The sequence below is a fragment of the Musa acuminata genome, chromosome BXJ2-3 (genome assembly GCF_036884655.1).
Source record: "Musa acuminata AAA Group cultivar baxijiao chromosome BXJ2-3, Cavendish_Baxijiao_AAA, whole genome shotgun sequence".
Classification (NCBI taxonomy): Eukaryota; Viridiplantae; Streptophyta; class Magnoliopsida; order Zingiberales; family Musaceae; genus Musa; species Musa acuminata.
Window position 1 is genome coordinate 34,534,572 of NC_088340.1, and position 123,971 is coordinate 34,658,542.

The 123,971-nt window shown below is 40.2% G+C and overlaps 12 protein-coding genes, 1 long non-coding RNA gene, 3 other non-coding genes and 6 pseudogenes across 27 annotated transcripts; 9 read left to right on the top strand and 13 right to left on the bottom strand.

Moving 5' to 3' along the window:
• Positions 1 to 2,324: 2,324 nt before the first annotated feature.
• On the top strand, positions 2,325 to 14,780 carry LOC135585547 (uncharacterized). 7 transcript variants are annotated; one of them, XM_065100029.1, is made up of 6 exons: positions 2,528 to 3,067; positions 4,854 to 5,027; positions 10,300 to 10,526; positions 10,852 to 10,957; positions 11,051 to 11,668; positions 11,999 to 14,780. In XM_065100029.1, the coding sequence occupies exons 3-6, from the start codon at positions 10,302 to 10,304 to the stop codon at positions 14,080 to 14,082; spliced, it is 3,033 nt and encodes a 1,010-aa protein (XP_064956101.1). In that variant the 5' UTR covers positions 2,528 to 3,067; positions 4,854 to 5,027; positions 10,300 to 10,301; the 3' UTR covers positions 14,083 to 14,780. The 7 variants fall into 7 exon arrangements, with proteins under 7 accessions (XP_064956098.1, XP_064956103.1, XP_064956102.1 ...); XM_065100028.1 differs by having other exon boundaries at positions 2,528 to 3,011; positions 4,080 to 5,027; XM_065100027.1 differs by having other exon boundaries at positions 2,528 to 3,011.
• A 1,013-nt stretch (positions 14,781 to 15,793) lies between these two features.
• Positions 15,794 to 19,652, top strand: LOC135607864 (eukaryotic translation initiation factor 5A-2-like). Its single transcript, XM_065100033.1, has 6 exons — positions 15,794 to 15,969; positions 16,088 to 16,231; positions 18,509 to 18,631; positions 18,710 to 18,766; positions 18,840 to 18,914; positions 19,333 to 19,652. Exons 2-6 carry the CDS (start codon positions 16,109 to 16,111, stop codon positions 19,432 to 19,434), a joined length of 480 nt encoding a protein of 159 aa, XP_064956105.1. The 5' UTR covers positions 15,794 to 15,969; positions 16,088 to 16,108; the 3' UTR covers positions 19,435 to 19,652.
• A 353-nt stretch (positions 19,653 to 20,005) lies between these two features.
• Positions 20,006 to 20,732, bottom strand: LOC135607573 (uncharacterized). The gene is made up of 2 exons (XM_065099521.1): positions 20,415 to 20,732; positions 20,006 to 20,383 (listed from the first exon to the last, which is right to left on the bottom strand). Exons 1-2 carry the CDS (start codon positions 20,730 to 20,732, stop codon positions 20,006 to 20,008), a joined length of 696 nt encoding a protein of 231 aa, XP_064955593.1.
• Positions 20,733 to 31,150: 10,418 nt separating this feature from the next.
• LOC135607866 (uncharacterized) lies at positions 31,151 to 37,182 on the bottom strand. Of its 4 annotated transcripts, none has more exons than XR_010485284.1 (4): positions 37,071 to 37,182; positions 36,722 to 36,968; positions 33,626 to 33,733; positions 31,151 to 32,876 (listed from the first exon to the last, which is right to left on the bottom strand). It is a non-coding gene; the product is annotated as an uncharacterized LOC135607866 (long non-coding RNA). The 4 variants fall into 4 exon arrangements; XR_010485285.1 differs by having other exon boundaries at positions 31,151 to 32,364; positions 32,589 to 33,733; XR_010485286.1 differs by lacking the exon at positions 33,626 to 33,733.
• LOC135607865 (zinc finger protein 2-like) lies at positions 34,310 to 35,284 on the top strand. The gene has a single exon (XM_065100034.1). The coding sequence runs from the start codon at positions 34,531 to 34,533 to the stop codon at positions 35,104 to 35,106; it is 576 nt and encodes a 191-aa protein (XP_064956106.1). The 5' UTR covers positions 34,310 to 34,530; the 3' UTR covers positions 35,107 to 35,284.
• A 1,508-nt stretch (positions 37,183 to 38,690) lies between the features above and the next one.
• LOC135607867 (metal transporter Nramp2-like) lies at positions 38,691 to 42,722 on the top strand. Its single transcript, XM_065100035.1, has 4 exons — positions 38,691 to 39,317; positions 40,256 to 40,392; positions 40,495 to 41,147; positions 42,160 to 42,722. Exons 1-4 carry the CDS (start codon positions 38,776 to 38,778, stop codon positions 42,376 to 42,378), a joined length of 1,551 nt encoding a protein of 516 aa, XP_064956107.1. The 5' UTR covers positions 38,691 to 38,775; the 3' UTR covers positions 42,379 to 42,722.
• Positions 42,723 to 43,501: 779 nt separating this feature from the next.
• On the top strand, positions 43,502 to 50,097 carry LOC135607868 (aspartic proteinase 36-like). The gene is made up of 12 exons (XM_065100036.1): positions 43,502 to 43,896; positions 43,989 to 44,109; positions 45,031 to 45,458; positions 45,563 to 45,719; positions 47,159 to 47,241; positions 47,335 to 47,431; positions 47,559 to 47,631; positions 47,868 to 48,074; positions 48,324 to 48,448; positions 48,675 to 48,776; positions 48,874 to 48,971; positions 49,581 to 50,097. Exons 1-12 carry the CDS (start codon positions 43,616 to 43,618, stop codon positions 49,750 to 49,752), a joined length of 1,944 nt encoding a protein of 647 aa, XP_064956108.1. The 5' UTR covers positions 43,502 to 43,615; the 3' UTR covers positions 49,753 to 50,097.
• Positions 50,098 to 50,710: 613 nt separating this feature from the next.
• Positions 50,711 to 52,003, top strand: LOC103979425 (lysine-rich arabinogalactan protein 18). Its single transcript, XM_009395568.3, has 2 exons — positions 50,711 to 51,378; positions 51,713 to 52,003. The coding sequence occupies exons 1-2, from the start codon at positions 50,776 to 50,778 to the stop codon at positions 51,788 to 51,790; spliced, it is 681 nt and encodes a 226-aa protein (XP_009393843.2). The 5' UTR covers positions 50,711 to 50,775; the 3' UTR covers positions 51,791 to 52,003.
• A 1,500-nt stretch (positions 52,004 to 53,503) lies between these two features.
• Positions 53,504 to 56,818, top strand: LOC103979424 (leucine-rich repeat protein 2). Its single transcript, XM_009395567.3, has 7 exons — positions 53,504 to 53,744; positions 53,827 to 53,959; positions 54,056 to 54,127; positions 54,219 to 54,362; positions 54,498 to 54,569; positions 54,659 to 54,730; positions 56,447 to 56,818. Exons 1-7 carry the CDS (start codon positions 53,651 to 53,653, stop codon positions 56,514 to 56,516), a joined length of 657 nt encoding a protein of 218 aa, XP_009393842.2. The 5' UTR covers positions 53,504 to 53,650; the 3' UTR covers positions 56,517 to 56,818.
• Positions 56,819 to 63,151: 6,333 nt separating this feature from the next.
• LOC135607869 (small ribosomal subunit protein uS14) lies at positions 63,152 to 65,570 on the top strand. The gene is made up of 3 exons (XM_065100037.1): positions 63,152 to 63,312; positions 63,950 to 64,049; positions 65,359 to 65,570. The coding sequence occupies exons 1-3, from the start codon at positions 63,251 to 63,253 to the stop codon at positions 65,365 to 65,367; spliced, it is 171 nt and encodes a 56-aa protein (XP_064956109.1). The 5' UTR covers positions 63,152 to 63,250; the 3' UTR covers positions 65,368 to 65,570.
• Positions 65,571 to 69,345: 3,775 nt separating this feature from the next.
• LOC135607870 (LOB domain-containing protein 37-like) lies at positions 69,346 to 70,765 on the bottom strand. Its single transcript, XM_065100038.1, has 2 exons — positions 70,035 to 70,765; positions 69,346 to 69,948 (listed from the first exon to the last, which is right to left on the bottom strand). The coding sequence occupies exons 1-2, from the start codon at positions 70,216 to 70,218 to the stop codon at positions 69,560 to 69,562; spliced, it is 573 nt and encodes a 190-aa protein (XP_064956110.1). The 5' UTR covers positions 70,219 to 70,765; the 3' UTR covers positions 69,346 to 69,559.
• Positions 70,766 to 73,309: 2,544 nt separating this feature from the next.
• Positions 73,310 to 78,145, top strand: LOC135607871 (transcription factor RSL2-like). 2 transcript variants are annotated; one of them, XM_065100040.1, is made up of 6 exons: positions 73,310 to 74,190; positions 76,425 to 77,003; positions 77,077 to 77,310; positions 77,399 to 77,464; positions 77,574 to 77,639; positions 77,720 to 78,145. In XM_065100040.1, exons 2-6 carry the CDS (start codon positions 76,491 to 76,493, stop codon positions 77,816 to 77,818), a joined length of 978 nt encoding a protein of 325 aa, XP_064956112.1. In that variant the 5' UTR covers positions 73,310 to 74,190; positions 76,425 to 76,490; the 3' UTR covers positions 77,819 to 78,145. The 2 variants fall into 2 exon arrangements, with proteins under 2 accessions (XP_064956112.1, XP_064956111.1); XM_065100039.1 differs by lacking the exon at positions 73,310 to 74,190 and having other exon boundaries at positions 74,210 to 77,003.
• Positions 78,146 to 95,298: 17,153 nt separating this feature from the next.
• On the bottom strand, positions 95,299 to 100,332 carry LOC135607872 (uncharacterized). Of its 2 annotated transcripts, none has more exons than XM_065100041.1 (13): positions 99,957 to 100,332; positions 99,630 to 99,795; positions 98,427 to 98,507; positions 97,909 to 97,991; positions 97,714 to 97,829; positions 97,504 to 97,614; positions 97,259 to 97,371; positions 96,872 to 97,172; positions 96,704 to 96,787; positions 96,573 to 96,623; positions 96,395 to 96,466; positions 95,745 to 95,828; positions 95,299 to 95,600 (listed from the first exon to the last, which is right to left on the bottom strand). In XM_065100041.1, exons 1-13 carry the CDS (start codon positions 99,964 to 99,966, stop codon positions 95,562 to 95,564), a joined length of 1,311 nt encoding a protein of 436 aa, XP_064956113.1. In that variant the 5' UTR covers positions 99,967 to 100,332; the 3' UTR covers positions 95,299 to 95,561. The 2 variants fall into 2 exon arrangements, with proteins under 2 accessions (XP_064956113.1, XP_064956114.1); XM_065100042.1 differs by having other exon boundaries at positions 95,745 to 95,813; positions 99,957 to 100,328.
• A 1,749-nt stretch (positions 100,333 to 102,081) lies between these two features.
• Positions 102,082 to 102,200, bottom strand: LOC135608620 (5S ribosomal RNA; annotated as a pseudogene).
• A 790-nt stretch (positions 102,201 to 102,990) lies between these two features.
• On the bottom strand, positions 102,991 to 103,109 carry LOC135608619 (5S ribosomal RNA; annotated as a pseudogene).
• Positions 103,110 to 103,296: 187 nt separating this feature from the next.
• Positions 103,297 to 103,415, bottom strand: LOC135608658 (5S ribosomal RNA; annotated as a pseudogene).
• A 279-nt stretch (positions 103,416 to 103,694) lies between these two features.
• On the bottom strand, positions 103,695 to 103,813 carry LOC135608624 (5S ribosomal RNA). The gene has a single exon (XR_010485598.1). It is a non-coding gene; the product is annotated as a 5S ribosomal RNA (ribosomal RNA).
• Positions 103,814 to 119,044: 15,231 nt separating this feature from the next.
• LOC135608621 (5S ribosomal RNA) lies at positions 119,045 to 119,164 on the bottom strand (annotated as a pseudogene).
• A 279-nt stretch (positions 119,165 to 119,443) lies between these two features.
• LOC135608605 (5S ribosomal RNA) lies at positions 119,444 to 119,562 on the bottom strand (annotated as a pseudogene).
• Positions 119,563 to 119,842: 280 nt separating this feature from the next.
• LOC135608646 (5S ribosomal RNA) lies at positions 119,843 to 119,961 on the bottom strand (annotated as a pseudogene).
• A 285-nt stretch (positions 119,962 to 120,246) lies between these two features.
• On the bottom strand, positions 120,247 to 120,365 carry LOC135608599 (5S ribosomal RNA). Its single transcript, XR_010485579.1, has one exon. It is a non-coding gene; the product is annotated as a 5S ribosomal RNA (ribosomal RNA).
• A 262-nt stretch (positions 120,366 to 120,627) lies between these two features.
• LOC135608635 (5S ribosomal RNA) lies at positions 120,628 to 120,746 on the bottom strand. The gene has a single exon (XR_010485609.1). It is a non-coding gene; the product is annotated as a 5S ribosomal RNA (ribosomal RNA).
• Positions 120,747 to 123,971: the final 3,225 nt, after the last annotated feature.

Below are 123,971 nucleotides of genomic sequence, written 5' to 3' on the forward strand. Positions count from 1 at the left end.
TCATTCTCCTTTGCGGTTTGGATTTTCGCCTGAGCTTGGATAGCTGATAATAGGCTTTGGGGATTTCTTGTTGCATTTAGATAAAGGTTGGGTTGCTTTGTGCATAATTCTTTTCTTCTATCTTCTTTTCTTATCTATTCTAAGGTTAAAATAGCTAAGGTTGACTAGGCTCTTACTAAGGACTTATTTGATTATCCTTGGGCACACCCCTTTGTTTTACTAGGAGAGGAGTGCCCTAAGTCCTTAAGACTTATGAATTTTCCTTGTATGATGTGCAAAGCTATGACTTTCTTTATAAGACTGATGCACCACTCTTGTTTAGTCTTTGCCTCTATTTGAGTGAGGAGTATCCTAATCTAAATTATGACTTGTATTGAGGTTAATGGACTTTTGAAATTTAAACTTTGCTTAGTCGAACAAAACTGAATGGTGTTGAGATCATCATATTTTAAAATTTTCATATTTTAACTTAAATTAAATATTTGGCTGACCATTGTATCTATGTATATTTATCTCTCAAATCTTAGTGAATTTTGTATTTGTCCCTCTAAATTTTGGTAAGTGTGTGTGTATATATATACATTAAAATTAAAATTCATTTTTAAAGGGGGGGGAATTAAAAAAACTAGAGACCTATTTCAATAAAGAGATAGAAGAGAAGAAAAATAAGATAAAGATAATTGATGAAAATAGTAATTTTAAGACATATTTTAATATTTATTTAAAAATAAATAAATCAAGTAATAGTAAATACGGTTAGTGATTGAAGTGATACAATATATATACATATATATTGAGGATCTAAATATTTGAGGGATATGCTATCCTATTAAAACAAAAATTATAAGGGCATATAAATATTTCCAAAAGTTACATGTAAAAAGTTCCTAATATTCACGAGTCATCAATCGAGTCCAATTGACGGACGAGCTTAATAACCCCTATGTAACGCATCGTATACGACGACCACCTCATCTGTGTCGGGTACTTGTCACGTGATCCGATAAGGGTCAGCCAGATGAATGTCCTAAAAAGGACAAAGTACAGGGGCATCTCATCCCCCACGTGATCGGTAATTGCTAACCACGACAAGGGGCATTTCTGGTACCCCAACATTTTTGTTCGATGTGGACTCCAAGATTCGTGGGCGCGCGCGCGTATCATCCTGTGATCCGCATTCGACACCAGCATTTGCACTTAATTACAGAACTCCCCCGAGGCCAAAGCCAGTGAGCTGGATTGGCCAACTCATGCCAAAGCAGCATGGTGGTTCTGATGACCGGCATCAAGAGATGATGGAGCCATGCCAGTCAGCATGATTGATCGAAGTGATTCAACCAACCAGCAATATAAAGTAGTGTTGGAATCAGCCACAGGTTTGGCCAAGCAGAGGAATTAATGGTTTAGGTAAGAAGGATGTTGATGTTTGACCGAGAGGTCTCCCGCGGGCCCTACTTCTAGAATGATCTCAAGTCTTTGGTCAAGCAATCCGCATGAACTTGACCTGTGCCATAAGAAACTGTAAGAGCAGTCAGCTGTAAATGAGATGAGAGTTGGTAAGACAATTCAATGAGAATGGCCTTGATCTAATTGATCTTTTGGGCAAAGCACGCAGATTTAACCTTGTGTGCTTCACACATCATGTCCTCTCTTGTACCTCAATCTTGGATCTCCATCTTCCCCGAGGCTGATGGCAGTGCGGTTGGGATGAGACCTGGAGATCTTTTTTGCTGCAACTGCACTTCAATGATCCGTGAGTTCATGTACCTAAAACAGTGACTTGAGCTTTTCAAGCTCCTGTTTTATCTCTCTCTCTCTTGTGAGGTTGAGCTGGTTTCTGTTGAAGCCTTGAGCCATACCATGGCCATTCAAAGCAGAAACATACAGCAGTCGCAGCATCCTTCAAAGCCTCTTCGAGTTCATGCACTTCACATGACCACCATTTCCAGACCTCACTTGCTAATAAAGAATCCAATCTTACAATATTAGGATGAGAAGGTGAAGTCAAATCCCAGTCAGACACCATGCATTTGTATAATGCAATCAGGAAAAGAATCAAGAATCTGATGTGGTAAAGTGAAATGCTAAGATTAGAAAGCCCCACTAGACAATTTGATGGAGCAAATCTTCCTCAAATCTTAGTGGCTTTTGTGCAACATTTTGTTGATCATCTTCATGTTATCTATGATAAAGATGACAGCCCCCACAAAGCAGGTACTTTCCTTTAAGGTTCTCATCTCCTATTTCCTGAAATCTTTGTGACCAATGAAAGGTATGATGGCAGGGGGGGCATGGGTTATCCCAAGCCCAATCTGGGAGTAATCCCCAAGTGGAGTGGCACTGCCACCAACCTTTTTCAGTCTCATACACACAACCCCACCATCCCCCTCATTGGCCCCACACCACCCTACCAGTTTGATCTGTCCAAATCTACTTGCGCATGAGAGATGAAATGGTACAACAAATAAGTAAGAAAACATGGCTGGTTATTTAGATTTGATGTCTGTCACTGTCCTTTCTTGCAGAAAAAAAAGCATTTTTCTTGTTATTTTTGGCTATTTCCTTGCTGTTCTTAGCACCAGGAATCGAGAAGTGAGGTGGTGAGAGAGACAGAGAGTGAGAATCCCAAACTCCAATTCTATTTATATGAAAAGATGTTGTGGGATTCAAAGAAAATGATATGTTGTACGCGGTGAGAAAATTCAAAGAAGAAAGGAGAGAGAGAGAGAGACCGGAGGTTGACATGTATTCCGTCACTGGTGGTGGAAGGTTGTTTATTCTTGCGAAGATTTTCTTATCTGGGATCGCCCTTTCTACTCCCAAGTCCCAACCTTTCCTTCTCTCTGGGCGCGTGAGCTGTGCTGCATAATCTGATGGAGATCCGTAACCTTCTATTCTTCCGTTGGTCTTCCATTACCATTCCTTAATCCAGCCTTTTCGCCTCCTCCTCCTCCCCCTCTGGTCTCTCTTTTTCTTTTCTGGAACCACCATCACTTTGTTGGTTACAGAAGGTGAATTTGTGCTGTACATCTTCTTGCTCATGTAGATTTTGGGGTTTAATTATCGGGTAAAAGAGAGATTTTGGCTTTTGGGGTCGGTTAATCTTTTGCTCGTCGCTTGTGTCTCTGTTTTAGGATCGTTCTTGTGCCCCTTTTGGTAGCTTTAGATGGTTCTCTGGATTGATGATTTGCATTATTTAGTATTTGTTGTGTCTTGAGATCGAGAACTTTGTTTTCCTTATCTGGATTCTTTTTGGGGTTTTATTCTCGTGTCTTCTCATTTCGCGTAAAAATACTTGGATTATGGTAGGAGTCGTGGGTTAAAGTATGCTACTTAGATTATGGTAAGAATCATGGTCTTAAAATATGCTATTTAGTGGTTGACTTGAGTTGCAAGATTACACATCAATTCTAGATTTTACATTCCCTGTATCTGTAACAATATTCAGGGGACTTTTTTTTTTCCTTCTTTCTTGTTACTTTGAATCCATGACTGCAATTGATGAATGGAGATTTGGTTTGTTGACAAACTGGAGGCCTCAAATTCTCCAACTTTAGTAGCACATACACAGTCCAAAATTGTTGTTGCAGTGTGTGAAGGAGGTGGTACCTGTGTGAGTTGACCTTGTTCAAGACTTTTTTGAAGTCTGATGAATGATGTGAATCGGCTCTACATCCATGATCTGATGGATGGATATTGCAAGCCTCATTCTTTGCCATGCTGTAGGACATTGTTGAACATTTAGAACATATGAGTTTCTGGGTTTCTTGTCGATGACCTTTCCTTCCTCATGCTGATCGTATGTAGTATGTGTTGATGATGGCATAAAATTTTTAAGCCTCATTAAATTTGCACCATGGTAATATAGCTTTCTAAATTTTGTTATGAATGAGCTTTCTAGACATGATATTACTCTATGTTTGAGGTTTTAATTGCCGTGGACATGCATATGTAAACATTCATCTTTTTTTTTTCTTTTTGATATATGTGATGGCATGAAATGTAATCATGGGAATAAGGTGCTGTCCATTGGCCAAGTTTTATCTGCTGCTGAAGACACTTTTACTTGTTTGCTACAGATAATTGGTACTTCAAAAAAGTCTGCTCACTGAGAGACTTCAAAGTTAAACTTTGAATTATGACATTAAAGAATCCTTCTTGCTTTAAAATGAGAGGCTGGACACACGCTCTTATGTTGTAGATGAATATGTGGGGAAGTTACATATGGTACAAATTAAGCATTATATATGGATGTGTCATTTTTATATCCGTAAAAGGATAATAGGTCTGGGTTTATATTCTGGTTAACTCATGTTGAAATTGAAAATCCATACTTCTTTCCATTTCAAATGAGTTCACAATTTTTTTTGCTGAGAATACGTAAAAAGTGGAACCTGGCCTAACAATTAGGATCCACAACTCGCGAATTAGTTCTTTTTCAGGACATTGCAAGATTAATGTTAGGTTAAAAACTGAAATACAATTACCTGGATAACCACTATTCCCAAAAGCTTAAGCTGGCATGAATGTGTCTGAGAAAGATATTCTCAACTTCTTTGTGACATTCAAAGTTGGGAAAAAGAAATAAATGCATAATTGAAATGTTAACAGTGTTCTCATCAGCAGATCAAACATAAAATCATAAAATCATTGCAGATGACCAATCATCCAAACATATGCACACTGAAATCTTCCTTACCTTTTGTCTCAATTTTAACTGACTCAAATCAGTTGATGTTTTCTTGCCTAACTTTATCAATTTCATATAGTTTATGTTCCTTTCACTTTCCTTCTTCCACATCTAATGTTTGCTTTTCTAGAGGGGTGATCTTTTACATGTCATCTTGTGGCAGTTCTTTTGCAGGTAAAAACAAACAAACCATTTTTTGCTCCATTCCTGTGCATTGAGTATATTAAAAATCCAAGCTGTACATGGGAACACTTATGGTGTGCTAGTCTATTTTTACCCAAGCCTTTTGCCAGATTGTTCTGCTGGATACTTTCTGCTGCAATTGTAACTGTAACCAGTAAGTTTAGTTTTTCTAAGCGAAAGCTGAAGTTTTATCTGCTTTCTGACCTATATATGTGTATGGTTGATGATTGTAACTAAGGTCTTCAATTTCGAATAATACCGCCTGTATCGGTCCGCCAGAAGACCGGTACACGGATTGCCCGCTACCGGCAATACTGTCGATTGGGCTATTTTCACCCCATTATCGTTTTAAATCAGCGGTGACTGAGGAAAAAGAAAGAAGAGGGGTGATTGAGGGAGAAGGGGAAGAAAGAAAAAGGAGAAGAAGAGGAGTACCTGCATCGCTCTCCCTCCTCGTCTGTCGGTGACCTCTCATCCGTGCGGGGAGAAGAATCTCGACGTCGCGGGGAGAAGAGGCAACGTCACAGATTATATATATATATATATATATATATATATATATATATATATATATATATATATATATATATATATATATATATGTATATGTATATGTATGTGTATGTGTATGTGTATGTGTATGTGTATGTGTATGTGTATGTGTATGTGTATGTGTATGTGTATGTGTATGTGTATGTGTATGTGTATGTGTATGTGTATGTGTATGTGTATGTGTATGTGTATGTGTATGTGTATGTGTATGTGTATGTGTATGTGTATGTGTATGTGTATGTGTATGTGTATGTGTATGTGTATGTGTATGTGTATGTGTATGTGTATGTGTATGTGTATGTGTATGTGTATGTGTATGTGTATGTGTATGTGTATGTGTATGTGTATGTGTATGTGTATGTGTATGTGTATGTGTATGTGTATGTGTATGTGTATGTGTATGTGTATGTGTATGTGTATGTGTATGTGTATGTGTATGTGTATGTGTATGTGTATGTGTATGTGTATGTGTATGTGTATGTGTATGTGTATGTGTATGTGTATGTGTATGTGTATGTGTATGTGTATGTGTATGTGTATGTGTATGTGTATGTGTATGTGTATGTGTATGTGTATGTGTATGTGTATGTGTATGTGTATGTGTATGTGTATGTGTATGTGTATGTGTATGTGTATGTGTATGTGTATGTGTATGTGTATGTGTATGTGTATGTGTATGTGTATGTGTATGTGTATGTGTATGTGTATGTGTATGTGTATGTGTATGTGTATGTGTATGTGTATGTGTATGTGTATGTGTATGTGTATGTGTATGTGTATGTGTATGTGTATGTGTATGTGTATGTGTATGTGTATGTGTATGTGTATGTGTATGTGTATGTGTATGTGTATGTGTATGTGTATGTATATGTATGTATATGTATATGTATATGTATATGTGTATACATATACATATATGTATATGTGTATACATATATGTATATGTATATGTGTATGTATGTATATGTATATGTATATGTATCTATATGTATATATGTGTGTATATATATGTATATGTATATGTATATGTGTGTATATATGTATATATATGTATATATCTACGACGTCGCCTCGTTTTTCTGTGATGTCGCCCCACGTGGGGAGAAGAGAGGCGACATCGTAAATATATATATTTTTTACTTATATATATATATACATATATATATATATATATATATATATATATATATATATATATAATCTTTTATTTATATAGCTATTTATTTATATATATAAGTTAAAAAAAATGTGCGACATCACCTCTCTTCTCCTTAGTTGGCGACGTCGCCTATATATATATACATATGTATATATATATATATGTATATATATATATATATATATATATATATATATATATATATATATATATTCTTCTTCCCAAGCGGGGCGACGTTGCCTTTATATATATATATATATATATATATATATATATATATATTTATAAAAAATATCGCCCGGTAACGAGCGATCCACGTATCGGTTTACTATCGGACCAGTACGTATCGTCCGTACCGGGCGGTATCATTCGAAACTGTATACCTTGATATATATATATATATATATATATATATATATATATATATATATATATATATATATATATATATATATATACCGAGCGGTATATTGAAATATACTGCTCGGTATATAGTACTGTACCGTAACGAGCAAATTTCGAAACTCCGATACAGTACGAAATTTCAATCCTTGGTTATAACTTACTTTATAAATGCTTGAAAGTCTCAGTTAATTTGTTTTCTTTTGATTCTATTCTTTTCCATTTTAAATATATATTTTTATCTTAGTTTTTGGAAAGTTGTTACAATATTGGTGAGAGATGCTTTTTTTAGGGCTCAAGGATGTTTGAACTACATATGGAAAGATGATGATGATGATGATAACAGTAATTATATGATAATAGAGATATATGTATATCAACTAGTTCAGGTTTCAGTGTAATTAATCTCTCTTGTAGTAGTAGACTAGTAGTATCTTTTATTGATTATATTGTGGTTGGTCCTGGCGGTAAGAATGACATTATGTCAAAAGATCCATTTGAAGATGTCCAGAAGATATCATTTCATCCGATAAGAGAGAAGTTTTTGAGATGCAATGAATCAAGCAAACTGATTCTGAATTAACATGGTTCAATTCTATTGATGAAATTCAACTGCATTTCCGTGTCCGTAGAAGATTTTTTTTTTCCTTTGCCTTATGTATAATTAAGCAGTGCAAAACTTGTACTTGTTTAGATGATGCTCTCTTATATAAGTATGTCATGAAAAAAACTTATGTGATTTGATTTCATCAACACAGTTGTGGTCCATATTTAGACAGCATGTTGCATGAAAAATAACTTCCAGCAATCTAAATTTTTCGCCAAGGCCAGAATTCTTCATTTCACATGATTTTTAGATGAATTGAGAAAAAATATGCAACAATCAAGATCCATTAACTGTTGAATCTTGTATTTGGATGATGAAACTACTTGATATATGTTTATGATTTAATCTGTGTTTTGAGTGACGTAGGATGCTTCGATCAAAATGAGACAATTAAAGCAGGAAAATCATGTTGTGCCGGAGGAACATGTCAGAAGATTGGACGACGGGCCGGTGGATCGGTCGACATATCGACAGAAGGCTTCGGGCCGTGGACTCGAGCATCGGGCCAGGAAGAGCGGGTATTGTGCCAAGGATATCGGAGTTGCGGAGTCAATTGGCCGATTGGGCAATAGGTTGCAGGAGAGGACGATGCGCCGAAGAATTGGACGAAGTGTCGAGGGACCAATGACATGCCGAACAACTTGATTAAATGCTTAGGATTAATTGTCTCGATCGAAGTTTTGTTTTAAGTGTGCAGGATTAACTACGATAGAAGAAAGACATGCAGCAAGAGTTGCCCCGGAGTCAAGACAATGATCACGTTGGGAGTTCAAGAGTTCGACGGAAGTTCGGACAGTCGTCGGAGGTTCTGCGGGAACAAATCTGAGAAGTCCATGAGCTTGCCAAAGAAGCTCGTCGGAACTCGCCAAGTGGATCGTCGCAAGTCCAGGAGTTTGCCGAAAGTCCGTAGGAGCATCACCGAGGGTTCATCCGACGGAAGTTCGCCGGAAGAAGCGATTGACGCACCGGAGCAAGTTGCAGTAAATGTCTTAGGAAATATCGTAGTTAGCACAATGATTAAGTTGGAAATGGGAGGTGATCCCATTAACTTAATCTTGGGGCAATTGGGCCCCTGAAAAACCCAAATTGGGCCGAATGGATCAACCCATTCGGACCCTGATTTCTGCCAGGCGGTTGAACCGCCCAAGCCAGGAGGTGGCACTGCCTAGGCTAAGTCTCCGAGCGAGACTAGGCGTTGCAACCGCCCCAGCCAGGAGGTGGCATCGCCTGGGCTCAGTCTCCAAGTGAGACTGAGCGGTGCAACCTCCCTTGACAGAGGTGGCACCGCCTGGGCTCGGTCTCCGAGCTCTGGCTGAGCGATGCAACCGCCTCAGTCAGGAGGTGGCACCGCTCGGTCTTCGAGCTCTGGCAGGAGGTGCAACCGCCCCTAATAGGAGGTGGCACCGCCCAGAGGCTCAGTCTTCGAGCTTTGCCAGGCAGTGCAACCGCTCCAATCAGGAGGTGCAACCGCCTGATCCCCGAATTCCGGGAATTGACAGTTTTGAGCTCCAAATTTGAACTGGGTTGGGGCCTATAAATACCCCACCCATTCAGCATTGAAAGAGACAGAATACACACCGAAATCTTGATCTTGTTCTGTGATTTTTAGAGCTCAAAATTGTTGTAAAGGCCAAAAGTTCTTCTCCCACTTTTCTTCCAAGTTCTGAGCTGTAAAGAGAGGAGAGAAAAATCTGTAAGGGTTGTCTCCTAAGCCCGTCAAAAGGAGTGAAACTGTAAAAGGGTGATTGGCCTTCGCCTATTGAAGGAAGGCCTCTAGTTGACGTCGGTGACCTCGTCGGTGGAGGAAGCCAAAAGTGGAGTAGGTCAAGATTGACCAAACCACTCTAAATCTCGGTTTGCATTTACTTTGAGCATATTATCTTTACTGCAAACCTCCTCTAAAGCTTACTGGCTTTTGCGCATATACGATCGTGTTTCAAGCTCTGCATTTTCCGAATCGGCGTTTAGACGTAAATCGTTTTTATCGTACGAACATCATATTTTAAGTTTGCGTTTACGTTCTGATTTCTATCTTAACTGTAAACTGCCTTTATATCTTTGCTTTAACTGCATCTTGCTTGGTTACAAGTTAAAGTGATTTACGAATCGGATTTTCTACCGAAATCGCTCTTATCGTACGAACGCGATTTTAATCGTCGAAAGTTTTCTGCTGCACTAATTCACCCCCCCCCCCCCCCACCCTCTTAGTGCTCTTGATCCTAACATTAACTAGTGCGTTTCCCACTCTGGGACATTTTAGAGCTCACAATAAGGTTTTAGAACTGAGTTATTTTAAATTTTAAGATAATAAATCATCAAAAGAGGAAGTGGATCACCAATCAGATTTTGTCAGATTACTTGCTAATCAAATAATTTTATCGCTGAAACAATATTGTAGATCATGAAGAAGATTTCATTACTATCATTCTTCCATCATATAGGTTGTTTGTTTAAGTATTTGTCTTCATGCTCTCTTCAAATTAAAGAACTAATAGAAGCATGGGATTTCCATAATCTTGTGTTGAGTATTTTCATTTCTACAGAAGGAAAATTGTGTTTGTGCTTTTCATCACTGAAATAGGATTAACTTGTTCAATTTCAGAGAGCGGCAGTTTACAGTGATACAGGATTAACTTAAGAATCTTTAGCATCTTTTTAGATTTCAGTGATACTTACTACTGACTTTCTTACTTGGGATTTTTGTAGGAATGGGAACAAAAGTTCAGTATAAATGCTACGTCTCAGGATATCATCCAATAAGGGATTTAGATGAGGACACAAAATTTTCTTGGTCTCCATTTTCTGAAGATAAATCATTCAGTTGGAAACTTTGCAATGATTTCAAGCCAAAGACAATTAGTAGCTGGTCAACATATGACAAAGAAACATTGAAGCAAACTATGCTTGAACATGAAGCTACATTTCAGACTCAGGTTTATTAGCTACGTCAATGCAAATTTTTGTTATATCATAATACTTGTATGTGTTGGTAGCATTACACGTCTGATGGATATTCCATATCATATAAAGCCTCAGCCTCATGGTGCAATCAGTCCCTTGCAATTGTCCAATAGGAACCTTTCAAATAAACAATATTTTGTTATTTGTCACATATGATGCATTGATGTTCTGTTACTAGTTTAAGTTACTGGATTGGTCCTTTTCAGGCAGGAAAATCACATATTTCATTTTGCTAATTTTTCAGTGGATATCTGGTTTCGATTTTTTAGTTTGTTTAAGTTGTATCCTACAATCCAGGTTTATGAACTTCATCGTCTTTATAGAATACAAAGGGAGTTAATGTATGAGATAAAGAGAAAACAACTGAATAGATTTTCTGGACCAACACAGACATCTAAGTCAAGTATGTTTCTATCTCAAATACCTCATGAATTTGGTGTGCATCTACCTCATCCACCATTAGTAAATACTCATCGGATTACATCAAATATTGCAGATGGTGATGACAAGAGAGCTTCCTGTAACTTTCTGAAGGAAGGTGTAACACAATGCAGTTTAATTTCAACTGCTAATGGAGGTTGTGTTAGCAATGACAGATCATTCGACACTAAGCTCAAGATGTTTCCTAAGAGAATGTTGGACCTTCATCTTCCTGCTGAAGTTTACATTAAAAATGAAGGTACAGAAAAACAAGATAGGGATAACATTGCTGAGTCATGCACTATGGCTGTTGAAAATCTGAACATCAATCATGCAGTTGAGATTGAGAATGATGTCATGTCGACTCTTGAGGTTCCTCTCTTTGGAATCGGTACTCTAAAATCAAATTTGCATCCAAAAAATGATCTATCCATTCACAGTCTGGTTGACCTGAATGAGCCTATTAAGGATTCATGTGAGAAAGGAGCTATCAGTTCAAGTTCTCATGAGTCCTGTGGCATGAATGTACATTATAAACAGCTTCATCACCCTTGGGCACCAATGAATTTTAGAAGTAGATTTCCAGATAGGAATTTTTCAATGGACAAACACAGAGACGTTGGTACCTTTAACTACTTCGACATAGACAAAGTTGAAAGAAGACAAGAATGGCCACTGTTACACACTGATTCTGGTAAGATTAATGGTTAATTTTGGTGATATTAATACACTGATACTTTGTATGCAAAGATGTAATTTCTTAACAGTAGGAACATCTTAAATCTCAGCCCATAGAAGTTTTCATGATTTTGGCTAGTCGGGGGACTTCTTGTTTGCAAGTTGCCTTGATTAAATTTCTTGCTAATTTACTTTTATTACTATGATCAAATTATTAGGCCAAGCGATATTTCCCATTGCTGTCATTTTCTACTGCATCTCTGACTACTCTTTTCTATCTTTCCTTAGGTTTTAATACTCCTGATGTTTGTATAGAATTCAATTATCTGGTTGTTATTTTTCACAGGTGAAAGAAAAAATGCTGTCAATTGCATTGATTTTGGCCTATTTAGTGCCAAGTATCCAATGTCATCTGAGGCAATAAAGTTGAAGCTTGATAAATCTCAAGAAAGTCACTTTCGTGATCAAAATCAAACACAGACATGGTTTGGAGAGAAAACTACACACTCCAGAACTCAAGATTTTGTTAATTCAGAACATCCAGGATATACAGCTTCTCAAGTCATATCTCCATGGTTGGTTGATTCCTCCTTTTCCCATACAATTGCTACCTCTCCAGAAGCTTCTTCTTGGAGAAACCCTTCAGAGGGTATACACCACATTCCAGTTGAAGTTCAAGTGCTTCAATGCTCCAGCAGACCTTCAGTGTTGAATGGACTGAGCATTAATTGCAATGCACATAAACAAAGAAACAGTATTGGTTGTGACAAACTACAAAGCATTGGTGATCTGCAGCAACATTTGAGAGTTGGTAATAGATCCTCCTATGTGAATGGTCTTTATCATGGTTCCCAAATGTATTCTATTTCTTTAAATGGAACACATCTTTCACCAAGTAACCTAGAGAAGCCAAACCTCAATAAAAATGGTGATTCTCCACCATATGGTAACTCTGAAATTTATGAACCCCAGAAGTGCTTGAAGGACTTGCAGTTTGCAGACATCAAGTCTGAAAAGGATTTGAATTTGAATGAGGGAATCCGTGTTGGTATTCAAGATGTGCTTGCTGACAAACAAAATTTAGCCAGGAAGCATGATGAATCATCAAAGAACTCAATTTGGCTTAGAGAACAACCATCTTTCAATGATTCTGCTGATACAAAAAAAGGATGTGACAGTCGATTAGATTTGAGATTCATTGAGAATTGTTCTCATTCTCCAGAATTACTAGGGCAAGATGCCAAGGAAAAAGATTCTTCCATTTGTGTCTTGAAGCACTCTGTGTCATCCTTTGACATCAAGGAAAGCAGAATTCAAAGTGCTGTAACTGAAATTAATCCACCTGATAACTCCAAGAGGATATTCTACTGCACAGGTTCTGTTTCATATTATGGACAGTCATTAGTTGATAATGTGAAGGGCAATAGAGAATGTAAGGCAGTTAGAAATTGCATCCCAATCTCAAGAAATGACATCAATCTGAACTATGATCTTATGCCTATTGATGATGTTTCAGCTGATGTTGAGACACGGACTCCATCCCAATCTCTGGCAATGGTTGCCAGAAAGCCATCTAACAAAATTGATTTGGAAGCAACAGCTGATGAAATGAAAGACAACAATATATTTCATGGGGTTGAGATCATAGATATGAACCATCCAGTGATGCCAGCGGAAATACCAAAAGAGAAGATATCCTCTCATGATACTTGTATGAGACTGGCAGCAGATACTATTCTTTCCATGTCAGTGGATGTGCATACTCATTTAGATAATGTTGCATGTTACCCCTCTGCTCTGTCTCCATGTGATTCCTTGCATTTGTTGGCCAAGGTGATTACATTGAATGGAGAAATTGCAGGACAGTCAGAAGGAAGCAAATATGACCATTGTGAAGCTTCAGATGATGTATTCGATGTCTTTGAGTACATGACATTGAAGCTTGAAGAAGTCAAGGCAGATGATTCCTGTTGCAAACAATGTCAAAATAACAAGCAAAACGATGAGGGTAAGTCCATTGCCTCACTGCTTTTTTCCAGGCCTCGTAGGGGCCAGGCCAGAAAAAGAAGACAGAGAAGAGATTTCCAGAAGGACATCCTACCAGCACTTGCATCGTTGTCAAGGCATGAGGTGATGGAGGATCTTCAGGCACTTGGAGGAAAAATAAGAGCAAGCAAGCCACGGCAAACAAGTTCCACTAGGAGGAGCACAAGCTCAAGCAGGTCGAGTGTCCAATTGAGTGGGAGATGGCGGCAGCCAAGTAGTTTGGCCATCACTGTCACAGAGGTTCATGACAGTCCCCCTCAATTACAGCCTATTCATACTGACTTAGAGATTGATGGGCTGAATGTAATGGCATGGGGAAGGACAACGAGAAGGTGTCGTAGGCAAAGAATTCCATCACGTAACACGTCTGCTCCTCGAGAGTAGCATTTTGAGAATGATACTTGTCAGGATCAATTGTTGGTGGATTTAGCCATGAGATGCACTGTAGATGATGGCCATAGTCTGGGCATCAATTTTGTGCTTACAGATAGTATGTAGATTCCATTAAATAATTGGTGAATTGTTTCTCAAAAGATAGGACAGTAATTACTGTTGGTTAAGAAAGCTGTGGAGCTTGTTGGGTTAATTGAATGATATTTAACCTTAGAAACTACACATATATAATTTGGATGCTGGGAACATACAGATGATTAATCTCAGACAAGTTTATTGTGATGGGTTACTCGGCTGCTCAAAATTGCATCCTTATCTCCTTTTCTTTCATCACTCAGTTTGATGTCCTCTTCTGTGAAATCTAAAATGGTATCTATCAGATGGTGCAGTTCTTACTACACACTGAATTGATTGCTTGTCAATGTATTTTGTAATCCCGGTTCAGGAGTTGTCATTTGACATGCTAATATTATCACTATCAGTGTTGTGATGCAGTGTGGAGGAACTATGAGATGACATAATTGCACAAGCAAGGAGAGAAGAGAAAATGTGTAATGATTTGTAAATGGTGTACATACACTCTTTGCTGATGATGTATGCTTCCAAAGTCGGATCGGATTTTTGTTATGTTGTTTTATGAACTTGCAGTATTCCGGCCGAAATATATGACAAGTATATGTTATTTTCGACACACAATATGTTTTCTCATCTCAAGCTCATGAATTCATGGTTGTTTGTTGCCATCTTGTGAGCAGAGGGTGAGATGAAAAGGAGTCAGCAAATTTTGCACATAGCATGAGCTGCTTGCTGGTTGAAGGAATGAAGTTGTTGCATCCAAATCAACCATTGGAAGCTATTCTTCACTCCAAGTTAATCTTCACAATCATTCAGCTGTTTCCTTAGTAATTGGAAGAGTAAGAGCCAAGTACAACTTCACTCATTGTATGAAGCTACTTTGTCTCAGTCACAGCATATTTGTGAAATTTTACCATAACACTTTCAGTAGGGCAATTAGATGAAACTTGATGTTTCTTGTAGATAAACAAATCAAATATTATTATTCAGATACAAGCTATGTATTTCCTATGAAACTTCACCTTGAAAGTATTTTTGTAATGGAGATGGTCTTATAAACATCTTTACATTGGATTAACATGTTCAAATCTGACTTATATACCATTTTTTCTAGTCATATCTTTTCATTATTATTATTTTTTCAAAGCTTAACTAAGTTCCATCGAGTTCGATCCTCCTCGATCAAATCGATCCTTTTGATATTATCCTAATAAAGCTTTTTTTTTATAGAAATGCTTATTGTCCCTAATACCACTTATAGTTAAATGATGGAGATTAGTTCCATATATATATATACAAATCTTTAGAATGTATATACATATAAATAAATAAATAAATAAATAAATAAATAAATAAATAATTGAGGGGTATAATACACAAATCGTTCAATATACAGGGATATATATGTAATTATGGGTGCGCAATCTCAGTTGGGCGGAAGCCTGTTGGCTGTGTTAACGACACAGGGCTTAAACAGGGCCCGCAATGGGCGGCATATATTCCCCAGCAACGAACGCCGCCCTTTCTAAACTCCTCCGCGTACTCCGCACGCGAGGAGATGCTCCGTCGCCATCCCGCCGCCCACGGGCGCCCGAGTCGCATCCGACGGCTTCATCTGCCCCGGACGTGACCCGAGGATTAACCCGAGTTTAATCGAAACCCTAAGCCACGGCTGGGATCCGAGCCTCCTCCCCTTCGCCGCTTGCGCTATTTAAGCCGCTTCCCGCTTGCCCCACGCCGGCTCCTTCGCCACGGCTTCCCCTCGGCATCCTCTTCCCTCTTCCCCTCCCACGTCGACGGCAGGTAGGCTAACCTGATTCCCCCCCTTCGATCTCTCTTGGATTTGAATTTTTCTGTTTGCATCGGTCGACTGAATGATCCATCGAGTCTAATTTTACCTTTGTTATCGATTTCGATGTAGATACCTCTACCTGGAATAATTATGTCGGATGAAGAACACCATTTCGAGTCGAAGGCCGATGCGGGGGCTTCCAAGACTTATCCGCAGCAGGCTGGAACCATCCGCAAGAACGGGTATATCGTCATTAAGGGGAGGCCGTGCAAGGTTTGCTTCTACTTGATCTGATATGCTTCTTTTAGTTTGTCATCGTTTTGTTGGGTTTCGTCATACGCTAATCGTCCGGGGATGAGTTTTTGTTTGGTCTCGTTATAGCACACCAGTTCAGGTTTTTTTTGGGATTAAAGTAATTTGTGTCTTAGATGGAGCTCTTGATGTTTGCTTTGCTTTTCCTTTAATTGGTCATATTGAATTATAGATCCAAATTCTGTCCATCGTCCTACCTACTCGGTATATGCTTTTCTCAAACCTTTTTTGGAAAGACATTATTGTTGTTATTTTCGAGGATTGCGTTTTCTTTGTCGGGGGAATTAGGTCTTGCTTGATCTAACAATGACACATTTTATGTCGGATATATATGATTGTACTATGTAAATTACACTGTGTTTAAGAAACTCTTGTCTTGGGTGTTAAGACGTAGTTGTTCCGAAATTTTGCATTTGAATTTGCTCCTGTATATGATGATAACTAAGTTGTATATTTAAACGCTTTTATCTACATTAATTTATGCAATTGAATGATTAATAGTGTATTTTTCCATACTCCTTCCTCTAAAATGTTTCTTCAAGACATGTAGAATCAATTTCTTTTAATTTAACTTTATATGGTGAAATAGATTTGTGATGGCTTCTGGAATAAGTTGGAACAAGTATGATGTGTTAACTTTAAACGAGATATAGTTCAAGAAGGTAATGAAATAAGAATAAAATCAATATTTTGCATTTGTTATGTAGTTGAATAACTCTAATAAGTTTTTTGTAGAATAAAAGCTGGTTTGTTAGGACAATCATTGGCCTATTTCACTTCATACATGCAAAAGTTGATAGAACTAATATCGATTAGAATGTTGAGGGCCCAGGAGAGCCACATCTCGAGGCATTGCCCAGGAGCAACTTTCTGAAAAATGACTGTGCCATACAAGTAGTCAATGTACCATGTACTACAAGCGCATATGTACGCACATAAGTATATATGCACAGTACTCTTTGAGAAGTTATTACTACGATAACTATAAGTAGATGTAAAAAAAGTGTATCCAAACAAAAATATATTACCATCGATCATGTTCTATAGTACAAATCAGTATTGTTAAAAGGATCTCGAGCAAGTCAAAGCAAGACTTGAGTGCCTCAATGGGGTCTGGCCAAGGCACCATGAGCTGCGTGTTGCTCAGACAAGTACCTCAATTGGGCTGCTAGGCATCCCAATCACTTGCGTGGGCTAGCCTAGGCATCGGCCCAACACTAAGCTAGCCTAAACCTGATCTTTTCTTGCTCTCTTCATGCAACAGTAGCTGGACCTGCAACTTGGTACAATGCCCAAACCACGTGCGGACCCATATGCAACCGCTCTCCCACGATGTAAGCATGAGCATCATCTAGTTCCGCTTCACCTTACGCAACACCAGCTTGATTCACGTGAACCCAGGCTCATGCCTCATGTAACCAGGTTTGGCACCCAGTCCATGCATGTGGACCAATGCATGAGCTTGAAGTTGTGTGTTACATGGTGGGTCTGAACCCCCTCGTCCAAACCTGATGGTCTATCTTAAACATTTCAAGCGCCCATGCCCATGCCTATGCTATGTTCTTTCAACATTACCAGCCTTCTATTGTTACAAACGTCCAATACCATTGGTCAATTCTTCTCCTATCTGTTTTTTTCTCTTCCCTTCTTTCCTCTTTCCTCCCATCTCTCTACGGGCTCCGCCATCACTGCCACCCTGCTCCCTCTTCTCTTCCCTTCAACATCTGTTCCAGGTGACTGGACCCCTCCTTTGTTGAATGTATCAAATTGAATAATAAATTTGTTTTAGGATCTTAAGGTCACATCTTAAAGTTCATTGCAACAATTGTCATCTTTAATGTTTTATAAGTTCATTCGTATGCCTTTTAACAAGAATTGTTGGAATCAAAATGTTATTCTGAATCTTGACTAGAATCTACCAAGAGTTTTGTCCCCTTGATCGTTCGTCTGGCTTGCAGCCATATGTATGCATATAGCCTGCATGTTTTAATGGACTACATAAGACGGCCATATATATGCATCCAGCCACATGTGCAATCATACCAGATATTGATGCCACATAAGGCTATATGATGCAGTCATGTTATATGTTGCTTTCTTACAGTGTTATCATCTTGGAGCTAAATGATAGGAAAGTGATTATGTGCTGTTAAGTCCTAGTATCTTTGTATTTGGTTTGGCCTTGCGTTGCTTATCTTCTAGTTCATGATTTGATATGGTTTATCATTGCCACACTAGGTTGTAGAGGTTTCGACCTCCAAGACTGGAAAACATGGACATGCTAAATGTCACTTTGTTGGTATTGATATTTTCAATGCCAAGAAACTTGAAGATATTGTCCCATCATCTCATAACTGTGATGTAAGTGGCTTTTTTAGCTTTTGTGACTGAATAATTGTTCTCTAAGACTGTCAATACTGATTTTACATTAAATTGCAGGTTCCCCATGTCACTCGTACTGACTATCAGCTTATTGACATATCTGAAGATGGATTTGTATGACCTTTTAATATTTTGCTACCATCTATTTTGATTGGTTTAATCAATGTTATATATTGGACGATGGCAGGTAAGTTTGTTGACTGAAAATGGTAACACGAAGGATGATCTGAGACTCCCTACCGATGAATCCCTACTTGCTCCGGTTAGTTTACCAACTATATTTACTTCTATTAACCTGGAGATTATGGCCTGTTAAAGTGACTTTGGCTTTATGGTTACTTTTTGCTTGTCTCACCTTCTTATTCTCATGCTTATATTTTATATTTTCTGCAAGCCTGCAAACCTGTGTGCATGTTTATTTTTAAAATTTTAATTTCTTGTGTGTTATGTGCTTTTGACTAGCCTAGTTTATTATCAAAGCATGACTTTCTGGAATCCTCAGATCACGAAAGTGGGAATACTACTCTCAGAATCTAAAGCTGACCATGTTCTAAACATTCACCAACACTTATACACCTATTGTCTCATCGAGTTTGTATGCTAGCATTAGTATTTCTTCATTGTTCACTTGGCTCCTGTATTCTAGATTTTTTGCTAACCTGAAATCTGTAATGATGCAGATTAAAGATGGTTTTGCAGAAGGAAAGGACCTGGTGGTGTCTGTCATGTGTTCAATGGGTGAAGAGCAGATCTGTGCACTCAAGGACATTGGCCCCAAGTAGCTTACCTGCATCTATTTGCTGCCTTGTTTTTTTTTAGCAGTGGATTCTGTAAGCATAATGGAGCCATTTGAGACTTCAAGAACATATATGTCATGTGTACCTACTCTGCTCTAAAACTGCTTGATCTGCCTTTTCCCCCCATAAACAAGCTCGATCTTGTTGGACAGTAGTCCAATTACCCTAAAAAATGCTTAAATATGATGTTCTTATTATATTCATCTAGCTATTGTAACTGCACACGTGAGCAATGTTGTCTCTCATGTGCTAATTGTCTGGGTTCTTACTCTTACGTAATCTTGCATATGAACCTCTGTATTTTGGTACTGTATCAAATAGTGAGCAACCTCAACATGTTATTTAAGGATAGGCATTCTGTTCGGTAGGTTCAGTTGTTCATTCATTGCCCACCAATCCTGCAGCCATAACTGAGAGTAATAGTACTGACAGTGGCTATACATTGCCCCAACTCATTTGATGAATTCAGGTATTCTGGTCGCGGTTGTGCTACTACACTAGATTGCAATTGAAGTATCAGTTCCAGGTATGGTCAACTGCACAACCTTATTTGGTTTCAAACATGCAAAGAAAACTTTGGTTCTGACGCCATATCTACTGCATCGTCACTCTTTCTCCAGCTCGATCGAATACCAGACTGGCAGCTCTCGAGGAAAGTGCAGGTGATAATTGTATCGAGGACGACGAGGAGGGAGTGCATGCAAATGATCGAGAACGCTTCCCAGATGACTGAAACATGCAATGTGCCACCCACGCGGTATGGCCGTATCACCCTGTACTGAAACAGTGCTTCGATGCCCGCCATTCCCAGACTTGCAGGCAGCGTCAGCGTCATGGCTGTCGCCGTTCTGCCTTTCACAAGCACGAGGGCTTTAAGAATCGAGAGATGCCCGCCGCTACCGTCTGTGACGGAGATGACGATGGAGAACGCAAGCTGCATTGCGGCGAGGAGCTCCGCAGATGATCCGGTAAACGGATGCTTTAGCTGCGACCAAGAACGTGAGGGTGAAAGGGAGAGTAGAGACGAAGGTGAAGATGGACTGCGAGAGCTTGATGTTGACGAGGGAGAAGAAGCGGGACGGAGGGAACCCGGCGGCGTCGAACAGGAACGCGAGGCGCGAGGAGATCGTTCGGAGGACGGGGGAAGAGAGGTCGAGTGACTGCGCCAGGAGGGTGGCGGCCGAGGCGGGGAAGACCAGGAGAGCAGCGGCCGAGGCGAAGGCCTGGTAGCTCCGGAAGAAGGCATGTAAGGATCTCCTGATGGTCTTGGAGGCTATGCCCATGGCGCAGAGCTATGTCTGCCCTGCTTCCGGAGGTGGAAGAACTACTTGAATGCGGAGGGTGGCATGGCATGGCATGGAGTTTTGCCTTCAGCTCAAGTCTGGAGTCCTTTTCCTTCGTCTGGGTGCAGGTTGGTCATGATGCGATACAGGCCAGCGACTGAACTAACGTTGCAGCAATTTGGCGTGGCTTCTACTATCAGGAGTTTGGCCTTTTACCTGAGTGAGCTTTCCTTTATCTCCAAGCTCTTATTAACCACCATTCACTAACTTGAAGCAGTGCAGGTTTCCGGCAACCTCAATGAAGATGGAAGAGATTGGAGGTGGGTGAGGATGCTTATAGAAAATGTGAAATCTTTTACTGGATTGAAGCCTTTTGGAACTTTTGAGGATGTTGCGGCTGCTCGCATGGTCAGGTGGCAAAAGCTTCCCAATTACATTGGCAAAACGCAAAGGCTAATTATATATTCTTTTATATATTTAGACTCAATTAGTATCATGATTTTTATATTTTAAAAAATTATATTAAAATTTTATAGTTTTGAAAGTAAAATAAATGACTTCATTTATCATAACGGTATCAAGTGCACTGATGATGATGATGATGGAGAACATAACACGTGACAATTGGAGAATTATCAAATTTGTGAAAGGGTAAAATAGTTATTTGAGTCATTAATTAAATAAAAAAAGAAAGGTGTCATTAGTTGCCCTATCATCACAAACTTAGTTGGTTTTGCTTAAATTGTACGGTACCTTTGCATGTCCATCGTCTCCCCAAAACCTTTTATGATTCCATAAGGACTTATAAAAGAAAATACGAGTTAGAGAAATCATACGGTACATTTAAACAAACACTTGATAGAATATATAAATTATAAATATAAACTTTGTAGACTCTAGACGACAGACAGTCGTACAATAAAATATATAATGTGGTCTACTATGACAAAAAGTCCTCGTAAGTGTCTACTTCACACTATTATGAAATAATGCAACAAACTAATCCTATACAATACATAAAAGGCCCATCCAATTATAGTACCTGAGTAGCTTTAAGGTGTTGCACTAACTGACAATCTGCACTACTTTACGGAGCTAGAAGGCTATCAAAATAATTACTTGGATGGTCTATTTTTAGATAATTTTACCTCTACATGATGATTTCATATAAATTTACATGACTAAAAAACTAATCAAATGAGACGTCAAGCTTCCTACAAGTCCTTATTGTGCAAAGAGAATAAAATTAAAAGTCACATATGTATACAAATATTACCTCAAAGACCCTTTGTACAGATTTGTCTATAACATTATCTCTCACTTGTTTCTTTGATGTCCTTATCGAAATCTTTGCGAATACTACATCTCTTCATCTTTCCTAAATTTTCAATCCTTTGCTTTATTAGCAATGCATCTCCATCAGTTTCCAACTCTTTGTTGTTTTAACTTGCTAATGATTTTGACTTAGTAGGGGTCGGTTAAATTGTGTTGGTCTTTGTTAGTTCTTTCAGATCTCTTAAATGAAAGAAAGAACATTTCTTATTATGTGCTAGTCTTTCAAAAGTCTCACTTCGCTTGAACTAGGTGGATGTCTATTAGAGGCTTATTAAGCATCGCCTCATAAACTTAAAAGTTTTTTAGGTCTTTCCTCTATAAAATTTATCCATCGATTCCTCTTCTACTTAATTGTCACATTCAAGAAAATTTACATCACTTTCACTTTTAATTAATATTTTGTTAGAAAATAAAGTGAACAATCTACTCTCGGTAGAATCGATCACCATTACTAAGGATTTAAAAATTATTGTCTTCCACAAAATCTTTTCAAAGAGTCTTTGAACATATGTAGAGCTCCTTTACTAGATAAATAAAAGAACTAAGGTACTCAATTTTACTCATTCTCTTAAGGGTTATACTTCATACATCAAGTTGATTACTACCCTTTGTCTATTCTTTGCTCATACTTTTGAAGCACCCAAAGTATTTATATTCCTTGGGTTAAGTTAGCTATTGTAATTCAATCTCTTCATTACCATTAAATTTTTGAAATACAAGAAGTTTTATCCAAAAAGAGCAAAACTTTGCCTCGACTTGGACCAATTCTCTAATAGTTTTGGTCACCTCTCGAATTGTACCGTCTTCTCTATTATTTTTGCTGCCTACTTTTCTAAGTAGAAAATGTACAATATCATGTATTGCTTACTCCGTTCTTTAGTCGAGCACTCCTTATTAATCTAAAGTCTCTCACTTTCGGTTATTTTGATGAGAAGCACATCAACACCAGTCCTATGAAGTTTCCTGGCTTTTGCTCTTTTGTCGTGTCTCGGCACTTGGAGTTTACCTTTGTATTCTCCACTTTCTGGACCCCTCTTCATAACTATGTACTTTTCCTCTATGAGAGTAAGAGATCGATGACTCTATGGAAGTCTCACTATTGTAGTATCATGGCATTGTCATGCCATGAATTTTACTATTCCTTGCCTCACATTTGTGTTATTTTCTTTATAATTGATAGATCTATTTTTGTGGCACTATGACACTCCTCTAAGTCCATCTTGATCATAACTGATGTTCAATTTTGGGTAACTAAGTTCCTTTAGACTTGTCATCGCTTTTTTACTCCTTGTGACCACCTACTTTAATATACTTGTGTTCTCCGAGCAGTTTCCCTTGGTTAATGAAAAGATAGACTAGAACTCTTATGCATACCCTCCGTCATCATGTTGTAAGACTCGCGTCAACTCTATTCTCATTTACGTGCTTGGAAGTAATGTTCTCTCACTCAGCTTTGTCCTCTAACTTATCAAGCTCCCTCAAGCGAATATGAGCTTTAGAGCAGCCCAAGTCTTCAACTATCCCGATTATACCTTTGTATGATCAAGTCCCTCATGAGATTTCTCTTATTTGTATTACATTGTCTTAAACTATTCTACCACGATTTGCTACACTATGTCGCATTCTAGTGACATCTTTATTACATTTTAATCTTTGTAGGATGAACTTAGACTATGATCTCTCCATGTGTAACCTCTGCCAACATATCATAAGGCCTCCACCATTTCTAATTATGTCACACACAAACGAAGTACAACCTTAGGATAGTTCATCGCATAATAGCTCTTGAAGTCTATCGATTTTGCTGAAATTAGTGTGTATTGTTTAGATCTTAGGCCCTTGCCTCGTACATAATTTTTACTATACATAACTTTCTTTGCAATAATTTGAATGATAATACTATGACATATTCTTCAAGAGTATCCACTTCCATATCTTTTTACCATATAATAATGTCTTATGATCCTAACTTTACCTCAACAAGTTGAGTCTCCTTAGTCTCTTCGTCAATTGCTTTGTTGAAATAAGATATATATATGCCTCGAAGCTCCCTTCGACCTTGGTACCATACAAGATAAGTCCATTTTATCTAAACAAAAGATTCATGGAACAATATGATTTTACTTTTGCTTCTATAATAGTTTATTTCCTTGACCTCTATCCAAGAATAGCTTCGTGCCTCCACTTCATGTTCTGTCTTCTATGTCAACTCCCTTCATATGACTTAGACACTTCACCCAGTTCCACGTAAGTTGCTCTACTTCTTGGTTTATATTAAGTTAATGCTGGCTCTCATGGCCATCATTCGATGGGTCAACCCTTTATTGAATCTAATCTTCACAACGACTCTAAATGTATCTTATTTTGGTATTGCATATGGTCACTCCCTCACTTGATCTCGTAATGCATCCACTAATATATTACCTGTGTGAGATCATACAAAGGACTCATCGTTGGACGCTCGATCCATTGAAGCATCATTCGTTTAAAACCTTTAAACGAACAATAATTCTACTCACCAATTCATCCGAACATTGATATGAGACTGCATTCAAAATGGAGCAGTATTCATCGGACCAGCATCCATCTGAAACCTTTTAACGAAGAACAGTTCTGCTCACCGATTCATCTGAAGAACAATTCCCCTCTTTTAACGAAGAACAATTCTTCTGCTCACCCATTCATCCGAACAACAATTCCCCTCACCGAAACAACAATTCATAAGAAAAACAACATTCAAAGGATCAGCTGCTACATTCAGAAAACAGCATTCAAAATATTGCTCATAAGTTTGCTGCTGCATTCAAAAGACATGAAAAATAAGTTCCCAATACTGCTCAGAACACTAATACATTTAATTCACAGACAGACTCCCAAACAGTTGTCCGACAAACTGTGTCATGTCCAAAATGACCGACAGTATTCAAACAATCATTGCTGCAGAGATCTGTCAGCTTTACCAACCTTCGTTATATTCTTCTAACATGTAAATAGCAAACCGTAATAACGTGAATTGAAGCGAAAGAAAGAAACCCTAAATTGGAGGATGTTTATTATTGGCACTGATATCGAGCTTGAAGTCCACTCTCCACCCACCACTGGATCACTCACATACTGGGGTGAATCAATAGCAAGTGATTCAGGCTGTGTTGCTGTTGCAAAAAAGCCTAGTTTTTTTTTTTCCTTTTTCAGGACCGTTAGTGGTACGGATTTTTTAAAATTATTTTATAGGGTTTTTTTTTTTAATTGAGAGTTTGTGATTAGTAACTGATTATATTTTCTTACTAAGATTAAGGAGATGACTATAAATATCATGATCCGAGCTTGGTGGGCTAACTAGTCTATCAACTTCGTTTGATCTAATTTATTAATCAAAATGCTTAAGATAAAGTTGATAATAATATACTCATCAGATCCTTATAAGTCAATCTTAATCTTATCTACTTTCGACGTGGGACTAATCAGGGGTGTTACAATAAATATATAAGAAAGTACTTTTTCAACGGTTTACTTTTATCTTCACATTCTTTCATAAATAATTTAAATAAAATATAATATGTCAATAAAAGATAATAATTAAGTCTCATTTTCTACAACAAACAATAATCAATTATTTTCTTATATTTTCTCATGCCAATTACCTCAAGTTTGTCACCATAATTCTAAGCAAGTATGGTATCCAATTAAGGAATCTATCTTATTCTTCTCCTTGATGATCCTAATGTTAGACAAGATATTTCATTAAACTTAATCAACAAATTATCCTGATTCTACTGTTAGGACAAAGTATTCCATTAAACTTGATCAACGAATCTCGATATATATAGATTCTCTCTATTAACTTGACTCGAATGCATCTTGATGATTGACTTATGGTGAGTTTCCAATATGATTGAATTGAAGCTTTCATAATAAGTTATTTAGTTGAGCATCATACTTTAGTATTGTTCTAAAGTTTGAGCACCATATAATTGAGTGTCGTTCTAAAGTGTAACTTTGTCCAATTTATAATTGGTCTATCAGTTAACAAATGTAAGCATCTTTATCAATCTTTATTACTCTTCAAAATAATTTTTCTAATATCAATCCTTCATACTTGTTCTTTAAAGAATCCAGGAAGCAAATGTGTAATAGCCTCCGATATACCTTTTTGTTTGTCACTAATGGGTAGCAACTCATTTGAATTGTTGAGTGAGTTGTTCAAATCCCTAACTAATAAATTGATAAATCAATTTTATTTATGTATCATTGTTCTTCCTCTCAAATGTTACATAGACAAATGGATATATTTGATTATTTGGGTCAATTCGCACAGTAAACAATAAATACTTTTTTGATGTATAACTCAAAATGACATCCATCAAGGTTTATAATATAACGTACACGGTAGGAATCCTTCGTTTAGTGCAGCAAAGTAAATATAAATTGTATAAAATATATTATTTTTCTCAAATTTCATGACACATGCTCCCTAAATTTTTGCTACATATCTCCTCCTTGCAATAATTCCATAATAAATCTTATTCTTCCCTCTCAACGCTTGTGATTATGCTCAAATCTTTATTCTTCAATTTATATATTTTGTATGTAAGAACATTCAAAGCGTTGAATTATTGTCTTTAAAGATTTTGTTGACCGAGTAGAATTCATTATAATTTTATTATAGTAATTTTATCGGCCAACCATAGTTAAAGGATTGTGATCTTCCACATGAATACTCTATATTTATAATTTTCACTTTTACAGTTAGTTGCCTCTTCTTGTATTTTTAATTTTTAATGCATATATCATCTAGTCACATCCGGCATAGCACATTATCCTGATGTTGTTTGTATCATTCTTTACCTATTTAATTATTCTGATCTTGTTTGTATCATTCTTTACATATTTAAGTTGTTTGCCTTTCATTATGACATGTTTATCGAGGGCAATATAAAACACTTCACCATCAAAACACATTCCAAGCTAAAAATCAAAATTATTCATCTCAGCTCTAGCATTAGAGTATAGATATAATATTTTATTATCATTTTTGTTATCCATTTTGACACCAACTATTACTTCTTTTATTATTATTATTATTATTATTATTATTATTATTATTATTATTATTATTTTCGTAATATGATTATAAATTGTCTAGGTTGATCTAGTGTGTGTATAACTCAAGTAAAATCTTCCTCATAAACCCGATGCTATTGATCAATTTTTTCAATAATAACTTAAGAAATCGATATTCAGTACAGTGATTTAAAATAAAATAAAAATAATCACTCACCCTAGTTTTCTACGTTTGATGAAAACTCGATAACAGATTCTTTTTCTTGACGTCTCGTCCTTATCTCTTGTACACCCTAAATGGTTCAAACCCTAATGAACTAAATTATTGCTCAGAACAAACAGACTCTCCCTCTAACCCTAAATCCTAATTATGAGTTTTCAATCAAATTTATAATTGATTAATGATATTTTAATTTGAGCAAAACAAAATAAAACGAAATAAATATTGAAATTATATTTTCGATTTCACGTTGATCGTGTTGTGTTTTTCTCAATCTAGCTGATAACATTAGAGAAAATGAGATCATTTGTTTCACTTTTAAAACTATAAAAATTTTAATATATTTTTTTTTATAAGAATCATGATCTAAATACCAAGATAATTTATAATTAGTCCCAAAAAAAAAGTAAACACATGATCATGTCACATTATTCATCAGCTCGTCTGGTAGATGGACATCACTTCAAATTCCTCTTAGAATCACAGTGAGGTAAGCACTAGCATACTTAATTACTGCATGCATGGGATTAATGATATCCAATAAGTCTTTTGAGTCGATCTAACACCTCAATCCACAGAACTGAGCCAAGCTGAAGCTGGTGGGGCAAGTCATGTGCAAAGTAGACAGAGTGAACCGAGACATCATGGCAGAAGAGAGAGAATAAAGTGGATGGAATGAGGTTGGTGCCCAGTTCCATCAAGCATGTTAATTTTGGCTTAGCTTGAGGGGGAAGACATTTTGTCTTGCAATTATAAGGTAGGAAGGCCTTTTGTGGTGGGAGATCAATCAGAATGGTACTGGTCCTTGATACAAAACAATCCCACTCTCCTTCAATAAATGAGCTAGGAGCTGTAGGGAACAAATGGAATGGATACTTTGCTAGGGTTCCAAGTTGATGTGTTCTTTTCACAAAAGCCACAACTTTCCCAGCCTTGCATTCTGCCAACCTTTTTAATCACATGAAATCTACTGTTTCCAGTATTATGAAGCAAGCAAAATGTAGGATGTGTATTGGTAGTCCAGTTACTCACTCTAGGTTTTACATAGAACAACAGGGTTTTCACTGGAACAATAACATAATTTCAGTCTTATACTGTTCTGGATCTATTGTGTCCCCATTGCTTGAAAAACTTGGAGCACAAAAAATTTCACAAGACCAAGCAGCTCTGAAACAAGAAGACATCAGATTCACTTCTGGATTCAGACTGGAACAATCAATACTTCTGAGTGGATTTCTGATGGTGCTGGCTAAGTTACTGAAACAGTTCCAGCATTGACTTCTGAAACATTTGACAAGCAAGTATTGTCACACAACTGGAGAGGAACAATGAACTGAATGAACAAACACCTGCTTTGCTAGCTTTAGTACAATGCTGATCAACTTTCTTATAGTTCATTCTCAGCCCGAAGGAATTGTCATTTATTTGCCTTGCTATTGTACTGCTCATAGGAAGAACACTAACACACCAGTGTTATCATTGTCAGAAACAAAAAGCCAGAGCACAAGAGATACAATCAGGATCCTGTGGCTTAGGTCCTCCAGGTTCAAGAAATTCCATTTGCCTTGGTCATCTACATGGAGAGAGTAAAATGAATTGCACAAATTATTATTTGGAGCAAACGGAAAGATTGATGAGATCAGAAAATAAGCTGTCAACTCTGATGAACACAATGTCTGGGAGATAAAAAGAAAAAAGTACTTGAACCACCTATGTTCATAAAAACTTGCAGTGCATGTGATTACTTCAGTTGTAAATGTTGACATCACTACTCGGAATCACATTCTCGTTTCGTACATCACCAATATAGGAATTTCGATATATTATACACCAATATCATATAATGGTATGCATAGGGGGACTATGATATGTCAATGTGACCATGGGGGAGAGAGAGAGAGAACCAAGGCATTGGAATCACATTCTTGTTTCCTGTCATCATCCTTTAGCAAGAGGAGTGTGATTCTGCATCACCTCTTCATCAGTCGCATGTTTCTGTCACTGCATGATGAGGTGATAAAAGTTGCAGAGTTGCTGCCTCATGGAGAATAATGAAAGCAGTATCATTCTACCGAAACCCCATGTTAAAAGTCATTTGGGATTCTGCAAAGTATACAGATAGACATATCAAAGCTCCACATATCATTAGCCAAAGCACTAGTATCTTGTCCATGCTGCTAAAGCAGAAAAAGCATTCTCCAAATTGCATCAATGCATCAAAAACACCCAACGAGTCAAACATGCAATGATGATGCACCAAAAAGCTTTAACAATTCATGTACTACAAGCAAAGTAGCAAACTATGTCATATATCAGATAAAATGATATCAATGGTCTCTCCTGTTGTAGTGTAAGGCCGCACACATGGCTTTTCCACTATGTGCTCAATCTAGGTAAAACAGTGTGTAAAACATACTGTAATCTTGTCTCAAGGAGCATGCCACTGAACTTATGTTTGTGTCTCTCAGAGTAATCACCCAACACAATTTAATTTGGCCACTCAGTTGCAGTATCTTGGAGATGAATCTGAAAAGAATACTCCATTACAAAGATTGCATTTGTTTGCGTCTTGTTTGTGATTGTTGTATAAATGTTGAGAGGAGGCTTAAAACTATGCTTCAAACTCCCATAAAACGTAGACTCAACTTGAAATATAAAGCATGTCCCCCGCAATTAATTGCAGAAAATACTTTCAGAAATACAAAGGATTAGTTTTCGGATGTCCTCCACAACCTTCAATCGACCAGTCCTGTTGAAAGGATGCAGGAAAGAATGTCCAACAGTGAATGATCAAAGTGAGACATCATGACATCATAGATTACTGGTTGACCATTTAGCTTGAGTTATACTTAAGATCTTAGCAAGGAATTGCACTCTTTCAGTTTGTCAAATGAGCATGAAAAATATCAACTTTCCAAGTTTGAAGCTTGAATTTGCCTGCAACTGTGATTATATCTTTTCCTGTTGTCATCCTTCTTGTTAATGATCATCTCCGTGTTACCATCTGGGAACTGCTTTGTGAATACAGTAGATTCATCTTCTCCATCAAGTATTTTGTAAAGAACTCACAGCTGCATTCTCCTATTCCAAAATATCTGGTGTTAGGGCTTTGTTTACACAACACAAGGAATCTGAGTCAATGTCTGCTATTTGCCTGAGACTGTGTGGCAACATAAAACAAGATATCAGCTTCCTTCTTTCTGCAATTATCCTAGAAACCTGATCATTCACTGGTCAAATTTAGCTGGATCAAAATTCAGACAAATCATGGAGATATTACTCGGTCTGTTCAGGTGAGAGCTTCATCTTGGATTCTCTTATTCTCCCTGCTCAAATGAGGAAAACAAATCACAAAATCTATAGTCTAAAGAGAAAATTGATCAAAATTGAGTCTGAACCATATAAGTCTTTGATCCTTGTCTTGTTGGCATCATACAGAAAATTAGAATAAACATTACTGATTGTTTTGCTCACTAAATGCTGGTTTGTTCCCTGAATAACTATGACATATATTCTAGTAGAGTAAGACTTTGATGCCAATTCTGGGATTACCATCCTTGCTGCTTGCCAAATTTTACTTGTTCTTGTTGTTCTATTGTTGGCATCTTTCCAGGGCTTTCAGCTTTGCGATTCACATTTAACATCCCATTCTTGTTATTCCTGACCAATACGTTGTCTTTGATTCTGATATCATCTGTTTCTTTGATAGATTGATACATATTTGTAATTTAATTCTATATACTAAGATTAGTATTCTTGATGTGAATGTCATTGTATCACCGAATAAAGGAGTAAGATGGTCTTATCATCCGGTTCGACATCTCATTGACTAAATAGTAACTTGTCTGGAATCATTTTGCTTTTTTCTCCTTTTTATCCACAATAGGATACAACTGCAAAGGATAACATATCTTTTCATGTACAAGTAGTGTACATGGTACAGCCATGGTAATTAGCATTCTCCTATCGATCTGCTGCGTCTCTGTTTTCTTCCCTTTTATTTCCTTTTCTGTGAGAAAAAACATCCTTTTTCCTTCAGATATTTAACTCTTATTTGTCTCCTCAGTCCCCTCTTTTGTTTGGATTCAATTAACTCCACTCGAATGGCATCTCCTTGCTTTTCTGACACCAGCATCTTTTGTTTCTTAGATTAGGTTAACAAAAGAACCACTCATTTTTATTTGGCAGTATGCATTTGCTTTAGAAAATCCTCCGAATTGAGTTTCAATGCCACATCCCCCAACAAAATCCATTGGTGCAGCTTTCCAAAGGTGTCATTTTTGTGTTGGAGCAACTTGGAAGTTTGATAGGAAATTATGTTCCACAGATGAGGTTTAGTTGTCTTAGTCTAGGTGCTGGTCTACACTACCACATTGTGCTTGCCAGTTGCTCCCATGAGCACCAATAGTCCTCCTGGTCTTTAACAGCAATCATCTGTGTAGTTGGAAGCAAGGATGGAACTTGTCTGTCACATTTTTGCTACTTGCAAATCCACCAATGAGAAATAGACTTGTCAGCAGAACTGAACAGTTGACTAGTGGAGATCTTTAGGTAATGCATTCCTGACCATATATCCTGCATGCCAATAATTCAATGTCAAGAATGTTTCTGTGCAAATGGTTTAGCTTGTTCTTTTCACATGACACGATGCAGGGAACAACAAGATCATCATATGATCTATCTTTGAGATTCTTTAGATCTGTACTTATCTCTAACTGGGATCAGGTGGTCCAGCAACCCCAATATCTTGCAAGTTGGCATCATCATTGTGGTTTTGTTGGGTTGGAGAAAACTGGCTTGCTTTCTGGAACCCTATTCCGTGCCCACTGGAATCACAGCCTTTCGGTGTCAAAGACAACAGATAAATAGTCAAGTTTGCTCAAGTTCAAGTGTCTGGAAATTGACAATCCATTCTGAACTCAAAAGAGTATTGGGTGCAGATAAAGCATACTAGATTGCAGAACCTCGAAATCCCGGGTCAGGTCCTTCTTCATTTCTTGCCCATGACCAGCACACCTGCACATGAAGGCTTCAGCTACAGGAGTTTTGATTGGGACAAGATTCAGGAGAGCTAAAATCTGAAAGCAATGCTTCCTATCTGTTCTCCAGTCACTTGCTGACAACCAACTCCTACCATATTCTCCCATATATAACAAGGACCACACCAAATACTTGGAGGAACTGAAACCAAACAGAATAAGTATTGATCTTCATCTGAAAGATAGCAGGCATCTCCTTACCATAAACCTTTTTTCCCTGTAGCTTGCTGATGGCATAAACCACCATGGCACCAAAACTTTCTAATGGAGGTGGCCACATCTTCCTCTTTCGACATCCATTAAGAAGTTAGAACTCAAAAGGATCAGCTTTTAGAACCACTTTGCCTCTTTAGCCCGAAACCACATGTTATGTTGTAATGTGGTCCCATTGTAACAGAGATTTAGGTCAGATCACTGTAGTAAATCTCACTTTGTCAGCAAAGGAACATTTCAGTATATGGACTTCCAAACTAAGAAAGGGAGAGAGATCTGCATAATTATAGAGGTCAGAAGACATCATAAGCATTCATCTGTGCATCAAAGGAATATTTTTAATGAACGACAATTTATGAATTATTAGCAGGTAAAAGAAAACCATAGAGTATCAGGTACTATAGCAAATGAGAAATTTGAGGTCTATACTATCAACTGATGTAATTAGTCCAACGACACAGGGATAATGAGAGGCCAATAAATCCTATGCTTATACACCATAAAGAAAGCCTGTAGCCTGAGTTGACTTCTTAACATGATTTGTACATTATATCACCTGGTGGGACACCAAGAAGACTCCTGAATGAATATGATCGAGTGTGTCTCAGACAAGATCCTAAACTGGCCACATTCATATCTCCTGCATGCATGAGTTGAAATCAATTGTGGAAGAGAAGCCCTGTCTGTTATCTATAGATCAGACTGTCTGACTCATACATCCAATAGCACAACTTTACCACAAGGAAATATCAGTCAGCATAAAGGCTTGCATCACTATATAGTAGAAAGCAACAGGGAAATGCTTGATCTTTCACAGGAACTAAATTTCCCATTGTCCTCTAAATAGTGATATTCCACCGAAACAACAATCTACTTGCAAAGTACAAGTGGTTCTGAAAGCACTTCTCCTTGAACATCCTCCACTACAAAAAGGGCCGGCAAGTTACGTTGGAACTCCTCCAGCCAAATATTCCACTAAGAAAGCACAACAGTAAATCAAGATTAATGCAGCACCCATCTCTCACCAAGCTTTGTAGTCATTATTGGAACTTCCGTGGGGACATTAAGATGTAAAATAAACAACGACAGAAGTGTAATGGCATCTCCACTCAGCTCAATGCTTTCACGAAAGCCTGTCATGTAGTCATAGCATGAAATAAACTTTTCTGTAGGCACACATCCAAGTGCAAACTATAAAATAATAAGTGTTTCAAGCTTGAGGGTAACATTAACATAAGAACTTTTATCTCGATTACAAATAAGTATGTTTGTATCACTATAAGCCCATTACCATCTCTCAGAGCAATCACTGAAAATGACATTCTGAGTTTTGCATCATCTTAATGATAAAAAATTACACACCATGAAGATCGATACTTTGACAAAAGAAAGTAATCTTTAATTTCCTTCCACCGACTGACGGGAACATCATTTTAATGTTAAACACGCCATACAACTTGTCATGAAGAAATTAAGTACCAATCTACTTGAGAACTTTTTCAGCATAGAACAAGGAAACAAGTTAAGAAATGTGTTCATTTAAGGAGTTGGTACATTGTCAACATTGTATTATTCAGAGAAGAGAACCACGTAAGTGGATATCAACTGATAAAGAAAAGATGTAGGGAATCTGAAATTTTGACCTTGGCAACAGTATTAACATAAACCAAGCATTGCTGCTTTAACAAGCACCAAAATGTGGGTCACTAGTAGGAAAGAAAGATATATACAGCTAAAATATCCATTGCCACTTCTGTTCCTACTGATAAGAATCCCCCCTTACAGTTGTTCCCACTTCTTTCCTTGTTCTGCTTCTTTTTAAGGGAAACCAACACAAATCCATCAAGGCTGTGCAACTTCCCATCCCTTCCTTTTGAAACCTCTCATAATTTTTTCCTCTTCAACAGCTACTGGATTTGTTTGCTTCCGGATGGAAAAGGGCGAAATCAGAGAAGAAGAAGAAGACACCGATCAGAAGCCGGGACGACAAACAATTGATTCTGATGGCAGGGAGATTTTTCATGAAGATCATCAAGCATGGCTGAAGCTGACACTTGGTGGGAGAACCTCATCAGCCGATGGAAGCTCTACTAGTTCGCAATCCAAACCTCCAAGTCGAAAGATGTTCTCATGCAACTTCTGCATGAGAAAATTTTTCAGCTCACAGGCTTTGGGGGGTCACCAGAATGCGCACAAGAGAGAGAGAGGTGCATCGAGGAGGCCTCACCAGTCACAGAAAATGATGATGGGATTTTCCCTCTATGCATCTTCTCTCCAGTCTTTGACAGTTCATTCTCATTCACTTGTTCCCAAGCAACATCCAGAGAAAGGCATGTCTATTGTGCCAAGATGTTACCAAATCAATTCTGACATCCAAGTGACGAGGACGCCGTTTGCACTTGATGAAGCTAGAGGTTCAAAGTGGCCTGGAAGCTTTCAAAAGGTTTTTCAACCTACAGATCAACCATCAGAACAACAAAACCTTGACTTGAGTCTCAGGCTGTAGTTAATTCATCCATTACATGCCATTTCCATAACTGCCATTTGCTTGAAGTTTGTTCAGCTCATACTTCTTCATGAATCAGTTATGAAAAATTAACCTATCTGGGTACATTCTGCCATTATACTCAATTTCCAAGTTGAAGAAAAATAAATCTATTGCAATAAAGAAGAGTTAGCAGTCATCAATTTCTGTAAGTAATTCTTACTGCAATTGAGCCACCGATGGCTTCAGAGGATGTTGCCTTTATTATCAAGCTCATTTTTCGACCAGATTCTCTTGAGTTTGTTATCAAACTCAGTTTCTTCAGTTTCTCTTGAAGTCATCTTGAAGTAAAAACAATGACAGATAATAGGAACTGAGTCAAGCGATACTGGTCGGAATCATGGTTAAAGCACCAATTACTTCTTTTAATTACTTGTGCAAGACTCACACAAGAAGACTCCAAAACCAGCAGCCCAAAGAAAAAGCAATGTATTATATCATTATATGCATAAAAGTCCTACATTTATTGGGATTAAGGAAGAGGTTGCAGTTCCATGACTAGATCTTTAGCTAGCCATTCAAAAATCAAGACTACAGGTTACCATTTTAGGCAAATTTATTGTGTTTCTGGTTTTAACCCTAAAGATCACATACTTAACAAACCGAGGTTGTAATATGTTTCTTCACCGTCGAGAAACAAATGAAGATTTCCATATCCAAGCTTAGCTCAGATGCAGATAGCTTCTATTTGGATGTGCAGCAATGTGAAACCAAAGTAGGAAACAAAGATGTGATCCAGCCACACCTTCCAGAATGGCTACCTTGTTACGACTCCAATCACTGTCCCCGCCTTCAACATCCCTCTCTGATTCTGTCTTATTGGTGACATTGTTAGATATAATTCTGTTCATTCAGATTATCCAACCACAAGTGATTCTATGGATTACTAGGTAGCCACATGTACAAAATTATATTTTATACTCTCGTTGTTAAAAAAACCAAGTTAGCGATGATGTGGACTAGAGAATGATAGGTCATCTGATTCCAAATGTCACTTGGCAAAGCTCTTAAAAACGTGAAAGAGTTCTCTAACATTCAGATTCTGGAAATCCATCTACACTAAAGATTGTGATCCTCCCAAATCAGCAACAAAGAATTCTTACGGTGACAGAACCTACGCATGGATAGCTGGTAAACAAGACTCCTGGTTCCTGCCACTGCAAGGTCAGGGGAGGGCCAAACATATGCAGTTTCACCACAGCAAATAGATAGATTGTTTTGGCCACGACAGCCAGAAAGTTTCATGCGACAAACTTAGTTTTGCACCAATACCCACAATCGACACTTAGATTATAGCACTAAATAACAAAAAGATTTTTTTTGTCAAAGGGTAAGTGACGTAGGTGGAATTCGAGTCCAGGACTTGGAAATAAACTGTCATAAGTCCTTACCAACTAAGCTACCAGGCAACTTACACAAAGATAATTCTTTTGCCAAGAACTCCAATTCAAGATTTAAATGCTGCTTTGCTAGCAACAACAATACATTCTGTTAACAAGACATGATACGACGTAGTGCCAGCACGGTTGTAGCAGAGAGAAGGGGATGGATAAAGGAAGAAGTGAAAGAGGTTTACCTCACTTCTACCTGTGTTCCAATGAAGTCGCCATCTCCAGTGTCTCCGTTAGTGTTAAAGGGCAGGCAGCTCAATGACATCTTTTATATCGGTGCAGCTAATCTCTTCATAGTTATGGGCCCATAATCCAAACATGGCCAACAAGAACTTCGAAGCTGAAGCTTCTTCTGCTTCGAAGCCTGTACTCTTCGCCGTCATGAGCAAGCAATCAGTGGCCTCCTCCTTTCTCCAACTCCACCAAAAGAAACTTAACAAAGTAGAGGAAAAGACCACGATTCTTGATTGAACAAAAACAAAGATTGAACTTTTATCACAAGAAACTCAGTCCCCAAGGCTCGAAACCTCGTACCTTGGGATTAGGTCTTCTCCTTGAAGCTGAGATTGAAGTTGGAAAGGAAGTCCAGAGAAGGCGCCATTCGCATACGGTGCTCGCTTCCCCCGCTGTTCTCTTATCGCATTAGGGTTCAAACGCGGATCCCGGTCCGGGTCGAGCTTGGGCTTACAAGTGACCCGATCTAAACCAGGGTGTCGACCCAGTCCAACCGACCCGAGTCGGATGATATATATATATATATATATATATATATATATATATATATATACTCATTAAATGTATAAATGCAGTAATCAACCACCAAATAAAATATTTTGGTTAATCTTTCATCTAATACTTTATTTGTAGCATTTGCTTGTATCTCATTAGATTTCCCTATCATTCACCTTGAATAGCAACACAATTTGGTCATATGTGAAATATATAAAATGTAATTTGTATTAGGAAAAGTCAGATAACAATACTTAGGGGCTCTTTAATAGTATGTTAAGTGATCATTGGATTTAAGATTATAATTAATGTTCAAAATAATTAAGTACATCATCATATATACGTATCAGCGAGATGAGGACAAACGAACAAGAGAAGGTGGCAAACGTAAGTTATCCACCGTACCAATTCTACACGCCTTCACTTCGTCATGTTGATGTTATCATCCATCCCGATGTAGATATAACAACTCATGTATTCATTCTTGCATGATGGTATGGGCCACATGTATAAAGGTGATCATTTTTGTATTTATCCCATCGACTTTATAGCTATGAATTGTAGTTCGAGGTATTATTCTATGGAAAGTCTTAACACAGAGCTAAATATTCTGGTAACATATATAGTAAGTATTTCTGATATATATATATATATATATATATATATATATATATATATATATATATATATATATCTAAAATTGATATTATTTATATATATTCTTAATTTAAATTAGTTACTAATTACTAGTTATTCACATTTGAAAGGTATTACGAGGTTGTACTGATGAAATGTTTTTTTGTGTGTTGAATGTAATTTATTTTTTGTGAGGGAAAAAAATTGAGGAATGCATATACTAATAAATAAACAATTTATTTTTAAAATACGAGAAAACCCTATTTCCTAATTTACTATTTTCTATATTTTATTTTGTTACGAATTGCGCACGTGGACACGAGGAAGGAGGCCGAACTGTGGGAGCCACGAGGATAGCGCGATGTCGACGGGCGTAGTCCACCCGCCTGGTCGCCGCCTCCGAGTCACGTCATACGCACTCCGCACTGGGCGGGTGGGGCCGCCTCTCAGGAGCCCGTCGAGGTAAGTTTCCAACTCGTATTTTACTCGTCTCCCTGGATCATGTGCTTCGTCTCGAATACAGGATATCTGTTGGACCTGTAACACGTCATCCTTTTGAGGGTGTCGTCCGCCGGTTTTATGGTAGGGAAAAGTGATCCCTGTCGGGAACTTGTCAGGGAACTTCACCAGGTCAGCTCCACTCCACCACTCGTCCACGTCCTCCACGCCAACTCATCATCACATGCCACGTTGGTTAGTTCCCAACGGCGGGGGACGCCGTCTTCGCTGGCGGATCTCGTTTCCCCCGCACCCGCGAAGATAGGCGTTGGTGATCCACAGATCGCGTAGGTTATCCACAGGGGGGGCGGGCAGCAGAACTGAGGAGGGGCTCCATTTCCTTTACTCGACTTCTTCGTTGTCTCAGAGCTCGGCCATGGACTCTCCACTGAGACCCGAGGCGGCTCCCCTCCTCCAGACCCGGCCGGGCTCCAATGACGAGGCGGAGAGGGCCTACGACGCCGACGAGAAGGTGGTGATCTCCGTCTCTGAAGACGGCCGTTCGATGGAGGATGACGGCTCCCTCCCGCCCTTCTCGTGGCGGAAGCTGTGGCGATTCACTGGCCCGGGGTTCCTGATGTCGATCGCGTTCCTGGACCCCGGAAACCTCGAGGGCGACCTTCAGGCCGGCGCCTGCGCCGGATACTCGCTCCTATGGTTGCTGTTTTGGTCGACCGCCATGGGGCTCCTCATCCAGCTATTGTCCGCGAGGCTCGGGGTGGCCACGGGGCGCCACCTGGCGGAGCTCTGCCGCGAGGAGTACCCACGGTGGGCCACGATCGCGCTCTGGATCATGGCCGAGCTCGCTCTCATCGGGGCCGACATCCAGGAGGTGATCGGCAGCGCGATCGCGATCAAGATACTCAGCGGCGGAGTGATCCCTCTTTGGGCTGGGGTGGTCATCACGGCTTCGGATTGGTTAAGATCTGTCTTTTGGGATTCTCAATCGTCGAGTCTTTCTTTCTTCCATGTTTGATCTTTATCTTTCTCTCTTTCTTTTTCTGAAGAGTAGGGAGCTCAATTCTGTTCCTATAACTTGGGATTGTTTAATCATAGGAAGGCACGTTTCTGTTTGATGGATTGTCTTACCTGGAAGTATTAGTTTAAGTTTCCAGGGCAAGGAAGCAGAGTTTGCCGATTCTAGTTCTTAACTTGGCTCAATTGAGCAAAACACCATCTTCTTTATGGTTTTTCTTTAATATATGATAAGAATTAGGACAACTAGTTGAATTTTTTAACATAAGTTCTTTGACTGATTTCAGATCCTGGATGCCAACTCTTTTTGCAACTTATAAAGAAAACAAAAATAGGGACTGTCCATGTTTGAAGTGATATCCTTTCTCTTATTCTTGTTCTTTCCAGGTCAATGAAATTATTTACTTTGACCCGAAACAAAGTTTATTTTGTTTTTTTGGTTGGAATTTGTTGCTTACTTGTTATTTCTGAATTTGTTGACTGGTTTTACTTCCCACTAAATCTGGATATTGCTAATATATCTTTGGAGTTAGAAACTTTTTTTTGGAGGATGATGTCGGGTTTTGAAGAGTCAAGACTTCTGCTGATGGCAGTCCAGATCTTAATTTAAATAGTCAATGAGTTAATTGGGCTAGATTTGTACTCCTATAGCAAATGACTGGAGTATGGTAATTGATTTTATTCCGTTTTAAGCTTCAGAATCTCCATCAGAAGAGGTCTGCTTTTATTTTATGAGCTTCTTATATCATACGAGAACAAATTTGGTCACTATTTGATGATTGCAAGTTCCGCCCATAATTGATCGGTTTTCCCTTCTGATTTCTGTTATGATTTCAGAAACTTTGGTTTAATGAACCTGTTGTGTTCAATCTCCTTGGCAGCTTCATCTTCCTGTTCCTGGAGAACTATGGTGTGAGGAAATTAGAAGCATTCTTTGGGGTTCTCATTGCAACGATGGCTGTCTCATTTGCCATAATGTTCGGTGAAGCCAAGCCCAGTGGCAAGGAATTTCTAATTGGTAATTAATTTCTAAGGCTTTTTCATAAAATGTTTTTGCTCAATGGTATTATTTTTTCTGGATTCTTATACAAATAGGACTAATTTACTGTGCCCCTCACAGGTGTTTTAGTTCCAAAACTGAGTTCAAGTACAATAAGGCAGGCAGTGGGGGTGGTCGGCTGCATCATTATGCCCCACAATGTATTCTTGCATTCTGCTCTTGTACAGTCAAGAAAGATCGACAATAGCAAAACTAGTCATGTTAGAGAAGCAATGAGTTACTATTCCATAGAATCCACTGTTGCTCTTCTTATTTCCTTCTTTATCAATGTGTGTGTTACTACAGTTTTTGCAAAGGGATTCTATGGCACAGAAGTAGCCAGTTCTATAGGACTTGAGAATGCTGGGCAGTTCTTACAAGAAAAATATGGAGGTAAACTATTTCCTATTCTCTATATATGGGGTATTGGATTATTAGCCTCCGGACAGAGTAGTACCATCACTGGCACTTATGCTGGACAATTTATCATGGGAGGCTTTTTGAATCTTCGTTTGAAGAAATGGGCTCGTTCACTGATCACAAGAAGCTTTGCAATGTTGCCAACTATAATAGTTGCTCTTTTGTTTGACACTGATGACTCGGCCATGGATATATTGAATGAGTCACTTAATGTACTTCAGTCTATTCAGATACCATTTGCTCTAATTCCACTTCTTGCTTTGGTATCAAAAGAACAGCTTATGGGGGCTTTCAGGATCGGCCCCATTATGAAAGTAAGTTTTAGACTGTCTAAAGTTGGATTCATTTTGTGACTTCAGTGTATATCATTCGATTCTTGCATTGGCATTTTAGTTTATCTGAACTTTCTAGTATATCTAGAAGATGGTTTTCAACTGTATATTTCCTCTTATCATAATACTCTACTTCTGAAAGGAAAGTTTGTTGATAGAGATATGGATAGAACATAAATAGGTAAGTTACGGTTCTTACTTACCTATTCTTCTAATTATTCTATATGTATTGACTAAGTTTAGGTTTTTGTTTTTTAAGAGGGTTGCTTCCCAGATAATGAATTGAAATTGCAATTAGTAAGAAAGATCTTTCTCGTATCAACTGACCTTTAAGGTTGTGAATCGAGTTCTTCTCATGCTTGAAGATATCTTTGTCAGGAATCTAGGACCAATTATAGAGGTCGGATGCAAACTTGACAGTCTGCATAAATTTTTGTGAAATCATTAATGGAGTCACGGCAATTTTGACTGACCTTCTATTACGAGTCAAACACTGATGGGAAAAATTGAGGATAATGTGACGATGATGATGATATATTGCATGTTGTCACCATTGTTTAGCATTCTTATTTACTAACAAATATAAAATAAATATCTTTTTAAGAAAACAAATGATGGATATTAAATAAGGTGGCAGTAGTATTCTAATTCTGCATTTTAGTTTAAACTGGGAACAAAGTCTTAGGCTGCTGAAAGTGTTATGATATATGAGAAGGCTTTGGTAATTAGGGAACTCAAAAGGCCATAGAAGGTTAGGCCTCCATAGGTAGGAATGGCTCATAATTCTCGATAAGGCTATTTCAAGATGTTCTATCAGAAGTTAATGCTAATTTTTTGGTTCAAAGTGGTCATCTTCTTTATTTTTCTCTTGTTGAGGATATCTAAATTGTAAATGCTAGCAGTGTGCATGTCTCTTAAATCTGGTTATTGGTAGATTAACTTGTCTAAAACATGTCCTGCATGCTTACTTACACTGCTTGGTTTTCTGATTCAGGTCGTGACTTGGATTATGGTGGGTTTTCTGATAATCATCAATGGCTACCTTTTGCTCGATTTCTTCACTGCTGAAGTTCATGGCCTACTCATCAGCTGTCTTCTCTCTTCTGCCTTAGCAATATATGTCATATTCATCGCTTATCTTGTATTACGGCATAGCGCCTTCTGCACTTCGGGTACCTTAGCAATCAATAAGGGTTTCTGCAATAGAAACTGAACGGCATACCTTTGTTCATTTACATTCTGCAAGAAAGTCTCTCAGGAGAACTGAAACATAGTTAGGAGGCTGATATCAAGTTGGTGTCATCTTGTAATGCAAATTGTATCTAGATCATACAATCCACAACGTTATCCATGTTGCTTTCAATAACTCGGCCGTCGCCACGAAGACCGTGTGCATTGCTAGTCCCCTTCCAGCAGTTGCCTTTAATTTCTACTGTTAGATGGACTTTGTTAGTTCAAAAGTAAATAATCTGATGTACATGAACAGTTAAAGTAAATGTAGTCTGTAACTCTTCATGGTGATATGTAATGTGACAAAATACGTCCAATTTCACTTCAGTTTGCCGTATGGTGCAGATTATGTAATCTGGATATAGAGAGTGATTGATTCCACTTTAACTTGCCAACTATATTGTATTCCAGTTTGGCTAATTTGATGTCTATGTTGAAAGGTAGTTGCTTGAGATTGGTTGTGGATGAACATGCTTCCATTTTAGGTCCCTTTTTATAAGCATCCAAGCATGTGCATTTTGGTGGGTACATTATAATTGAGCATGCGGTCCCAATCAAATATGTTCTTACTTATCCTATATGGTTTTGGATAGAAAGAACTGCAAAGTATCAGTGAGTGTTTTTTTCGGTATATATACATACATACATACATACATATATATATGTATATATATGTATATATACTCTTTGGATTCCACTTAATCTGGTCTTGATATGGTTTGAATTGATGACCCGTCTGCAAATAAACAAAGTTAGGTTGAATCGGACAACCCAATTGTCTATTTAGGATTGGGGATCTTGTCCAAGTATCTATGCATGATTGCCATGCCAATTCCCAGACGACAAATTTGGTTAATCGAATCTCTTACATCACATCCGTTGGTGAGCCCTAATCGCGACGAGATGCGTGCAGTATCAAAAAGAGAAGTGGTGGGGATCCCGTACAACAAGCGGAGGGGAAGTCTAGTGGTTTATGCTCACACGGAATCCAGTCCCTGAAGGAGCCCCAGCGTCCATCGAGTGCAATGGTCACTGCAAGTGACGATCGTACAATTCGGATCGACGTCCCTTGATTCCGGGCCGCTACCCATTTAACCCCGTAGCTCGTCTCCGCGATTCGCCTCTTCCCCTTCGACGGACCTGACCCGAGCCGACAGGACGCTTCCCCCCCTCTCCTCTCCAGTCGCCGATCCCATCCTTTCGCCGGCGCCCGACGCCCCATGGCGCGCGCGAGGGATCGGGTCGCGCCCCTCTCCTTCCTCCCCGGCCTCCTCTTCCTCGCGTCCCTCGCTGCGGGCGATGGATCACCGGAGCCCTTCCTCCAGACCCTCACCGGAGGTGGCGTGCCCTCGGCGATGGTGCTGCCTCTCGTCCTCTCTTACGCTAATTCCAGTCGCAGGTCCAACGTGGGCAGGCGTTTCGGCCGCCGGCAGCTCCAGAGGGAGGACCCCTCCACCGCCACCGCTCGCATGCGGCTCTACGATGATCTCCTCACCAACGGGTGAGGATTCCTCGATTCCTTGGAAAAGATATCGCAAATTTTGCTTTTATGGTCTCTCAATCGTTTCTTTGCTTTTTTTCTTTCTCGTTCAGATATTACACGACGCGCCTCTATATCGGAACGCCACCTCAAAAATTCGCACTGATCGTTGATTCGGGGAGCACGGTCACGTACGTTCCTTGCTCCTCTTGTGAGCAATGTGGCAATCATCAGGTAAGCAACTTCTACAGTCCCTTTGATTGGAAATAAACGGATATTCCCTCTTCTTCTTTTTTGTTTGATCGGTTATGAGGGTTTCCTTCTTATGCGAGTTATGCATATCAACCAAACATCTTTTTCCCCCTCCTTTTTCTGGTTGATTTAAGTTTTACAACTTGCAATTTATTGGATGGTTTGATCACTTTTGAAAATATTGAATTCTACATTTACTGGATTTCATCCCAAGGGTTTATTGTAGATGTCAGTTTGCCAAAAGTCAGCTTTTGGGTAGAACTATCCATGCTTGTATTTCCATGGCCGAAGTTGGGTTCAAATCCGAGGTAGACTGTAGTTCAATGTGCTCTGTTGTTCTGAAAAAATTCCAGCTAGAATGACCTTCTTTTTTTCTGAAAAAGTGAACTTGAAGGAGAAAATTTAGATGAGCTAATTTATTATCTATGGGTAGTTACATTTGTTCCTTCTTAACTGTTATGTAAAACCAAGAATTACAAAGTTAACTCTCTTTAACCTTGTACCAAATGTTAACTTAGTGATTGTCTTTACAGAGACAGTGCCCTGGAACTTCTCACTTGCGTGAGTTGAAGTGCCTGTAGTCTGTAGAACATTTCATAGATCGTATTAGCAAATACCAACTAAAATAACTTTGCAAAGTAAAGAAACTTACTTTGCCCACTAAGCTCTTATCTTAATAACACATTATCTTAATCAAATGAGTATTGTATGTAGTAGCAAAATGCTCAGTTCAATTCTTTTCCATAACTTAAGTTGTTAAAACTATTTTATGTACTTTTCATCTCAATCTCAATGAGTTTATCAAGTTTCCTCGAGCAGTTTGCAAATAGCATCAGTTCATCAGTTTGCAAATAGGCTAGTTATGTGTACTTTCTGATGTTTTCTTAATTTGTTGATTTCTAGGACCCTAGGTTTCAGCCTGATATGTCAAGCACATACGACCCATTAAAATGCAATGTTGATTGTACATGCGACAAGGAGAATATGCAGTGTCTTTATGAGAGGCAGTATGCCGAAATGAGCTCCAGCAGCGGGTTGCTTGGCGTGGATTTTATATCATTTGGCAAAGAAAGTGCACTTAAGCCACAACGTGCTACTTTTGGCTGTGAAACTTCCGAATCAGGTGATTTGTTCAGTCAACATGCTGATGGCATAATGGGACTGGGCCGTGGCCAGCTCAGTATCATGGATCAGCTTGTTGACAAAGGTGTTATAAGTGATTCATTTTCTTTGTGCTATGGTGGTATGGATATTGGTGGGGGTGCAATGGTTCTTGGTGGAATCACACCACCTCATGGCATGATTTACGCCCGTTCAAACCCTGGACGCAGGTATAGTAAATCATCAGTTTTAGCAATGGTCAAGCTTAAAGAGTTCCTCTGCAATTACATTTGATACAATTCCCACGTTTACTCTAGTTTTGGGATGGAAACAGCCCATATTACAACATCGACCTGAAGGAAATTCATGTAGCTGGCAAGCCGTTGCGATTAAATTCAAAGATATTCAATGGCAATCATGGAACTGTATTGGATAGTGGAACCACATATGCTTATCTACCAGAGGAGGCTTTCAGAGCATTCAGAGATGCTGTAAGTTTCCACTCCACCTATATAAAGTATTCTAGTTTCATTTGAAAAGTATGTGTTAGTTCTCAATGATCCATTGACACTCTATGATGCCTCCACTACCTTTGGGAATTATACAGATGCCTAAAGTAAATCATCCTACGTTGGTCATCAACCTATATATGAATTTACTTTCTAAAGAAAATTTTGGGTATCAAATCACATCAATGAAAACTTGAAATCTGCATGTTATACAAGCTTTCTTTGATGTGTTAGATCTTGAAAATGATGTATTTTAATAATTAATACCATTAAGTATTTAACTTGCTCTGCTGTTCCTATTCATCTGCCCATGTATGTAAAGTATGTGTTAGTGGCATTGTGTTCATCAGAAACTTGAATGTGTGCTTATTTCTTGAATACTACTTAAACTTTCATATGGTTGAAGACAAAAGTGGAGTTGGCTTATTTAGAACAAAACTTGTAAAATCAACTAGAGTAAGGCATTTGCAGAGTTTTAGGAAGAGATTATCATTTGAATATGACATATAGGCCCAGGAACATGTTCTTATTTTTGTTTTGTAATAAAAATATTCACTGAGCATTCAGCATTGTTCACTTGTGGTTGAATATTTTTATAAATAAAATTAGAAAAATTCATTACATCAAATGACATACATGACGCTCACATGTAGACTTGAACTTGAGACCTATCACTTTGTGCAACAATGTACTAACCAACTCAGATGTCTTAATAAAAACACTTGCGGTTGAATCTTGAAGTTTATTTATTTCCAATTTATAAAGGCTTCATTAGTTCTTGCGATAATTCTAGAAGAAATCTTCTTACTCACTGAGCATTATGGATGTTTTGCTTATTATAGTCGGTTGTTGATCTTGATTCACTTCCTATTCCTCCAAAAAGCTTAATCCACTTAAGTTTTTATGATAATTGTAGAACAATATTCTACCCACCAAGCAATAGGCATTGTCTCTATCATGTGGTTGATTTTTATTTTTGATGCTTCCTGATCCTTCCTAAAGCCTCACGCTTTTAGATACCATTCCTCACTTTATGCTGTTCAGCCTTTGTTGTCAGTTTCCTGTTCTGACCACTGTCAAGTTGGATTTCATTCTTTAACAACTTCCTCAGATATTTTTGGTTCAAATGCTTTTCTCAATCCATGATTTTGTTGCTTAGAAATGTTGTAATTATAACTAAGCAGATTTTTTTGGATCAAATGCAAAATGTAAATCATATTTGTTTACTCTCCATGGATCTGGATAATGTAGGGAGCTTTGTTTCCATTCCTTATCCCTAATTTTGGCATAGTTATTGTTGTTAGTTTGTGGGATAGCTAGTCATTTTCATGATACTGGCATTTATTATGAGTAGAATCTCAATGTATTAGTTTGTAATGTTTTGAATTAATTATTTCTTGATAAATATTTGTTCGTTACAGATAATGAGTAAGCTACATTCTCTGAAGCAAATTCGTGGACCAGATCCAAACTATAAAGATATTTGCTTTTCAGGTGCTGGAAGGTAATGCACCTATTTTGGAGTCAGCAAATTTTGATGTATGTTTAATTATATGATATGTACCATGTACTGAAGAGCTACATTAAATGTTTCCAGTGATGTTTCAGAACTCTCAAAGACCTTTCCTGAGGTTGAAATGGTATTTGGAAATGGACAAAAGCTTTCTCTTTCTCCAGTGAATTACTTGTTTCGGGTAATATTGTTAGTTCTGTCATTAAGGAAATGTAATACTGGTGCCATTAAGATGTAGGTGATTCGGATTGATCTGAGTAGCTGATTTGTTTTATTTTCCTTTTCCATTTTCATGTTCTAAAATAAAGCACTCAAAGGTTCGTGGTGCTTATTGCCTCGGTGTCTTTCAAAATGGAAAAGACCCAACAACACTTTTGGGTGGTATGACTTTTGATAATTGATGATTTAGTCCATATTTGTAATGTATGCTTTTTTTGAGCTTTACTTGTACCATCTAGATTGTACCATCTAGATCACTATAATGTAGTTATCTTATCAGTAATCAAAATTAAGGGACTTTAATCTGCTTTTCACTCCGAGCCTGATTAATTTCAAACTTCATTCACAAATTTAAATGTTACATCTTATTGGCTTGACAGATTTAGTTCATCTGACAGGAATCGTTGTCCGCAATACTCTTGTAACCTATGATCGTCAGAATGAAAGGATTGGATTCTGGAAAACTAACTGTTCTGTGTTATCGGAGAGATTACATAGTAATGAAGCTCCTGCACCGGCACCTTCAGTTTTCTCTGGTTCCAATTTAAGCATAGAAGAGTCACCAGCTCCTTCTCCTATTGGACTAGTGGACTCTGTACTGGCAGGTTTGTAAGTCTGCCTATTTGCTTATGACTTTATTTAGCTCTGAATTTTCACCCTGCAGAATTCATCTAGGTTTAAACATGTAGGATTGTGATTAAAATTCTTTCATGATTATATTAGATAATCTAATCATTGCAAGAACAACCATCATCTGGATATGGAAATATGCTTTTAGTGAGATTTTATTCCCATTTCACGAAGTATGATTGGGCTTCTGCAATTAGATTACCCATTCTTATTATCGTTTTCAGGTCAATTCCGAGTGGGGGTCATAACCTTTGACATGTTCTTGAATATTTCTTTTGTGGACCTTGTGCCCCACATAAAGGAACTAGCAGAGCTAATAGCAAACGAGTTGGAGGTTGCTTCAGATCAGGTGGAGTAAACTATTGTATTCTGGGCCATGGTCTCATGAAAAAGTTCCATCCTTGTTGTGTGTGGTCTACATCATGGCCATGTTCATGACAATAGGCTCCTAGGCAGTAAGGAAGGATCATGGGGCAGCAGCACTATTTATTTTCCAATCTTGTTATTACATCTTTCATTTTTTGTTGTTTTAAAGTTATTTAAGAACTTGCTTTAAAATCTCTTTGTGGTTACAGGTTCATTTTATGAATAATACCGATAATGGGAATGGTACCTTGATAAGATGGGCTATTTTTCCCGAAGGATCCTCTAGTTCATTCTCTAATTCAACAGCAATGGTAATGTCATCATCTGATATCACAGTTAATATTATGTTGCAGAATTTCTTTATTTATGAGATAAAAGGAAATTGAGAACTTTCGTTTTCTGATGCAGGGAATAATATCTCGGTTGACTGAACACCGTGTTCGCCTTCCTGAAAATTTTGGAAGCTATAAATTGGTTGAATGGAATCTTGAGCCTCCTTCGAGAAGGTGCTGAAACTATTGGCTAATTTTTTTCTTGTTCGTATATTTTATTAATAATCATGCTTCATTTTATTAAACTGAGGTGTCTGCCTCATAAAAAGCTATCTAAAAATCTAAATACCAAGTACATGCAGTTTTTTGTCCGCTAGGAAGCTATCAAGTAAATTTTACAATGGTTTTACTTTTATAATTGTGAAACAAAAACTAAGAATCTGTTATTGAAGTAAAAGGAGTTCCTTTTGCAAAGGGCACAACAGTTTAATTTCGGAAAAGCTATAAAGGAATTCCATTTGTACATGTAACAATCTTTGACAGGATAAATTATTGAAGTAAAAGAAGTAGAAGCAAGAGAAGTAATAGTGAACAGATAAATATATGGATTGATGACTGTACATATAATGCATCATCATGTGCTAAATGCTTCTAGTACATGCTTTGATGTGCTTACTAAAAGAAGTCCTTCATGAAAACTTGATGTTTCACTCACTCCTTGCATTCGTTTTATGCTTCTTTCTAATGTTATCATCTGCTGTGTCGTTACTGAGTCCAGTGTCTTCCATGAGATTTAGTTGAATTTTGTATTTCCCAATCACCGATAATACAACTGTTATGCAGATCATGGTGGAAGCGACATTTGGTTGCTGTAGCAATCGGTGTTTCCGTGCTGCTGCTGCTTAGCTTCTCAACCTTCCTGGTTTGGTACATGCGGAGACGGAGAATTAGAGGGCCGGGTGCATACAGGTCAGTGGATGATGCTGTTCCAGAACAAGAACTCCAGCCTATGTGAGATCATGTCTTTTTAATTCAAGAAGCAGCCATGTAGATTCTACACCAGCAGAAGTATGATGAGATCAGAAGTCCACATAATTTTGCTCAAGCATGTTGCTGCCTGAAGTAGTACTCTTAGCTCAGCTGACAGAGGAATATGTGGCTGGAACCAGATGCAGATGAGGAGCTGCTCCTCCATTGGCTGATGATGCCAGTCTCTTTGTCACTCTTTCTTTTTCTCTTCTCTTTTCTTGGAAAGAATCGATACACGAGAATGAATGAGACCCATCTTAGATCTGATTGTGTATCTGCTTGTATAATCTAACATTACCAATCAAAACAACAGGGCTGTTGGGGACTTGAATTTTGCAGTACATAAGTGGATGAGATCTATTGATCTCATGTTCCTTCTCATTTGCACTGAAGAATTCACTTTTGACCGAGTGAGTTCTCGTGAGAAACACTTGGAAGCAAAAGAATTCACCTGGAAAGGTGGAAAGGAAGACCCCCTTTTGCCGTCCTCGCAAAAGCTTCATCGCATCGCATCGCATCTTTACCGGAGACCCACAACGGCAGGCAAGCCACAGGACATCCAACAATGACGATAACCTAATCACGCCACTTCCCGAGACAAGCTTACTGCCACGCCAACGGTCACCGCAAGCCCGTCGCCCTTTCTTGAAGTCCCAATCAAGAAAAGGTGAGTAAACTCGCAGTAAAAGCTCGCAACGGCAGGGAAAGGTGGGGGCCCACGACAGGGGTCAGGAACCGTTGGCGGAAAGCTAGCAACCTATACCATTACTGTACCACCTAAACCCGTCTGTTACCTCCTTCGAACCGGAATCCCGTCACCCCCGCGGCCGCGGGACCCGAGCGCGTTAATCCTGCCGAGCTGGCGTCCTGACTCCCCCCATGTGCTGCTGCGCCCCCGTGAAGCGTACTCTCTTTGCCCTCTGTTTAGCTATTTATCGTCACCCGTTGGATCAGTCACTCCTCGCTTCACTAACGCTCTTCACCCATCTCCCTCTCCTTCTTCTTCTCGATGGATCGCCTCCGAGCAGTCTTCTGCATCGCCCTCCTCTGCCTCGCGGCCTCCGACTCCGCCGCACAGTCCCCCGCGGCCGCTCCCACCACCTCCGCCGCTGCCCCATCCAAGTCGGCCACACCGGCACCCGCCAAAGCTCCCACCAAGCCCACCACCCCAGCCCCCGCTGCCGCGCCCACCAAGGCAGCCACCCCCTCCATCGCCCCCGTAGCCGCTCCCACCACCACGCCCCCCGCCACGGCTCCCACCACACCTGCTCCTACCACCCCCGCCACCGTCGCGGCCCCCGCCAAGGCGCCCTCGGCGGCAACCCCGACCTCGACGCCGCCGTCGCCGGCGCCGGTGACGTCCCCGCCCGCACCGCCGCCAACTACGTTGCTGCCTCCCGCGGCTTCCCCCATCCCATCGACCCCGGTCCCGGCCGCGGCGCCGCCGAAGGTCGCGGAGACGCCCGCCCCAACGCCGAGCAAGAAGAAGAAGAAGAAGACGAAGAAGCACGCCGCTGCCCCCGCTCCGGGCCCTCCGGCACCGTCCTCCGAATCACCGGCTAGCTCGTCCGAGGCTGCCTCCCCGGGACCCAGCGTCGCCGCCGACCAGACAGTACTCTTTCTCTCTCTCTCTCTCTCTCCACATATATGAACACGCACACAAAAACCTAGATCCGACGAACCATGCTCACGATAGCCTACATTTGCGATGTTTCTACTAACGTGCGCCGATAGCCCGCGGTGTACCGAAGCCGTTTGCATTTAATGCTGGAAAGGCAACGCCGCACGGCGCATTTTAGCCGAAACAAAAGGCATTTTTGCTAATGTACGCACGCGAAGCAGAAGCACTGCATCACATCACTGGCTCTACTTGATTCATCAAGTAAGGGAAGCGATCACAAGCAGACAAATCTAACGCTTTCTTTTTCTTCTGTGCAACGATGCAGAGTGGTGCAGCGACGGCAAGAGGCCTGCTCGTCTGGGTGATGGCTCTCCTCCTGGGGTTCGCCGTCGTCCTTGCGTAGATCTGAAGCTCCCCGAGACACTTCATACAAGCGCTAGTTTCCTATTCCTTTCATTTCTGCCTCAGTGCTGTGTCGTAGTTGTTACCGCATTCACTCGGATTCTTTTCTTTCTTTCTACTGTTGTCTTGAGGAGTCTCTGTGTGTGTGTGTGTGATTGTTGAAGATTAGTAGTGTATGTACCACATTTAATGATCCAGATCTACTTCTGCTCCAGCTGAAGGATGTTGGATCTCAGGTATGCATGCTGTCGATGACAGCTCCTGATGCATGCATAAAAACACAAGACAGGAACAGCTCAGCTTGGTTACAGTACATGCAACTTAGTACACGATAAAGCAAAAAAAAAAACCAAACATCATCTAATATATTTAACATCTAAAATGATAGTATATTAGATTTATTTATCAATGATTGAGAGTTTGAAATCTTATTCGATATATTTTTAAATATATAATTATAATAATAATATATTAATTTTATTTATTTATAAATAAATTATTTATAATATTATTTGATATATATTTTATATCTTAATAGTAGTGATATATCAAACCCACTTATTAAATATTTAAGAGTTGTCAATAAAATCTTTGATAATTTAAATCTTGCCTTCGACACTTAACATGATATTGGAATAAATTACTGATCCATCTTAAGATATATGTGGATGAAGTTGGTAAAGATTTGTGTTCATAGTATTGGATAAAGTTTTACATTAAATTGGACGAAGTTTAACTTGAGTTTTACAATAAGAAATAATCCTAAAGTACACCAACTCAAAAAATAATTATTCTGGAAAAAATACAAGCAACGTGTCTATATAAATTAGTAAGATCTATACTCCAACAGCTATAGTGGAGAATTAGGTTTGATGAAATTATCTTCAGAAAAGTGAATAAACAGTTAATTCGAATTTATTCCTCGAGCTAAAGTGATCGATGAAGAACAATATTTTTTAATAGTTTCGTCTTCTAGACGAAATCATAGATGATGAAAATCAGGAAGAATTAAGAAATTAATAAGATGGATAAATGGGAGAAAACATACGACGTAAATAGGAAACGAAGATCAAGTTCTTATTAATTAATTAATTTTTTTTAATTTAGTAACTTATTTAAATTAAAATTCAAAATTATTTTTTTTATATTTAGAGATATGATTAATTATATATTACTTTATCATTATAATTAAAAATTATATTAAAATCTTTATAATTTTGAAAGTCAAACAAATATCTTATTTATCTTTAACATCAGAATGAAAAACATAACACATCACAGCGATGAGCAAAATATAATTTTATTTTTTTTCGTTTCTAATAATTTTAATCCGACATTAGTTCTCCTACATTAGTATATTTAAATATATGAACTTCAGAGGGATATATGTACAAATTTATCATTAGTTAAATTAACCGAGTCGAACCGCGTGTTTCTCGATGTTCCATGTCATGACATGACAAAAAGGTGACGCGACTTGACTCGATGCCACCTTCTTGCACGACCAAATGCCCCCTTCCACACGCCACAGTGAACTATCATCCCCATTTTACCATTATATATATATATATATATATATATATATAATATAATAATAATATAATAATAATAATAATTTTCACATTAATTCCTGACAATTTGTGTTATTCTATAATAGAATTACGATTTTGCCCCCAAAACACGCATAACCAAACCCCCTACCTTTCCTTTCCGCCCTCGTTTTTTGACTGCTGACTTCTCATCCACTGATAAAAGGCCGCTCCTTTGACCCTTCGGCAACGAGTGCTCTCCCCACTTCTCCACTTCCTTTCTCTTCATCTCGGTACCTGCCGCCCTCCTCCATTCCTGCTCTCTTTCTCGGATGGCTCTTCTTCCGGTGGCGCTGCCCTGCCTCTCCTCCCTCCTCCTCCTCCTCCTCCTCGTCGCGTCGCCGGCCTCCTCCAGCAACTCCGAGGGTGAGCTCTCTTTCTTTCCTTGCCGATCTCGGAATAAGAAAGATTAGAGGTTTTCTGACTTGGTTGATGGGCTGGGAAACAGGAGAGGCGTTGCACGCATGGAGGACGCGGCTCACCGATCCCACCAACGTGCTGCAGAGCTGGGATCCCACCCTCGTCAACCCCTGCACCTGGTTCCATGTCACCTGCGACTCCCAGAACCGTGTTATTCGCATGTAATCCCTTCTTCCCGGCCCTTTGTCTTCTCAAAGACCCCACCTTTATGGCCTCTCTTATTGGAAAAAGATGACCTTTGTTCGTGTTTGTTGCAGAGATTTGGGAAATTCCAACATCTCCGGCCCTCTCGCCTCCGAGCTTAGCCGCCTGGAGCACCTGCAATACCTGTAAGCGCTAGTGAACCTTTGTTTCTCTGTTCTTCGTTGTCAGAAAGTTTGGATCTTCATTCATGGACGATGTGGTTTCTTCTGGTTGCAGGGAGCTCTACAGGAACAACTTCGAGGGCAAAATCCCTGCGGAGTTGGGCAATTTGAAGAGCCTCATCAGCATGGATTTGTATGAGAACCGACTGCAAGGAGAGATTCCTAAGTCCTTTGCCAAATTGAAGTTACTTAGATTCTTGTGAGTTTGTTTATTTCTTTTCTGGTCATATAAAATATTATGTTTCCCTTGTCGTAAAAACATTTCGGAATCAGAAGAATTTATTCCCTTCTTTGGCTAATTCTCGTCTCACTTTGGTGACAATTATTTTCACAGGCGGCTAGACAACAACAGGCTTTCTGGAGCCATTCCCAGAGAGCTTGTTTTGCTTTCAAATCTCAAAGTCTTGTAAGAAACAATGGCCTATGATCCAAGTTTCTGTATTCTGTGCAATCATTATGGATTTAGCATTGAAAGGTCTCTTTCATTTGTTTCAGGGATGTTTCAAACAATGATCTTTGTGGAACCATTCCAATTGATGGACCATTTGCAAACTTTCCTCTTCAGAGGTAACGTTTTTTTCTAAGTAAAAAAGAAAACTTACCACTAGCTTGGTTTCCTGAATCTTCCATTACATGCCCAATATTGATGGAAGTGGAGTCAATTAGATGACCTCCTCATTTGTTTAGGCTCGTAACGGGCATATTTGCTGGAATTGATGTGGCAACATAACTTCTGTCATATTTTGAAAAGTTCTTGTTGAAAGTTTTGTGGTCCTACCATTGTTGAAATTATGTCATTTTTCAATCTTAATTGATAAAAAAAATCCCATTAGTTTGTTAGGCCTAAAATTATATGAGCTAGAATGCTTAAATCGAAGCTCATAATAGTATGCCCTTGTTTGATAAAAGAATTGACTCTATTTTGGTAGGTTTTGAACCATGTGTCCCATATTGCCTAAGCTCAAGTTAAGAGTAGTATATTTATCTAACCGGTATATGATCATGTCCATCACTTACTTCCGAGACGAGACAAGGACATCAAGGTCATTCAAGTGGAAATGGAGCTCATGTCCTGTGCCAAGGCTACCGGTGTTGTCTTTGTGACACATGGGTGGCATGAGTTTATGCCTTGTCAAGCTGTTCACTGAATATGTGTAGGCCTGGTCAAGTACCAGAATAGTGTGTTTTACAGTACCCATCGTGCTCTCAGACACTTCCACCTGTGTGGTTGCATTGTTGGCATGCATGTAAACTTTGTGCTGACTGGCAAACAACCATTGGGATTGGCAAGAAGGATGTTCTCGGTTCGTAGGCACATCAATTGTATGTTGTTATACCAGTGAGCTTACAATTTGCGAACCTCATATGGCTGGTCAGCCAGCCATTAAATCACTTGGATTTACTGGTCTATGATCATGGAATATCCTGTTATATCGTGAAAGATCCTTCAGGAATTTGCCACCCTATTTAAGAATCAATCGTGATGCTTACTCAAACTGTTGCTGACCATTTCCAAAAACAAAACTCAATCTGTAAATTGTATGACTCATTACTAGACAAGCCATTTAAATGGAGGTGTTGATCTGGTTGTGAAAGGTGAGTGCGGATTTATGAGGCTACTTCTTGCTCCTAGTCAAACCTGTCCCAAAAAAATTCCAGAAGATAGTCAAACCAATATCTCATGTACATAGTTCTTAAATTTAACACTTTTTCAATGACAACACATTGTATAGGTTGAGTGGTTGAGGAGTTGTGGTTTACGTCAGAGTTCTAACTTCTAAGATGTTGGAACCACTGATGATTGCTGCCTCTTAATTGTTATAAGTCAAATAGGGTTAGAAGTTATTTCTTCTGTTCTTTCATGAGAACTTTATCCTCGAATAATTTATTTGATTATATAGGTGATTGGCAGTTGCAATCACGTTGCAATTTAGAAAGCAATCTGGAAATTCTCGTTCCTACTAGAAAACTGGGTAGGAGGATTAAGTAAACACCATTATGTTTTTGCATATCATGATATCTGCATTCTTTGGGCCTGGTCGTCGTTAACCTAAAAGCATAGATGATTATTATACTGATGTTTTGTGGTGACTATTGTTTTGTACATGCCTCTTTCCGTAGACAAAGTTCTGAGTTGCCGAAGTCATTTTTTGAGCTTTTAATTCTTATGTTTATTATACTTCATCTAGTTCTAGTCTAACAAAGTTACTCTCCCACTCGATCATAACATGGATGTCAAGTTTCTCTGTTTACTAACTAAAAATGTATTCTTTGGCATTTCAGCTTTGACAACAACAGTAGACTTAATGGACCGGAGCTACAAGGACTCGCCTCCTATGACTTTGGCTGTTGAATCCAACATGTACCAGCTTTGAGGAGTATGCTGCGATTGGGTGATCGCAACTGCTTTCAGACACACAGGAAGATGGCTATAGTTTAGTGGTTATACAAATCTTGGAAGACCAATAATCTGATATATGTAGTGTTTAAAATGTTATGTAGCAAAAGGATCTATGCCACCAATCCACATAGAATCGAAATGAAGACAAAACTTGAATTATCACAAAGATTGCAGTGTGATTGTCTGTTAATGCTGATGACAGAACTATTTGCTCGAGTTCAAAGGAAAATGGCAGAATGTTACATGTTCTTGTATTGATCGTGGACGTTATACTTGGATCTAAACCCAGCGAAAGATTGGGTCTCAGAAACCAAAACATGCCATCTGTATTGACTGAGTGTTAAGAGCAGGTTCTGATTGTCCGATTCGGAGCAACTGAGTTCATATTTTGTGTCCGTCTTAGCGTCGAGTAAAAAGGATCTGAGATCATTTGCATCGAACCTTGTAAAATTGCGTTGGGATGATTCCGACAAAATTTCCTTTGAATTGACATGACATCATGAGATATTGACATGTCATCGATACGTCAGTATGAAGCTACACCCGTATCATTGGGGAAACTGTGAAGTGGCAACTCTTTGCCTGAGATCCCCTCAAGCACAAGACTTTGAGTGCCGGCTGGTTTGATGCTTGTTAATTCTTGTTCCTCATCTGCTCTGCCTATATGGATCCATTGCTGATGATCTAAGCTACATGTCTTGTTCGAAATAAGAATGATTATTATTTTTACATTAAAATAAGTTTTTCATTAAAATATTAATTTATTTTCGAAAATAAATATTAATTTATTTATGAGAAAATTGAACAATGAACCAATCACAAAGTGAACACCAATTTTTTATGAGAAAATTTAATATGAGAAAAATCATGAGATCGTAATCCACTTTCAATGTTCACTATCATCAATAATGGTAATAAATTTATAATAAATCTTCTGTAGAATAACTAAAGAATCATAATAACATGAAGAACATAAATCAGAATATAAATCTTGATTAAGAATAATATATTATAAATTTCTTCGAAGAAAGATCTAAATCTCATTAAATAAATATATCAGAAAAGTATCTAGAATAAATTATAGAAAAGTATGTAGAATAAATTATAGATCAGCAAATTAAGAATTGTAGAGGTTATTGTAAGAATTTTCTAAGATTTGAGCTAAAATTAATGAAATTTAACAGTTTAATTATTTAGCGAAGCTTCAAACCTAATTTTCTCTCTCCTCTATTTTTTTTTTCTTTTCTTTTCTGTGTTGTCACACGTTTTGTCATTCGGGGCAGTCTCCATTTTTCTTTTTTCTTTCTTTTCCTTTTCTTTTGTAACAAATTAGATTTAGGCTTAATGATCCTGTTATTTAGTCCAAGCCCATCCGAACCCAATAATTCTCTCTCTGCAGCTAGTATGATGGACTGTACTAAATCCAATCTTCGTTTGTATGCTTTAAGCTTCTCCTTAAGCAAAGACTTTATCAACTTATCTGATTTATTTTCATTTATATGCACATTTTCTAAGTATAATTCTTTCATATAAAGTACATCACAAATCCAGTAATATCTTATGTCAATATGCTTATATCCAGAAAATGATATTTTGACTATCACAATAAATAGTATAATCTTTCTATTTCAAGTCCAATTCTTATAGAAACTTTTTTATTTACAAATCTTCCTTTCAGGCTTCAGTAATTACTATGTTCTACTTTTGTGGTTGATAGAGTAACATAATTTTGTAACTTTGATTGACAAGATACTGCTCCCTCTGCAAATGTCATTAAGAACCTCAAAGTGAACTTCTTGGAATCAATATCACCTACCATGTCTACATTTGTATATAGCACAGGTTCACCATTGCTAAAACATAAACACAACATGAAAGTATCTATTAGATATTTTAATATCTATTTTATTATTGTCCAATATTCTTTACTAAAATTAGAGAAAAATCAATTGATAACTCCAACTGTACGAGCTATATTTAGCATAGAATAAACCATAACATGTATCAACCTACTAACCATCGTAGATGAGTAAGGTACTCTAGAAATTTCTTCTTTTTCTTTCTCACTTATAGGATATTGTTTTGAACTAAACTTGAAATGACTTGACAAGTGAAGAACAAACTACTTTGGCTTTGCTCATGTTGAATCTTTCAAGAACATTTTCAATGTAGGTCTCTTGAGATAGTCAAATCTTCTTATTCTTCCTATCATAAAGAATCTTCATATCAAGTATTTGTTTCGTCGATCTTAAGTATTTCATGATAAAAGACTTACTTAGCTCTCTCTTTTAAACTTATCAATTTTACTAATATCATGACCAAAATCAATATATCATCAATATATAGAAGGAGAATAATGAAATTATCATCTGAAAAACTTCTTTATAAATATATAATGATCAAATGTGGATCTATTATACTATTGGCTTATCATAAAGGAATCACACTTCTTGTACTACTATCCGAGTGTTTGTTTGGGTCTATATAAGCTTTTCCTAAGCTTGCACACTAGATTTATTTTTCCCTTGACTTTAAAACCTTTTGGTTGCTCAATATAAAAGTTTTCTTTTAATTCACCATAAAGAAATATAGTTTTCGCATCAAGTTGCTCAACTTTTAAGTTCAAGTGGGCAACTAAGCCAAGTACAACTCAATTATATGATATTTTCATCATATGAGAAAATATTTCTTCAAAGTCAATACCTTTTTTCTGATTGAATTCTTTCACAACTAGTCACGACTTATATCTTTATTGTGAGCTATTATTTTCGATGTTCAATTTATAAACTTATTTATTCTTAAGAGCTTTCTTCCCTTTACATAATTTTACTAAGTCATAAGTATGTTTCTTAAGCAATGATCTCATTTCTTCTTGCATGGCTTTAACCCATTCATTCTTATATTTATGTAGAATAGTTTCATGATCAATTTCTAACTCTACCTCATCAATAATCATAACATACTCATGTGGATGATATATTGTAGATGCTTGTCACTTTTTATGGATCTTCTCAATAGAATCTCAACTGATGGTGGAGGTCATTGTTTAATTATTTAGTTTATTCAACATCATCAACTATAGGAGTATCATTATTAATATTCTCACCATAATCTTCTTATTCATCTCCTCCATGATTATCATAAACTATAGGTGGAGAGACTAGACCCAAACTCCAAGAAATATAAATATATATTTTTTACTTCTCAATATTATCACCATCATCAAATAATTGGTCTTCAAGAAACACAACATATCTACTTCTAATAATCTTCTTGTTCACTAGATCTCATAATCTGTACTCAAACTTTTCATGACCATACCTTAAGAAAATGTATGTTTTTATCTTATTATCAAGCTTGGACCTCTTATCTTTAGGAATATAAACAAATACTTTGCACCCAAAGAACCTCAAGTGATATATTTTTTCCTTTCCATACTCTTTTTGGAATATTATCTTTCAAAGGAACCGATGGAGAAAGATTTATCAGGTCAATTGTAGTTTTTATAGTCTCCCCTCAAAATGACTTAGATAACTTGGTATGAGAAAACATACACATAATCCTTTATTCAATGGTTTTATTCATCCTTTCTATTACACTATTTTGCTAAGGAGTTTTAAAAACTATTTTCTATATCATGAAACATACAATAATTCTCAAAAGAACCCCACCATTATATGCTAGAATACATTTTAACTTTCTGTCAGTTTTTCTTTCAACACTGACATAAAACTCTTTGAAAACATCAAGTACCTAGTTTTTAGATTTTAAAGCAAAAGCTCAAATTTTTTCTAGAATGATCATTAATGAAATTAATAAAATAAAAAGTACCTCTAAGAGTTCTAGTTTGCATAGTACAAATATTAATGTAAATCAAATCAATAATATTTGATCTTCTAGATGGTAGATAAGTATAAAAGATAACTCTATGCATTTTTTTAACTAAGCAATAATCACAAGATTTAAGAGATGTATTTTGCAACTCCGATAAGAATTGCTTTCTAATAAGAGTTTGAAGTCTCTTCTTACTGATACGATCAAGTCTCTTATGCCAAAGATATATGCTTTCACCATTTTGGATTGCATTAATCTCTTCTTTATGTTGCTTAGGTTTCATGACATAGAAAGAGTTTAGCTTCTTTCCTCTCACTACAACCTTTAGTGAGTTTTCATTTACTTTCGCTAAAATAGTATGTAAATCCTTCATCATTAAGTCTGCCTATAGATATCAAATTAAGATAAATATCTAGAATATATCTAACATATTTGAGTATTAATTTGCTCATAGTCTTCAAATAAATATCTCCAATAAACACAATCTTAAATGTACCATTGTTTCCCATTTTGACATCTCCAAAATCACAAATAGTGTAAGATCTTAAAAAATAATCATGAGAAGTAATATGAAATAAAATACTACAGTTAATTACTTAATTACTGTCCTGAGCTGCAAGACTGGCACATTCGTCATTACAATCAATAACGATATCACCTTCAGTAATATATATATTGGTTTCTTTCTCATTTTTCTTCCTTTCATTCTGTTCCCACTTTCAAAATCTACACTCTTTTTTTATGTGACATGGCTTATTGTAGTAAAAACACTTGATATCTCTTTTAGACTTGGATCTTCCTCTATAACCATGTGAATTTCTACTGTGACTTCTTCCATGTATTTCTTATTTTTCAATAATAAGTGTATCAGAAGAAGATTCTCCTTATTCTATTCTCCTGACATCTTTATTTAGCAACCTGTCTTTAACCATGTCTGTGGTTAGAACCCCCTCTAGCATGGAGTTAGAAATTATCATTGCATATCTTTCCCAACTTTTTGGTAAAGAGCTGAGAAATAATTATCCTTGTATCTCATCATCTATATTCATTTTTATAACAACTAATTTGTTTGCAAGACTTTGAAATAAGCTTCTGTGCTTAACAATGTTACCACTATTTTTATATTTTAAATTGATAAGTTTTCTAAAAAGAGAAATTATATTTCTCATTATTTTCCAATATATGCGATAGCTTTGTATGTTGAACCTTTCATTCCTAATCTTCAATAGTAAATGGTTTATCTTTAACTTTAATGGGCTTATATAAATATTTTAAATAAAGTAAATCTTCCATCATATACCTATAAGTCGAATAATTTGATGAGTTCAGTTTAATCATACCATCTAACTTTTCATTTCAATCATGTAAGAAAAACTAGCACCAAATAACTTGAAGTTATTGTTGGGAAAAAATATTATAACAGAATAATTCTTTTCTCTCTTTGTATGTCAAAATATCAACTTATTACTAAAAGCAAATATTAACTAAAATAGCATAAATAGTATAACAATAAATCACAAAGTAAGACACCGAATTTTTACGTGAAAACTTTAATATGGGAAAAGCTATGAGATTGTAGTCTACTTTAAACCTCTACTATCACCAATAATAATAATTAGTTTACAATAAATCTTTTTTAGAATAACTAGAGGATCACAATAACATCAAGAACATAGATCTTGATTCAACAATAACATATCATCATCACTATAGATGGATTTCTTAAAAAAAAAATGTCTAAATCTCATCAAGTAGGTATATTAGAAAAAGTATCTTAGAGAGGACAAATCGTAGGTCGATACTATTAGGATTTAAGAGCTTATTGTAAAGATTCTTCGTATAAAATTTAAATCAAAATCGATGAAATTTAACCGCTCGATCGTCTAGCAAAAACCTCAAACCTCAAACCTCAAACCTCAAATTTAACCGCACTTTACATTATTTTATTAACAAATCAGATTTGGGCTCAATGACCCTATTGTATAGTCCAAACCTATCTATGGGCTGGACCCAACATATCTTCTTCTTCTTGATTGTTGCTTCTAGTTGCGCAAGTGTCAACGCTTTTTAATGACCTCCTTATAATATGTGAAATTGGGATGTGCAAAAAACTATCACATCCTATATTTGGATCATATTAGTATCGTGATCTTTGTACTTAAAAAATTTATATTGAGATTTCTATAGTTTTGAAACTGGAACAAAGAATCTCATTTGTCTTAACGTCATCAGTTACATTTATGAAAAACATAACACGTAACACTATATGTTAGATCGACGTAAAAGTGATGAATAAAATGATAATTTTAATATTTATTTTATTTTTTATTGATAAAATTATTGATAACGGAAAAGATGTTAAAATTATCTTTATGTCTATCACTTTCATATTGATGTGATTGATGTGGTGTAATACGTTATATTTTTCGTCAATACAACTAATAACGTTATGATTAATAAAATTATTTATTTTATTTTCAGAACTCATTATAATTTTTTTTAAATACAGTGACTACGTTACTAATGCTGTCTAAATACAAAATATAATATATAATCAACCCCTACCCAGTCCACCGGGTGGTCCTATTCAACCGTTCGTCGTAATGTTCCATTGGCCTTCTCAAACAGGCATTGTGGTGTTTCCATTGTGTTGCACCCGTCCGATCACGGATGGACGGCTGATATTAATAGATGGGGGCAACCGACAGTTGGATCCCTTGCTCCCAGTTGGGGGTCGGTCAAGACTAGGGTTTCTCTGGGACCCATATAATCCGAACACTCCCCCTCGAGGCTGCGACGGTCAGAGATTGGGGTTCGGCGCGATCGACCTTGAGAGTTGCGTGACGAGAGAGATGGGGCATTCGAACGTCTGGAACTCGCATCCCAAGAACTACGGCCCTGGATCTCGAGTTTGGTGAGCGATTTCCCTTGTTTCTGCAACCATTCTTCGAATTTGGTGCTTGTCATCGATTGACTTGAGATTTTGCGATCTCCGTTTGTTCTTACTTAGATGATGTAGTTGCTTTAGCTGAGTTAGTCAAAGATGAGATCATCAGAAGGTGCATATATAGGTTTAGTCCTTTCGCTTTCTGTAGTTGGAAGACGATTCTAATATTATTTTCTTCTGTAGTTTCAAAGTTGGGATTTTTATTCATTACTCGATGCACCTTCCTACAAACCTCTCGTGTCTGCGTTGTGATATTCAAATTTGTTGTGTTTAAGGGGGATTTATGTCGATCCTTATTGTCCAAAAAGAATATTTTGCTGCTGGAAGAATATTTTTTTCTGTTGTCACATGTAAAATGAAAATTAACATTATAAGTGCATAGTATAGAGAGTTAATAGAATTATTTAAGCTGAACCATGACAAGTTACAGTAGTTTTGGACTTGTATTAAGCTGTTTTTGTGCTTCTTGACCTTTTAAGTGATGTATGATGGTTGAAAGGTTTGAATTACAATTTTGAGATACTATTAACTTGAATTATAATGTTCAAGCTTTTGTTTTGTGCCTCGACTGATGATATGTAATCGTCATTTTTGTTTGTTCCAGCCGGGTTTGTGGGAACCCTCATGGACTGATCAGGAAGTACGGGCTTATGTGTTGCAGACAGTGTTTCCGCAGCAATGCCAAAGAAATTGGCTTCATTAAGGTAGTCTTATACTCACATCCAAGGTGTACCTCAGACCCTGTATTGGGTTATGTCGCTTTTGTCCTTTGCCTTCCTGAATGTTTTAGAATAGTGGTTAATGAAATTTCTTTTCTGAATGTTTGGTTTATTGGAGGAAGTTTTCCATTTAGTTGATAAGATTAAGATTTACGTATGTGATATTTGTTTTTCTGGAACTTAATTATGTTTGTCATTTCAAATAGATCTTTAATCATAGATCTTCTCATTTTAAATCTACTTCATAAAAGTGTTTGTGAAAGGATTGAATAAAATTTGATTCTTTGAGGAAGTTATCTTTTAATAGTTTATTTGTATAGGTAGGCAATGAAGTAATAGATCTTTTCAAATAATTTTTACATTGTAAAATCTTTAAAATAGAATTGCCATGTCACAATGATTAAGTTATTCTGGGATTTTTTATTTATCTTCATATCTAATGTTGTCATAGATCTCGACAATATTCTGGTAACAATTATATTTCAAATATCCGGTAGATTTTAGCATTTCCCATTTTGGTACTGTTGATGTTTCTCTTGGTTTACCGTCACGTTCGTACCCTTCCTTTATCATTTTTAGATATTCAACTTCTCGTGCTGGTTGCTAAGATGCATTTTGTCCTTTCCCTTTCCATGCTAATTTGCACTGTCTTCACTAGTATGGTCTATGTCCCTGTGAATAATCTGAAAAGAAAAGTGCTTTTTACTGTCACTGCACTTATGACTTCATAAACAGCCTGTAAACATTACAAGATCGAAGTGTAGCACTTGAAAGATCATGCCATTAGTTGAAGTTATGCTCTTTTAGGGTGCTGCTAGTTGCCTTGGTCGTATTGCAAGTGCTCTATAGTTATGAAGGAACATCAATGCTAGTTGGTTTGAGGGCCCATCATAAATAGTTGCTTGCTTGTAGAAAGTGATGGATCATGTTAAATCCTTTCTTTAACATGAGAAGCAATACATCCCTTTCGCTCTTGGCTTGAGGGCTCTGCAAATGACATTGGAAAATAAAAACACATTCATAGCCAGTGATGTAGTCATTTTGTATTTCATTGTTTATATGGTCAACAGAGGTTTGGTGTCATGTGCAAAGTATAAGCCTAAGATTTTAGTCCTAATATGTAATGCTTTTACAGATTATAATTAAAATTTTAACGGACATTTTTTAATCATGTGCTGCTTGAATAAGACTCACCGGTTGATTTCTCAGTTTCTATCTTTCGTATTGAATGATTTGAAGTTGGGGGAATGATGCACTCTTTTGACAATGTCTGCAATGCTTTTGGATTATGCAGTACCGCTGAAGATGTTTGCATTCACAGAGACTGAGCCTGCGGAATGGAGCTCTTATTGTCTCAGAATGTGTTTTCTATGAACTCTAGTTATGTGATCTGCTGGATTATAATTCACCTATTAAACTTTCAATTTATTGGAACAATGTAGCAAGTTAAATTCCATGGAATATTTTTATGGTGATCAATGTGATGCTCCTATGTTTCTTCCCATACGTTTAAGTGCATATATTGGTTCATTTGTTGGATTCGAATTTCAATTAAAATCATACAATTTTGTAAATGTGTATAAAATATCATGCCATAAGAGTTGGGTGGTGGTATTTATGTTATCATGAGTTGTCAAAACCTTTCAAGTATGCGTTATTGACAGTCTTTTATCTGCATTCATTCATAGCAAGACTCATTAGCTTTTATATGTTAAATTGAATTTATAGATAGAATGCTCAATTTGGATTTTCTCTTATTCTCTTTGCCATTCATTCATAGCAAGACTCAGTATTTTTTTTCTTCCAAAATATTAATGTTAAAAGTAACTATATTTGTGTTAGAAATAATACAACCACTTAAAGACTATTGTAATTATACTGAAATAAAATTTAAGGGTGATCAAAATTTGTCTTTCACCAGTTTCTGTTTGAAGGAAAAAATCTAATAATGAGTAGTAATTAGTGTTCAGAAGGCTAAAATGAGATGATTGTTTCTACATTAACAATTACAGAAGTTTGATGACCTATCATTGTTTCTTCGTTCAATAAGACAATACTCTTTCGTTTACCAACCGTGAGTAGAAGTAATACGTTTTGCATATTGCATGGAATCTACTGGCCCCTCCACAAGAATGCTTCTCCACATATTGCATGGATGCCGCCGATCAAGTTCTTGTTCTTTTCTGTCTGTTCCTGATACATGGTGGACCAGCAGTGGCTGTCCAGGTCATGTGTTTTGTTCTCCTGAGGGCTGAAGTGAAGCTGCAGAACATTATTTAGCATACCACAAATCATGTTTTGGCCACTGAAGTCAACAGGTGCGGCTTGTAGGGCCTGACGCTGGTTTTTCGACTTGGATTCTGAATGCAACATGAAATATTTTGGACGGCAGATGTCTCTACCAGGTATGTGATGCACACCACCTATTTGACGAAATGCTGATTCCATTTCTGTCTTTTATAGGGATATGATATTTAGATTGATTTGAGACATGGTGATGCACACCACCTATTTGACGAAATGCTGATTCCATTTCTGTCTTTTATAGGGATGTGATATTTAGATTGATTTGAGACATGGTGCATCAATTTCCTACACTATATTTTGTTTGTATTCTCTTTGTGTGAGAAAAGAGAGATCAAAGTAAACTAGAAATGGTCACATAAATGACAGTATAAGCTATGATTTGGGGAGACCAAACAATTCTTCTTGTCAAGTTGACCTCCATTTGGCTCTACCAATCATATAGTTCTGGAACTGGCAACTCAGTGTCCATTGGACCCAATTCCCAAAATCTTATTGCTGTGGAACATGCATAACATCATTCAAAGCATAAACTAACTAGTGGGCAAATGACCACCAAGAATGTTTTATATAAATGTCTCAAGCCTAGGTCTATATGCTCTTATTTTTCTCATTCTTCCTTTCTTCCTCAAAGATTTATTGCAGAATTTTTTATGCTTAAGTAATAAGATCGATGCTTGTGACACCTTCGACTTGATTATTTGTTAGTGTGATGTTCTTATCTATATCCACCTTTTTTTTTTTTTTCTTTTGCGCTTCAAATCCATATTTGTCTTACATTTGATTGGAATCCATATTCGAGTCAAACAAATATAATTACAAAATTATATTTGAGTTTGCACCTGTTAATAAAAAAATGATAGGATAGGGATATGGTTTCCGCAATTTTCACCCTAATCTTTTATTTGTATTTAATCCATTTTCACTCCTAGTTGTGACAGCTACTTCATTCTTTACATAGAAAAAAACATTATGGTTTATTTATCTTGATATTGGCAAGCCTTGTAAAAGACAATGAGCTTATGTATATATATTTTTTATTTTTCTAAGAGGGGTAACATAGAGTTGGAAAGTCCACATATTTTGATCAATTCTAATTGAAAACTGAATTTGCCTTGACAAAATTGGGATACAGTTGAGCCAAAAGCTATTAAAGTAAGATAAATTCATGAGGAAATGGTATTTCTTTGGATTCAACTCTGAAGAAACTGATTAATTGGTAAAGGCACATGGAATTAGTAAACATCAACTTTAGAATTTGAAATTTTGAGCTACCATTGAACTATAGAATCCTAATCATTCATGCAACAAAAAGGAAATCACAAGCATTGTTGAAGGTTGAAGAGAGCTGTTGGTTGAAAAAAAAAAAGGATCATTCATGATGTGGATTAGAACTGGTTAATCCTAAAGTCCAAATTTCTCTTCAACCTTTCAACCAACATTAGGAAAATATAGACATTTGGACTTGGAGTTGGTTTAACATTTGATTTCTATCCAGAGGCTATCAGATTACACTTATATCTTGAGTTGTTAACCCAAGTTTCCTACTCATGAGTGGGATAATCCCTAAATGTTGAAGGAATAATATGTCCAATTAAGTTATGTCAAATGTGTGCTAAAACACTAAAAATGCAAATAATGTGCTAATAAATAAATTAGACATCTGGATAAGATGTCTGTCTTTGAACTTTTAGAAAGACAGCTTTCTTCTGCAAGCTGAGTCTTAAACTAGAATTTCTCAATCACATGCATTCACTTCTACATGCATCAATTATTATAACAAAAGAGCAACCTTCTCTCCTATCAGACAATAGCTGACCTTTGTCTGCACCAAAAGAGTTAGGAGACCAAAAACACATCCACCATGGCTGTCACCATATTGGATTAAATGGCCGGTGTGCTTGAGAGCAGCAATGTGGAATCTGAGTCAGGCTGTGCTAAAAAATAACAAATCAAGTTGGACTTGTGATTATTTTATCTTACAACCACATCATGTTGCATGCTTTAGTGCATGGCAAGTCATAAAGAAACTGGAGTTGAGGAAAAGGGGGGAGGAGAGAGTAGAGAAGGGGTTAAAGAGGGATGAACCTTTTTGGTGTCCCCTCTCAGTCCCACCAAGTGATCACTCATTCAAGGGCAACATGTTTGCATTATAATAATACTACACGTCCTTTATCTGTGTGCTTAATCGGTGGTGGTACCTTTCCTGGTTTCAAGCATCTTTTGTTCTTTATTATCATGTTGTCCATTGATTTGTTTTAAGGTTCCAACTTTGGATGAGGATACAGCATGGGACTGTTAGCTTGTGATCTGAAGAAATATTGGAAGATGAATCGCTGAAGTGATTCATCACAAATGTACGAGACGTTATGATTCTTACAAGGGAGCCAAGTTATAATCTGCATCGTTGGATCTTGATCCGACGATCATAACCGGTGTGTATGCATACCATGATCACCACCATCACTCTGTCTTTTGTAGGTATTATGGACGGCTTTAGATGTAGAGAATAGAAAACGGAGGGCGGATATCAGAAACTAGATTGGAGATTGGACGCGACTCGCCGGCGAGAGAGAGAGAGAGAGGAGGCGCCGAAGACGACGCTGACACGCGCGGCGCCCTGTCGTTCGACGCAGCCCTTGATTTGCGGGTTGGGTGCGCAGCGATGCGACGCGCCGACTGGGGCCCACGGTACGACGTGTGGGGGCGGAGATCGGGGACGTTTCGTCTTTCTTATATTCTTTTGTTTTCTTGGAGAAAGAGGAGGCGAAAGGAACGAAGAACCTTTTTGTTTTTTAAGGTAAAGCGACGCCCAAATTGCACGTAACCACGGAGGAGTATGACGCTGGCTGATACCTTGCCCGCCTCCTCCTCAGCATCGTAACTTAAGTGGAGGGTGAAGCGGTGACACGCAGCAGCGTTCGATTACGCGGGACATTATTCATACTGTTAATTTGATTTAATTTGCTATGAATCGTAAATGGAGGATATTAGAAGATAATTATTGGATGGGGATTGATAATACACTTCGATCCCGGATGTGGTCACCGCCGCCGGCGCTCTCACCTTCCCACGCAGGGAATCGATGCCGGTCACCCTTACAAAAAGAAAGAAAAAGTAACAAAAAGGTTTCGATCGGAGGGCCAAAACTTCCGTCGGCGGTAGACGGGGTGACCGCCAGAGGAAACCGCTCAAACGAAGAGGTTGAGAAGCCTCGGCTCGACTCCGGCGGAGCTCTCGCCGCTGGTCGTCGTCGTCACCGACCCCTCAGAGTTCATTGATGGCGTCGCGGGCCGCTGCGCCTTCTGCCATCCCGCGGGGTACAGAGGGGACAAGCACAGGTCCAGGTCGCACGCGCCGTCGGGGGGGGGGGAGGGCACCGCTTTGCACCGTTTCGCCTCCGCGGCCAGCGGGAAGCCGTCTTTTACGGAGGGAAGGGGCCGGAGGGCACCGCCGCGGAGGACGGTGTCGACGGCGCCCTGGCAGAGGTGCCAGTTGCCGGTCCAGAGCAGCCCGACGGCGCCGCCAACGGGGTTGATGGTCCGCCCGCACGCCTCGAAGAGCAGCGACTGGAACAGGGCTGCAGCCAATCAATCGGTCAGATGAAGCAAAACCAGGAGGAGGAGGAAGAGGAGGGAGGGGAGCGGGAGGGAGACCAGTACGAACCGGGGCGTTGGTGATCGGGGACGGCGGAGATGAAGGACATGAGGCCGGCGCGGCCGAAGAACTTGGCGACGAAGACGGTGGCGTGGCCCTGCGCCTCGGCCGTGTCGATCCACTGGAGGCACGGCCGCAGCACGCACGCCTCGCTGCATCCCTTGCGCAGCACCCTGCAACCGTTGCAGCTCATCTCCTTCTCCCCCCTCGGGTCGCCAATCTCATCCACCACCCTCCCTCTCTTACTGATGTACTCCTACTTGCGAAGGAAGAGCAAGCGATGGAGGAGCACAGTGAAGAGAAGAGGGGACGTTGGCAATGGTGGAGGAAGAGGAGGAGGAGGGTTATATAAGGATCACCGGGAGTTAGGGTAACCCCGCACCAGAGTTAGGGGTTGCCATGGCGTGACGGTGGTAGCGTTACCGCTAGAATATAAAAGAGAAAAGGAAAGGAAAAGGAAAGAAGGGGTTCCAAGGTTCCGGGGCGTGGGGTGGGCGGCTACGTGTCCCCGCGGCCGGTTCCCCCTTCGCCACCGTCCGATGGGCTTTGCTCGTGAGATGGATCCGAAAAGGAAAGGGAAACGGAAGCGCTGAAGCCTGCAAGAAACGTAGCTTCTTTAGAGGTCTAGAAGAGTTTGGATCGATGGTGGTGATCCGGCTTTCTCTTTCTGCTTTTGCTAGTGGGCAGCACAAAAGCAGCGGTCGGTGTCGATTTCAGCGGTGGAGACGGTACAATATTCCCTGGCGCAAGTTGAGGGCGGAAGGAGCAGCCATCAACCAAACCATTGGAATCCCCAGCTCCGTGGCAAGTACGACTCATGGAGCGATACGAACAAGTTAGTACACCTTCTTCAATCCCTCCCCCATTGCTTGGTTATCGGGCCATCCACCGGGCTCAACCTCATATCATTGGATCATTGGTCGGACATGATAGCTCGATAAGCCACATGCTCAGGTTTAATCATAAAAAAAAACACTTTTAATATAAAAAATAAATTTTCTTATTTAATTTTTATTTTTTTAATATTTTAGAGGCATTTAGTCGACCCAAATAGATGTTTTTAAGTCTTTTTGCAATAAACATTTGGACTGAATCTTCCAAGTTACTTCAGCATGTGTTCATACAATTAAATTCTTGTATGGTACAAAAGAACTTAGGTTTGGAATGTCATGTCATACTTCAAAATTGGGAGTGACAGACAAGAATATACTGAAATGGTGGAACCAGATTGCATCGGTTGAAATGGATCAAGTTGTACCTTCAAGTGGGACAATAAGTCCCAAGAAGCAAATTGGTGGAGGAAGATGGACATGACATTCCAAGAGAGCTATTCTCCTATGAGAGCTACTCAGCTCAAGGAAGAACACTGAGATTGACCTTTGTCACAAGTTACAGGTCTCCATAACACCAACAATGTTTCACTTCATTTGCTCTAAGCCTCTGTAGGGTTTGTTGATTATAAGTTCAGTACATGTTTTCTTTACCTGCTCATGCAATGCATATCACTAGTCTTCATTGCTCAAACTGAATTAGGCATTCATCACCAGTACATCATAGGGTTTGTCATAATAAGAGTTATGAGATGTAATTCAGAACAGAACGTTGCAGGCAAGCACCTACTGGTCACCCTAACCCACTGAGAATTATTTCCAAGGGAATGCACTTGATTGCAAACCGAGGGATTAATGATGATTATCCTATTCTTATCAGCTATAATTTCTTCGCTTATTGTACATACCATAGTTATTACAATGAAATACTAACTCAATATTCATATTCTAGCAGAAAATCACCGGCTACATTTTCAATCTTATCCTGCTAACTTGCTTTTTGTCCTTTGCAATTTTCATTTTCTGTAACCCAACATTTTAATGTTTTATCATTGTTTTTGCCTTAAGTTTAAGTCATGGCCAGTGCAGAGGTCCTTCAGGAACTTTCCGTATTGATGTTCAAGATAGGCTTATTTGGATCCCTTTTAGGGCCCAAAGCAGAACAAGAGAATCTTTTAACATAATGCCAATGTGGACCAAGTGATCCTTGAACAGCATCAAGCCTTTTTGTTTTTGCTTTATAGTAACATGATAATGACAAATCAAATTATCATCTTGTTCAGATTAACAAAACTACATTGATTTTTTTTTTAATTTTCATGGGAAAGGAAATAGCACATACTTCATTTTAACCCATCTAACGAACTGTCTTTTTTTTTCTTTGATAAATAGCATCTTGGATCTTATAGTGTTGACCTTGACACTCAAAATTACCTACCATAATGCAAGGATCATACGTTACATATGTGATTGTATCAGCCAATGTACCTTAGTTTATATCTTAACAATGTGCTCATCACACATGAATTTCTACTAATTTCTATATGATCTCTATGCTCATCACACATGAATATCCTCCAATAGTTGCAAAACATGATATTAAAGGCATAAAGTTCTCTGAATGAGCCTCTTTGAGGTTCTCTTCCTGGAAGATATATGTATGTAGGCTCCAAACAACCACATTCATTCATAGTCATTTTCAATTGTAGACAATCAAACCCTATTTGGTTTATGTAATTTTCAATTTGTAAATGTTAGATCATTAAGTTTGGTTTTCCATCATTGAGATTTTGATTCATCTTGAGGTATGATATATTATGCCCTCTCTGTGCATATAATGTTGATGTACACGCATGTGTAAAACTTTACGAACACCAACATAAAGATGCACTTCTCATTGTATACATGACTACATTAATGTATCTGTTTGTTATTTTGTGCAATTGTGTGGAGCCCTTTCTCCATCCTTCTTATTCATCCCTGCATAAGCTGGTCTGTGCAAGTGTTCATTTATATAGTTAGCATCTGACAGAAAATTTGTGCTCTTTGAAGGAGAGATAAGTCGCCTCTTCCTTTTCTTACTTAAAAAGTTTCTTTAGGAGGAAACTGTCCTGATTAAACTTGTTCATGGATGCATGTCAAGGAAGATTCCCTTGGAAATCATCACCATCACACCTTGACTAAGTGCAAGTCAAACAGGAAAAATGAATTTCAAGAAATCATCACCATCAAGGAGATGGTGAAAGAAGTAATACCTTTTTATTTGACTTGGGCCTGTTTCCCTGAGGTCTTTGACTTCGCCTCTTCCCTTGGAAATCATCTCTTTGATGGTGATGATTTCTTGAAATTCATTTTTTCCTGTTTGACTTGCACTTAGTCAGGTATCACCATCTCCTTGATGGCGATGATTTCTTGAAATTCATTTTTCCTGTTTGACTTGCACTTAGTCAAGGTGTGATGGTGAAAGAAGTAATACCTTTTTATTTGACTTGGGCCTGTTTCCCTGAGGTGTTTCTAGTTCAGTTAGAGTCCCTTCATATTATAACCAAGGAGGGAATCTAAGTCAGAGATTTGACCAACTTAGGATAAATTCTCAAAGTCAGACATTCCCTACAGTTTTATGTTAATCGATTACTTTAAATGCTTGAAATCTCCTCCTTGTTTCGAGGACACTAATTGCAGTATTAATCTCATACATCCCACAGCTGGATCAGGCAACTTGGTTACTCTTAAAGAAGTTCTGATACCTGATGCAGGCTTTTTCTACATCCTTAGGTTGTAGACATCAGTTGACACAAGGAATGTCCCTTTATATGCCTTTGAGATTACATGCCTATCAAGATTATTCTATTAATTTGGCTCTTAAAGAAGTTCTGATACCTGTTGCAGGCTTTTCTACATCCTTGGGTTGTAGACATCAGTTTACACAAGGAATGTCCCTTTATATGCCTCTAAGATTACATGCTTATCAAGATTATTCTATTAATTTGGCTAGTCAAACACACATTTCAAGACCTGCTTAGCAATAAGAGCAGCCATTTAGATACTAAACTTGCCTGTTCAGACAATTTACACAGTTGTAGAAGATGCTGCATCAGACTATTCAAGCCATTTTCTTGTTCTGAAAAGATGGTCTCATGTTTTAGAGTTTCAACAGTCATCAATCGTTTATTACAAGGCTTTTCCAGATTCTTCATTTCTTATGGCTGATAGATATTCTACTTGCTGGCCAATTATGAATTTAAGTTTTGCCAATAGTGTTCAGCCTTCATTACAGTGTTGGGTTGAGATCTTTTCTGGTTTCTTGGTGTGCCACATGTCAAACCGGGATCAAGGTAAATATTTTCCCTATCACTGGTCTAACCATCTATAAGAATTTTCTCTTTATTTGCCATTGAATTTTATTTGATTCAATATTTTTAGCCAAGCAGAGAATATTTCAATCCATATTTATAATTTCTAGTAGATTTTTTAAAAATATTTCCTCATCTAACTGTAGCATTCAGATTCATAGTATCCTTAGATGAGGCATGCTCATACAATCTTAAATAATGTTTTCGCATGTTTTGTTATGTATCCAAGTTACACTTAATCATTTACAAATGAATGTATTCAAATAATTTCTCACATTGATTTTAATATATAATATCATAACAGTTACATAATTGCATAATAATATCTGTGGGTAGGACACCAAAGTGAATGGATGGCAATGTGAATTCCACTAAGAGTAGTAGTATATCACCCACCGATGATATTTATTCTTAGCCCCTCCCCATACAATGATCTTTACGTCACCAAACAATGATGCTACCATTCTAATACTATAAGACCACGAAACATACATGCTTACATTGTGATCATCTCACTCTCCTATGCTTAAAAGCATTTCTCTCTCATTCATCTCATTCTTGCACGATCTCATGTCAAGAGTTAATTCAAACATGAGAATATTCCTCCTACCCTATTATCATAAGAATACTCTCACTAAAGAAACAATGTCAAACAAAGATCATGAAAGAACTCCAAAAACATTAACAATGCATTTATGGCCAAACCCTATTAGCCTCATCCCTGCCTCAGGACAACCCCAATCTCAATGAAAGAGAAACAACAGTGTAAGTTATTGCCCATGGACCATGTCTTTCTTTTGCCATGACTAGGTATTAATCAGTGTATACACACACACACACACACATCAAGATTTCCTAGTCATATGACATGGGTAATGTAGTAATGCCCAACTAAGCAACAACTCTCAAATACAGCTCCTTGCTCCCTTCCAAGAGTCAAGTGATGTCCTACTGAGATCAGCCTTGTTTGATAGCAAAGGCCACAAGGAGTGGCCTCTGGTCTCTATACAATCTTAACATCTTTGTTTATTGAAGCTCCCATTGGAAGTTTTGGCTTTTCTTATGGCAAAGATCTTCATAATTGATCCCTCCACATAAGTGCCAATCTCAACTACATGAGAAGTTATTATAGGTAAGTGTTTTCTAAAGGGTGATAGAGATAGGCACTGAGATCCCCCTGACACAGCTTTCTTTTCTTTTTTTCCCTAATTTTTTTTGTTCCTTCTACCAACTTCTCTCTCTCTCTCTCTCTCTCTCTCTGTTTCTCTCTCTTCATCAAGAAAGAAAAGTACACTATATACTAATACATAAATCAAAGTTTGTGAGATGAGAGACTGGGATCGAGTTGATTTCATGATTACTTATGCGGTTGATCCACTTAAGACAATATGACTCCAAGTACTTGGATTTCATGAAAATATATCTCAATTAAAGATATATTTTCTTCTATATCAAATACTTGATACTATTTAGTACGATCTGATTTGATGAGATAACTACTAGCTTCATTAATTTGATTTGAGAGAATCAAAATGAAAGCCGAGAAACAGTGTCGACAAGAAGGAAAGAACAACATGCTTGTGCAATAGTTCCAGAGAAACAAACAACATGATATTTGCACTGGTGATCCTACATAGAAGAGGCACGACCTGAACGGCATAAAAGTTGGAGCTACAATTCGACATCATCAACTACAACAGAGCTCCCCCATACGACAAGGAGAATCGTAATCTTGGATGCTTTCGTCCCTTCCTCCACCGGCCACGGAAGCTTCTTCTCGGAGAATGTCGTCTTCTTTTTCTTCTTCTTCTTCTTCTTGTGCTCCCCACGACATGCCCACCTCAATCTGTCTTCCTCTCCCCTTTCTTTATTCCCGTGAGCACAAATTTCTCCTTCTACAGTTCATCCTAATAAAACAGTGCCCACGTCCTCCCCATTGCCAGATAATATACACTCCTCGTGCTACCACCCACCCCCTTCTTCCACTGTCGATTTCTAAGCCTTTGATCGATCATTGCATCCATCTTAGCTGTATTGCCTGATCGGCGATCGAACCTGTCGCAATCTCCAATTAAATTAGCGAGTGAAGTCAATTCCTTGACAGACAGCATTCTCTGCAACCAATCGTATAAATGCAATGCTCCCTGTGCTTTGCTAAATGTCTCTGCCACCTCTTCCACCTCTGTAACTGTTCCTCCCTCGCGATGGAGCCTCAGGGATTGGTTTCGGAGGCAAGCTGGAGCTGCTTCGATCCGGCGCTGTCGGTGGAGGAGTCCGAAGTCATGGCGCAGCTGTTGGGGGGGTCTCAGAGCTTCGCAGGCGACCATGATCAACAGCAACAGATGCTTTGGTCCGACCATAATGCCGATTCTTACTACTGTGCTGCTACTTCTTACCCCGATCCGTACTGTTGGCCGCAAGGCAACTGTAGCAGAAGCAGCACCACCGACTATTACTGCTTTAGCGATCCCCACATGGTTCCTGCGATCGGCGTTAGCTCTACCCCGATGAGTTTTAGCATCGGCGGCGAGCGGATCGACACCCCGTCCTTCCCCGTCGGTGCTCATCATCAGTTTGGCGCAGCGGTCTGCGTGACCGAGGAAGCCAGCAGTGACGAAGTCGTGGATTCCTTGGCGAAGCCTCCTCCACCTCCTCCTCCTCCTCCTCCTCCTGCGCATGCCTCGCAAGCCATCAAGAGAAGGTTGCATGGTGGCGTCATCGAGGTGGCTGCCAACACGGAAGAGGATGACACCCAACTCCAGAGCCCCAAAAAGAAGGCCCGGGCATCGGCACCTGTGAGTATACGGTATCATCTGCAATGTTGCCGAGATGAATGGCGATACCATTCTGATGAATGCAATGTTTCAGATGCCTAAGAAGGGGAAGAATGCGCAGTCCAAGAAGGCTCAGAAGAGTGGTGGTAGCTGCAACGAGGAAGAGAGCAATGGCGACATGAATCCTCAGAGCTCCTGTTGCTACACCTCGGAGGACGACTCGAACGGATCTCAGGAGCTGAAGGGAGCTGCTGCATCTCTGAATTCAAATGGCAAGACGAGAGCTGGTCGTGGCTCAGCTACCGATCCACAGAGTCTCTATGCGAGGGTAGGATTCCTATTCAGACTCAACATCGCCTTTGATGCTCTTAAACCTTCGATCGTGAGACATGATCTGAGTTAAGTATGTTCTGCAGAAGAGGAGAGAAAGAATCAACGAGAGGTTGCGAATTCTGCAGACTTTGGTCCCGAATGGAACAAAGGTAAGCAAGCAAGCATCTCTCATCTTAAACTGCTCTTTCTCTCTTACCATAGAGAATGATGATGAGTAGTAACATTATGTGGCTGATAAGTATTGCATTGCTTTGGAAGGTTGACATCAGCACAATGCTCGAGGAAGCAGTTCAATATGTGAAGTTCTTGCAGCTTCAAATTAAGGTCAGAACTGCATCTCACACACGATTTTGCACTGATATTACTATTGCATCTCACCTGGGATGGGACATTTGTTTCTGCAGCTTCTGAGCTCTGATGACTTGTGGATGTATGCACCCATTGCATACAATGGCATGAACCTTGGGATCGACCTGAACATAGCTTCAAAATCTCAGCAGTGACATCCATATACAATCTTCCTTTTTCTTCCTTTTTGTCCCCTAAAATGTTTTGAATTTTTGGCTCATTTCCGCAGAGCAAAGGGATCATCAGTACTTGACTAGCAATTATGAGAAGCGTGTTGATGATTCAAATTGACCAAATCTCATGTATTCTTGACTTATTTCATCAGTTTTGACTGTTAACTGATGGAAAGATTGGTCCAAAACTACAGATGATGATGTAAATGAGGGCAACTGCCTAATTCAAAACATGACTTTTGTACTGAGACACTACCTTTGGATGTGATATGTTGGGTGACCCCCAAAATTGTTATTATTGGAGGCAGCATTCAGTGACCAAACTTAATCATTGGTTCATTATTCCAAGAGCACTCTTTAATCAAATCGGCCGAGTCATCCGATGTGTGTTCTTCACCGAGTCCAGCTTCATTTTACGAGCTGCAAAACCCATTCACTCTTTTGGTCATCTTTAGGGAGAGATTTAGTGGTTCTGTAATCAACGATTCGAGAACGAAGGAAACTAAGATAAATCAATTAATCTTAGGGGATCTTAAGGCTAAAAGAATAAACTTAATGCATGGGGGGCTTCATCAAATACATAATTATGCTCTTATAAATTGAGAAATCTTTTTCGTAACCCGAATGCTACTACAAGCGAATAATTTTATTATTGTACCGAGACTAGTCTAATAGCATATGATATAAATTCTTTATTAGGAACGATACAAGGCTCACTTGCTTTCTCCATATTAATCAGTAAGATTTATATTATGGTTAATAAGAAAATGTTATTATGTTCTTATTAGACAGAATGAGCTTTTTAATTCATGAAACATTCATAAATGTTGAGTTATTTTACCTCATAATATCTCTTGTTAATAATAAAAGGGTGTAGGATCACAATTCCACAATCCACATTCAGGTATTTGTCTCTATTACTTTGTATTGACTCCAGTCATGTCATGTCTCTCAGAAATGTAGTTTTAACCATTACGTTTCAATATTTGATAATAAAAATAAAAAATTCCCAAGCTTTTACTTCTGGTTGGATAAAGGCCGCCCTGTGTCAATCAATATTTAATATGCTTCAGATTTTGGGGCTCCACATCTCTTTCTCTCTTTGCCTATTCATCCATTTCTTTTCTCATCCTTCTCTTCCTCCCTCTCTTGAACGACGACAATTGTTCTTCTAAGAAGCCACAGCTGTGTCGGAGATACTTTGGATGCACTACTGACCATTGCCGAGCACAGCCACCATTCCAAATGTAGGAAAATCCACCATATCTGTGTGCTGTGCAGGAAAGCTACCAGTCAAGATTTCTGGACTCTTCTCTCTCCAGTTTTATGCAAGTTATGTCATAGTAGATACTCATGATCACAGTTTCCTGTGTATCAAATCCTGTATAATGATAATAGTGTACGAGGAAGAAAATCTCATGTGAGAAAAATAGATATTATATGATATTAATTAAGATATATTTTTTTATTTTTATAATTTTATTATTTATTTTATTATTTTATCATGATATTAGAGCAATGAGAAAAGTGAGGCTTTGCCCCTGTCTCCGATCAGTGACCACTGCCAGCCACATTCCCAAGTGAGACTCCGCGATCATTCATCATCTTCCTCATCGCGACAGTCTTCACTGATCTACCATTAATCGACGGACTTGAGGAGATCGAAGGGGACACTTGTGCCCTCAACAGTCTGCACACCGGGACTTAACGATCCGGCACTCTCCTTCGCGTATACGTACAACCTCGCCACGCACAGCACCGCGTGGATCGTCGCTGCGTGCATGAACTCAAGCCACCGCAGTCACCCACCTCTCACCTCTCACCTTCCATCGCTGCCAGCACCTTGTCACTGAACCTCTGCTCTAGACCTGCTCAGCTTTCACGTGCTGGACCATCGGGCATCCCTCTTTGTGGACTTGATCGCTAGAACCCTCTCGTTGGGCACCATCGACCAGCTCCTAGATCTCTCCCTTCGGCGACTTCGCCTTCGAATTCTATGCCACCGACTCCCAAAGCCGTCGTCTGGTCCACCAACCGCTGTCCTCGACAAGCAGCATTTGGAACCTTTCTACACCGCAGTTGACCAGCGACGGTCGCCTCTCCCTCGAGGAGGAGGGTGGAAACAAAGTGTGGAGCGTGGGCCCTACCAATGCCTCCGCCACTATTGTCCTCAACTTCGGCAACATCCTACTTCCGGTGACATCCTATGATAACGTTTTGATCTTCCTACGGACACGCTCCTACTGGGTCACGTCTTGGTCCTAGAGAGGACCTTGTCTAGGTGCAGGCCTACCATCCCTTTCTGCTATTACCAGACAATCTTTGCAGTTCTCTCCCTTTGCCTCTGATAAGTGATCGGGGCAACCACTTCATCCTACTCCACCTTAGCCCCGACAAGCAGCATTTGGAACCTTTCCACGCCACTTGGTGCATCACTGCATCACTGCTAAGCAACGTCCAATAGTGATCTTCGGTGATGCAGTATACACTCTACTGCCCAGATTCCTAACTACTGATCTATTGCACAAAGATCTGCAACTGTCTTTCATAGAGCTAACCTCCTCCTTCAACAAAGACCTCATTTGCCAATAACCTACCTCAGGTGACACTAATATGCACCACCACTTCTTCTTCCCTGATCATTATTGTCGTTGCAAACTTTTACCTACTCCCACATATTGGTACATATCTTCCATATGTCCTTATCATCTACCTCTAATGCTCCAGTTATTGTTCCTACAGGGAACCATAGTACTTTCCCATATACAAGCCTTATTTCCATCGATGTAGCAACCCTCATTCCCTTCAAATTATCCAAAGGTGGCAACTACACATTCTGGCGTGCTCAATTTTCTAATCTCCTATTTGGCTATGATCTTCTAGGCTATGTCGATGGCTCCCTTTATTGTCCACCAGCAATACTAAATATCCCAGGAGCACCCAGTCCAATACCAAATCCATACCACAAATTATGGTTACGCCAGGATCGTCTCATCCTCCAAGCATTTCAAGCCTCGATTGCTGGATCCCTCGCCCCACTCATATCTTCATGTGACACTGTTGCCGAAGCCTGGTGCAAGTTGCAAACCACCCTGGCGAATAGTTCGCGCACTCGTATGCTTAGTCTCCTATCCAGTCTTATGAAAACTAAACAAGAGGGAAGTATTGCTACTGATTATGTACACAACATAAAGATTATCATCGATAACTTGGCATTGATAGGTCATTCTCTCAGTGATGAGTACAAGGAATTCACAGTAGTAATACGGGCACATGACTCACCAGTGTCTTTCGAAGAACTCTACGACAAACTGACTGACTTTGAGATATATCTAAAGCATGAAGATAAATTGCCAGGACCATCCATCATAGCTCAAGTTAGTCAAAAATCTACGAGGAGGGGCAATCTGTATAACAAGACTATCAACAAAGATTTGACCAAGATGCCTCCTGAACCTATGAGCTCCAAACAAACCATACCTCCTTAACATCATCAATATTCCAATCACAACACCCAAGGTGGCTACTTCACTCCTCAGCAATCCTGGCGCTCTCACTACCAACAAAGAGTTATATGCCAACTATATGACAAAGTCGGTCACTCTACAAAGGTCTGTCGATCTCGACCTAGACTTCCTACTCAATCATATTATCCTTAAGAAAATCTCACGGCTACTCCAAACACTAGTGATCAAAATTGGATCGTGGACTATAGCGCATCCCACTACATCACCTCTGATCTGTAGAACTCATCCATCCACAATAACTATAGTGGAAATAAAGACATCATCATTGGTGACAGTAAAGGAATTTCTATTACTCATACTGGTTCCACAATGCTTAATTCACCTATCACAAGTTTTACACTCGATGATGTTTTGTGTGCACCTCACATTAAACGAAATCTCATTTCCGTTTCTCAATTTTACAAACAAAATAATACCTCCATTGAATTATTTCTTAACTCTTTTCTTGTCAATGATTTGAGCACAGGGGCATCCTTGGTCCAAGGCCAAAGTAAAGACAATGTTTATAAATGGCCATCAGTTCCACAAATAAAACAACCCATTGTCTACTCCTCAGTTGCAGCTCCAATTGATGTGTGGCATTGTCGTATCGTTTATCCCTCACTCTCTATCCAAAATAAATTATTTTCTCATTATTCTCTTTCTACTCTTAAAAATACAAGTATTATCACTCATTGTGATGCTTGTCTTAGTAATAAAAGTCATAGACTTCCTTTTGGCACTTCCTCCGTATCATGTTCTACACCATTTGAAATTATTTATACTGATGTTTGGGGCCCTGCTCCCATCACTTTCTTTGATAAGTTTAGATTTTATATCATTTTTGTAGACTATTTTACTAAGTACACATGGATATACCCTCACCGTCATAAATCAAAAGTTTCACCAATCTTCACAACTTTAAAAAGCTGGTTGAAAACTTCTTTCAATCTACCATTAAAACAGTCTACTCTGATGGTGGAGGTGACTATCAAGCCCTCACATCCTATCTCTCAACCTATGGCATCCAACACCTTAAGTCACCCTCACACACTCCTCAACTAGTTGGCTCTGCTGAACACAAACATCGACATATCATAGAAACTAGTCTCACACTTCTACATCAAGCTTCTATGCCAGCAACTTTTTAGTCTGCAGCTTTTCAAACTGTCGTCTACCTTATTAATCGTATGCTCACTCTAGTCCTTCAATATCAATTACCATTTGAAAAATTATTTTTCAAATCCTCTAATCTTCACAAACTCAGAATATTTGGTTATTTATGTTATCCATGGCTATGTCCCTATACACCACACAAGATCACACCAAGATTTAAGCCTTGCATTTTCATAGGATATTCTCTTGAACATAATGTCTTTCGATGCTATGATCCGAAAACTCAAAAAGTCTTTGTTTCCCACCATGTTATCTTTGTAGAGTCTGCCTTTTTATTTCAAAACCATGAGTCTCCTACCATGCAAGTTACTCTAACAAATATACATCACTGGAGTATACCATCGATCCCCTTAAATGAACCTCTCACCTCACCTTCCAATCCCTTTCCTAAAGATCCACACTATTTTGTTCTCTCGGTTCAACCGCTCCTCACTCTCTCCATTACTTCTCCTCTTCCTTCTTTACAAATCTCACTCACTACTGGTGTCATATCCTTAGAAACACAACAACCTTTTTTACCTAGTGCCACTAATGTATCTCAGCCCAACCTAACCCATGTCAATGCCTCTCTACCACTCATACCAATACTACAGCCTACAGCTCTTAGGCATCCAATGACAACTTGCTCAAAAAGTGATATCTTTAAACCACGTCAGGTTCTCGACCTATATGCTCTCATATAATCCTTTCCTGAGACTAGTGAACCTACCACAATCACTTAAGCTCAAAAATCTCCACACTGACGTAAAGCCATATGTGAAGAATATGATGCCCTACTCCATAACTCTATATGGACTCTTGTGTCTTTTCATCCTACACAAAATATCATCGGGTGTAAATGAGTCTTTCGAATTAAGCGGAACCCAAACGGGTCCGTTACTAGATACAAAGCTCGTTTAGTTGCCAAATGGTTTCATCAACGACCTAGAGTTGACTTCACAGAGACTTTCAGCCCCGTAGTTAAATCTATAACAATTCGGCTTATTCTAAGTTTGGCCATCTCTAGGGGCTGACACTTACGCCAACTGGACATTAATAATACCCTTTTTACAGGGGGCTCTAACTGAAGATATCTTTATGCAGTAACCCCCTTGCTTCATTCATCATCAGTATCCGAGATATGTCTACAAACTATGAAAAGCCATTTATGGACTCCGTCATGCTCAAAGAGCTTAGTATACTGAACTTCATTCATCATCAGTAACCCCCTGGCTTCATTCATCATCAGTATCCGAAATATGTCTACAAACTATGAAAAGTCATTTATGGACTCCGTCATGCTCAAAGAGCTTAGTATACTGAACTTGGATCATTTCTGATATCAACTTGTTTCATCAACTCCAAGTCTGATACCTTTTTATTCATACGACAACAAAATGGGAATATAATATATTTTCTAGTATATGTAGATGATATTATTGTCACAGGCAATGACCCCTTGGAGATTCAGACATTTTTAAAGCAATTGGCTAATCGATTCTCCCTCAAAGATTTAGGACCCCTAAGCTAGTTTTTGGGAATGGAAGCAACATTTATATCATCAAGTCTCCTCCTATCACAAAGAAAGTATATTCAAGACTTATTATTAAAAACAAATATACATGATGCAAAAGAGGTTGCAACTCTTCTCTCTACTAGTGAATCACTCCAATTATGTGATGGCAGCCATCCTACAGACTCAACTCAATACCATCAAGTACTTGGCTCCTTACAGTACTTGGCTCTTACCCATCCAGATATCCTATTTGTAGTCAATAAACTATCTCAATACATGCACTAGCCTTCTACTATGCATTAGTCTGTGGTTAAACGAATTTTATGGCATCTTAAAGGGACCCTCAATCATGGTCTCTTTCTCCGCAAACACACTCTACTTCATCTTTATGCCTTTGCTGATGCTGATTGGGTGGGAAACTTTAATGATAAAACCTCCATGTCAGGGTATGCCGTCTTTCTTGGGTCTAATCCAATCAGTTGGAGTTCTAAAAAGTAAAAGACAATCGCCTAGTCTACAACTGAAGCTTAATATCGTGTCATCACTAGCGGTGCTGCTGAACTCAATTGGGTTACAAATCTCCTCAAAGAACTAAAAATCAGCTCTACCCTTACTCCTATAATCTATTGTGATAATGTTGGAGCTACATACCTATGCGTCAATCCAGTATTCCACTCACGCATAAAACATATTGCCATCGACTTTCACTTCGTACGAGATCAAGTTGTCAAATGTCAACTTCGTGTCTCTCATGTTCATACGACTGATCAACTAGCAGACTCACTCACAAAGTCTCTAGCTCGCAAACTATATTTGTTGCATCGATCCAAGATCGGTATCCTTGATAGGAACTCAATCTTGCGTGAGCATGATAACAAAGATATTTCCTCAACTGCATAGGAAATTAGATTTTCTCAACTGTACGAGGAAGGAAATCTCGCTGCTTAGTTGAGAAAAATCTTCTCTTTCACCATATATAAATAGACATTATATGACACTAATTAAGATGTGCATTCTTCTTTACCTTTACAATTTTACTCTTCATTCTATTATTTTATCACGTAGTGCAGAGCATAGCAAAAGATTCATTTTCCATATTTATACACTTGACCACTTTGTCAAAATGGCTGCATTTCAAAGACTACTTCCGGGAGTTTTTTTTCTTTTTAATAACATGAAGAGAATTGTGTTTAATTAGTGATACGACATATTTTGGCACCCAAGACACGTCAGGTCAGAATCTGTACTAAGGCACTGCTCAGCCTCGGGAACCCCGAGACGACGCCGCCCCCAAGACACGCCAAGTCAAAATCCGTACTAAGGCATTGCTCGACACGTCCACTATGTCAACCTGCGTACGACCGACCCACATACAGTAATATAAAGACCTCTAGCCAGCATCTGGCCGGGGGGGGAGAAAAATCAATTGATCACTCCACTGACTTGCTCGTCGGAGGGGCCTCGTCGGGTGATCCCGACGAGGGCCATTTTTTTAGGAAAACGCAGCCACCTCACGAAGACGAGATACCAACCACCCGGGAACTATCATCCAGTGCACGAAGGAAAGCAGCCAATCGGTTTGGATCCTGACCAATGCCAACCAGCACTCCTTACCGAGGGCGTGGCCACCTCACGAAGACGAGCTGCCAACTACCCCAAAGAAGGAGAGACGCAGCTCGGCATACATAGTGCCCAGATCAACACACCAAGGAATGCTGATCAGCACCCCGTTGTGAGGGCCTGGTCGACCTCAGCATCCAGCTCAGTCGGCAAAAGACTCTCGACATTGACTCTTGGACCAGGCTGTGCTAACTCGTCAGCCACGACACATTTGTTCACCAACATTTTAGTGCTAGAAGGAGGGCCATGTCACAGGAGCATCCCGCGGGAGCTCTTCTCGAGGGAGAACTACCGGTTGGTCACCCTTCTGTCGGGCTCGGAGATCAGGCCCTCCTCGTCCTTCGAGATGGGGAGATCCCGGCCTCGACACCATATCGCTACTAGCACCCGTTCAACGACTCAGACTTACCACGGGACCCTCGGCCATGTCGCCCGAGGTGTTCCTCAACCTGACCAAGCAAGTACAAGCGATGGCAGGGATGATGCAGATGCTCGTCCCGCTCATTCCCCAGATCATGCAGCTAGCAACTCCCTCGATTGACCCAACCCGGCAGAGGCCGAGCAGGGAGCAAGTTGGGACAAGAGAAGCCCGAGACCAAACGATGGACTCTATAGGTCGGCCCGAGCAAAGCATACCCGCACCCTGCCGAGTCACACTACCCGACTTCGAGCCTGACACCGTATCATCTGACTCGGCGGACGACTCGCTTAGGGCCCAATTGTCCCGGGTCAACCAACGTATGGACGCGCTCTAGCGTGAGTTTCAAAAATCGCGGGGCGAGTCCAACGAAGGCAACTCGAGTGGGTCCACTTTCACTTAGGAAGTACAGGACAAGCTGGTACCTCTCAACTCTAGGCTGCCGACATTGGAGACATATGACGGCAGCTCCGATCCCACGGAGCATGTCTCTGCATTCTAGGCTCAGATGGCCCTCTCTGGCACCTTCGATGCATTGATGTGCCAGGCATTTCCAACCACTCTAAGGGGACTGGCACGAGCATGGTTCAGCTGCCTATGCCAATCCTTGGTCTCATCCTTCGACCGACTCGCTGGGGAGTTTGAGCAGAACTTCCTCGCTAGCGCGTAACCTAGGCCTTCCATAGCCACCCTACTCGCGCTATCCTAGCATTAAGATGAGTCGCATCTCGGCCACATCTAGCGTTTGAGCCACGCACCTCGGCCATCCAACGCCCGAGTCGCATCTCGACCAAATCCAGCGTCCGAGCCATGCACCTCGGCCATCCAATGCCCGAGTCGCATCTTGACCAAATCCAGCATCCGAGCCACGCATCTCGACGAAATCTAGTGTTTGAGCCACGAACCTCGGCCATCCAATGCCCGAGTCGCATCTCGACCAAATCCAGCGTTCGAGCCATGCACCTCGGCCACCCAACGCCCGAGTCGCATCTCGGCCAAATCCAGTGTCCAAGCCACGCACATTGGCCATCCAACGCCTGAGCCACGCATCTCGACCAAATCCAACGTCCGAGCCATGCACCTCAGCCATCCAACGTCCGAGTCACATCTCGGCCAAACTCTAGCGTCCGAGCCACACACCTCGGCCATCTAACGCCCGATCGCATCTCGACCAAATCCAGCGTCCGAGCCACGCACCTCGGCCATCCAACGCCCGAGTCACATCTCGGCCAAATCCAGTATCCAAGCCATGCACATCGGCCATCCAATGCCCGAGCCATGCATCTCGACCAAATCCAGCGTCCGAGCCATGCACATCGGCCATCCAACACCCGAGCCATGCATCTCGACCAAATCCAACGTCCAAGCCACGCACATCGGTCATCTAATGCCCGAGTCACATCTCGGCCAAATCCAGCATCTGAGCCATGCACATCGGCCATCCAACGCTTGAGCCATGCATCTTGGCCAATCCAATGCCTGAGCCATGCCTCAGCACATCTCGGCCAATCCAACGCCTAAGCCACGCCCCAGTCGCATCTCGATAACCGTAACTCCGGGCCATGCCAAACCCGTTATCCGATCTATGACACATCGGTTTCGCCTCGTCGGTTTCGCCACATCGGTGTTGACACGTCGGTTTTACCTCATCAGACCCCCGTCGCCCGATCGATAGAGTCAATGCTGCCCGAAGCACGGGGTGTTGCCCCTCTAAATCGCCCCACGATGAGTTAATCCAAATTCCTCTCATGAGCGATCAGCCTCACTCCAACCAAGGAACGCCGCCCGGCCCTTTAAGGACCCTACGACATGCCTAATACACGTATATTTTGATACGGTATATTTTGGCCCCTAATACACGTCAGGTCAGAATCCATACTAAGGCACTGCTCGGCATCGGGAACCCCGAGACATCGCCGCCCCCAAGACATGCCTAGTCAGAATCCGTACTAAGGCACTGCTCGACACGTCCACCATGCCAACCTACGTACGATCGACCCACGTATATTAATATAAAGACCTCTAGCCAGCATCTAGCCAGGGGGGAGAAAAGTCAATTGATCACTCTATTGACTTGCTTGTCGGAGGGGCCTCGTCAAGTGATCTCGACGAGGGCTATTTTTATAGGAAAATACGGCCACCTCACGAAGACGAGCTGTCAACCACCCAAGAACTGTCATCCAATGCACGAAGGAGAGCAATCAATCGGTCCGGATCCTGACCAACGCCAACCAGCACTCCTTCCCGAGGGCGCGACCACCATACGAAGATGAGTTACAAACCACCCCAGAGAAGGAGAGACGCAGCTCGGCATACATAGCGCCCGGATCAGCACACCAAGGAACGCTGATCAGCACCCCGTCGTGAGGGCCTGGTCGACCTCGACATCCAGCTCAACCGACAGAAGACTCTCGACATTGACCCGTGGATCAGGCCGTGTTGACTCGTCAGCCACAACACATTTGTTCACCAACAATTAGTATGATTGCTAATAAATATTTTTAATCCTAGTTATCCTCAATCCTTAATCCTCAGATATATCTTTTGGATCAAACCCTATACGAGAAATCGTATGAGCCCACCCGAGAGTAATTCCTCCATGGTCCTATTATTGATCGATGATAAACGATAACTTATCAAGTGCAAATATTATTATACACTAGAGGGTGTGTGAATGTTGCTCATGAACATATAGGTTGTGTGATCTGAGGAAGGTGCTCTTTCTCAGAAGTCATGCACCTCTAGTTTTCCATAGATTTCACTGTCAAGAAAACAAAAAAGGAAGACAATGCAAAACAACTCAAAACAAATTGTCAATCGAGAATGACAAGCTATCATGAACATGAACTTTGTACATACAGAAACCTTTGGGCTGCTCCATCCAACTGCAGATATGACTGCAGGAGATAATGCACATAATGGAAATTAATACACACTGCTGTCAAATATCTTGCGAGTCCATGAATATCAATCCAATCAAATGCAAAATCCAATATAAGTATCTCTAGTTCTAGTCCGTATTAATAAGATTTATTTACTTTTAATCAAATCATAAAGAATCTACATTGTAATCATAAGATTCATGCTTAACATGAATAAGTTGAAGATATGGTGAACCATGACACTAAGAGCCTCAGGACTTGGTGACAATCACCTCCAGAAAAGCAAAATGACATCAATAAAAATATGGGAAAAGAGTTTCTACTGGTTCACCAAATAAACTTCGAGTACAGCACCTACAAGAATCACAAAGAGAGATGTAATGCAAAGCGATGCTTGGTTTCTAGCTCAAACTGGTGCATAAGAACACATTAATATTCGATGCTCATCATAGGAAGATATGAATACAACTGGTGCAGAAACTTGGCCATCTATCATTGTCATTCGAGTTCTTAGCTCTATAGATAAATAAATAAGTTACCCCAAATCTCACAAGAATCAGAGTGGCGCAGCGGAAGCGTGGTGGGCCCATAACCCACAGGTCCCAGGATCGAAACCTGGCTCTGATAATTAGAGAGAGAAATGCTTCCAATATTTTTAATTTTTATGGTCGACACTAAGAAGAGCTTCAGGGCTTAGTGACAATCACCTCTAGAAAAGCAAAATGACAATTCAATAAAATATGAAAAAAAAAACGAAGGATTTTTACATGGTCCAGTTTCTACTGGTTCGCCAAATAAACATCGAGCACAGCACGTACAAGAATCACAAAAGAGATGTAATGCAAAGTGATGCTTAGTTCCTCGCTCAAACTGGTGATTAGGAACACATTAATATTTCATGCTCATCGTAAGAAGATACACACACAACCGATGCCGAAACTTTTGGCATCTATCAATCTCATATAAAATTATTTATTTAAGAATAATTTATATAAATTAGTCACAATAATCCGATGATGGACCAAAATTTGGCTTTGATATAGAGAAAAGCTTCCAATTTTTTTCATTTTATGGTTTGATCTCAATTTTTTTTTTTTTCCTTTGCTATCCTCTCAATAGTAACAAACGCATGCAATAAATTCCGTGTGAGGGCAATGCAGTACACTTATTTGTATGGTTATTTAACATACCAATGATCTTTTCTCATAATTAGAAAACTTTCAATCTAAAACATGCATAACCTTGTACCAATACCTTGTAGGTTGAGCATCAAAATATGAAACATAATTCACTTGAAAGACAATCAAAGTGACTATGAAAATTAAATAGAAACTCACCTTTTCTGTTCGTGACAGACTTTTTACCCCATCTCTTGCAAAATCGAGAATTTCATCAAGCAGTTCATTTTCCTGCATTACCAATAATAAAAAAATTATTCACACAAGGAAAAATTCAAAGACAGATAATGAAATTGAACAATTAAAACAATTATCCTGTTTTCAAGATAATAAATTTGAACAAGTTAAAAATATATGAAGATGTTAACATAAGATTTATTATGGTTCGATAACTCTTTGCCTATACCAATGATAAAATTAAATTATTTATTATATAAAAAATAAATACAAGAAATTGTTCCTTTTTAAATTAACTCAAACAAGTCCAAAATTTTCCGCACTTAGCTCAATAACCAACCAAACGGATGAATTTTTTTGGTTGGGTTGAGGCAATATCAACTTGAATGAAGCCATGGGCTTGCAAGCACTATTACTCCCAGAACCAGTTTTGGAGAAGCATACAAAAGATAATATTATTATAATAAATATGATAAAATGAAGAAATTTAGCAGCGGAAGCGTGGTGGGCCCGTAACCCACAGGTCCCAGGATCGAAACCTGGCTCTGATATTTTCTCGTAATAGATCATTCAACATTAAACGAAAGAATTTATTTAGATCTATTCATTCTTTAACCATCAAGCGACATCAGAGTGGCGCAGCGGAAGCGTGGTGGGCCCATAACCCACAGGTCCCAGGATCGAAACCTGGCTCTGATATTTTCTCCTAATAGATCATTCAACATTAAACGAAAGAATTTATTTAAATCTATTCATTCTTTAACCATCAAGCGACATCAGAGTGGCGCAGCGGAAGCGTGGTGGGCCCATAACCCACAGGTCCCAGGATCGAAACCTGGCTCTGATATTTTCTCCTAATAGTTCATTTAACATTAAACAAAGAATATATTTAAATTTATTCATTCTTTAACCATCAAGCTTCATCAGAGTGGCGCAGCGGAAGCGTGGTGGGCCCATAACCCACAGGTCCCAGGATCGAAACCTGGCTCTGATATGTTTTTTCCAATATTTTTTTCAACATCAAATACAGATTATTTTTTAGATTCGCTCGTTCTTAACGAACCACTAAATGTGACTTTACCATTCCTTAATGTCCTTCAGTCTCAGCAGAACAAAAACAAGATTACATTTTAGATTCAATCATTCTTAATAAACCATTAAAAATAACTTGTATCATTCCTAAATGTCCTTCCGTCTCTCTCAAGAACCAAACACTTTTACATTCATTATCCTCTCGACAATCAACGGTTCTTATGGTAGTAGGTGCATTTAAAAAGTAGCCGTTGCTGTAGCTGAACTTGAACCACAAAGAGGCTTAATTTCAGAAACCACCACCATCATTTTTCCATCAAGAAAAAGGAAACATCAATTTGGACATAAACATTAAGGGCAGATCAATATGTGGCTACAACCTTGAGATCTCATGATTGAGGGAGGAAGGAATCTAAACATGGTCGAGGAAGGGATCTGGAACTGGCCTGAAAAGATGGAATTTGCTTTTTGGGATGTTTAAATCAACCAAAACTGGTAAAATCCTTTTAGAACTCATTGAAACTGATCAGAGATCTGTTGTAACTGAGTCAGAACTGTTCGATTAGCTGAATCAAAGCTAGAAAGAAACCACTAGAATAAGTTGGAATCAACATGATACGATGGTAATTGGTTGAAGCCAAATAAATTAGCTTGAATATAAAAAGCCAACCAAGCATTGCAAGCTTGATAAAAAGTAATCCAACAAACAATTGGACTGAGTATAACCAAATACAATAGATTTCCTATGAAACGGAGTGTTTCCAGATCTCAACAATCAATCATATTTCAGATTGATCGATCCATAATCGGCTCGATCAATCTTTTCATGTAAAATTAGATTCTATCAATTCTAGAAGTCTAAAAGCCAAGTCTTACACAAGTAGATGAGTATAGAGACTTTTAAGTATTGACATTATCGAATGTGAATCTTGAACTTAGGATTTAAGTACTAGCTAAACTAGCTAGCACTTTCAAGAATATATCGGATGAGGCTTCGAACCTTCAACCCTTGGTAAGTGGGTTTGGTACATTAATTGTTTTAAGTGTTATCTAAGCTAATTGTTTGCACCTAGTTCAAACAACTAGATCCTTTTATGCCCATTCGGTCTATTTGACCTTTGCAGCCAATCTAAAATGCCTTAGAATGGAGTATTTGGTTGGATCTTTGGAGCATGAGACACTTACAAATGATTGGGACTACCCTGAAGGACAAGATGACAATAAGTAGTAATTAGGCTAATGACAACTAGAAGGTGAACCATCCATTGGATACAATTTCAAGCTCGTTACGGAGACAAATATTTCTCATTTACCAGCTTATATAAGACATTAAAAGAATGTCAGTTGTAAATCCATAAAAAATATGGTTCCAAACTTAAGCATAAATGCAAAGCTTACATGGTTTCAATAGATGTAGTCATCAAGACAGATTCCACAGTTTAAAGTGATCCCCCAGAGCACCTGCAGAAGCATCTGAATCAATCAAACGAAAGGAAATAAGACTTAATGATGTTGTCTATGTCACTTTGAGAAATGAGGATTCAGAAAAAACCTATAATTTGGTCATCTTTCAATATCCAATTGAACATTATTTAGCCATTTTTCAGTAAAAAAGGAACTGCATAACAGATGACTCAGTTACAGCAAAAGATCTACAAGAAGAAAAAAACCTCAAATTAGTAACATATTATCAGACAAATATTGAACTGTTGGATGGAGACACTCCGAGGTCGAGTCCGTCTCAAACCGAGGTTCCTACCCTTACCATGACTAACTTCCGATTGAGACAAGACTCATCCAAGCCGAGGAGCAGAAAGGGGTACGGATATGACGTATCGAGGAATCCCCTTCACCGCCAATAAATCTCTCTTCCCTATCTCTCTCTACAGGGTGAGGTTCCGATATCTGGGATACCACGCCGATCACCTTCCATGGTCGCGTTTGGAACGACGACCGTCTAGATCGAGATGTCTATAGCCGCAACATCGGTGAAGGAAAAGCTCAGAGACAGGCAGGGGAAGCGCAAACAAACGAATTCTCGAACAAACATAAAGAAAGAGGCGATGCAACAGCGTGAGAAGAATAGCGTCGTTACCGAGGCCTCCGAATAGGAGTACGAGGGCGAGGAGACGAAGAAAGAAGAAGGGGGAAGCCGACCATCTCCTCCTCGTAGTTCTTCTCCGGGACGAGTATGTGGTGGCGAAAGGAAACTTTCGGGGATAAGAGATCGAAGTCTGTTGCCATCGTACGCCGATGGGCTTTACGTTGGTCCTCCGGGAAGCAAGGTGGAGTAAACCGAGGAAATGGAGTCCCGTTTTGGGAAGCATCGAGAAGCATCAGGAAGCATCCAGAAGCGTGCTTGGGAAGCGCGAAGTGAACAGAGGAAACGGAGTCCGCTTTCAAAATTTTGACGTGCAGAATATAAATTTTTTTTTTTGTATTTGCATAATATACCTTTTAATTGTACTTATTTGCAAGTTTATTCTTTTAATATTGCTAAAAGCGATTCCTTCACACTGTAATCTGATAGCAAATAAAGTACATAACAATTTAACTTAGTTTCAAATAATAAAATACATGTTGCGAATGTATTGGGTAGCCTCATGTAAACCCCAAAATATCGAATGATTGCTATGGAACATCTTCTACACAAGAAGAGTCAGAGTTGTGCTTTCAGGATCAGAGAAAGGCTTAGGATCTTATGTTTTTGGTGGTGATTCCTGTCATTTAACATACTTTAATGAGATTTCTTGGTTTTAATTTAAAGGCCTTGAGAACAAGGGGTTAGTGAAGTCAGTCCCAAGCGCGGCCGCCGACGGTGCCTCGCCGTCGACCCACGCGAGGCTGTCCGTCTCCTCAGCCGAAGCACCACCACCGTCACCGTGGGACAAATCAAACTCACCAGCACCCGCGCCCGCATTCTCCGCTCCAGCCTATACAAGATGATGCATAATTACATTAAAATTAAATTCGAACCCCATACCTGTAAGCCTCCGATCGTCTGTTTTGGCGACAACGACGTCATGCCGATGGAGGAGCACAAGCACGGAGCTCTCCTCCACTTCCTGGAGTAACGAAACTTTAAATAGACTCAGATAATTCATTATATAATAATATACGTAATCTAATTGCAAGAATCAGAGTGGCGCAGCGGAAGCGTGGTGGGCCCATAACCCACAGGTCCCAGGATCGAAACCTGGCTCTGATAGATAATGAAGGTTTTTATTAGTTTTTTTTTGCCTTCTAATTTTGTCTGGTTATATCTCGCCCAAAGAGAACCTTTCACTAAAGAATAGCCTTGAGAAAGGACAGATAGAACCTTTCAACTCTAAAGAACAATCTCTCAAAATGGAATCTATTAGTTTTTTTTTGCCTTCTAATTTTGTCTGGTTATATCTCGCCCAAAGAGAACCTTTCACTAAAGAATAGCCTTGAGAAAGGACAGATAGAACCTTTCAACTCTAAAGAACAATCTCTCAAAATGGAATCTATTACCAACATCTATTACCAACATATTCTCCGGTGCACCGGTTTAGGATGCAGATGACATAAGCCACTGCTTCAGGCCAAGACTCTGTGGGCATATTTGAGGTCAATAGCATGCTTATCATCATGTAAAGAATGTTCTGATTCCTTTCTTTCCGCCACCAAGGGATAATACAGTGCCGTAAGTTGATGTCAATGCCGTGCTCATCTCTAAAGTGTTTTGGTCCGCCTTTCTTAGAGCCATCACACGAGTTCATAGCGCTGCCGTCCGTGTGTAAAGTCGCTTAAAGCCAGAGACAGAATCTTACATCAACAACGAACAGTAACAGTCATTCAACCAACAAAAAAAGTAGCACAAGCGCACGTCATCCTGCTGAACTGCTAAAAATTAAGATCTATTTCATTAGAGAACAACAAACCGTATTAACTGAAAGCACAGGTTTTGCGATATTAAAATCCGAGTCATACGAAGCAAACTTTCCACATAAGTCATCATGAAAATGCACAAAAGCTCATTTTAAGTGGCTTGCTCGAGTCACAATTAATGATTGAGAAACAACTCTGGAGACGAAAGCCGAAATGTGACCAGGTAAAAGATCACATGGCACTAACAGAAAACAAGTTCCTTTGAATTGAGTATTCGTCTGACAACCAATACCGGTGCAGCGACTCACTACATTCTGTTTTCAAACAATGATAAAAGATAGAAATCAAATAAGTCTGCAGGAGTGAGGAGACTTCAAATTGCGACCTCGCTACTCCTCTTGAGGGAGAAACTGGCATTGTTTCCTTTCCTGCACATATTGCATGGTTAAGGATAAGCATCGATTTGCAAGAATGAAGCATAACTTTTAACAAAATTTGAGGCAAACCGATGAATCATAAGTTCTGCAAATTTTCGCAAAGAAGAAAGGCTTGAATATCACAGCAAATCGTACCCGAGCCAACTTACGATCCTTGTTCATCTTCTGGGTCCTTCCTTTTTCACCTTCTGACCTAGAGATCTTCTGCACAAGCAAAATCTGACGAGTTAATGGAACACATTCTTACACACATACTGATTAATTTGCAAATAGCATAGAGCTGTCAAAATTATATAACCTATGTCCATGAGTATTGCCATCCAAAACATGAGAAAGCGAAAAATATATATCACATACAATCAGCAGTACTCGGGATTCATCACTTTTAACATTTTCATATTGTGATGTATGTACAAAGAATGACATAAATAACAGTTCACTGCAGGTGCAAGTCAATCAAAGTGAAAATCATGTCATGTGATATGACACAGGTGATCAAAATTTCAGTGTCAAAAGCCCCATTCCAATTATAGTATTATTGACTTCAGAACCAAAGTCAGAGATTTTTCGACATGCAGCTTCAGCAAGAAAATATCATGCTGGAACTTCTCATTTTTCCAACTACATAATGCAAGATTTTGAAAATTATATAGACATCCAAATAAAAAAAAGGAAAGGCAAACTTAAGACATTTTAACAAAAAATAGAAAAAATATGCAGGTTTACATAATAGGAAACACAATTCACTGGAAAGAGAATCTTAAGTGCTCACAAGAGCAACTCACCTTTTCTATTCTTGATAGATTTCTTGACTTATCTGGTGCAAAATCAAAAATATCATGAAGCAATTCATTATCCTGCATTAACAAAAAATGTTTGAATAAAAATCAAAGACAGATAAGTTACAAATAAAATGGTTATCAACTATCTTGGCTATGAGTTTAAACAGGCTAGACTTGTAACCTGGGCATGCTTCAGAAAACCTTTCCCAAGAAAACGCTTCAAAAAGTTCAGCTGTCCAGCAAGTAAACAATCAATATCAGGAATTACATCTTTGTACTAGTAAAACTCACAACATGAGGAAAAGCAAGTACTTGTATTATTTGGGTCCATGTTGAGGCCCTGAGGAAGCTATGCTTGTTCAATATCTTCAATGATATTTCTGGACATTCACCGGTCTGCAATGAAGATACTAGTTTCAAAAAAATAGTTCCGTTGATATAGTGAACTAAAGACATATTGCATCAATGCAGAGAGTGTACCTGAACATAATCTAAGATTTTCTGAAATAAGTCCCGCTGATCATTGAGATTTTTTTTGTCAGTTCCTTTACCTCCAGCTTCAACAGAGAGTTCATTTGCTTTATTCAATATCTTTGCCTTCATGGATTGCATATATCCAAACACTCCACGTTTTGAATCTTCATGGTCAACTCCATCAATTTCAACATGATCATTCTGGTCCAATATCCCTAACTCAAAGAAAATTGCTATTGCTTCCCCAGCAGCAATGCGAACAGAACGGTCATTATCTTCTAGCAGAGTGGAAAGGAACATAATTGGCCTGGACAGATTGACAAAATATGTTCTAAACTCCAACTAGTAAAAGTAAGAACAACAAACTAGAGTTCAGTTTCCACTTCCACATACTCCTTCCACTTATCAGGGTTGATTCTCCAACTGCTGATGGTTGTGAAAAGAAATGACCATGCAGATACCGCCGCTGCCAGTACAGCGGGCGGAAGTTTTTTGACTGGTGCAACCTGAACATAGAAGAAAGAAATATTGTGAATCTTTATACACAGCATACCAGGTTCGTAGAATAATAATATGAATTTAGTAAAAGAATGCGTTCAACTCAAATAATTTTCTTAATCAACAACAAGCTCACATACATTAGGACCTGATTTTGGATATATCACTTGCCACATGGTTTTCAGTGACAATTCAGTTTCAGACAAATCGTTTGCACCTATAAAAGTTACAACAGCTAGGCAATCCAATACCTACAATAGAAGATGATAGATTCAGAAAACAGGAAGTATGTTAATTAGAAAAGAACCGGAGAGACAGCTACAATTTAAAAACTTCAAACTAGATCATACAGATGATTTCTTGAGTGCATCAGACCCAGTTACAAGTGCCTGAGACAACTGTGATACTGATTCCTCCATCAACTCATGGGCACTATTTCCAGCACCAATGGTAATGGCAAGCAATCCTTCAAACGAAAACACAAGTTACATAACCAGAAGCTAGACAAATGTCAAATGCATAGTTTGTGAAGGACTAAATAGTACCAATGGCACGAGAAGCTAAACAAGCCTCCTTTGTAGAACCCCTCTTGATTGAATTAATATACTGACTTAATAATGTAATATATCTGCAACAACCGTAAGAAAGCCATAAAGATGTATTAGACAACTCAGAGGTATCAACATTGACTTCAGATAACCAATTTAAAATATTGAGTAGATGAAGTCGACATTATTATAGATCAAAGCATCACAAGTGCATTATAAGTTCAGTCCATAAAGTTCGTACTAGCTATAGAATTTGTTATGCAGATTCGAGTAATAACGGACCCAATGGCAGAAAAAGATTCATGTAGCCGATCCAAAATAGTTGGGACTTAAGGCCTTGTTGTTATCGTTATTATTATTGCTGTATTCGAGTGATAACGGAGATAGATGAGACAACTTAAACTTGTAAATATCAGGTAACTAGGAACCTGATAAAGCAAGTATCTGGCCAAATAATTGTCAGCTATACTATAGTTAAATTAGCATCACAATAAAGCCTCAGAAAAAGAACTCACTTGTTTTCAACAAATATATGAAGAACATGCCCTTCAAAAGCATCGACAAGCCCAGACAAAGCCTTCTCTCTTGTTGATCCCCTTTGTCACGAAATAGGGAAGCCATATCAGTTTAACTCTACTTAAAAAATGTCAGCATTAAAGTAAAACTGCCTATCAGCATAATGAAAGTGCTACCGAGTAGAAACATAAAATACTACACAACAACTAAAATACATCTTTGAATATATGAATAAAATAAATTCAAAAAATGCAATTTCATTCTAGAAGCATATAAATGTTCCAGGTCCAAGCAAGAAAAAGAATTTGTAGAGGTTCCTCTCTTCAGAAACTTCACACAGCAAAAACCAAGGCAAAGAAGTTTCAACCTAATTCAAGGAATCAGACACTTCCACTTTTGCCCTAAGAATTTTGAGAGATCAATAGACTATCAGTAGAACATGTCCAGATTTTTATAAGCAGCAGAAGGTTCTTTGTAAATTTCTACATAGTCAGCAGTATTGAATACAATAAATATACCAAACACGACTAGCCACTTTCCACACAATTATTCTTGATATGACATAAAGCTATTTTTTGGTTTGTGCAAACAAAGCAGCACAAAAGAGTAAATACCAATGTTCTTAAACCATTAAAATGCATTTCATTACCATCATTGTTCAGGACTCACCTTATTTTTGGATCAAAATTAATCATTCACCATAACTTCTCTAATATCTAAATCAGATCAAATAGAATTTTTCATTTTTCATTTGCATACCAGTAACCATTTTTTAAAAAGACAGTCACCTATAAATATTCCCTCAGAGATCTATTCTAAGAGTTTGCTTGAAACCATAACCAAGTATTAATTATATGTTTTGTCAATGAACTCCAAATGCATAGGCCACCATATTAAGAATGGATGGCGTGTGGTATAGGAAACATTAGCCTAAACTGAACCGTGAACTATCAAGAAAACTTTCTCTCCTTTGATGTGCTGATAGCAAACGTAGTAACTATACAAATTACAAAAGTAATCTATATTAAAAGAACGTAGTCAAGGTTACCGTCATCAATATAAATTTGCATCAAGGAAATGATATTCCAACAGCAGTAAGAAAGAAAAAGTAAAAGAAGAAAGAAGGATAACTGAAAAAAGGAAGGAAATCAAGAAAGTTGTTGACCATGGAAGACTTAATGAAAGAGAGGATATATAGGTACCTCTTTTCGAAGAGAGCATCAATATACTTCTCCAGCTCGAACTCCTGAGAGTTCACGTATTCGGTCTCATTACCTAGCGTTAGCTCCGACAAGCCGGTCGAAACGGAACTCACGCTGTCGGCATCACTGCTGTCAAACTGATCACCACCTGCCTTGCGCCGGTGATCTGCAAGATCAAGATCTCCATCAAAACCAAATTTGTAAATCCTCGTATAACCTATACTCGATTCAAACAATTCCTATTCGAACAAACTTCCCAATCTAAATCAGAGATTCAATCTTTTCGCAGATCAACATACAACACCGAGAATGGACAGAAACGCTTACTCTTCCCCATGGCGAAAGCTCTAAAACGTCAGAATCGGGGCCTGTTAGCGACGGTTCCGAATCGAAGCGACGAGAACACCAAAACAACAGCGGGATTCGAGGGCTATAGACGGCTGGGAGGAGAGAATCGCGAGGAAGCAGCTGGAAACGATGGGATCAACTCGATCGCATAAGGGAAGAGCCATGTGACGATTGGAGCTGCCCGGAGAGGGGAGCGGAGGCGAGGGGAGGGGAGGGGAGGGGAGATTGGTAGGTGAGGGATCCTGTGGGGGAGGGGAAGGAACCGACGAAGAAGAGGGGGGGCAAGAAAACGTGAGGCAGACAGAGTACGGGATCGATTTCGCTTGACAAGCGGTGCGCGGTGGAGTAACGAAGAAAGAAAGCCCTAATTTTTATGGTGCCCAAATTGGGGTCTTGAGGAAACTTGCGATTCAATCCACCGCGTAAGCGTCAAGAAGTCGCCCGAAGATATTGGACCTCGAAAACAAACTAAAAAAACGACGGGTGTAAATGCATATGTTTGCATATAGTAAGTACGTCAAACGTTCTGAATAATCACATTAATTTAAATATAGAAAACCGAGGGTGGAAAGTGTAAAAGAACCTGACACGCGTTAGCTCAACCGTCCAGAAGATTCCTTCTCGATGTGGAATATTCTAAGAAAAAATAGTCGCCCATTACATGAAAAAAGCCACAAAAAAAGGGATAAATTATGATAAATAATTTTTAATTTAAGGAGATTCATTGACTTATAATAGTGGTAATAAATTGAGTCGTATTTATCTCAAATTCTTTTAACTCCTTTCGAAAACATGAGGAAATAGAATTAATTCAAATTCTCATGTAAAAAAATTTACTTAGCTAGTTAATTTGGTGATGTACTTTCTTAGGTTGAGGGTTCAAAATTCCTATTGAAAGATTTGACATCCAATTAGTGGTGATATATATGACTAATTTATCTTAGATTAACAATTCAAATTACTATTCAAAAAAATAAAAAACATATAGGCAGGAAGATCAATTTGGCAGTCATCACTTGTAGTTAAATTGTGTGACAGAGTTGTTTCCTCCAGTCCACTCAAATTTGCATCAAAAAGAGGCTGTTAATATGGGATCCTAATTTTCTTATCCATTTAATAGAACTGCAATTCTGGAACCACAGAAAATGATTTCTCAAATATATATGTGTGGTTCATCATCTTTAATAGGATGGGGTTTTCTCTGTGGACCAATCAAGTTTTAGGACCATGTCCTCTTGTGAGACAGTGGATTAAATATAGTAGTGGTTGGGCTTTCAAGAACAGTAGACTTGTTGGATTAGTCTCTTAAAGAAGGTGTGAAGGCTAAGCTATTATATATCACTACCAAATAATAAATGGATGTGATCTCAAAAAGGATGACATCTCTCTTTAACATTATGTTGGCTATATATAATATATACATATGTATATGTATATTAAGAACTTAATATATATGTATATACATATATCTGACTTGATCCAATCTCCATTAAGAACTTAATAGGCTAGTCTCAGACGTTATAATATCAACAATAATTAGAAATGAGGATTAGACTTTGACGGTATGATTCATATAGTAATTTGAAATGAAGGTTTTTCGGTCAGTGAATTAGCTTGCCAATTAGTGAACACTCAGCCATTGAAGAAGAGCTCTTTGCTGAGTCCAATAGTCCAACACCAAAACATCCAGACTTTCGTGGCTGCAAGCAAGAAGAAAGAAAGAGGAGTTCATGTGGAAGATAAGGTCAATGGTTCATCCGACCATCCATCCCACAACCAATTTCTTTGACCTTGCATAAAGAGATATATCAATGGCTCATTTGACCCATGCTTCGTGCGTCGTCAGTCGCCCAAGTGTATGTCGCCGCCAGTGATGAGATGGGCGAAGCCCCTTGCGTAGATCGCGCGTGTCGCTTGCCCGACCCCGTACTAAAAGTATCATAATTTTCTTGAACGATTTCGGAATCGCTATCACGATCCCAATCCGAAAACCTCTCTCCGAGCCCCACATGGTTGACTACCAAGTGATCATGGAGAATTTCAGACCTGAAAACCATCACCTCGGAGGTCTACGGTGGAGGTTTTCGTAGCTCGAGCACAAAAAAGAGTGCAACACGAGAACTTTCCAGGTGGTCACTCATCCTAGTACTACTCTTACCCAAGAACGCTTAACTTTAGAGTTCTGATGAGATTTGATGCTTTAGTGCTAGTATAAGCGCACTTGTGTTATGTGCGTCGTCCATCGCTTATGTGCATATCGCGGTCGGCGATGGGAAGGGCGGAGCCCCTTGCGTGGGTCGCGCACATCGCTGGCCCGACCTCGTCGCACTAAAACCATCATAACTTTCTCAAATGATCCTATAATTGCTATTGCAACTCCAATCCGAAAACCTCTCTTCGAGCCCCACATGGCTGACTACGAAGCAATCATGGAGAATTTCGGGCCCGAAAACCATCACCTCGGAGGTCTACGGCGGAGGTTTTCGTCACTCAGGCACAAAAAGGAGTGCAACATGAGGACTTCCCAAGATGTCACACATACTAGTACTACTCTCGCCCAAGCACGCTTAACTCGCTGGCCCGACCTCGTCGCACTAAAACCATCATAACTTTCTCAAATGATCCTATAATTGCTATTGCAACTCCAATCCGAAAACCTCTCTTCGAGCCCCACATGGCTGACTACGAAGCAATCATGGAGAATTTCGGGCCCGAAAACCATCACCTCGGAGGTCTACGGCGGAGGTTTTCGTCACTCAGGCACAAAAAGGAGTGCAACATGAGGACTTCCCAAGATGTCACACATACTAGTACTACTCTCGCCCAAGCACGCTTAACTTCGGAGTTTTAATGGGATATGGTGTTGGTGCTGCGTGCGTCGTCCGTCGCCTATGGGCGCGTCCCGGCCGGTAATGGGATGGGTGGAGCCCCTTGCATGGGTCGCATGCATCGCCGACCCGACCCTATCGTGCTAAAACCATCGTAGGAGGTTTTCATCGCTCTGGCACAAAAAGAAGTGCAACACAAGGACTTCATAGGGGGTCACCCATCCTAGTGTTACTCTCACCCAAGCATGCTTAACTTTGGAGTTCTTATGAGATCCAATGCTTTAGTGATGGCATGATTGCACCCATGCAACTTGTGTCGTTCATCACCTATATGCGTGTCGCAGCCGGCAATGGGATGGGTGAAGCCCCTTGTATGGGTTGCGCACATCGCCGGCCGGACCCCATGGTGCTAAAATCATCGTGAGAATTCTGGGTGAAAACCGTTGCCTCGGAGGTCTACAGTGAATATTTTCATTGCTCAAGCACAATAAGGAGTGCAACATGAGAAATTCTCGGGGGGTCAACCATCCTAGTACTACTCTCGCCTGGGCACGCTTAACTTCGGAGTTCTGATGGGATATGATGCTTTAGTGCTAGTATAATCGCACATGTGTAGTGTACATTGTTCGTCTCCTGTGCGCATGTCGTGGCCGCTGATGGGATGGGTGGAGCCCCTTGCATGGGTCGTGCGCATTGCCGGCCCAACCCCATCATGTTAAAACCATCATAAATTTCTCGAACGTTCTCGGAATCGCTATTGCGACCCCATTCCGGAAACCTTATCCAAGCACCACATGGCTAACTGTGAAGTGATCACGGAGAATTTCGGGCCTGAAAATCATCACCTCGGAGGTCAACGACGGAGGTTTTCGTCGCTAGGGTGCAAAAAGGAGTGCAACACGAGGACTTCCTAGGGGGTCACACATCCTAGTATTACTCTCGCCCAAGCACACTTAACTTCAGAGTTTTGATGGGATCTGGTGCTTTAGTACTAGTATGATCGCACCCATGTTGCGTGTGTCATCCGTTGCCTATGCGCACGTCGCGGCCTGTCACAGCCTTAGTTGGAATTGCCTAAGGCATGAGGCACCCTTGCGGCCAAGACGCGAACTTAGCTTGCGTTGCCTAAGTCACGCTTTGCCCTTGCGATATTGTTCCGCAAAGATCAGTCCACTAGCAACCTCTCGTAGGTCCCGAAGGACCTGTAAAAGAGAAAGTTGATTAGTTCGAAAAAACAAGCGACGAACAAGTCCCGAAGTCTCGTGAAAAGAGGAAGCTTTACAAGCAATTCAGCAAGCACCTTGTGTGCATAAGAGAAAAGAGAGAGAGGGGGAAAACAAGGGCTTTAGAAGGTTGAACGAACAACTGCAAGCCCACAAATAGCTGATCACCGAGTCCCAAGCGCGACAATAAGTTCCCGTCAAGGCAACGTGCGAACTTGTGAAGGAGTGTTCAACTCCCGGTACTATACCGAAGCTCCATCCAGCCCTGTGCCACCTGGGGGTTTCCAAGGGGCTGAGATGGCTGACATTTTGGTGAGCGGAGGCGGATTCCAGAAATCAGCTCGCGGCACACGAAAACGAGGCTGTTTTGGGGCTGTTTTGCTCGATTCGATGAGCGGTCGCTTTGTAACGCTGCAGCTTATTCGAACTTACATTTTTACAAGCAAAATGACCCAAAACCAAGACAAAACATGCTATCAAGAAGTTATACATGTAAGTGTGAGTGACGAACGGTTCATTAAACGGAGTTGTTGCGAGTGTACGACGACCGTTCGTGACATTCTCTCCCACTTAAACTATCGACACCCTCGTCGACGCTTGTTGGTAGTTGTTGATGATTGCTTCTTTATGTCGTAGGGCGTCTTCAGGCTCCCAACTGGCTTCAGTTCGGGGAAGCTTTCACCACTTCACCAAGTACTCTGTCTGCTTAGCTCCATTGGGTAGCTTTATCTTACGGTCCACTAAAATGGTTTCAACTCGCTTCTCGTAGGAGGCAGTGGTGGGAGGTAGCCGAGTTGGAACACTTCGGGAAGCATATCGCGGATCCGAGTGGTAGGCTTTTAGGTTGCTGGCGTGAAGAACGTTATAAATTTTGAACTACGCCGGCAGCTGCAACTTGTAGGAGACGTTGCCTACCATGCTGATAATTGGGAATGGCTCTTTATACTTGCACACCAATCCTTTGTGGATTTTGTTCCTAAAGAATTGGAGTGATGCTGGTTGGAGCTTTACCAACACCAAATCGCCGACCTTGAACTATTACGGTCGCCTTCTCAAGTCTGCCCACTTCTTCATTCTCCCTGCCGCCTTCTCCAAGTAAGCCCATGCAATATCTGCATTTCAGTGCCACTCCTTTGCGAAGTGGTAAGCTAACCGACTACTCCCAGTATACCCAATTACCATGGTGTGAGGAGTTGACGGTTGTTGTCCTGTAATAATCTCGAATGGGCTCTTATTGGATGCAAAGCTCCGCTGCAAGTTGTAGGAGAATTGGGCAACGTCCAACAACTTCACCCAATCTTGTTGGTTGGCACTCACGTAGTACCGAAGATATTGTTCCAAGAGCGAGTTTATCCTTTCAGTCTGGCCATCCGTCTGAGGGTGGAGGCTTGTAGAGAAATATTACTTTGACCCCAACAATTTGAATAGCTCGGTCCAGAATCGTCCTAGGAACCGAGCGTCTCGATCACTAATGATATTATGCGGGACTCCCCAATATTTCACCACATCCTTCATCATTAGCTTGGCCGCCTCTTCTGCTGAACAGTGTAGGTGAGCAGCAATGAAAGTTGCATACTTTGAAAACTGATCGACCACCACGAGTATCGATCCGAGTCTCCCTACAAGTGGCAAGCTTGATATGAAATCCAAGGAAATGCTCTCCCACGGCCTTTTTGGTACGGGCAACGGCTCCAAAAGTCCCACTGGCTTCCGCTGCTCCACCTTGTCTTGTTGGCAAGTAAGGCATGTTCGAACATATTCCTCCACATCAGTCCCCATCTTCGACCAGTAGAAGGCCCTCTCCACGAGAGCCAACATTCTGTGAATGTCTAGGTGTCCAGCCCAAAGGGAATCGTGACACTCTCTCTTAAGAGTTCACGCCTCAAATTGTCTACTCAGGGAACATAAACTCTATTCCCTTTTATGTAAACGAGTCCCTCCTGGACCCAAAATTATCATGTCTTACCTTCTTTGATGAGTTGCATCATGATAACTGCTTGTGGGTCACTATACAGTCTATCCCTAATCCTGGAAAGGAAGTTGGAGTACAATTGACTTGCTTAGCCTCCGCCCTCCAATTGTGCGACATTCACGCACTCCACTTTCCGACTCAATGCATCAGCCATGACATTTGCCATATCAAATTCAGCCAAGAAGTCCTACCATCATGCTTGTTTTGGGAAAAGTTTCTTCTGTGTTTGGAAATAGCTCAGAGCGATGTTGTCTGTCCTCAGCACAAATCGCGATTCGAGAAGGTAGTGTCGCCAAACTCGTAGACAGTGGATCACCGCTGTCATCTCCTTCTCATGCACTGAATATCGCCGCTCAGTTTCATTGAGCTTGTGACTCTCGTATGCCATCGGATGACTCTCCTGCATAAGTACTTCCCCAATAGCGAAGTCCGAAGCATCTGTATGTACTTCAAAAGGCTCCTCATAGTCTAGCAATTTGAACACTAGTTCTTCTATAACAGTAGCCTTCAGATCTTGGAATTCTATTTCACATTTGTCAGACCACTTCCAAGGCTACTCCTTCTTTAGTAGCTTCGTCAGTGGAGTTGCACGCTTCGAGTACCCCGCTATGAAGCATCGATAATAGTTGACGAAACCAAGGAAGGATCTCAACTCTAGCACCTTCTTTGGAGTTCGTCATTCCACAACTGCTTGCACTTTTGATTTGTCCATACGAATGGAACCATCCCTGATTCGATGCCCCAAGAATAAGATCTCTGTTTGGGCGAAGTAGCATTTCTCCCTTTTTACAAACAAAGTGTTCTCCTTGAGAACCTTGAAAATTGTCCGAAGGTGCTGAACATGCTCCTCGAGCGTTTTGCTATATACAACGATATCATCTAAGTAGATGACCACGAACTTGTCCAAATACTCCTCGAATAGTTGGTTCATGAGAGTATAGAACCATTGGTTAAGCCGAAAGGCATCACCAAGAACTCAAACTCTCCATACCTGGTCACACATGTAGTCTTCGCTTCATCGCCTTCAGCAATGATCACCTGCCAATACCCCGACCGAAGGTCGAGTTTCGAGAAATACTTAGCTTTGCCCAACTGGTCGAATAAGTCCGCGATGAGCGGGATGGGATACTTGTTCTTCACTGTCACTTTGTTAAGGGCTCGGTAATCGACGCATAGTCGGAGGCTCCCATCTTGTTTCTTCTGGAAGAGAACTGGAGCTCCGAAAGGTGCTTTAGAGCTGCGGATGAGACCACCGCTTAGTAGTTCACCTAACTGCTTTCTGAGTTCTGCCAACTCTGACGGGGACATGCGATAGGGTGGTCTCGCTAGAGATTTCACTCCTGGCTCCAGCTCGATGTTGTGATCCACGCCTCTGCGTGGTGGAAGAGTCTTCGGTAACTCGGGTGGCATAACATCATTGAACTCTTTCAGGACGTTCGCCACCACAGCAGGTTCTTAAATGGCCTTCTCGTCGATTGGCTCTAGCTTCATAGCAATCACAAATGTTAATTCACCTTTTCGCACCCCTTTCTTTAGTTGTAATGTCGATATGTGTTGGGGCTCCTTGGTTCCTCTCCGAGAGACAGGAACCACGCAGGGGTCGTCACCTCCCATCATACACAGAGTTCAAGAACGACATTGGCACCAACTTCACTGCGTGCATAAACTTCATTCCAAGAATCACTTGGAAGTCATCTAGTGGCACTGCCATCATGTTGGTGTTCCCGCTCCATGTTCCGATTTTGATGGGAACTCCCTTCGCCAACCCGGAGATTCGCCTGGCCTCTGAGTTCACCGCCTTCATTCGGCTTGGGCTCTTCTCCAAGATCAACCCAAGTCGTTGTGCTTCTCGATCGGCTATGAAGTTGTGGGTAGCGCTCGTGTCCACCATTGCATGGGTCGTTTGGCCATTTAGCTTGATGTCCACATATATCAACTCACTACTTTCTGCTTTTTGTAGCTTTGTCTTCATGTTCTCCCCCACTTGACCCTGCATGGCGTTCAACAAACGCATTGCTCCCATCAGGGGTCCTTGCGACTCCTCGACATCATTGCTGGATTCAGAACTGCTCGAACTAAGAGCAATAGCTTTGCCCTTATCCGATCGGGGGGTGGATGGAAGCCGCCAAAGCATTGAGTGCCTGTTTTTGTGGGCACTCTCTCACCATGTGCGGTCCTCCGCACAAGAAGCATCCTCTAGGTTTTATGGCCTTGCCTTTCGGGTTTGGCCCTTTTGTGGGAACTCTTCTTCTTTTGTTCGCCCCCGAGCTCCTTCCCTCGAGAATGTTTTGGAGTGCGATTGCCTGAAGATTGTTTCCTTCTCCTTGGGTCTTCAGAGGAAACAAAGTCGGTGAGCCTTTCTGCGGCAGTAATTGCCTCGACCACATCGGTGACATTCCTTCGATTTAGTTCCTGTTAAGCCCATGGCTTCAAACCATCGAGGAAACTGAACAACTTGTCCTTCTCGGACATGTCCTGTATGTCCAGCATTAGTGCAGAAAATTGTTTCACATAGTCTCGAATGGTGGTACTCTGGCGGAGTTGTCTCAACTTCCTTCTTACGACGAACTCTGTGTTCTCCGGTAGGAACTGAGTTCTCAACTCCCGCTTCAAGTCCTCCCATGTGTCAACCCGACATTGACCTTGTTCGATCTCCTCCCAATGGGTTCGCCACCAAAGTTTCGCATCTCTGTTCAGATACATTATTGCTATAGAAACTTTGGTATCTTCAGAATCGGGCCTCTAGCTCGAAAGTATTGTTCCATGTCGAACAGAAAGTTCTCGAGCTCTTTGGCATCTCTGGCCCCTCCATATCCATGAGGCTCGGGTGCCCTAAAATTTTATGGTGGTGCAATATGGGTGTTGCTTCCTCCCGCATTTAGTGCTCTAGTAAGCATAGTCACCCTTGAAATGAGTTCCGCCACAACTTCTTACAGGTGTTGCACGGAGTCTTTGGTGTCATCTGACAGTCAGTCGACTAGGGCCTCGACTTTGTCGATCTTGGACTCTACTTCCTCTTATGAGCTCTCTATCCCGACAAGCCTTTGTTGGCCAAGGTAGAGTTCCTCCACTCTAGCTTCAAGAACATTCAAGCGAGTTTCCGCCGTTGTGAGTCTCTCCTTGTGACTCCTTTTCTCAGTTAGTGCTCCAGATTGTGCTTCCTCCACTCGCGGAGAGTAGCCAACTTCTCGCTCATCATGTTCGCTGTCACGCTCCTCTTGAGCGGCTCTAATAGCATGAGAGCGAGTGTGCATATGCAGCCCACCTGCGGCTGCTTGGGGCAAGGGTCTAGCTTGTTGGGAAATCATAGGGGGCGACATCATATGCGCAGCGGAAGAACAAGAAAACAAAAATCCCCGATTCCCAAAAAGATGTTCATCGTCGTGCGAAGATTGGTGCGCAAAATCCGCAAAAACACAAAACTGCGTATAGAGATTGTGTTACCTAGGGAGATCATATATCCCTGTTTCCTTGCAGATCCTTAGGAGAGGGTGAAGGAGGTCAAGCGTCCTCCTCTCTAGCGGTGATCCACACAGCAGGGTTGCGACGACGCTCCTCAAAACTCCAGGCCTACTCTGAGGTGGAGAGGGAGAGGAGAATAGGAAGGGCAAGCAAAGACTCTAGCCTATGAGGCTGTGAATCCCTCCTATTTATAGAGATCCCGTGTCAAAACCCTAATGGGTCCTTTCCCTAGTGGGTATTGGATCTGCATCCAATAAGACAAGGGCTCCGTCGGATATCTCATATCCGAACCTCTACTCATCGCAATGCCTACCATATGTGTGTGACCCTCTAGGCCCAATATCGAGCTGGCCGTGAGTCATACCTGTCAGAACTCCTTCTAACTCAATGAATTATTATCTCTGTAATAATTCACTCGACTCATCGACTACGGAAGTACTAGGCCACTACGCCGTAGTCCCCAGACGATACAGGGGAATCCAATCCATTGGACCTGTCTGTCCTCAGTTACCATGTACCTATAGTCCCTCATCCATCTAATATCCCAGAGACCGTATATCGAGCATGGTGCTGTCAGACCCATACGGTTTCTACTCGAGTCTCGCTCTAATCGGATTCTCCCGGAGAACTCTTTCTCTCTCAACCCGAATGACCCTGGCCAGGGATTTGTCTGAGCAAGAACACATGGGATATTCCTCTCATGATACCGAGAGTGGATGATCCTCTATCGACACTCAATAGCCCTCGTAAGGTCGACTACCACTCCCAATGACCAGCTGTACTAGATCTGGGAACAGCCAAACCTATAAGTCTGGTATCAAAGAGTGGAGCACTCATACAGGACATCCTTGGTGTCTCAAGTCTAAGAACCAGATACACCACTAGGACTACGGAATCGTTGTCTGATAATAAGGCATCATCAACCATCCAGCATTCCGTAAGCGGATCAATCAGTGAACTCATTCTCCAATGAGCACCTGTACTGTATCCCTAGTGTCCCTACACGAGCAGCTATGAGACCAGCTGCATCCATCATATGGACGGGTATACAGCACACCAGTCTATCCGGTTATCACGATGTCCCTCTCGAGTAACCTATGACCGGGATTATTTAGGATATGTGTTTAAAGGTGAATCGATCTCATTATCGTGATCTCATCACGATCCGATTCCCATTGCACAAATCCAAGGACATCACAATATATATGCATTTATGCAATAGTTATAAAGTGATATACGCCAAAATATAATAAGCAAAAAGATTCTGTATCAAGTCACACGTGCCATCACTCACGTGATTGGCTTGCTGGGCACTTATGACTAGCAATCTCCCACTTGACCTAAAGCCAATCACCTATGTGTCTGATCCCCATCAGACCCCTGTGACGCTCAAAGACAATCTGAGACAATGGCTTTGTTAGTGGATCTGCAATGTTATCTTCGGATGGAACTCTTTCCACTGCTACATCTCCTCGGGTCACGATCTCTCTGATAAGGTGGAACCTCCTCAGAACATGCTTAGATTTCTGATGAGACCTAGGTTCCTTCGCTTGAGCAATTGCCCCGTTGTTGTCGCAATATAGGGAAATCGGCTCCTCACTATCCGGCACGACTCCCAAATCTGTGATGAACTTCTTCAACCAGACTCCCTCCTTTGCTGCATCTGATGCAGCAATGTACTCCGCCTCTGTGGTCGAGTCAGCAGTGGTATCTTGCTTGGAACTCTTCCAGCACACTGCTCCTCCATTCAAGGTGTACACATACCCTGAATTCGACTTGCTATCATCGACATCAGACTGAAAACTTGAGTCAGTGTAGCCTTCAACCTTAAGGCTATTACCTCCATATACTAGTAAAAGATCCTTAGTCCTTCTCAAGTACTTAAGGATACACTTTACTGCTTTCCAGTGCTCCAAGCCTGGATCCGCCTGATACCTGCTCGTGACACTCAGAGCATGCGCTATATCAGGCCTAGTACATAGCATGACATACATGATATACCATATTGCTGAGGCATAAGGTATCATATCCATGTTCGCCCTTTCTTAGAATTTTCAATGCCAAACATTTTGACAATGGTTTCTATGTTCCTGGACTGGGACAAGCCAAGCATCCTCTTGGATCTATCTCTATAGATTCTAATCCCCAAGATATAGGATGCTTCCCCTAAGTCCTTTATGGAGAAGTGTCTAGATAACCAAGTCTTTACAGTGGATAGCATTCCTACGTCATTCCCAATGATGAGGATGTCATCCACATATAACACCAAAAAGGTGATAGCGCTCCCACTTACCTTTCTGTATACACAAGGCTCATCTTCGTTCTTAACGAAGTCATAAGATCTGATTGCCTCATCAAATCTTATGTTCCAACTTCGGGAAGCTTGCTTTAGTCCATAAATGGATCTAAGCAACCTACACACCTTATCTAGGCAGTTCTTGGACACGAATCCCTCAGGTTGCATCATATACACCTCCTCCTCCAGGTTCTCGTTGAGGAATGCGGTTTTCACATCCATCTGCCAGATCTCATAATCATAGTGTGCTGCAATAGCCAATAGAATTCTGATGGATTTTAGCATTGCTACGGGTGAGAAAGTTTCGTCGTAGTCAACACCTTGCCTTTGACGATACCCCTTAGCCACTAGCCTTGCTTTATAGGTCTCTACCTTTCCATCTACTCCGATCTTTTTCTTAAAGATCCACTTGCAACCGATGGGTACAATACCTTCGGGTGCATCAACTAGGTTCCAAACCTTATTGGAGTACATAGAATCCATCTCAGAATTCATGGCTTCTTTCCACTTCCCGGAGTCTATACTCATAATAGCCTCCTCGTAGGTCTGAGGATCAATATCCTCTACATCCTCTGCTCTAATATGTCCCACATATCTCTCAGGAGGATGGGATACTCTATCAGACCTGCGTAAAGTTGAAACTTGTGTATTAGATACCTGAACAGACTCGGGCTGTAGAGTGGTGCTTGAGCTTGGTTCTCCAACCTCGCTCAATTCTATCATTCTCCCACTGTCTCCGTCAAGAATGTGTTCCTTCTCAAGGAACACTGCTCTCTTAGCTACAAAGACCTTTTGGTCCTCGAGATGATAGAAGTAATACCCACAAGTTTCCTTGGGGTATCCCACAAATTTACATCGCCCTGTCCTTGATTCTAACTTATCGGGGTTGTGTCTTTTAACATGGGCAGAGCAGCCCCAAATCTTAACTACTTTAAGATCAGGCTTCTTCCCTTTCCATATCTCATATGGTGTAGACACCACCGACTTAGTTGGAACTCTGTTCAGAAGGTAAGCTGCGGTTTCTAGGGCATATCCCCAGAATGAGATGGGTAGGTCAGCGAAACTCATCATGGACCGTACCATATCTAATAATGTACGATTTCTCCTTTCAGAGACACCATTGAGCTGAGGTGTATAAGGAGGTGTCCATTGGGATAATATCCCATGGTCCTTGAGGAAGTGAGTAAACTCTGTACTTAAGTACTCACCTCCTCGATCTGATCGAAGAGTTTTGATACTCTTTCCAGTCTGGTTCTCCACCTCATTCTTATACTCTCTGAATTTCTCAAAGGCCTCGGACTTGTACTTCATTAAGTACACATATCCATACCTTGAGAAATCATCAGTAAATGTAATGAAGTAGGAGTAACCTCCAATGGCATGAGTTGACATGGGTCCACATACATCACTATGTATGAGTTCCAACAACTCAGTGGCTCTCTCTCCAGTTCCACTAAATGGAGAGTTGGTCAGTTTTCCACGAATGCAAGGCTCACAAGTTGCATATGACACATAGTCGAATGGATCTAGATATCCATCATTTAGCAACTTTTGAATCCTTCTTTCATGGATGTGACCTAGCCTACAATGCCACAGGTATGCACTGTTCAACTCATCTCGTTTCCTTTTGGACACATTTATATTCATGATATGTGGAGTGGTGTCTAACATAAATAAACCATTATGCAATGTTCCTTTCGTGATGATCTTATCATCTAATAATATCGAACAACCATTGTTCTCAAAAACAAATTTATATCCACTAACTGTTAAACATGAAATGGAGATAATGTTTTTGATAATAGAAGGAACAAAATAACATGCATCTAATGCAATAAAAGCTCCACTAGGCAGATGTAGGGCGACCTCACCAACAGCTAATACAGCAACTTTTGCTCCATTACCCATCTTGAGGTCCATCTCGCCTCTCTCTAGTCTCCTAGGCCTTGCCAGAACCTGCAACGAATTGCATATATGATAAGCACTACCGGTATCTAATACCCATGTGTTATCATAAGAGTCTGACAAATGGAGACTGATCATGAATGTACCTGAAGCTTCATCAAGCTTTTGTTTCGCCCTTTCTGCAAGGTACTCTTTGCAGTTTCTCTTCCAGTGCCCATCTTTACCACAGTGGAAGCACTGGCCTTTGTCCTTTGTTGGGTCTTTCTTAGCAACCTTTGCTTTACCTTGTTTGCCCTTGCCCTTTCCCTTCTTAAGGGACCTTTCTGCTTTCCTTTTCTTTTTGGTCTCACCAGTGTAGAGAACTGGCTTCTCTTTCTTAATAGTACTCTCTGCCTCCCTCAACATATTGAGGAGCTCTGGGAGAGTCACCTCAAGCTTGTTCATATTAAAGTTCATTATGAACTGTGAAAAGGAATCTGGTAGGGACTGAAGCACAATGTCCACACACAAGTTATCCTCTAGGACCATTCCTAGACCTGTGAGTTTCTCTATCCACTCAATCATTTTTAGGACATGGTTCTGAACCGGTGTCCCCTCAGTCATCCTAGCGCGGAAAAGGCTCTTGGATATCTCATATCGTTGAGTCCTTCCCTGTTCCTCAAACAATTTACGGACATGTAGGAGAATGGATCTGGCATCCATCTTTTCATGTTGTCTCTGTAACTCTGGAGTCATAGAGCCCAACATATAGCACTGAGCAAGAGTGAAGTCATCAATGTACTTCACGTAGCGAGCGATCTCATCCTCGCTTGCCCCTTCTTCGGGCGTAGGCATCACTGTATCAAGGACGTACACGATTTTCTCCGTTGTGAGAACAATTCTCAAGTTACGGAGCCAATCCGTATAATTTGGACCAGTGAGGCGGTTGACATCAAGTATGCCACGTAAGGGATTTAAAAGCGACATTTTCTGAAAATAAAGATGTAGCAAAAAATGAATAACATGCAGATTTTGCAAGAAATAAACTATCAAGATATGGACTTCTATCTTAATATGCTCCCACTATTTTACTAACGAGTCACGCGACACCCTCAGCACGTGAAACGGAAGTCTCCGGCAGACTTCTAGTGGGGATCAGGATCCAATCAGCGTCTTAGTGTAACCTCGAGGGACTCGACCAATCACACTAAGCCTAAAAGGTAGACAACTCTTGCCGATCACAACTCCTTGTGATTCCCGTCCTGTTTGGCCTCCGAATCACCATGGCCTCGAGGGACTCGACCAACCATGATGCTCGGTTAAGTCAACACCTTCGTTACAAGATGAGTCTGATTTGATGATATACCCTCGAGGGACTCGACCAAGCATATCATGCCCTCAGGTCACCGGTGACATCTCTATGTCGTAAGCAAGATAGCGAATCGCGATATAGGTGAGTCTCGAGGGACTCGACCAACTCAACCTACACCGGGATTCGGTTCCTACTCATAACGATGGAAGGCCACGTGGGTCAATCTAATTGCCTCACGTTTACCGACTTAATATTATCGAGAGATGTTTCTATGATTTGGTCTCCTAATATGACATGTCACACATATACATATTTAATATATATCTACATCGCATGCAAATATATATACATATCTAGTATGTGTATAAGCAATCACACCAGATGATCATGGACCACAACCTAATATGATTAGGCCCGAGCCAGTAGGCCTAATCACTCACATCAAGATCTATGTGTGCAACGGTGCATCTCCATGCCTTGTGATCGTCCATCTCGTCCTCGTCGGTTCCGTCGACATCTTGATGCATCTCCATGCATCAAGATCGTCCGTCTCGTGGGTCCCGCTATGGCTTCCACGCTCCCGCTGCGCCTCCTCATGTGATTACAACTTAATCATAGGCACGCAGGCCCGACAATAAACGAGAAATATAATGGAGGTTCGCAGACCTCAATAATAATAATCACAAGTACACACATCACACGGTCCATGATCATCCGTCCACTCATCATACATCACATGTATAAATAATCATCATCATGTAGGACTACTAGATAATAATAAAAATAATAATCAACTAAACCTTTTAATTAATTAATATTTTCTGAAATCAGGGATATATAGGGAATTTCTCAATTCCTAAGGGTATTTTCGTAATTTGGACAAAAGACAGAAACTGGAATTTCTCAAATTCCGAGGGGGCAAAACTGTCTTTTTGCCTAGAAAACCCTAATGCCCTTCTCCCCCTTGCTGTTGCGCCGCCGCCGCCGCCACCCTGCTGGCGGCGGCCTGTGCGGCGAGGGCGAGGGCACTGCCCTCGCCTGCAGGTGGCACGCCCGCTGGGGTCGCTGCCGCTGCAGGTGGGCGCCCCCGCGGGCGGTTCTGCCCGCGAGTCAGCGCCCGCAGGTGGTGCTGTCTCGCTGGCGGCCGCCCCTGCGGGGTTTTTGCCAGTGGGAGCAGCGGCCACAGGCGCCGCTGCCCTGCGGTGCCTCAGCCCGCGCTGCTGCCCCGCGGCGCCTCTGCCCGCAGGCAGCCAGCCCCGCCGGCAGCAAGCCTGCTGCAAGCAGGCCGCCGGCCGGCTGCTGCAGACACAGCGCTTGCGCATGCGCCGGCGCTGTGCTGCCTGGCTGCGACTGCGGCTGCCGCTGCAGGTGGCTGCAGGCATGCAGATCGAGGGCAGCAACTGTTGCTGCCCTTCCTCGCTTTTGCGTCAACGATTTTGACGTCAAAATTCTTCCTAAACACAACACACGCAGTTCAAAAACCAATCATTCGCACGAACAACCTGGCTCTGATACCACTGTTGGGAAATCATAGGGGGCGACATCATATGCGCAGCGGAAGAACAAGAAAACAAAAATCCCCGATTCCCAAAAAGATGTTCATCGTCGTGCGAAGATTGGTGCGCAAAATCCGCAAAAACACAAAACTGCGTATAGAGATTGTGTTACCTAGGGAGATCGTATATCCCTGTTTCCTTGCAGATCCTTAGGAGAGGGTGAAGGAGGTCAAGCGTCCTCCTCTCTAGCGGTGATCCACACAGCAGGGTTGCGACGACGCTCCTCAAAACTCTAGGCCTACTCTGAGGTGGAGAGGGAGAGGAGAATAGGAAGGGCAAGCAAAGACTCTAGCCTATGAGGCTGTGAATCCCTCCTATTTATAGAGATCCCGTGTCAAAACCCTAATGGGTCCTTTCCCTAGTGGGTATTGGATCTGCATCCAATAAGACAAGGGCTCCGTCGGATATCTCATATCCGAACCTCTACTCATCGCAATGCCTACCATATGTGTGTGACCCTCTAGGCCCAATATCGAGCTGGCCGTGAGTCATACCTGTCAGAACTCCTTCTAACTCAGTGAATTATTATCTCTGTAATAATTCACTCGACTCATCGACTACGGAAGTACTAGGCCACTACGCCGTAGTCCCCAGACGATACAGGGGAATCCAATCCATTGGACCTGTCTGTCCTCAGTTACCATGTACCTATAGTCCCTCATCCATCTAATATCCCAGAGACCGTATATCGAGCATGGTGCTGTCAGACCCATACGGTTTCTACTCGAGTCTCGCTCTAATCGGATTCTCCCGGAGAACTCTTTCTCTCTCAACCCGAATGACCCTGGCCAGGGATTTGTCTGAGCAAGAACACATGGGATATTCCTCTCATGATACCGAGAGTGGATGATCCTCTATCGACACTCAATAGCCCTCGTAAGGTCGACTACCACTCCCAATGACCAGCTGTACTAGATCTGGGAACAGCCAAACCTATAAGTCTGGTATCAAAGAGTGGAGCACTCATACAGGACATCCTTGGTGTCTCAAGTCTAAGAACCAGATACACCACTAGGACTACGGAATCGTTGTCTGACAATAAGGCATCATCAACCATCCAGCATTCCGTAAGCGGATCAATCAGTGAACTCATTCTCCAATGAGCACCTGTACTGTATCCCTAGTGTCCCTACACGAGCAGCTATGAGACCAGCTGCATCCATCATATGGACGGGTATACAGCACACCAGTCTATCCGGTTATCACGATGTCCCTCTCGAGTAACCTATGACCGGGATTATTTAGGATATGTGTTTAAAGGTGAATCGATCTCATTATCGTGATCTCATCACGATCCGATTCCCATTGCACAAATCCAAGGACATCACAATATATATGCATTTATGCAATAGTTATAAAGTGATATACGCCAAAATATAATAAGCAAAAAGATTATGTATCAAGTCACACGTGCCATCACTCACGTGATTGGCTTGCTGGGCACTTATGACTAGCATAGCTTGCCCCATCTTGCTTGATTCACCACGATGCTTTGCCATGGTGAAGTTACGAAGTTCCTTCGCTACTCGCTCGAAGTGCTTGCCCACTCTGATACCACAATGTCACGGCCTTAGCTGGAATTGCCTAAGGCGTAAGGCACCCTTGCGGCCAAAACGCGAACTTAGCTTGTGTTGCCTAAGTCGTGCTTCGCCCTTGCGATATTGCTCCACAAAAATCAGCCCACTAGCAACCCCTCGCAGGTCCCGAAGGACCTGTAAAAATGAAAGTTGATTAGTTCGAAAGAACGTGCGACGGACAAGTCCCGAAGTCTCGCGAAAAGGGGAAGCTTTACAAGCAATTCAGCGAGCACCTTACGTGCACAAGAGAAAAGAGAGAGAGGGGAAAAACAAGGGCTTTAGAAGGTTGAATAAATAGCTGCAAGCCCACAAACAACTGCTCACCGAGTCCCGGGCACGACAACAAGTTCCCGTCAAGGCAACGTGCGAACTTGTGAATGAGTGTTCAACACCCGGTACTATACCAAAGCCCCATCCAGCCCTGTGCCACCCGATGGGTTCCAAGGGGCTGAGATGGCTGACATTTTGGTGAGCGGAGGCAGATTCCAGAAATCAGCCTGTGGTACACGAAAATGGAGCTGTTTTGGGGCTATTTTGGTCAGTTCGGTGAGTGGTCGCTTTGTAACATTGTAGCTTGTTCAAACTTACATTTTTACAAGAAAAATGACCTAAAACCAAGATAAAACATGCTGTCAAGTAGCTATACATGTAGGTTTAAGCGATGAACGGTTCGTTGAACGGAGTTGTTGCGAGTGCGCGACGACCGTTCGTGACAGGCCGGTGATGGGATGGGTGGAGCCCCTTGCGTGGGTCACGCACGTCGTCGGCCTAACCCCGTTGCACTAAAACTATCATAACTTTCTAGAACAATCTCGGAATTACTATTGCGACCCCAATCCGGAAACCTCTCTCTGAACCCCATGTGGCTGATTATAAAGCGATCACGAAAAATTCTGGGCCCGAAAACCATCGCCTCGGAGGTCTACTACGGAGGTTTTCGTTGCTCGGGCGTAAAAAGGAGTGCAACACGAGAACTTCCTAGGGGATCACCCATCCTAGTGCTACTCTCGCCCAAGCATGCTCAACTTTGGAGTTTTTTATGGGATCTGATGCTTTAGTGATGGTATGATCACACCCATGCAACTTGCATCATCAGTCGCTTATGCGCGAGTCGTAGCCAGAAATGGGATGGGCGAAGCCCCTTGTGTGGGTCGAGCATGTCGCCGATCGGACCCTGTGGCACTAAACCATCGTAACTCTCTCGAATGATCTCGAAATCTCTATTGTGACCCCAATCCAGAAACCTCTCATTGAGCCCCATGTGGTTGACTACAAAGCGGTCACCGAGAATTTCGAGCCCGAAAACCATTGCCTCGGAGGTCTATGATGGAGATTTTCATCGCTCGGGCGCAAAAAGGAGTGCAATATGAGAATTTCCTAAGGGGTCAACTATCCTAGTACTACTCTCGCCTAAGCATACTTAACTTTGGAGTTCTGATGAGATATGGTGCTTTAGTGCTGGTATGATCGCACCCGTGCAGCGTGCATCGTCTATCGCCTATGCACGCATCGCAGCTACCGATGGGATGGGTGGAGCCCCTTGCGTGAGTCACTCGCATCACTGACACAACCCTGTGGCACTAAATCCATTGTAAATTTCTCGAACGATCTCGAAATTTCTATTGCGACCATAATCTAGAAACCTCTCTCCGAGCCCCATGTGGTTAACTATGAAGCTATCACGAAGAATTCCAGGCCTGAAAACCATCACCTCGGAGGTCTACGATGGAGGTTTTCATCGCTCGGGCCCAAAAAGGAGTGCAATACGAGGACTTCCTAAGGGGTTACACATCATAGTACTACTCTCGCCTAAGCACGCTTAACTTCGAAGTTCTGATGGGATCTAGTACTTTAGTGCTAGTATGAGCGCACCGATGCAGCGACCATCGTCCATCGCCTATGTGCGCGTCGCGATCGGTGATGGGATGGGTGGATCCCCTTGTATGGGTCGCGCGCGCCGTCGACCCGACCCCATCACGTTAAAACCATTGTCATCGTAACTTTCTCAAACAATCTCGAATTGCTATTGTGACACCAATCCAAAAACCTCTCTCTGAGCCCCACGTGGTTGATTGTGAAGCAATCACGGAGAATTCTGAGCTTAAAAACCATCGCCTCTGAGGTCTACTGCATAGGTTTTCATCGCTCGTGCATAAAAAAGAGTGCAACACGAGGACTTCCCAAGTGGTCACCCATGCAAGTACTACTCTCGCCCAAGCACGCTTCACTTTGGAGTTTTGATGGGATCTAGTGCTTTAGTGCTGGTATGATCACACCCATGCTATGTGTGTCGTTTGTCACCTATGTGCATGTAGCAGCTGACGATGGGATGGGCGGAGACCCTTGCGTCGATCACGCACATCGCCGACCCGACCCCGTAGTGCTAAAACCATCTTAACTTTCTCGAACGATCTCAGAATCGTGAAACCTCTCTCCGAGCCCCACGTGACTGACTGCGAATCGGTTATAGAGAATTTCGAGCTCGAAAACCATTGCCTCAGAGGTCTATGGTGGTGGTTTTCATTGCTCGGGCGCCAAAAGGAGTGTAACACGTGGACTTCCTATGGGGTCTCTCATCCTAGTACTACTCTCGCCCAAGCATGCTTAACTTTAGAGTTCTGATGGGATCCAATACTTTAGTGCTAGTATAATCGCACTCTTGCTGCGTGCATCGTCCGTCTTACTATGTATGTGTGTGTCATCCAAGGACTGTCCAGATAAGATATGTAGATTGCTTGGTTCCATTTATGAACTAAAGCAAGCTTCCCGAAGTCAGAACATAAGATTTAATGAGACAATCAGACCTTATGACTTTGTTAAGAACGAAGATGAGCTTTGTATATACAGGAAGGTAAGTGGGAGCGCTATCACCATCTTAATATTATATGCGGATGACATCATAATGATTGGGAAAGATGTATGAATGCTATACATATTAAAGACTTGGTTATCTATACACTTCTCCATGAATGACTTAAGGGAAGCATCCTATATCTTGGGGATTTAGATCTATAGAAATAAATTCAAGAGAATGCTTAGCTTGTCTCAATCCAGGTACATAGACACCATTGTCAAAAGATTTTGCATGAAAAATTCTAAGCGAGGTCTCAAACCGATGAGATATGAGATATCGCTTTCTATGAGTATATCCCCAAAGGCTCATGAAGAAAGGGCGAACATGGATAGGATACCCTATGTCTTAGCAATAGGGTCTATTATGTATATCATGCTATGTACCAGGCCTGATATAGCGCATACTCTGGGTGTCACGAGTAGATATTAGGCAGATCTAGGCTTGGAGCACTAAAAAGCAGTAAAGTGTATCCTTAAGTACTTGAGAAGGATTATAGATCTTTTACTAGTATATGGAGGTAGTAGCCTCAAGGTTGAAGGCTACACGGACTCAAGTTTCTAGTCTGATGTCGATGATAACAAGTCGAATTTAGGGTATGTGTACACCTTGAATAGAGGAGCAGTATACTAGAAGAGTTCTAAGCAAGATACTACTGCTGACTCGACCACAAAGGTGAAGTACACTACTACAGCAAAGGAGGGAGTCTGGATGAAAAAGTTCATCAAAGATCTAGGAGTCGTGTCAAGCAACAAGGAGCTGATTCCCTTATATTGCAATAACTACAGAGCGATTGCTCAGATAAGGGAACCCGGGTCTTATTAGAAGTGTTCTGAGAAGGTTCCAGCTTATTAGAGAGATCGTGGCTTGAGGAGATATAATAATATAAAGAGTTCCATCTGAAGATAACATCGCAGATCCATAGATAGAGTTGTTATCTCAGATTGTCTTTGAGCGTCACAGGGGTCAGATGAGGATCAGACACATAGGTGATTGGCTTTAGGTTAAGTTGGAGATTACTAGTCATAGGTGCCCTACAAGCCAATCATATGAGTAATGATACGTGTGACTTGACATGCGGTCTTATTACTTATTATTATTATTTGGTATTTTATCACTTTATATTACTTGTTGCTTGAATATATTGTGATGTCCATAGATTTGTGTAATGAGAATCAGATCGTGATGAGATCACGATAATGAGACCAATTCGCCTTTAAACACAAATCCTAAATAATCTCGGTCATATGTTACTCGAGAGGGAAATCGAGATAATTGGATAAACTGGTGTGCTGTATACCCATCTATATAATGGATGCAGCTGGTCTCATAGCTACTTGTGTAAGGACACTAAGGATATAGTACAGGTGCTCATTGGAGAATGAGTTCACCGATTGATCTGCTTATAGAATGCTAGATGGTTGATGATGCCTTATTGTTAGATGATGATTCTATAGTCCCAGTGATGTATTTAGTCCTTAAACTTGAGGTACCAAGGATGTCTTGTATGAATACCTCGTTCTTTGATACTAGACTTATAGGCCTAGAGGTTCCAGATCTAGCACAATTGGTCATCAGGAGTGGTAGTCAATCTTACAAGGACTATTGAGTATCGATAGAGGATCATCCACTCTCGGTATTATGAAAGAAATATCTCATGTGTTCTTGCTCAAACAAATCCCTATCCAAGGTCATTCGGATTGAGAGAGAAAGAGTTCTCTAGAAGAATCTGATTAGAGTGATACTCAAGCAAAAACCGTATGGGTCTGACAACACCATGCTCGGTATACAACCTCTAAAATATTAGATGGATAAAAGACTATAGGTATATGATAACTGAAATAGACAAGTCCAATATATTAGATTCCCCTATATCGTTTGGAGGCTATAGGTATGTGACTCATCCGCAATCGATGAGTCAAGTTAATTATTATAGAGATGATAACTCATTGAACCAGAAGTAGTTCTGACAGGCATGACTCACGATCAGCTCGATATTGGGCCTAGAGGATCACACACATATGGTAGGCATTGCGATGAGTAGATGTTCGGATATGACATATCGCTAGAGCCCCTATCTTATTGGATATCCAATAAGCCCCTAAATTATTGAATCCTATGGATGAGTTCTAATAAAAGCAAATGAGAGATTATTGGATAGAGATCCAATAATCTAAAATGCTTGGGTAGTTTAATGGAGATCCTGTTAGGATCGAGAGCACTAAGAGGGGGGGGGGTGAATTAGTGCAGCGGAAATCTTTCAGCGATTTAAAAATGAAAGCTGCGTTTGTTCGATAAAAACGATTTCGATGTAAAAGCTGATTCTAAGATTTCTTGCAGTTTACGTCTAAACACAGTTTACGTCTAAACGCAGTTTGCGTCTAAATACAGTTTGCGTCTAAACGTAGTTTTACGTCTAAACGCAGTTTGCGTCTAAACGCAGTTTTATGTCTAAACTCAGTTTACGCAGTTCTACGTCTAAACGTAGTTTACGTCTAAACGCAGTTTGTGTCTAAATGCAGTTTGCGCAGTTACGTCTAAACGCAGTTTTATGTCTAAACGCAGTTTGCGTCTAAATGCAGTTTGTGCAGTTTACGTCTAAACGCAGTTTTACGTCTAAACGTAGTTTGCGTCTAAACACAGTTTTACGTCTAAACGTAGTTTCGGAAAGATCTTAACTTAGAAACTCATTCGTAAAAGCACAGAAGACAGTTTGCAATTTTAAATGGAATCAGAACGTAAACGTAAACCGCAATGTAAAGATCGTACGAAAACACTGATTTACGTCTGAATGCAGATTCGGAAAGATCAGAACTTAGAAACTCGTTTGTAAAAATGCAGAGGGCAGTAACTATGTAGGAGGTTTGCAGTAATGATAAAGTGCTCAAAGTAAAAGCAAACCAGAGATTTAGAGTGGTTCGGTCAGTCTTGACCTACTCCACTTTTGGCTTCCTCCATCGACAAGGTCACCGAAGTCAACTAGAGGCCTTCCTTCAATAAGCGAAGGTCAACTGCCCTTTTACAATTTCACTC

Excerpts from the sequence above, each read along its gene's own strand:
- LOC135585547 (XM_065100026.1), top strand. The coding sequence starts at position 2,441 with ATGAGAGATGAAATGGTACAACAAATAA. Across the intron at positions 2,469-10,299 it reads TGAAATGGTACAACAAATAA|GAATGGGAACAAAAGTTCAG; the intron begins GTAAGAAAACAT and ends GGATTTTTGTAG. Across the intron at positions 10,958-11,050 it reads AACACAGACATCTAAGTCAA|ATGGTGATGACAAGAGAGCT; the intron begins GTATGTTTCTAT and ends CAAATATTGCAG.
- LOC135607864 (XM_065100033.1), top strand. The coding sequence starts at position 16,109 with ATGTCGGATGAAGAACACCATTTCGAGTCGAAGGCCGATGCGGGGGCT. Across the intron at positions 18,632-18,709 it reads CATCATCTCATAACTGTGAT|GTTCCCCATGTCACTCGTAC; the intron begins GTAAGTGGCTTT and ends ATTAAATTGCAG. Across the intron at positions 18,767-18,839 it reads ACATATCTGAAGATGGATTT|GTAAGTTTGTTGACTGAAAA; the intron begins GTATGACCTTTT and ends GGACGATGGCAG.
- LOC135607573 (XM_065099521.1), bottom strand. The coding sequence starts at position 20,732 with ATGGGCATAGCCTCCAAGACCATCAGGAGATCCTTACATGCCTTCTTC. Across the intron at positions 20,384-20,414 it reads CTAAAGCATCCGTTTACCGG|CTTGCGTTCTCCATCGTCAT; the intron begins ATCATCTGCGGA and ends GCCGCAATGCAG.
- LOC135607865 (XM_065100034.1), top strand. The coding sequence starts at position 34,531 with ATGGAAAAGGGCGAAATCAGAGAAGAAGAAGAAGACACCGATCAGAAG.
- LOC135607867 (XM_065100035.1), top strand. The coding sequence starts at position 38,776 with ATGGACTCTCCACTGAGACCCGAGGCGGCTCCCCTCCTCCAGACCCGG. Across the intron at positions 39,318-40,255 it reads GTCATCACGGCTTCGGATTG|CTTCATCTTCCTGTTCCTGG; the intron begins GTTAAGATCTGT and ends TCTCCTTGGCAG. Across the intron at positions 41,148-42,159 it reads GGATCGGCCCCATTATGAAA|GTCGTGACTTGGATTATGGT; the intron begins GTAAGTTTTAGA and ends TTTCTGATTCAG.
- LOC135607868 (XM_065100036.1), top strand. The coding sequence starts at position 43,616 with ATGGCGCGCGCGAGGGATCGGGTCGCGCCCCTCTCCTTCCTCCCCGGC. Across the intron at positions 45,720-47,158 it reads TCAGAGCATTCAGAGATGCT|ATAATGAGTAAGCTACATTC; the intron begins GTAAGTTTCCAC and ends TGTTCGTTACAG. Across the intron at positions 47,632-47,867 it reads CCCAACAACACTTTTGGGTG|GAATCGTTGTCCGCAATACT; the intron begins GTATGACTTTTG and ends TTCATCTGACAG.
- LOC103979425 (XM_009395568.3), top strand. The coding sequence starts at position 50,776 with ATGGATCGCCTCCGAGCAGTCTTCTGCATCGCCCTCCTCTGCCTCGCG. Across the intron at positions 51,379-51,712 it reads GCGTCGCCGCCGACCAGACA|AGTGGTGCAGCGACGGCAAG; the intron begins GTACTCTTTCTC and ends GCAACGATGCAG.
- LOC103979424 (XM_009395567.3), top strand. The coding sequence starts at position 53,651 with ATGGCTCTTCTTCCGGTGGCGCTGCCCTGCCTCTCCTCCCTCCTCCTC. Across the intron at positions 53,745-53,826 it reads CTCCTCCAGCAACTCCGAGG|GAGAGGCGTTGCACGCATGG; the intron begins GTGAGCTCTCTT and ends GCTGGGAAACAG. Across the intron at positions 53,960-54,055 it reads CAGAACCGTGTTATTCGCAT|AGATTTGGGAAATTCCAACA; the intron begins GTAATCCCTTCT and ends TGTTTGTTGCAG.
- LOC135607869 (XM_065100037.1), top strand. The coding sequence starts at position 63,251 with ATGGGGCATTCGAACGTCTGGAACTCGCATCCCAAGAACTACGGCCCT. Across the intron at positions 63,313-63,949 it reads GGCCCTGGATCTCGAGTTTG|CCGGGTTTGTGGGAACCCTC; the intron begins GTGAGCGATTTC and ends TGTTTGTTCCAG.
- LOC135607870 (XM_065100038.1), bottom strand. The coding sequence starts at position 70,218 with ATGAGCTGCAACGGTTGCAGGGTGCTGCGCAAGGGATGCAGCGAGGCG. Across the intron at positions 69,949-70,034 it reads CCCCGATCACCAACGCCCCG|CCCTGTTCCAGTCGCTGCTC; the intron begins GTTCGTACTGGT and ends GATTGGCTGCAG.
- LOC135607871 (XM_065100039.1), top strand. The coding sequence starts at position 76,341 with ATGCAATGCTCCCTGTGCTTTGCTAAATGTCTCTGCCACCTCTTCCAC. Across the intron at positions 77,004-77,076 it reads AGGCCCGGGCATCGGCACCT|ATGCCTAAGAAGGGGAAGAA; the intron begins GTGAGTATACGG and ends GCAATGTTTCAG. Across the intron at positions 77,640-77,719 it reads TCTTGCAGCTTCAAATTAAG|CTTCTGAGCTCTGATGACTT; the intron begins GTCAGAACTGCA and ends TTGTTTCTGCAG.
- LOC135607872 (XM_065100041.1), bottom strand. Across the intron at positions 95,829-96,394 it reads ATCTATCAAGAATAGAAAAG|ATTTTGCTTGTGCAGAAGAT; the intron begins GTGAGTTGCTCT and ends TTAACTCGTCAG. Across the intron at positions 95,601-95,744 it reads AGGATCGTAAGTTGGCTCGG|GAAAGGAAACAATGCCAGTT; the intron begins GTACGATTTGCT and ends CAATATGTGCAG.